The 144,179-nt window shown below is 40.6% G+C and overlaps 1 protein-coding gene across 1 annotated transcript; it reads right to left on the bottom strand.

Moving 5' to 3' along the window:
* Positions 1-46,622: 46,622 nt before the first annotated feature.
* pth2ra (parathyroid hormone 2 receptor a) lies at positions 46,623-109,280 on the bottom strand. The gene is made up of 12 exons (XM_071532992.1): positions 109,175-109,280; positions 107,379-107,489; positions 104,344-104,465; positions 102,556-102,653; positions 98,809-98,992; positions 84,338-84,491; positions 74,973-75,033; positions 67,305-67,371; positions 61,948-62,042; positions 58,560-58,698; positions 48,500-48,541; positions 46,623-47,021 (listed from the first exon to the last, which is right to left on the bottom strand). The coding sequence occupies exons 1-12, from the start codon at positions 109,278-109,280 to the stop codon at positions 46,623-46,625; spliced, it is 1,578 nt and encodes a 525-aa protein (XP_071389093.1).
* Positions 109,281-144,179: the final 34,899 nt, after the last annotated feature.

Genomic DNA, 144,179 nt, shown 5'->3' with positions numbered 1-144,179 from the left:
CGGTGTTACAGCTTAACTGGTTTCCAGATTAACTGGTGACTGTAGCTTGAATGCGTCGGTGGTTACTCGGAACGACGGCAGATGTTGCAACCAGGAAGCAAGAAAAAAAATAGACTCCACACGGGATTCGATACCAGGGACAAAATACTACAGAAGCGTGGCACAGGTTACCTGTTGTTATTCACCTACACTACACAGGACAGATGACTTTCATCCAAATTTCACCTTACATAGAGTTACACCGAGGGTGACCGAGCTTTTTCAGTTGTAGGTCCCACTCTCTGGAACCGTCTTCCTTTAGTCATAAAAAACGCAGAGACAGTAGATAGTTTTAAGAAGCTTTTAAAAACTCACTTGTTTCATAAGCACTTTGTTTTGTAATGTGTGTTTGCCTTCTGTGCAGTTTTTAATGTTTTTATTTTGTTATTTTCTGCTTTTCTGTGTCTAACTTTCTTTTTATTTTCTGTTTTTTTAATGTTTTCATTGTACAGCACCTTGCAACTCTGGTTTTTCAAAGGCGCTTTATAAATAAAGTTTACTTACTTACTTACTTGCTAAAGCTTAGCCGTGAAAGACTGGTAACACTGCAACAGTTTAATGACCAGCAACAGTTCCCCTTTGGACAAAAGGATGTCACTCACTGGCCTGTTTTGCTGAAGCCATCTGCTCTGCAGCAAGGTGTCATCCCAGGAAAAGCAGGTGAAAAATTGACCCTTTTCCAACTCCTACCTTTTTTGATTGGAAGCTTTGTCCCTCAGGAAAACACTTACTGGGGTCTCTATTTGCTATTTAGATCTATATGTGATATAGATGCACCTGTGATCAAATCAAGTTGGCTGAGTCCACTGTCTGCTCTCATCACAGAATTTCTGAAGAGTTTTCAGAAGCTTTTCCCTGACAACTTCACTCCGAAGATTCACTTTCTGGTTCGCTATCCTCAATTAATCAAACAGCACGGTCCACTGAGAGCACATTGGTGTCTCAGATACGAGGCCAAACACCTGTACTTTAAACGCCTTTCATCAATTGTAAACAATTACCAGAATATTGCAAAGACTCTGGCAAAGCGCTATCAAACGCGCCAGTGTTGGGAAGCACAATCAACTGGAAACCTTGGCTCGGAAGATGTCCCGTACTCTTTAATAGAGATACCTTTGCGTGCACTACCCTCTGAGCTTAGGGAGATTATTGCAGAGGACACAGCTGAATTGAGTGAGACACTTTGGAAAACCAAACAAGTGCTATACGACAAAGTCAAATACACCACTGGAGACTTCTTAATCCTTGACCTTGTGCATGCTGATGAAATCCCAGTTTCTTTGGAAGTTATACATATTAAGTACCACAGCCAGTGGAAATTGTGCGGAAGACTACAAAACTTGGTGCTTCTCTGAGCATCTGCATGCCTACGGTGTCCAATCAACAACTCAGTGGGGGCCATTAGCAGCGATCACTCCAGCCAAGCACAGTCCAGGCCAGATACCTCTTTAATGATTCCAACAGTGCTGAGGATGGCCATAGAAAGAAGAAATCCTGATCTGAAGAGTGCAAGTAAAACAAAACTACAAACTCTTTTGATCCAGACTCATTTGACCACCTCAATAAGAAAACAATGTAAGTTGCTACTACTTATGCCTTTCTAGCTTGATTAATTGTCATGGCACTGCTCCCAATCAATTTGTAATGATTCTTCCTAGAAGTATCCACATCACATGACCAAGAGGGATCATTCCTCATACATATGGAATATGTAACAAATAGTGAGTGGAGAGATATTTTCTTCACTGAGAGAGCAAAGGTTACATCCTAACTTAACAATCTCAATCACAGCAGGGGTCCATTCATTCAGCAATCAAGATTTTAATTCTACTCCTTAACAATGGCTGCATCTACTGTATGTCCATTCTAAATGTACACAGACTTTCATAAAGTTACTTACCACAGATTCCCTATTTGTCCTCTGAAAGTATTCCAATAAGTATTTTCCTTCAAAAAAATAAGAGAATGTGTCTATAGTTTCCCTGGTGACGAGTAGCAAGATGGTGCAGTGAATGTGAGTGTGTCCTTTCAAAGGACAAACACTCAGAAAATCTGTCCTAAGTAACTTTATTAAAGTTTGTATGAGGGCTGTCTTTGACCAAAGAAAACCTTGGTAAGATACGCCCACAAGCACTGTGATTGGTCAGCTACTCTGGACTCAGGCAGGCCATCTTGCCTCTGTGTGAAGGTCTGCAGTCAGTGTAAATCCTGGTTGGTGATCAACAGTTACTTTAGTGTTTATATGGGGCTCTATGATCAAAACAAACATGGCGATTGCAAAAGAATATTAAAGGGGAATTCCACTCTGTATTTGTAGAAAAGTTGCTTTACCACACAGTAAAATGAGCTGGAAGCCAGCTCTGTACATATCGTCAGGCCAGATAACCCAAACTACTGCGCAAGCTCCAGCTTCCGGCTTCACATTCAAAATGCATCATATGCCTATTCTGTTTTTTTCATGTCACGAAAATATCTGGTGCCATTAACATTAAATTATCAAACATAGTAAAAAAAAATAGAATACTACAATTAATTTAACTGATAAGTGAAAGACGTGGTTTATTAATCCTGTGTGATCAAATGCAGACGAGTCCCCCCCACCATCTGAACGTTAGCTACGTCTGCTGACAGTCATTTAGACCCCGGCTGTATTATTATGGTGGTTCTCCGTTTCATTGTTTATACACGGCTTTTAAATAAACAGGTTACCCCCTGGCCACACAGTGAATGGAGAGGCCTGCCAGGGGCAGGTTTTTACAGAATGGATATCTCCATTCAGGTGTGTTGAATTTTTGCAGGCAAATTAATGCCTGTGTGAATGTAGCTTGCAGTACTCCCTCCTTAAAAAACAAAAACAAAAAAAATAACAGCGATTGCTCGACCAATAGGTGAAGGCAGCTTTGCTGTCAAAATGTTGTTTTCTGTAATGTCTTATTAAATGTATGCAAAGGAGCTATGTGTGTGCAGCTACTCTTAGAATTTTCAGTGTCTAGTTACTATGGCTGGCACTTCGTCAGCACTAGTATGCATTTCTCCTTCTGATTTTCCTATTAGGTACCCAACTCATCTTCAGTATATTGAACTTCTGTCGATCGTGATAATGGACCACCCATTCCTCAGGGAAAGTATTGGGTCAGGATATGTAAGTTTTCATTTGTATTAATGTTGTTTCCATGCTACACTGATTATTGATTTTATATAATGGTATGCATCGGTAAAATCCTATTAAGCACTTCACTGTTAAAGGGGAATGGAAACACTAGCAATCAGTGATCATTCAAAATCAGTTCATATTTGCAAGTCAAATAATCATGTCACATTTGACAAAACAGTTTTACAAATGAATAAACAGATTTTGAAGTAGCGCAATTTTAAGTTATCTGTCTTATGGGGCTGCCAGGTTTTTGTTGTCATGGACACATCGTGTCACTGGTTTGATAACTTCTGGCAGTTCACCAAAGAGCTTAGAGTATAGGAAGAGGGAAATCAGCCGGGAAAATGAATGGCAGGCGATGTCCTCACTGAAAACTTAACACCATGTCATTCACGTCATTGACGAAACTGTCATGTGTGCACCAATCAACTGCTTAAATATCAGGAATATCAATTTCAGTATTGTAAATAAAATATGTTCTCATTTTGATGTCAAAACTAGCCGATCGCTAGCATGGCTTAACCTCGTTGTCTGTACTTCGTCATTAAAGGTTAAATACGTCATCAATATGCATCCAAAATATAACAAAAATCCCTTTTAAAAAAGATCTGCTGGATGACATTCCGAGTTTAAAATGTCAATATGTTTCCAAGACCTTAAACATTACAAAGTTGCTCCTCAATCAAATAAGCCGCCTCTTAAGCAAGTATAAGCAATTTTACGTCCCACTCCATTCATTTTGGGGCTCTCAGGTCTGCATATTTTTACAGAGCTGATGACGGAAGTAGCCAGGGAGACCCAACGTCTCCCCGTGTCTCAGAGTTCACTACATGCTTGCTTGCGTACTTAATCCAACCAGTGACATGGCGTGTCCATGACACCAAAAACATGGCAGCCCCCCTTAAGACAGATGGGTTAAAATTAGGCTACTTCAAAGTCAATTCATTTGTTTGTAAAACTGTTATGTCAAATGTGACATGATTATTTGACTTGCAAATATGAATTCATTTAGAATGATCACTTTGATTTCTAGTGTTTCCACTCCCCATTAAAGGTGCACCATGCATTTTGGGGAGAGAAAGTTGTTTACATTTGCAGAGCCTGTTTACAAAACATATTTACTATACATGAAATTCTTTCTAGGCTTCAGTAGGCTACTTGTGATATCTACATAAACCTAAATGGAATGTATACACACATAAAAGGCTAAAAGCACAGTAAACACTTTTACCCTATTTCAATTGCAAGTGCTTATAGCAGACGGTGGTGGTGATGGTGGTGGCCATCACAATTCAATTTGATAGATCCGCACTGTTAAGAAGCCAGCTCTCACACAACCAGGCCCGGCGCCACGAGGGGGCGTGAGGGGGCGACGCCCCCTCACCCAGACTGTCCCGCCCCCTCAGTCAAGATGCAAGTTACGTTGCGTTACGTTGACTTTGACGTTAATTCCCGCGCACGGAGAAGAACTACAGACAATGATGAAGATTGGCTAGCTAGCTATTTTCCCCCCAATTTCAACATGGACATTCGGAAATGGATTAAAAAGAAAGAACCTCCTACTGCAACAACTACCTCTGGTCCTGGGCTCCACAACACAGGCCCGCTCCAATCGCTCTCTGTCACCACTCAGCCTGCCAGCAGCAAGGACTCGCCGAAGCCGTCGCACTCGCAGCACCCTGCCAGCAGCAAGGACCCGCCTTCTCACTCGCAGCTCCCTGCCAGCAGCAAGGACCCGCCTTCTCACTCGCAGCTCCCTGCCAGCAGCAAGGACCCGCCTTCTCACTCGCAGCACCCTGCCAGCAGCAAGGACCCGCCTTCTCACTCGCAGCTCCCTGCCAGCAGCAAGGACCCGCCTTCTCACTCGCAGCTCCCTGCCAGCAGCAAGGACCCGCCGACGCCGACGGCGTCGCACTCGCAGCAGTCTAGTGTGGCAGATGACCTCGGCGATGACAAGCCAGTCCAGGTTCGTCTCAAGCAGTTTCCAAAGAAACAACAGCATAAGAATGACTGTAAGCGATCGTTTTCGGTTAATTGGTACAACGAGAGGGACTGGCTTGAATACTCAGAGCAAGCAGATTCGGCCTTTTGCTTTCCCTGCAGGAAATTTGGAGGGAGTGACTCAGTTTTCACAAGAACTGGTTTTAGCAATTGGAAGCATGCTACTGATGAGGCAAAGGGATTTAGCAGACATGCTAACAGTAAAGATCATCAAGTATGCGTGGCTATTTGGAAAGAGAAGCAATTGCGATGTTCCACAGGCAAGGAGATTTCAACCCTGGTTAATTCCGATCAGCTTTCTCGAAACCGCCTGTACGTGTCTGCAATTGTAGACATTATTCAATTCCTTGTCTCAAACGAACTGCCATTGAGGGGTGCCATTGATTCAGTTGATAACAGAGGTGAAGTGGGCAGTGGACTGTTTCTGTCACTATTTGATTACACCCTGAGACAAAACCAAGAGCTAGCGCAGGCTTTCAGTACAATTCCAAAAAACGCTACATACACATCACATGATATTCAAAATAATATCATTGAACTGATGAGTACGATCGTGACAGAGCAAATCGTTAAAGATGTCGGGGAGTCATGGTTTACAATCAAGGTGGATGGAACTAAGGACCCAACAGGCAGTGAGAATGTCTCTATAGTTGTTCGTTACGTAGACCAGAACTGCACAGTGCAAGAGAGGCTGTTGTCGATGCAGACCACAAAAAAGTGTGATGCCCTGTCACTCACTAACTTGGTGCTTGAAGAGCTGTCAAATGTTGGTCTCGACACAAACAAAATAATAAGTCAGTGTTATGACGGGGCCAGCGTCATGTCTGGAAGAGAAGGAGGCATGCAGAAACTTATTCAAAATAAGTTAAACAGAGAAGTGCCCTACATTCATTGTTTTAACCATCAATTACATTTGGTGGTCGTGCATGCTATTTCATCAGAGAGCGCGGTTGGGGATTTTTTTGACGTGTGCAATTCACTTTATAAATTTCTGAGAAAGCCCACTGTAGCTGCACAGTATAATGGAGAGAAGCTTAAAAGGCTACTGGATCAACGGTGGACTGGACATCTTGACACGGTGTCCGTGGTGCTGAAATCACACACCACGCTTGTGGACTTCCTGAAAGAAATCGAAACCGCAAGAACAAGTGCCGATGTGAAAATTGAAGCTGTTGGACTTCACAAGGCCATCACAGAACGGAGCTTCAGATTTCTTGCCTGTGTGATGTACAAAGTACTGGGGCTGATGGACCCACCTAATAGGATGCTGCAAGCCGAACAAACGGATCTAATCACTGCAATTCGGCTCATTCAAAGCGCCTCCTCTTGCATTGAAAATCTACGATTGGATGCTGAATTTGAGAAACTGTGGGCTGACAGTGTAGGTGCAGATGATGCGGTTCCTGCTCCCCTAAAGCGGCAGCGACAGGCCAGCAAGTCTCTACAAGACTACGTGATGACTGAGAGTCTTGGTCAGCGTGAAGTGAACATTGAACAGGAGTGCAAGCGGCTGTTTTTTGGCATTATCGACTCTATTCTCGGTGAAATGGCCGTGCGTTTCAGCGAACGTAATAGCAAGTACATGGCAGCTTTGGATGCATTGGACCCTGGCAGTGAGAATTTTTTGGATGCCGGCAAAGTGAAACCACTACTGGATTTAACGAAGACCGAAATGGTTGAGTCACAGTTCACTGTTGCACATGAGTTTTTGAAAACTCGGTGCACAGGCCAGGACGACGAGAAAGTGACATTGGGCCAACTTGTTTCAAATTACTCCAGCGTTTTCAGTGCCATGCCAGTGGTGCTGACTGCGTTCAAACATGCACTGACATTTGGGGCATCAACTGCTATGTGCGAGAACTCTTTCTCCACGTTGAAGAACGTATTTTCTGAGCACAGACGCAGCATGTTGCATAGACGGAAAGCCCATCTGATCCAGCTGGCATTTGAGAATGACCTCAGTAGAAAATTCAAAGACGAATGGAAGGAGATACTGCTGAGGAGGTTCCACTCATCGAATAGAAGAAGACTGCAGCTCTATTGAGTAAAGGTAAGGGCAGGTTATTTCATTATTTGTATTGTTATTGTTTATGTCACCGGTATAGGCTGTTCTAACCTAGCGTATTATTATGCATCTGTTAATCAATGGCGGGTCGCAATATTAGTAAAGCAGGCACAGTGAATTACTTGGTGGCGGTGTCATTGTAACTTGTCTGTAATCACGGTAAAACCGCTGAATTGGTGTATCTAAGATAAGACAATCGGGTTGCATATGTTTTTCTAGCTGGGAATACTTTGCGTTACGTCATCGCCCACTGTCGGTATTTCAAACGCCCCCTCGTCGGTACTCCGCTGGCGCCGGGTCTGCACACAACGCTCACTAGACTGAAGCACAGTTTGTGCAAGCTTGCTCCTCTCCATATCTCAAACTAGGCTAGCCAACTTTCAGGTTAACGGCTACTCTGGAATGGCATCTCATTCCATTTTAAATTATTTTTTTTTAGAGAGTACCATGTGCTATGTCATAGTCTCATAAATAGACAATCCACTTTATAAACAGCGCGTGCCATATAAACTATTGACGTAGTCCATTGTAGCGCTCTAATGAATCTCGAATTTCTTGATTTTTTTTTCTCGTCTTGAACGTCATTTAGGTCCTATCCGCATTGTTTATTGAGCAAAAAAATCAACTTGCATGCTGGACTTTAACTCTTGTCCTCTATCATTTCACAGAAAAATACAAAATATAATATAGATAAATAATATAAAATGTTGTATGTCTGGGGTGGTTTTGGGGAAGAAGAAAAAATATAAATAAATATAAATAAAATTGCGGTAAAGAAAAGAAAAATTCAATACCGTTTTACCCTAGCCAGATCCAAATTAGCTAGATAATCCAATACAGCAAATGTCATATTATGCAGGACTAGTTAAGCAAGTTATGAGGAACAGGACACTGTATTTTGATATGATGCGTTAAGAAAATTCTAAAAAAAAGTGTGTTTTTACATCTACAAGTCAAACTCTTCAAGAACATACTGCAAGTATGCATGTACCCAAAATGTAGATGGTCAAAAAGTGTAAGCAACAACCCAAACTTGCTCCAAAGGTTCTGCAATGTGGCTGACTGTGTTAGCATGAAAGTAAAAGGTTCCTCTTCCACCCTGGCGGTCCCATTGGTGGGTTTGTCATTGCTGCGTGATGTAGGCTAGCTTCAATGTAGCAGATACAGAATATATATGACATTGTTGTACAATATGGGAAAAAAAATTATTTTCTAAGTTTGAAATTACTTGAGGAAAAATTTAAAGGAAACTCAGAGTTTAAGGAGTTAAAAAATGTTGTGTTCTGTATGTTTTTGTTTGTTTAAAAAAAAACATGCTGTGTGCAATAAATTGCAAAAAATTCCGGATGTATCAAATATGATACAAAACAAAACTCATATATGCAAAGTGTTATTTATTTATTTATTTATTTTATTTGTCAGAAGGTCCAATAAAGACTACAGTTTCAAAGAATTAGAATTTTCTGGCAATTATTTGATGGTTCAGGCTTTATAGGGTTAAAGATAGGTGCTATATAACACCAAAAGCGGTTCCCCTATGATTACGAGCCAAAGAACCACTTTTAGTGCTATTTAGCACCATTTTTGTTTAGTCAGGGAATCTCAAAACAGCAGATACGTGATCAAAAGAAGAGCAACAAACTTCACAATGAAGGGTATATATAAACATACAATATATTAATATATAATATAATAATATTCTGTAATTGTAGTGTTAGCCCAATCTGTGCTCAACAGTTCATGAGTTCCATCCTCACCAGATGGAGAGCTTTACTATATATGCCATAGGAAGCAAAATAAAGAGGAGCATCTGGCTAAGGTGGTTTCAACTGCCAAGGAGGCAGATGCAGTGTTTGAGGAATTCCATTCCAGTAGTTTTGGGGCACACTGTGGTGTTGAAAAAACCCACAATGCCATAATCACCCGATACTGCTGGCCTGGTATGGAAGCTGACATCCGCAAATGGGTAAGTTAACAGGGGAATTCAGTCTACCCCAAAATTTCACATGTACAAAATAAAACCTGTATGGAATCTGTATTTGGGATTATGATGAACTGTATGAAGTTCAATCACCATCATGTGTGTAAGGAAGCACAAGGCCTGTGATGATAAATTTGTGGGCATTCCTTTTTTTTAGATTGCTCAATGCCCAGATTGCCAATCCAAGCAAGCAAATCTCAAGGAGAAGTCAGTACAACCCAACAGAGGTGAGTTCATTTGTTTTACTAAGTGTTCTTGTCAACACTCAATATTGAGTCATACCTCATGCTCATCTAATTATCTCTTTCAGATCACAGAGCCATTTGAGCTTGTGGGGATGGACCTGGTCAAATTGACAGTAACTGAGGGTGGCAACCAGTACATTTGCGTAATGGTTGATTATTTCACAAAATTGGCTGAGGCCTACCCTCTAAAAAGTCAGCAGAGGAGGTCACCAATTGCATTCTTGATTTTGTATACAAATTTGGTGCACCTCAAAGACTGCTTACAGACCAGGGCACAGAGTTCAAAAATAAGGTACATTTTAAATAAACAACATTCATCATATCCTAGTATGACATATCCACGCTGACTTTTTTTTTTTTTTTTAAACTATAATCAACAAATGGAAGGTGAACCGTCAACTCTGTGAACGGCTGGGCATCCAGAGGAGCTTTTGTTCACCCTACCATCCACAAACAAATGGTCTTGTGGAAAAGCTTAATGGCACCATCCAAAGGTAAGTAAAACCTTGCTCAAATCTACACCTAAATCTACCCACATGGATATCATGAATGCTAATGAGTTCATTTTGCAACATCAAATGGCCTATATTAATGTTCATGTATGGAATATATTCCTAATGTTTGGCAGGGAGGCAAGATTCCCGTCTGAGGTGCCAATGCAATATGCAGTAAGAGGCTCTAATTGTTTCTGGGGTTTACAGATGGCAGTCATGGTAATTTGGCTGATTTCATTTATTAACATTAGTACTTTTGTACTAATGGTAAAAAGGTTGAGACCTTAGCAAAGGAGGAGGTGGTTTTTGAGGGCCTCAAATGCCAAAACAAAACCTATGCTGAGGTGAAGGCAAATGTGATAAAGTCACAGCAAAAGATAAGGCGTAGAAAGGAGGAAACCGGTGAAGATGACAACTTCACACCTGGGGACATTGTTCTCAGAAAGAACATTAGAGAACAGCAGCGGAAGGGAGGAAAAATGACCAGTGACATGCTGGGGCCATTCACTGTGGTGAGCCTTGATGGGAAAATGGCAACCCTGAGAGGCTCCTCAAATGCAACTACTACAGCAAATATAGACCAGCTGACACACTTCATAGAGCCAGAGGAGAGGATTCCAGCAAAGCTGGAATCCTACAGGCAGGAACATTCCATGTTCCTGCCTGTATATTATTCCCCCCCCCCGGTCTCTCACTCAGCCACCCAGAAAAACAACCTGATGCTGCCAGCACCCCTCCCACCATCCACTCTCCTGCAACAGCCACATTGCCTCTCCTAACAGAGTCATGTCACACACCCCAGCGACAGCAATGGTATATAAAGCTTACAGTAATGTCACAAACATTATATTCCATGTTGACATTTTACTCTATGCAAAAGACTTAAATGGTTTAACTTTCCAGTGATCGATGACATTTGGAATGGGGCAAGGGGCAAAGGGCAAAGTCTTATGGGCAAAGATGGGTCCCTACAAGGTCTTCACTGCAGACCTCCAGAGCCTTGCCCCTGAGAAGGAATTGGAGAGTGAGGTATTGCATTTTTATTGATTTTAAGCTTTTGATATATTTTGACTAATTGAATTATAAATGACAGAATGTTACAGTTAATCATTTTATATGTGCAGATCTTGAATGCCTATTTCACATGGCTGGCGAGAGGCAGCAATGCAAGGGTACATGTTGTCGACACATTTGAAATGACAGCCATATGGAACGGCACTTCCAGAGGGATGAGAAAGGTGAGGATCACCACACTGCTCTTTCTAAACGATATTATTTGGAATGTGCATCCCATTCAACTACTGGAATGATTGCTTGTAGATTGATGTAAAAGAATATGACATCCTCATGTGAATAATCTATATAATCCTGGATAGCACAGGTGAATTACAACAGATAGCTTGTGCCATGTATCTGTAGTATTTTGTCTGAGATATCGAATCCCGTGTGGGGTGATTTTTTTTTCTCTTTCTTTTCTGGGAAATATTCAAAATGCGGTTGCTGACTGTCACAAGTTCAGCTGCATTAAGTTATTTAATGCAGCTGAGAAATAATGGTAAAAATAAAAAAAGGGAAAATATGGGAGAATTACGGGGAAAATTACCAAGCGGGAGAGGGGGTGAAAATACAGGAGAAACCCGGGAAAAATGGGAGAGTTGACAGGTCTGGGCTGAGCTCAGCTGCTGCTGTCCATGAGGCAGACTGTCATCTGGCAGTGCACTGTGCAGCAGCAGGCCGGGGGAGGGGTCGGAGTGTGATGCAGTGACGGATGGTCAAAAGTGGCTGGCTGGCTATGCATTTGTTATTTTCTTTCACATGAACTATTATGAAAAATATACATTATTGATTTAAATTAATAGTACCTAATGTAAAATATCAGATAGAAGCATATTATGCATGCTCAGAAGCATATTATGCATATGCAACTAGCGAGGGGGGCCAGTGGGGGGGCCAGCGATTGTGTGGCCACCCCTTGGCGGTGCCGATTCCACCTTGGTTCATTTTGTTATGCTAGGCTTTCCAAGCATGAGTAACTGCTGGCTACCAGACCTCAATGTCTGTCTTCTTACACCCATAAAGTAACTGACTGTGTTTTGGAGTCGTTGCCTGTAGCTCACTCCTAATGAACTGCATTGCAGGTCACTTGGAAGAGGAGACAGACTCGCATTTTCAGGCAGTGTCTGACTGTCCGTACGGTTAATTTGGTGTCACCAGAGTTCGAATTGCATTGTTCTCACCTGGCCACAAGACCCGAACTAAAGGAGTAAACACTGCTAGAATAAACTGTTCTCACCCCTAGTCTCAGTTACAGTTAGTTGGAATCATGGATGATAGTTTCAGGGGGAATTTTCCTGTTTGCTGGTCTTTTCATCCCCATCTGTTGTTACAATAAACACTTTGCCACCTTAGCAAGCTAACCACAGCCAGTTGCATTGCATTTGCCCAATTAAATTCTGGTTGCAGCATGCTCCAGTGACATGGACTTAACCAACGTACTGATCCTCACCACTTCAATTTTGCTTCTGTGATACTGGGTTAACAATGTTCTGCAAGAGCTGCATATGGCTAAAAAAAACACTGTTGGTCCAGTGAGCTCCGCTAGGGCCAAAGTGTAGGAAGGCTTAAATTTAGGGGCAGCAATTATAAAATAGTTGTTGTTGCATTTGTTCAACACTACCCTCTCATGTCCACATGTTCCACCACCAAAACAGTCCCTTGAAACGTCCCACTTCAATGAGTGACAGGACAACAATGTATTTGCAGCAACGGTTCCATTAAATGGAACTTTGAAAAAGGTGAAGAGTGATATGATGTGGGTCAGGAGACCAAGGCTGACTCAGTGGATATTAGGCTCGGAGTCTGGATGAGGCCGGTCGGCGTGGGAGTATCCATCCCCTGGGAAATCTGCATTGACCCTGAGAGCAGAGACAGGAGGGGAGGCGGAGGAGGAGAGGTGCAAAGCAGTTGCTGTCGAATGAGGCATGTTGGTTAGGAGGGCTTTGTGGGTATGTGATCAAGCTAATTGAGCACAGGTGAGCTGGCAAGTGATGTTTGGACAGGAGAAGGAAGGGAGAATGAGAGAGAGGAGGCTCATTCTCATGTCTCCTGAACTTCAGCTAATTAATTATCTCAATTTAAAAGGCCATCGCTACGGTACCTTGGCCTTTTTCCCCCTAATCCCACAACAATAATGGGTTCTACCAGACCTTTCTCCTGCACTGGCACAGCGCTATGGAGAAAGGTCTGGTCACGTGAGACTACTCTAACTCTCTCTTATTTTGACAATCCAACAAATAATTAATTTCATCCCAACATAGGATCCTGTAGATGAGGGGGAGAGGGTCTTCTACCATGACACCCCTGTGTGTGTAACAGACAGAGCGTCACAGCAGCGTGATGCTGATGGCAACGAGACACGCTCCCTCTGGTGCGGCTCGTCTTTCAGGCTTCAACGATAAGAATGTTTTCCACTCCCAGTAGGTCAGAGCTTTTGCCCAGCAGGCAAAAATGAAAACCACTTTTTTTTCAAAAATGAATCAAGTCTGCAAGGAAGTGTTGGTGCTGTGTTCTGTAAGTTGTGAGAGATGACCGCAGGGATGGACAGGGTGGGGGGAAAGAGGAAGGGCAGTGTGTTTTTATGTTTGTTTGTTTGATTATATTTATTAGGCTGTTGCTTTTCTTTTCCCTGTACTTTTTCTTATATATAAGAGCAAAATGGAGCATCACAAGTCAAATATAGCTGTTTGAATCAGTATGAATGGTCCTGAATTACAGCAGCGTATTGATGTCACAGTGAAAAAAAAAATTGGCTCAGTATCTCGTTATAACAAGATTTTTTTCTCATTATAACGAGATACTAAGAAACTTTCAAATGTTATGAGAAAAAGATCTATAGCCTAATGAGAAAACAGCCTATGTTATAACATAGGCTGTTATATTGTTATAACAAGATATGTTGGTATGTCATAACGAGAAACGTTTCTCGTTATAATACTGAGCCTATATTTTTTTCTCACTGTGACATTAAAACGCTGCCACACTGAATAAAGAGATTTAGAAGAAGAAAAAAAAATCAAAATCAGTCAAAATCAGTCCTTTAAAATGTATGACATTGACATTTCAGTATATGCAGCAGCGAAATGAGAACAAAAAAAGTAGGTGATTGTGATTACATTTGAATTTTTTTTTAATTTTGTAAAATTCCAAAGTATAAATTTGCTCTTGATACAATTATTGCATTCACAGATGAGGCTCACAACTAACTGAACTATCTGTAAATGTAGCCAGCGATGGCATGGAAAAGAGAAAACATATACCAGGGGGGAAGTGAGGCTGGTAAAACTCCATTCATCTGTCTTTTCAATACGTTAATCAGACCTGATGAGGGCTTGTCAGCTACCTCTTTGGGTGCTGCCGGTTCTTATATTGGGCTTTGAGTGTGTGTTTCAGTAATTGTCAGTGCCTTGAAAATGAGACGGCTCGATACACTTCTCTCAGAAATTGCCAAACAAAAGGAAACTTGCTTCCACAACAAAAGAAACAGCTTTTTTTCACTTTGTAATGTGAAGGAGCCACTGCCATGTCCGCTGCTCACAAATCTCTGAGTAGTGATCTGATCCACTCTGATCAATCCAGTCAGAAAAAGCACAACAGAGAGACGAGTGGACCACATCAGAGAGGCAAAAAAACAAAACAGGCAAACAGGAGAAACAATAATAGAAAGGTAGGGCACTGGCCCAATTAGGCCACTAACTAGCCAATGAACGGGCCCAAGTACACATCTTTTTGGCCATATTTGTCGAACCCTGATTGTTTTCCTTCCTTTTCCTCCTGGGAGAGCAGAGCATGTTCACTGATGTACTTTTACCTGCTACATTCTGACACCTTTTACACCTGGCATTACCATACATACTGGGTGATCAGATTGTAATCATATCATCCAAACACCTCTGAAGGGGGTCTGAGATGCGTTTGGATGGATGGGTTGGAGCGCAGCTACCCACACACTGAGTCTATTTTCTCCATGCATGGATTTCACATACATACACTGTGGAAATACACTGAAGATGATCATATTTGCATAATTGCATTTTTGGTTTAGCTCATTTGGCTTTAAATAACAAACCTCCCAAAGAGTTTTCAAATACTATGCTTATTTTAAATTTTGCCCAATTAAGGCACAAAACTCACTCTCTCTGGCTCAAACCGCTTCTTCTTCCAGCTGCAAATTAGTGGAATATGGTTGATAGTTCTGTGTATGTGTGTATGTTTTAATTAGCAGTTTCAACTTGTTTCACTCTGCATCCCACATTGTGCCTATATATATGTGTGTGTGTATATATATGTACATAGACATATAATTTGAGACTTTGTGCCTAGTCCTTATCGGCTCAAGGACCTGTTAAACCTGTTAAGGCACCACAGGCTGCCTTGACAGTTCCGACTAGGCTGACTAGACGATCGTAGATAACTTGAACCAAGTCATGTGGCACAGATGCTCAAAACAAACCAAACTTCATTAAATGATAAGAGGATTGGGTCAACACACTGTGGGTGCGTTCCATTTGGCCAAAAAAGTCGCAAAAAGGATAAAAGTTCAGAAGTAGACAAGGCTCATTAGGGGTTGATATAGTTTAGATGAATTACAAATTAAACTTATTTTTGTGAAACATTTCTATGTGGAAAAAACATGAGCCTAGAATAATTTCGACAGCTGTTATCCGTGGAGGGGAAGAGGATCCAGTGCAGGAGGAGCTTCAACACCACGCTTCAAAGATCACTTCAGGACACGGTTCACTCGCTTCCTCTCCTCCTCGCACCTTCTCCTCATTTCCCCTGTGACCTTTCCTCAAGGAGTCGCAAGGCGAGGAGAAATCTTGGAATGAACCCGCTCACTCACACCTACATGTTGTCAAAGAGATTGTACGTTGCGGTGTGCGTTGCCTGTTTAAGGGTGGAATGGAGCGAGCACACAGGTGTGGAGAGTAAAAGCAATTCGTAGCTTCATTCTTGGTGAGGAGACAAGGAAGGTTATAGAGATGGGCTTGTCATTTCAAAATTGCCCATTCTCATCTCCACTTCAGCTGGGCAACTCTGGTAAAAAGAAGTTGTGTACCTTCAAATTACCCATATAAGAGGGTACTTATCATGTGATGGAGCTGATTATTGGCCAAGGCCAAACCTTCCTGGATATCTAATACACACCACATGGAAGGCTTTAGAGGAACCCAATCAGTAAATGTGTTTGTGTAACTGTCTTTTCCAATGCAACACAGGGGTTTCAGGCCATTGCCATAAATAAGAATGTGCTCTGAGTCACTTAGTATAAGTATAAAAGAAGAAAAAAAACAACAACTATATTTTAGTGACTGCAAAGCTCTCATCTGATGTGACCTTATAGTAACAAAACCGAGACAAATTCATGTCAAGGCTCAGCACAACTTGTAGAATTCATCAATAGTGAATGGAACAGCATTGGACAAGCAATCTGAGAGGTGAAAGGAAGAAGTGGGATAGAATTGACTGGGTGTATTGAAAGAGAGGTTGACTGGCCTGTGAGCACAGTCGCTGGGTCACAGCTGTATTGACGCAGTATTGAACAGTGATGTCAGAGGGAAGGCGCTGGCACACAGACAGACGTTCAGCTGACCTTTCCCCTTGTCTCAGTTGAAAAGGACTCCTCAAATCGCTTCATCTTATAAATAATAAGAAAAGTCCTATATATTACAGAAATATTTTTGAAGATACTTTTGAGGATGAATGATATGCTTTCCTCCTGCGTGTGCATGTGTCTATGCATGTGTATGTTTTTTTACTGTATTTATATTATATCTTTATTATTATTATTATTACTATTATTTGTTTTTTGTTGTTTACTTTTGATTTACTACAATTACAGCTTGATTGTCAACTGAAAAATGTGTTTGCTGTTTTGTATTTAATCTGACATTTTTTGTATTTTTTTTAATTTTGTCTGTGTGTGTGTTTCCTGGGCTGCATGTGTGATCAAAGTCAAAAATTTATTTAACATTATACACGATGTACATTATACAATTTATAATCTTAAAGCTACACTAAGTGATTTTTTCTGACCACTAGAGGGTGATAGAAACCGCAACACATTTTGTAAACACACACAGCAAAGCTACTAGGTGACGGCAGGCCTTAAAGAGTAACTAAACCCCACCCAAATCTTTAGTGAAGCCTGACACCTAATGGTGAAAAGTAGGGTATTGCACTGGCCGTCTGCTATTGGCTGATGTTTGTGCCAGGTGATGTCACCTTCCATAGAGTACAACAGGTGGTGACATCACCTGGCACAAAGACCAGCCAATAACGGATGAGCAGTGCAGTACCCTACTTTTCACCATTAGGTGTCAGGCTTCACCAAAGACTTGGGTTTGGAGTTTAGTTACTTTTTAAGGACAAACTATGCATAATGCCTAATGGCGGAAATAAACGTACCTACGAAGAAATATCGCCCGTTACCAGTCTCACTGACAGATTTTTCTCCCGCTGAAGGTTACATGTCCCACAATGACAAGTGACGAGGTAGGTAGCAGGTTTACTAGTTGAAAACGTTTACTCGTTCGCTTCATAGATTCTGCCATTACTTGGGCCGAATTTGACAACAAGCTTTAGGAAAGAGGTGAAAACAACAACACAGCTGGCCCGCGTGTTTGGCTATTTGTTTATATCATTAAGTCTCATGGAAATCTCCACGTAGCACACGTTAGTTTCAGGATTGGTTACAGAATCTGAAATCGCTTATTGCAGGTTTAATTGTAAAATAAATTTATGATAAAAGATAAACCCGTTTCAGAATGATTACTCAAGCGTGTACAGTGCATTCTCAGAGCAAAGAGCAAAATTACTGACAGCCATTTCAAATTATTCCAATAACTCTGTTAGCTATTATTTATTAAATTAAACCTGTATAAATCCACCATCTGTCACACCCACGCAGCGTCAGCAGTCCTGATCATCAGTGATTATGGTTCCCACCTGTTTCAGGCTAGTCCTGATCATTACTGGTTATTGCCTGCAGCTGGAGATGCGACTATACAATTGTCTCTGCTCTTCATTGCAGTTGCCGAGTGTTGAGCAGTTCTTCACTCAGAAGTCTCGCTGTCTAATCATCAAGCTATGGTTCTGTGTTTTTCTAACTTGTTACGCTAGTTCAGGGGTCGGCAACCTTTTTGATATGAAGTGCCGTTTTTAAATTTTCTTGTTAATCAGTGTGCCATATCAACATAAAGGTTAACATTAAGTTTAAGTATGACTCCACATCAAAATTTAAATCTCCAACGGATCTGTAATTTTATTCCATCCATATAGGCAACGTGCATAGCAGCATTTTTAAAAAACATTTTTCTCCCATTATCAGGACATTGCAATTATATATGAGAGCACTATACAAGAAGGCTGCCATCCTTGAAAACATCCACATCTGAGATGAAAAAAAGCGACCGGGACAAAGAGCTCCATTATGCAAAGCCATGTGTGCTACAAGTAAACAGATGCCTACCAGTCAATGGCCCTCTTTACACCTTGCATTAACATGCATCTCGTATCCAGATTGTATCTAGATATGATTTAACCTGATTACATTTACACCTGGTATTAACATGTGTCTCCAGTGTCCTCATTGAGATCCGATTGAGATCCGATCACTTGTCCAGCTCAAACAACTGAATGTCACATCCTCCTTTCGTTTGCATGGGTCCAAAAAAAAAAAAAAAAAGGTGATACCCATCTGTGAAGCCGCGCTATGGACTATGGTTTCTGCGGTGTGCCTGGTGTTCGCGGTGCAGAGGGTCTGTGCGGCGAGTGCGGAGCTCCGCAGGGGGTCTGTGGAAGGTCCGCACCGAGCTCCTCTCAAAAAATGAAACTCTGCGGAGGCCTCCGCAAACGGCGCAATCAGTTCAGAGGCTATGATTGGTTAATGGTTGCTATGTTAGTTGGTTACCAGGGAAGTAAGTGTAATCGAGTGACAGCCGACAACCGGCAAAAATGGACAATAGGAGGAGATTCTGCGCTCTCGTGCTCTCGTGAACACCGCGCTGCTACCGCATTTACCATGAAATGCTGTGCCTCTGCAGAGAGAACGGTCTGCTGTGAACACCGGGCGCAGAAACCATAAATTTGCCTGCTTGCTTTTGGAAGCGGGGGAAGAAGCCGTCTTCAACAACTGGAATGCCGAAGACGAAAGGCGCGCGCGATTACGTATTTCCGCCCACGTAGTTGTTGTATGTGGATTAAAAACGCAATTGCATTTACACTTGTGTTCAATGTGGTCACAATGCGTCCCTGACCACCTCCGGAGGTGGTTTGGCCGATCGGATCACAAGCCGTCCTCAATGCGTCTTGGGTGCGTTTACACCTGTACTTTCATGTGGTCAAGCACTATCCGATTGCAATCCGATCACCCAAAACGCATGTTAATGCAAGGTGTAAAGAGGGCCAATGTGATCCCTGGCCCTGCTTTCCTTTGCTGAGCTCCATTATCTGGGGGTCATACTTAGGGACTGTTCATGGGGGTGCAAAACGGGGGAGGCACGTCAAATAATTTTTTAAGCACTGGGGAGGGACTTATGTTTTTTATTTTGGCTTTAAGGGAGGGGCATACAACTTCAAATTGTTGTATTTTGTATTTATTTTAAATACGTTTTTTTCTTTTCAAAATACGTGTTTTACCGCTGTATGGTGACAGGACTCACTAAACTTGGTATCTCCCACCCCTACCTTAACCTCATTGGACCTCACGCACGACTCATCAGCAGTACAGAGATGTGCTCCCGGTGGACAGCCGCAATACCCACATGGGTTTGCATTGTGTCCGGGCTCATATTCTTCACAGTCCCTACAGGAAAGACACCTGGGGCCTCATGTATAAACGTTGCGCACGTACAAACAGGTTGTGTATGCTGGTTTTCACGCACACGTCAGGATGTATAAAAATGAACTTGACGTGAGAATGTGCGGGCCGTCCCGCAAACTTTAGACCATGCGTACGCACATTTGTCTGGCTTTGTCAGTTGGCGACGCCACGAATTAGTGAAACTCTCCAAATGTTTTAAAATAACATTTTCACTCAATTCACTGTGCTATGTCTATGAAGTAGTCTATGAAAAACCATAATTATTTCCACTGATACACCATAATAGTTTGGTTATTTATGTGGATAATGTTTAACATCAGAAAGGCCAAAACCCATCTGGCATTGTTGTGTTCAATTTTTAGTTCCTCCAACACTGGAGGAAAATGGTATTTTTTCATCCCTCCATTGACTTTTGCTAAATATGAGGGTTTTAAATAAATGAAAAAAAACACTTAGGAAATAGATACAGGCACTCTTCGCTATATCGCCGCGTTGGTTTGTGTGAATGCATGTCTCTCTCTCCTCTGGCTCGCTTCAAGTAGGTCTGACTTATTGAGCGCAATGAAAACCTAGTCAAACTAATTTCCCACAGATGACATCAGGCCTTACTCAGTGGCAAAACCAAAATCGGCAGTAAACTGGACAGTTTTCTTTGTTTATGTGACATGGAGAACATGGAGATGTTAACGCACGTCAGGGACTGTACAGTTTCTGAGGCGCACAGAGATCCATGGCGCACAGGAGGCGAGGCGCACAGATCCATCTCTCCTGGGAAGAAAACGCAATGTCGGGTGGGCAGATGCACTTGGAATTAGTCCTGGAACAACTGTGTGATGTCCACCGAAGTTGTGCGCTGACTGCGGGACTGAACGGTAATAAAGGAAAGGCCACCTGTGCATAAAACTAAAAAAAAAAAACTAGTGTAGAAGATAATGCCACAAATTGCCTTATTTGTGAGCGGCAGCACTGCGAAAACTGGACATGTCACATTATATGGTTTTGTTTCTAATTTTTTAATCAGTTCAATTGTGCAATTTTACCTTTATTTACAAAAACACTGCATGTGCGCTCAATTTCACGTTGATTGGGATGTATAAAGGAAAGGTGCGCAGGACCTGGCACGTGCCTGGTTTTATACATTTGAAAATTTCTGTGCGTACATACTTTTCAAGTTTTATGAGTGCGCGATCTTTCAGTATGAAATCTACACAGTCTTTTATACATGAGGCCCCAGCCCCTCCAAATTCCACGTTTATCTTTCATTGTGTTTCAGATTCTCAGCGGCTGTCATACCCAGAGTGCACATTGGCTACATTGGCGGTGGCTACAGTGAACGTGAACCCACGCGCACCGTGAGGGGAACCGTCAGGACCTGTAGGGCCTATTATATTCTAAAAAAATAATATTTAAAAAGTCATCAGTTCTAATTTTATTTTAGACCTGCCTCTAGAGCCAGCATTCTTTATTTTAGGAGAGACTCCAGAGGATATAGATACCAAAAATCAGACATATTTACTTGGGGTGTTGCTGCTGATCGCAAAGAAGATGATTACAGTATTATGGAGAAATGTAAAGCCACCAACTGTCCAACAATGGAGGGAAAGGTTAAAAAGTGTATATTTGATGGAAAGCATAACAGCTAAACTCCAACTAAGGACTGATGTTTTCAACATTAAGTGGACACCGGTAATACTACAGCTACCGAGACTGAATAAGGACACAACTTCTCCATAATCTCAGTGGAGGGGAGGAGTTCAACTGGTCCAGTCTATATTTAATTGCAGCCATGTATACGGATGTGACTGTGATTGTGTATGAGTGCATGTATAGTGATGGTACAGTGACAAACTAATGGAGATCTCTCTTGACCCTCTCTTCTTTAACATCCAGAGCTTCCCAATGGGCATATGAAGAAGTGTATGGTTAAACATTTGGGTGATTGCATATTGGTTAGGATGAGGTTATTTGGGTGCCTACGTCTGTGATGCCTCTATGAATAGAATCTGAATAAGATAGGTCGATGCGATGCTTACATTTGTTATGTGATTTATGTATCTTGTTTGTATGTTCACTTCTATATGATTGCATATGGAAATAAAGGTTAAGTGCAAAAAAAAAGAAATTGCAGGGTAATTTGTGCTGCTTTCTGTGTACGTTTGCCAGAAAAATGTAACTTTGATTTGAAGATTGTAACTGATTCTCCCAATGATCTGCTGTGTTTAGAGTGGCCTGTTGATTATTTTTCTTTCTTTTATTGTATTTTATGTTTTTTTTAAGCAGCAGGATTTCCTTATGACAGCAGAGTATTCAGAAACGAGAATCGCAGCATCATTGAACCCATCCTACTGTACGTCATCTATGCTGGACTCACTGCTCACTACTGGCAGTATAAGGCCATATCAGCGTGATGTCATAACAACAAAGAACTTACTTCCGGGTGGATAACGTCGGTGGTGCTGCATCGGCGCTACAGTATTAGTGTTATTTAACCAAAATAAGACCCCTTTTTAAACTCTTGTGATTAGAAATACACAGACATTATGTAGTTCTGGCTGTCCACCGAAACGAGACGTTCCTGATGTCGTTGCTGTTGATATTTGTTAGTGCATAACCTAAATATATAGCCTTTTAAGCATTTAAGCATGTGTCCACAAACTACTATATTTTACCAAAATGTTTAGAAATGCTTAAAAGTTCTGTTTTGGCCAATGTCTTATACAAATTAACCCTAACCTTCTGTTTTTATTTTATATAATGTTACATAGCCAAACATAAGTAGGCTATGTTAGTGTGATTCAGCGAGCAGAAGTTAAAATTCAAGTGCTGATCTAACAAAGCAACATCAAACCAGTCATTCTTTAGTGTTTTGCTTTATAGTAGAAACTGTGGACTGTTTGTTATTTACTTTCAGACTCGATTGTAAAGCATCTTGACTGTAAATCAGGGTATGATAGCAAAGCCAGATCACAAACCACTGCGTGTGTTGTGCTACTTGTGCTGTGCTAGAACCGCGGTCCATTAAAAACCGTGCGGATAAAACATTTGTGACAGTTTGACAATATCTTTTACTCGTGTAACAGAAAGGGCTCAAGGATTTCAGAAAGCTTATCATGTTGGCAAAATTTTGGTCAGGAAACCTTACCTACAAGTGAAAGATTTAACCCGTACGTTTTTTAATGGACGCCTTGGGACTGGCAGTGCAGTGCCAGTCACAACAGAGCTACTGCTGTGCTAGACCCAAACGAGACTAGCAAAACCGAGAGACTGTATTACTGTCACTCTAGCAAGCTTGCACATTATGCTACCCAACAGCGACGTTTATCATTTTTATTACTGACCTGTAAGAAAATGCCTGCCGCAAAACCCGGTCATGAGTGGTTGCTGCCAGCCTGTCAGTTCTGTAGATGCAGACGGCCTGTAAACTATTATCTGTATCCACCGATTCCGTTAGGTTGCTTTAAAACGGAAAAAGCCTAAACCTGATCCATTATGTACCAAGCTATATTTGGCATTACACCCCCAAACACAACCCGATTTTGGCATAATCGCTAATGTTTTGTTTAGTATTTACCGCTGCTTAAAACGAACAATTTCCGCTGCCGACAGGTGTGAGTTATCCACCTGGAAGTATAGCCAATCTGTTTGTTTACAAACATTCTGATTTGGATTATACTCCTCAAAACCCACCATTTACGCACAAATAGTAAGTACATTTAAATTATGCGTGACCAAGTTTGGCAGTTTTGTGTAGGACACAGTAAAATTTACTTGAAATATACAAAACAAACATATGGTTTTGAACTACCAGGGAATACTTTCACTGTTGGAAGGTTCGACAATTTCGACAAAGACGTATAATAAACCCCTTTACAGTCCATCGTGTTCTTTTCTTGATTTTTAAGTGTTTTGAAATGCTCCAGGCTTGTAAATCCATATAATTCAGCCAGCAGTGTGCAGATTGATGATGAGGATGAAGGAAACACAGAAACGGCTAAGAAACAGGTCTAACCAATGCTGAACTTTGCCACATTTACACCTGACCATCTGAACCACTTTGCTGTTTATTTGCATAGGCTACAACTCCTAACCAACAAGGACATCTGTCTTTGTATTGAGTATCTTAGAGCTTCTACAGACGACAACAAAGGCTTTTGTAATTGACACTGAACTGAATTTAAAATGCCTTTATTATATCATGGCTAGACCAAGATAAAAAAAAAACAAAAAAACAATGTGTTTCAGCTCAGTTAAAAAAAAAATTAAAACCAATAAGCACATGTTGTATCCTCCTTTTTGTATTTTTGATTATCATTGATTATGACTTGGAGACAGAATATGAAAGGGGGAAAAAAAACATTAATGCTGAGCTCATGCATGCACACACACACACACACATTTCTTTATTCGCCTGCACCCTCTGCTGCCAATTGTTGCTTTTTGATCTGCTTCCAGTACATTCACAGCAGAAACTCCACATCACCTAATTGCCCCACCCCACATACACATGTACACTTTCTCTCTCCCTCTGTCTCTTCATGTCTCGTTTTATCTCTGCGGCCCCCCCATCTCCATCGTTTCAATGATGAGCGGGATGTTTTCTTGCGGCTCGCCTGCTATTTCTCCCTCCCCATCTCATCTCCATCTCAATCTTTCAGGCTTGTTAATCTGTTTCCCACCTCTCAGAATTGATCTACATATTGTTTTACTCACTCTATATTAACCCCACAGGCTCCAATCAAGAAGCTGTCGTTGCCAGGAAGCATGTGGGACTCAAACCTAAAGTGACATTTTTATATAATGATCTTGACATTTAACATTGTTGTTTCTCAAAAGCCTTAATCAGTGATGTGATCAAGGTAAAAGGACTGATCTTCTAAGCGTGGGCTCTGTTCCTTTTAACTGATAAAACCAACAGGATATACTCAGGCTGGTTCCAGACTCCTGAATCACGTCCCGCTGGTAGTGTTGTTATAGATATTAAACCCTCAGCTGCAATGGATTTAGAGAGCTACTGCAGTTTTCGAACCAGGCTATATTGCCCTATCATACTCGATGCTGTGGAACACCATTGTGTGGAACATATTAGTGACACTTTGTGAGAGAAATTTGCCACTGAGATGAAAGGCAACAGCGTGTCACAGACACATGGGAACTCAAAGATGCAACAAGAAGGATTTTTTTTTTGGCATGAACTCTGTTTTGGGACAACAGAAGCTTCGCAGTAGAGTTTGTGTAACAGCTGATCCCGTACCTCCCGTAGCCTCAAGATTGAGTCCAGATGTGACCCACGCCAAACCAGTTTGTTTGTAAGAAAACACAAACATGTATTGACTCACACTATTTAAGGCTCCCTTGTGAGAAGTGGAGCCGTTGTAAGCATCTCTAGTAATCAGTACTTTCCATGTCTTTTAAATGCAAAGCCAATAGAACTACACAGGCAAATTAAACCAATGTCAAGTGAGAGGGAGAGAGACGGTGTGTGTACTTGTAAGCAGTTCCCCAGTTCATGTAGAGAAATCAAGCCGACAACATTCCTGCCTCATGCTCACTGCTCAACCCTTTAAGTTGCTGCCAGCTAGTTTACATTGATGTTCTTTTCTGTAAGGGAGCAGGCAATCTGTATATTTGTATATTGTTTTTAGCAGCTCGTATAAGTCAATCTGTCTGTTGTTCGGTCCCAAAAATTTCAAAAGACTTTGCTGCACATATGCTATTGAAGGACACAGCTATAAAGATATGAGCCTCATTGATGCATCAATTTGAGTTTAGTTAGTTCGAAACTTTGTCCACAATGTGGAAAATTGTCTTTGGCCTTACCACAATCAACATGGATTTACAAACAAGACAATTACAGAAAGCATAAGACATGAAAAACACACAAAAAAAAAACTTGTAATTTATAAACTTATAATTAGCATGGTTGGTAAAGGATAGATTTGCCACGCCAGCGATCCTGCGTTCAAGTCCATTGTCTGCGACATGTGTTTTTGATCTGGCATTTAGACGTGTGTGTGTGTGTGTGTGTGTGTCGGAGCTGACACACAGCCATGTTATCCACTGGCCGGTGTCCCTTGTGGGAGGAGGACAGAGAGTATTCCTACCACCCTGACTGCCAATTGCTCTCTGTCCTCCTCCCACAAGGGACACCGGCCAGAGCGTTGAGCCAGGAGAAAAATGAGCGGCCAGCACGTCATCGAGCGGGGGAACACCAGAGCGACAGAAATCGCTTTTCCTGTGGACATTGGAAAAATCAGAGAGGCCGGAGATAGGAGCCTTGCAGCGAAGCGGCTCCTTCCAGGATGCTTCCACAGCCTCGTCCAAGGCGGGGGCGATGAAGACCAGCTTGGTCTCTTCCGCCAGCCGATAGACTCCCTGGGCCAGGCGATCAGCAGCTCAAGGGGGTTCGGGGGGTGGAAGCGGGATCCCGGTGTTCTCGGCGGCCGTCCACATCACATTGGGGAAGTCTAGTTTCAACGATGGATGAGGTACTGTAGAGCGGCGGAGGTGAAGGATGCAGCTGTGACGGAGACAGAGGAGATGTTGTCATCGCTGTCCCCCGGTGGCATCCCTTCTTCATCCTCTACCACCAGGGGAGGAGATGGCAGCGGAAGCGCTGTGACAGGGGCAGAGGAGCAGGGCTCGGGCGAGCCTCTGTCGGCCTCCGCCTCGCTGTCATCACAGTGGAGCTCGATTTCAGGGGAATGCTGAAGCTGATAGCGTTCGAAATGAGCCCAATGCTGCCGGCGTCTCACCCTGGAGAGAGCCCTGCAGCTGCTGCAGTCCAGCCAGTCGGAGACACCGTCCGCGGCGTGTTCCGGGCCGAGGCACTCCAAACACGCCTCATGCATTCTAATAGGCAGAAGAGGGGTGTTGCAAGGAGAATGAGGGCATTCCACAATGGGACCTTGGTTTTCAGTGACTCAATAACAGGAGCAATTCCCTCTACAGCCTGGGCTGAGGGGATATTGTCTCTTACATGGTCTGAAAGAGGATTTAGGTTCTATAGCACTACAGGTGTTGCAGTTTTCATAAGGCCAAAATCAAATTTGCTAGTAGCCCATAGTGTAGGTGGAACTATGGAAAGCATATTCTTGTTAAAGGCATGTGAAAAGAAGAGGGAGAGGTGTCTGACTCTTGGTGAAAAAGAACATCCCTATCTACATGCTCTGTGAGATCCCAGAAATAACCATCATATGTTGTCATAGTAAAAATACCTAGTGTTTTAGAGGAGAGAATAATGACATCCGGACTGCAGAACATATTTATTCCCAAAGCACACATGAGATCACTCCCCAACAAATTAACTGGACAGAAATCTGCCAGTAAGAAAGGATGATCTCCTGTGTAATCACCATAAGTGACAGAAAGTGTTTTAAGAAATTTTAAGAAATTTTGTTGATTTGGGTGCATTTGGGAGTAATTTGGACTGCACAACGGAAATATCGGCACCAGAGTCAACCAAAAAGGACACCACTACATTTCCTACATAAGTTATGATAGGTTCAGTGTCTGTCTGTTCATCTGAGCTATGCTGTTCACTTATCTGACCTGTCCCCGCTGTCTCCTATGGGTTAGCCGACTGGAATCCTGGAGCATTCACAGACAGGCCTGAGGGGGGTGCATGTGGCCAGGATCCATCAGGTGCATTCTTACGTCTTTGTAGGCCAGACCTGTGATTTGACGAACAGTCACAAGCCATGCGGCCATACCCTTTACAGTTGTAGCATTTCAGGCGTTGCTGGTTAGGAGGCTGTGTGGGTGGCTGTTGTCCATAGCCTCTTCCTCCACGTCCTCGTCCTCTACCGCGCCTCTGCATGCTTCACTGTCCCGATATCCAGCCTGTTGACAAAACATTAACTGTGCAGATTGGAGTTTCTTACTTTGTTTCTGCTCGATGTCAGTCTGGTTCCTTTCAGTGTGGAGGACATGAGCCCAGACTTCACTGAGGGGTTTGATTTCCCAGGCGATGCACGTAGCCAGGGTTTTGCTCTTCAGAGTTGAATGGAGACCTTGTATCTACGCATTCTTCAGCAGGTTGTCGTAGGCATCATTATCCTGGTCAACACCAGAATGGGCAGCAAACACAGATTCCATTCTAGCACGATAATCAGTAGCAGACTCACCATCATTCTGCTTGGTCCTGTAGATTTCAGGCAAGCTGGTACGCAGGGAAAAAGCGGTTTTCACAGCAAAGTAGAGCTCATCCACCTGGTCTCTGTATTCCTGGTAGCCTGGATCGTAGTTTGTGTTCCAGCTGGCTGCCTTGATGTTCGGCCATCTTAACAGAAAACACCTACGGCATACTGCGTCCACCTCTGCCAATATAGGATTATACATTATCAGCAACTGTTTCATTGCAATCTCCCATTTCTCACCTCCAGTTTTGTGGGGTCCGGCAGTTCTTTGGCAACTTCCTTCAGTTCATCAAGTTGCCATGGCCTGTTAGACCAATATATGTGGCTGCCAGAAGCCTTGACTGTCTGCAGGTTCTGGTTGCGGATTTGGATACATCATCATAGGCATCTGGGTCACCTTGTCTGTCTCCTGCTTAGCTGTCATGCTGTGAGTCTGTGAGCGGTGAAAAACAGGAGGGAAAGAGGTGGAGCCTGCATTGAAAGGAGGGGGTGAAAACCCTGATGAAGCCTCCTCCTCCTTGAGATCAGACCCTCCCATTCCCTGTAGAGATGGATAGAATCCAGTGGGTGGTGGAGGTGGGGCCAGAGATGTAGGAGGGACTGAGACTGCTGCCTGCAGGGCCGCATCATCTGCGTCATCACCCTTGTCGTCACACCCATTTCCCGGGGATGGAGCTGTGCAGGATAGAGCATACAGGGGAGGCAGATCCCTATCTCTGTCCCTACTTTTCCTTTTCTTCCTTCTAATATTCACTTCCTCTGTCTCTCTTGAACGCATCACAATAGCTGTAGACCTTGCTGCTTTAGCCTCTGCTTCTCGCTCCCACTTTTGGAACGCATACCAATTCACCTTCTCTTTCCATTTTTTCTTCTCCTGCTCTTCTCTTTCCTCTAACATTGTCCTACATCTAGTTAAACAATTTACGCTCAGAGTGCCTTTCATGGGGAAAATGCCTTCAGTGACGCAGTGCCAGAGTGGAACATCCTCAACCACGCTTTTGCCCCATTTATCTGCCATCACTTTTACAGGACCCACAAGTGGGTCAGAAAGTTGTTCTAATTTTCCTAGTGTGTTTTCCATGTCGCTCTCAGTTGTGGTTGTTTTTTTGTTTTTTTCCCTAGAAAGCTAGTGTAGCCTCTTCCCTAGACAAAATGTATGATGCTGGTGTCTGGCACCGACAAGCTCCCTCTCCCCTCCCTGCTCTCTTTGCTCTGCACCCTGACTCACTTTCTTCTTCTTTTTTCTCTTTTTCTTGCTCACCTCTCTGAATGAGTGGACCACACAATAAAATCTCCCATAACAAATTACTATATCAAAGTCTTTTACACTAAATATCACAATAAGTGCCTATTTTCTGAATTATATTTGCTGTTGGCCACTAAATAGGTGATGTCTCTTCTCACATTTCTTTTTTACAATATACACTCTATTATAATCATATATTATTATTATTATCTATTATAATATACACTATTGATTCTGGTACCTTAACAACTACTTCACTATACTCTATTATACACACATCACTCTTATTACAACATCATTCACACAATGCCAATGGAATGTACCATGATATCAGCCAGGTAGTTTGTACGACACTTTTGTTCAGAGCGACGTACCCTTTGTGTGGATAAATACCCACAGGACACTGATATCACAGTGGCATTCCCATTCAGTCACAGAATATCACAGTTTTTCTCTTTTTTTTCCTTTTCTTGTTACAAGTTTCCTTTTCTTCTCTTAAGGCCTTTCTCTTAGGACCTCTCTGTCCTTTTTTTAATGGGTCTAACCTCACTTCGGATTTACAATATAGACAACCTCTCAGAGGAAAAAAATGTTATGCCCCCATTTACCTAGGATTTTTCTCGCTTTGTTGCAACTACACATGAGACTACCTCCTAGAGGCCTTTACAATCTCATTGACTCACTTCTTATGAAAAAGAATTCACAGAAACTCACCACTGGCTCTTTAAAACGGATGGACGACCCACTGAACGCCGCCCTCGCTGGAATCAGGTGGGATCCAGACCTCCCTTTTTATGGAGCGGAAATCTCCCTGAGTCTCCTGGAGACTCCTGCCAGCAGTTTGACCCTCAACTCAGTCTCAGGCAGCGCTCAGTGCTGTGTCCATCCCATCCTCATTGCCAAAATGTAAGGGAAAAATAAGTTTCACCTTGTGGGTCAAAATGAATAAGCAAAGGTTCAAGAGTCTTCCGTGGATTCTTTATTCAGACATGCATGGTTCAGTTCAGACGAGCAACAAAGAAGTGACAAAGAAAGGAGTGGAGAGGATTCACTTATATAGATTAGAGTAAACAAAATCATAAATCTTGACACAGAGCCAAACCCACAGTTCAGATTTCTTGGCTCAAAGACAAACCTACAGTTCAAATTTCTTGACTCAAAGCCAAAAACCTCACCTAATATGGGACACACGGAAACACACGTATGAGTAGCATAAACTATTATTCACCTATAAGAACACTCAAAATCATTTCATAACCATATATAGCACATGTGCACGCATACATGCACTGATTACCTCACCATGGTTTGTAGAGAAAAAAGACACTGTACTCTGAGAACAAAGAACAAAAAAACAGTGTGTTATTCATATAAAAAGCAGAGTATTCCTTTTTGTTTCTTACAAAAGCTATGGCCATGAGTTGTTAACGCTTTGTTTTTGCTGCTATTTGCAGGATGCATCAGCACTGCTAACAAGCCTCACACGTCATACCCTCCTCTGGCTAATGGGTCACTGCTGTGCTGAGTAGGTGTGATTTGTCCGTTTGACAAATATCCTTTTTGTATGATCATGTGGATGTGCCACTTTTCATACAGACAGGAAACAATTATTTATGTTGTAACAGGCGTACAGCCCAACCTTCATCACCATAATGACATAATGACTGTTTTTAAGAAAAGTTTTAACTGTAGGCAACTGTCGTCGGACTTCTACTCCAGCTTTGAACTGAATATGTTTGAGTTGGATCGATCTCACCCGGTACTGTGCGCTGTGATATACCGACCACCTAAATATAACAAGGATTTTATCAATGACTTTTCTGATTTCTTGGCTGGAATTATGCCAAAATATAAATATAGACAGGGTTCTAATCGTCGGAGATTTTAATATTCATGTCTGCTGTCCTACTAAGCCGTTGGTTAAAGACTTTCTAAATCTTATTGACGCTTTTAATCTTGTACAGTTTGTGACAGGTCCTACACAAGAGCATGTGCACACACTAGATCTTGTTTTATCATGCGGTCTACCTGTTTTTAACATTGAAGTATGTGATGCAGTTTTCTCTGATTACATGCCTGTTTTATTTGAGATCTCTTTCCTCTCGTATCGCTAAACTGTGTGCTCCAGCTCATTGTCGTATGTTTAACCCTTCCACTGCTGTACAGTTCTCTGCTGCTTTTAAAAATGCTGTTGAGACTCACTCAGGGTCCGCCCTTTGTTTTAATACTGAGGAATTAACCTCACTATTTTATTCCACCTGCCAAAACATCCTGGATAATGTCGCTCCATTTAAAATCATGCTTTCCAAACCCAAATCTGAACCATGGTTGAATGACACTACTCGTGCTGTCAGACGAGAATGCAGGAGAGCTGAACGCAAGTGGAAAAAGGACAAGTTGCAGGTGTCTTTTGACATTTTAAAGGACAGCTGGTGCAGATATCAGAAAATTGTCAAAGCTGAAAAGACAAAACTTTTTTCTGATATTATTTTAAATAATTGTCACAAACCTCATGTTCTTTTTAGTACCATTAACACTATTCTTAATACCCTCCAATCTGTTTGTCTTGATGCTTCCTCAGAAACCTGTGAAAAATTCCTCCACTTTTTTGTTGACAAGATTGCGATCATTAGAGCACACATCTCACCCCCTTCTTATGACCCATCCATCAGTCACTTGCTCTGCTGTTTTTAACCAGTTTGAGCCTGTGTCTCTTTCTCTTCTAAAGGAAATTATTGATCATATGAAACCTTCAGCTTGTCCCACAGATGTTGTCCCCCCTCGCCTTCTTAAAGAGATTTGTGAGATTATTGGACCAAACATCCAAATAATTATGAACAGCAGTCTCGCTTCAGGTGTTGTACCAGCTAATTTTAAGCATGCAGTAGTGCAACCATTGATTAAAAAAAAATCCAATCTGGACACCTCAGTCTTCTCCAATTTTAGACCAATTTCCAAACTCCTGTTTCTTTCTAAAATTTTGGAGAAAGTTGTACTCATACAATTGCAATCTTTTTTAGACATACATGGCATTGAGGTGTTCCAGTCTGGTTTTAAAGCCCTTCACAGCACAGAATCTGCACTTTTAAAGGCTTTTAACAATCTCGCTACTGACTCCGGGAATTCTGCCATTCTTATGCTTTTAGATCTCACAGCTGCATTCGACACAGTAGACCATAGTATCCTCATCTCTCGCCTGGAGCATTGTGTTGGCATTAAAGGTACTGCTCTGGAGTGGTTCAGGTCTTACCTGTTTTTCTGTCAGCCTTGGTGACTCTGTATCCTCCTCAGCGCCTCTCCCTTGTGGAGTCCCTCAGGGTTCTATTCTCGGGCCCATCCTCGTTTCCCTTTATATGCTCCCCTTAGGGTCCATTTTTAGGAAATATGGCTTCACGTTCCATTGTTATGCAGATGACACACAAATTGACCTGCCTTTGAAACGGAAAGATGCAAACTCTTTGAAACCATTGTTGAACTGTCTCAAGGACATCAACCATTGGTCGGCCGTGGCACGTGGCACATCATAGGATCACAGAGCCAGAAAGTTAAGTTTCGTTTTCTCCGCCATCTTGTTGTCTCCGCTGAGATCGGGAGCCCGTTTTTCCCACACAGTAAGCAGGCTGACCAATATCATGCATGTAAGCTGAAGCTAAAGTGGAATCTATACAATTATATCATATCACCATTTATGTCGATGCATATGCGCGAGCTCAGTCCACCTGAAGTCCTCTGTTCTGTCGGCAGAGAGAGAGACACAAACAAGCATGGAGGTTTCATCACGCCGAGGGCTTATTTCCGACCTTCCCGAAGTTTCCCGGGGCCACGGTTCCGGCCAGTGCTGCTAGCTGGGCGCCGATTTGTTCCCAGTGATCCGGCCGACATGTCCGGCGAACAGCGTTTTCGGCACCAACGGGTAACAGAGCGCCTGGCGCTTGGATCGGCAGGATCAATGCGGGCCGTGGGCGCGGTGGAGACGACAGCGGTGGAGAGAGAGACGGGACGCGCTGGAACGATCAGTATGGATGTATGGACTATTATTCTGTATATTAACAGTCTACAGCGGAGTTAGTTACACCATTGGTTGGCCGTGGCACGTGGCACACTCATACACGGTCCAGCCATATACTAGGTTTTGACCTAGTCTTGTCTAAGGTCAAGTCTGTTTTATCGTTTAGTGATTTTGAAAGGGTTATACATGCTTTTATCTCGTCCTGACTTGATTACTGTAATGCCCTTTATGTTGGTGTTAGCCAGGCCTCCCGCTCACGCTTGCAGTTGGTCCAGAATGCTGCAGCTCGTCTTTCAACAGGAACACGCCAGCGAGAGCACATTTCCCCCGTATTGGCCTCCCTCCACTGGCTCCCTGTGCATTTTAGAATTGATTTTAAGATTTTATTGTTTGCCTACAAATCATTAAATGGGCTAGCTCCAACCTATCTCTCTGACCTTCTACAACCACACGTATTAAGGTCCCATTAAGGTCACTCAGGTCCGCTGACCGGTTGCTTCTGGTTGTCCCAAGGTCTAGGTTGAAGCACAGGGGAGATTGCGCCTTTGCAGTTGTAGCCCCCAAACTATGGAACGAGTTGCCTCTGCATGTTAGGCTGGCCCCTACACTGCCTGTTTTTAAATCCAGTCTCAAAACACATTTTTATTCCTTGGCTTTTAACTCAGTATGAGAGTTGCCTTTCTTTTTCTTATGGTCTTACTGCTTTTATTATTTAATTGTCCTTTTGTCTTTTAAACTGGTCTTTGTTTTTATTGTGTTGTTTTATGGTTTTTGCTATTTTGATTGTACAGCACTTTGGTCAACTGTTGTTGTTTTTAAATGTGCTTTATAAATAAATTTGGATTGGATTGGATTTGGACCATAATGTGTAAAAAAAACACATGGAACATGACAGGAAGCTGTCATTTTCTGCACATAGATGCAGACCATGGCTAGTTAGACAGGTGCACATAGTTTTTTTTTCCAGCATAAAAGTAGCTAGGCCTACTTTCTGCCACCTATGATGAATTTGGAGTGGTGTGCGGACCATGTCCACACACCACCTGGCCTGTTGCAGGTGTATCTGCAGTACTGTGCAAAAGTCTTAGGCACCCTAGATTTTTTATATCCATTTCGTCTTAGATGTTTATTTATTAGTATGTCAGCAGACTGCTCTTTATAGTATTTTTTTTGCTATTTAGAAACTTTTCATTTAATTATTTTTGTAAGCACCTTTGTTTTATGGATTTTTTTTTTTTACATGTGTCTAAGACTTTTGCACAGTACTGTATGTGAAAACAGTGGTGACCACTGTGCATTTGTGTTGAGGCAAGAGTAGCATATTGTCGCTGTCAAGTGAAAACATTGTACTGTATCTCAACTTTTCAAGGAAAACAGCCTTGTTTTCAGATTGCATTTTTGAGTTCATCCAGTTTGAGAGGGTTTCATCAACCCAAGGGGTCATAGATTTTTGTCAACCGATAGAGGAGCATGTAATCCTTCAATTGAAGTTAAAACAGAAAAAATCACCAAAATTGTTGTTACAAGGATTTCACATGACAACAGCAATATGTTTGAATACTTTGTGTCGTGGTCTGTACACTTTTGTGTTGTTGTGGGCTGTGTGTGTGTGTGTGTGTTTGCGTGGATGCCATAAAACTCATGAGCAGGTGTCTCATTAGCTTGTAAATTCATCATCAACATCTCACATCCATTTTATGAAATTTAGGTCTCTCTTGCAAATGAGATCTTGATCTCAATGGATTTTACCAGAATAAATAAAGGTTGTACAGACCAAGATGTTTATTAAGCATCCTGCTCCTCTCGCTCTCTCTTTCTCTTCTTAATGAATTTCTTTTATCAAAGCCAGAGAGATCAGAACGGCCCTACCACTGATGGGTATGGGTGTGTTTTGTTTCTTTAAATGGTGAAAGTGAGTCACAGCAGGGTCTATTGGGAGATAGTCCATCACAAGCCACTCAAACCTCAAGCCTCGTTGCCCTGCTGCTCATTAGAATGTGTTGGTTAATGTATTTATATTGTGTAGCATCTCTGATACCGAGCAATGCTGATTAGACATGTGAAGACAAAGGATTTTACACATATTAAGAGGTATCCCGTTTTAGAACATGACATCTTGCCACCACATTGTACTTTATAATGTGCGTATAACTAATCTCCTGCTTCTCAAAATGCTGCAGAAAGTCTCTCTCTCTCTTTAAAAAGGATATACTGTATAATAAGTGGGAAACTAAACAAAATTACATGTAAATAAGAATAGTGATGCTTTTACACTGGAAATGCAGAGGAAAAGCTGTAGACACACAGTAAGACATACTGTGCGGCATGTTGAAAATCTCTCTCTCTCTCTCTCTCTCTCAATTCAATTCAATTCAATTCAATGTGCTTTATTGGCATGAAAGTTCACAGACAATATTGCCAAAGCATCAAGATGAATATCAGTCTAGGTGTGTGTGTGTGTGTGTGTGTGTGAGAGAGAGTCAGTGCCTGGACAGAGGAACTGGAAAAAAAAGAAAAATAAATAAAATAAAATAAAAGTGTATTGGTCACTCACTGTTCCTCAGGTTGTGGCAAGTTTCTACAAACTGAGCCGCTAGGTCTGCTGTGTTTCCCTCTCCTAGTAGAAGTCGCAGCTTTGACTGATCATCAAGCTCTCTGAAGTGGGAGACTTGGGAGCTGAACTTGTTAAAGTAGATTTCTCTGGCTGAGTTAAATTTTTCACATTTTAGGAGGAAGTGCATCTCCGTCTCGACCTCACCTGTCGAACAGTGACCACATGTTCTGTTTTCTTTTGGTTGCCATGATTTCTTATGTCTTCCTGTTTCGATTGCCAATTGGTGGTCACTGAGCCTGTACCTGGTGAGGATCTGTCTCTGCTTCCTATCTCTGACAGTAGAGAGATATTCTGCCAATTCATAATCTCTTTTTAGGGTCAGATAACATTCTAGTCTACTTTGGCTTTTAGTTTCTTTTTTCCAATGTTCCAAATAGGTTTCTTTGCATTGTTTAATAATTTGGTTTACTCTGATTGGTGTTGGTAAAGCAGTGTTGGTGTGAGCCTGGTCCGGGTGTGGCTGAGGGGGGGCAGTTAGTCTCAGCACCAGCTGACACAGCAGATTCTTTTCTGGGTTCAGCTCTTGGGTTCGGAGGGCTTTAGAGTGGAGGCTGTCTGGGGAACTGAATTTGAGGTGATTTAAAAAATTTAGCGCTCGCTTTTGAATGTTGATTGTTAAAGGATAACGGCCTAACTCTGATCTGCATGCGTTTGTTGGTGTTTTTCTCTGTGTGTAGGATGTGTCTGCAAAATTCAGCATGTAGGGATTCTGTTGGATGTTTCTCCCAGCTGGTGGTCACAAGCTATTGTGACTGAGTGGACCCCAGACTTCACTACCATACAGCGCAATGGGCTGGATCACACTATCAAATATTTTAAGCCAGATTTTAATTGGAATTTGGATATTATAAAATTTCATTTTGATTGCATGTAGAACTCTTCGAGCTTTTTCTTTTAGTGCGTTCACTGCCAGGCCGAAGCTGCCTGAGGCTGTTATTGTAAGGCCGAGGTAGGTGTAGCTCATGGTGTGTGGTATGATGGTGTTTCCTAAGGTGAACTGGTGTCTGTTTTCCTGACATCTGGCCTTTTTTTGGAACACCATGATATTGGTCTTTTTCAGATTGACTGCCAGGGCCCAGCTCTGGCAGTAGCGGTCCAGCAGGTCCAGTTGCTGCTGTAGTCCCTGTTTTGTGGGAGACAGCAGAACTAGATCATCTGCATAGAGCAGGAATTTGATTTCTTTGTCCAGAAGAGAGAGGCCCGGGGCGGCGCCTAGGTCCAGCTGCTCTGCAAGTTCATTTATGTAGATGTTGAACAGCGCTGGACTCAGGTTGCAGCCCTGGCGGACTCCTCTCCCCTGGGCAAAGGACTCAGTGTGTTTGTCTCCAATCTTCACACTGTATCTACTTGTCATATACATACATTTAATAAGGTCGTATACTTTTCCACCTATACCGCATTGAAGAAGTCGGTAATATAGGCCTTCATGCCAAATCGAATCGAAGGCTTTTTTAAAATCAATAAAGCAAGCAAATATTTTACCATTTTTTGTTTGGTGTACATGTTTCTCAATGAGTGTGTGAAGTGTGTAAATATGGTCGGTGGTGCGATGTTTGGGGAGAAAGCCAATTTGGTTTTTACTAATGATGCTGTGATTTTCAAGGAGATTTGAGATTCTACTATTTATAATGCTGCAGAATAGCTTTCCCAGACAACTGCTGACACAGATTCCCCGGTAGTTGTTGGGGTCCAGTTTGTCCCCACTCTTAAAGATGGGGGAGATGAGGCCCTGGCACCAGATGTCAGGAAAACATCCTGAACTCAGTATAATATTGAACAGTTTGAGCACTGCATCCTGCATGTTGGGGCTGCAGTTTTGGAGCATTTCATTTTTTATGTTGTCTGGACGACAAGCTTTTTTTGGTTGGAGACATTTTGTCTTTCTTGACAGTTCTTCCCAAGTGATTGGAAAGTCGTAATGCTTCTTTTTCACTTTGGCAAGGTTAGCCTTAATAGCTGCCTCGTGAAAGAGCATATTAACATCAGTGATGGCTAAATTAATACCATCTCTGGTGGTGTCATACTGATTTTCTTTAAATTTCAATATTTGGTTTGCTATATCTGGGGAGTTCAGGGCCATAAGGAATTTGTGGCCACTGTCTTGAGTCCATCTATATGTCTGCTTTAATTTGTACAGCTTACTGGGCTGCTGTGGTGGCTGTTTGGTTTGACTAGAAAGCTTGAGGTAGATATTAATTTGGTTGTGGTCTGAGAGGGGGGATTGCTGCCTGACAGTGAATGCACTGATAGTGGAGAGGTCCATGTCAGTGATTGCATAGTCTACTACACTGGACCCAAGAGCTGAGGAACATGTGAATCTCCCTAAAGAGTCCCCTCTGAACCTACCATTAACTATGTACAGGCCTGAGGCTCGACAGAGATGCACTACCTCCTTGCCACTTTGGTTTATTTCTGGGTCAAGGTTGTTGCGATAGGTGATGGGGGGTGTGATATGAAGGGGGGACTGACCAAATAAATGGCTGTTCCCTTGTGGATCAGTGAAGTCAGGTTCGCTTCCTGTCCGACCATTTAGATCTCCAGTCAGAAGTTTCCCTGGGCCTGGAAATGGCTGATTTCTGACTGGAGCGTTTCAAATATGTCTTCTTCAAAATAAGGAGAATCTACTGGTGGTATGTAAATAGCACATAGGTATATATCCCTGTCAGTTATTCCTAAAGTCTTATCTAATCTGAGCCATATATGTGATTTTCCTTGTTTTACTGGTGAGATGTGGCTGTTGAGTTCTCCTCTGTACCACACTAAAATCCCCCCAGATGTTCTGCCTTTGCGTATATTTCTAAATTTTATAGAGGGCACCTTGACCTCGTTGTACCCCGAGGGACAGTGAGTGAGCATGTCATTTTGACACCATGTTTCCGTCAGCACAATAATATCAATGTCTTCAATAGATTTCAGAAATTCAGGGTTTCCACTCTTAAGCCCAAAGGTCGAAGAATGGAGACCCTGGATGTTCCAGCAGCTTATGTGAAATGAACGCATCAAGACAACCAAAATGAAAATGAAGATGTGACAGATGTGAAAATATCTATACTGTATAAATACTAGATAACTTGACAAGAGTTCTATGGAAGGTTATGCTGCTACTCTCACTAAATACTACCATTGCACTATAACTATAAAATAATAATAATAATAACAATAATAATGACAGTAATGATAACACTGTCCTACGATGTTCTAATGTGATGTAATGTTCTCTCTCTCTCTCTCTCTCTCTCTCTCTGTGCACTACTTACACAGGCAGCAACCTGCAATCTTTGATACGTTTTCTGGGAAGCTCTGGTAAAGTACAAGGTAATTGAGCACAGATAGCTTTCCTTGAATAATGGAAGGGCACCATCGCATCCGTACACATGAATCATTAGATTGGCGTTTTTTTCAGACCGCTGGAGGAAAAGTTAATGTGTTGACTCTCGATGCATTTGGCAACAAATTGGTGCAGCTGATGTCTTGTTTGTCTACTCCAAAGAGGTCTGATCACAGTGCTTCCCATACACAGTGCAGCCGCTTGCCTCTGTTCAGAGCACCTAAAACAATTCAATGCACCTAAGATACATTTTAAGCAGCCAACAATTCAATTTTCAATTCAGCCCTGTCTCACTGCAATATGATGTGGTGCAATATGATGCAATATGATATGATGCAATTCATATAGTGCAAACAGTTCATTTTTTCTATTATAGTTTGCCCTTGTTTGCAAGATGAAATATTTAGGGATAAATCAATGTAGTTGTGTGTGAGAAAGATGTAGCCTACATTAAAATTCTCTCCTTCACATTTTGAAGGCAATGATAACATCCTATTTGGAATTAATGAAAAACAGTCAACTCAGAGTAATCCTTTCAGAGTGTAATGCTTCAGAAATTGATTTTGATCTTGCACAGCTGTTGGTGAGTGGAGTATTTTGATACCTTTTTCATCGCTAGTCCTATCACTGGCTACAGGAGAAGAAGAGTTAGCAGTGCTATCTGTGTATTTCACTGCTGCTTGACATTTTTGCATATTGCCACACGTTCATCAAGTTTTCCATCTTTCTTATATAACCCAAAGTGCGTCCACACTTGCGATTTCTAGGTGTTTGGTGCGTCCTATTTTTGCTCTGCGTCGGTCGACTTGATTCACAAAACAATGGGCAGAGGAGCACAGAGAGGAGGGAGGAAAGTTTGTTTTGTTTGAGTGAGGTGTGGGGAGACACGTGACTGACAACACTGGCAGAGGCAAGACAAGTAAATTACATTATTGGGTGCCAAATAAAAAAAAAAACAGATGGAGACAAGCCTGCATCAATTTAGCTGCGAGTCCCTCCTAACTTTTGCCCAATACAAGCTGCTTGAAATCAATGCAGCCGTTATCTTGGGTATTAAACTTGGTGCATCGATTTACATCGGTGAATCATTACACCTCTACCACTTATTGTTGCAGCCAGGCAGCTGTAATAATAACTTTATAACTTTTTTAAAAACAATGTTTACAAAGTGCTTTACATATATTAAAACACAAAGAGAGTGAGGTAAAAGTAATTCAAATAAAATAAGAAGCAGATAAAGTATGGAAAATGAAAACAAGGAAAAAAGAAAAGAAAATAGGAGTTGTAATGAGTTATATTAATTGGATAGCCAGAGCCAATCAGTGAACACCCTGCACCAGTGAAACAGCAGCACCGCAGGATCTCCAGAAGAACCTCTACAGCTGTAGTACAAGTAGAGATGACTTATAATGTGTTATAATCTGTTTATAGCACTGTATAATTATAGTTATAAGCACTCATAAATATTCATAATGCTTTATAACAATAATCATAACACATTATAAAGCATTTTATAATGACTTATAAGGTCAAGTATCATAATACTTCATAATTGCTGGTCACTCACGGACATTTTTTTGCAAGGATCATAGTGTATTATAATTGTCATAGTTGTAATACATTATAATCATTTTATAATGCATTATAATCACTGTTATAATGCATAATAATGTGATTATAAGTTACTCTAAGTGGTCATTGGGTGCTTTAAGTGAAGTAATGAAATTCCTGAGGTATAGGCAGATATAATACATTACATTTACCTTTGATAAATAAAAGCAGATCCAGTTAATTTGTTGTAGGTTTGAGTGTGCTGTGTATCTTTGCCTTGCATAGAATGTTGGGGAGTGGTTACCTATGCTTACCTGCTGCCTTGTATAGATTGATTTACCCTAAAATAAAAAAAATACTTAATCCAGATTTTAACATAATCAACTCCATAACATTTATTTTCATTGGATGAGCTTAGTTCTCAAATAAAATTAAAACCTAATCCAGTGAGACTTCTTACCATAGCCAATATTTACAAAAATAGAAGGTCGTCTTATTCAAACTCAAACTGAAAAGTGACAACACTATTATTTTCCATTCTGTAGTAATGATTTGGCCAAAAAGAATCTAAAGTGGATGTAAATAGTTCAATAAAGGTGTTCTATTTCAATTTCAACCTGATTCAATTGTATCTTTGTTTCCATATATGAAATGTATCATAAATATATTAACATTATAGACCAGCACTTTTCCTCAAGTGACTTTTCTTTGCAGTAACATTGAATTTGTCAACATTCTTCTCACCACTGATAATGGGTTTTGGACTGGAGACTTCATTATGTCAATGTTTCATTTTCTTTCATTTGGGACACCTCATACATTTAGTGATGTAACTCCCTGACTATGCAAGCTACATTTACACATGTGGTATCGCTGGATTCAGCACAACCACATCTTTCCAACAATCTTTCCCTCATCTGTGTTTCTATGACAAATTGACAATCCATGGCAGAGTTACTACAAAGTAAATGAGAACATTCTGCATAGATATTCATTTTTTACATTTCTGCTTATTTTAGGTATGTGTTCATAGGTCTATATTTCCTACATGCATCAAGATATTCACATCAATTTTTTTCTACTAGGTTAAGCAACTTTCTGACTGCTAGCATGTCAAGTTTGAAAGCTCTTGGAGCTTGTATTATTAATCTACAAGAGTTTATATGTCTCAACTCCCATACGGCCAGGCTATATTTTGGTTCTTTTTTAGTTTTGGGTGTATAACAATATCTATCAATTTAACCATTTTTGCAGTAAAATATTTTTATACAAGAATCCATATACGGGAGACCTTAGAGATGAGGAAAACATTGTTGTGTTTTGTTCTACCTCCGGTAGGGGTATCTCAAAATTTTGAGGGCATTGTCACTAGCCTATTGCTGGAGGAAATATTCTAAACATTATGTGAGAAGTTGACAGTTGGTCAAACTACACCTCAAGTGAGAAATTGTTCCTATACTCATAATTTGAAAATGGCAATAGTAGCTCAAAAAAACAAGTACCTTTGACTCAGAAAAATATATTACACAGAATAATATTGCTGTATTGTTTGTTTATAATTAAGAAGTATTATATTTAGACTTGGTCCTCAAAATGAATGGAAGTGAATGAGGAGCCTGACACCTGGGAGGAATGGTGGTGTTGACAGCGGTTCTACTAAAGAGAAATATTTCTTTAAAGGTTGAGACTTACCAAGGTTGAGACTTACCAAGTGTTAACACCAGTGCATGGTTTGCACCTGTTTTTTTAAGGAGTCACTTTTGTTGATCAAACATTTACATAAAAGTAAAATATACAGCTACAGGTAAAGTAGAAATTGTTTCAGGTATTATCTATAATTTGAGAGTTTAGAGTGAGTTTTTTGGGGAAACATTACATTAGTGAAATGTAAATGTCCATCATTCAGTTGTTCATCATCAAAAAGTTGTGTCAAATTGGAGTACTCAATTTCTGTTATGACCCGTTAAACAAATAAATTAATTTGACGTTTTGTGTGTTGTTCTTGCATAGATTTAATGATATTTTTTTTCACTTTACTTAAAGCAAACAATGACCACTTATAGTGACTTATAACCAGCTTGTAATGTATTATATCTGCCTATACCTCAGGAATTTCATTACTTAACTTAAAGCACCCAATGACCACTTAGAGTAACTTATAATCACATTATAATGCATTATAACAGTGATTATAGTGCATTATAAAATGATGATAATGTATTACAACTATGAAAATTATAATACATTATGATCCTTTCAAAAAAAAAAAAATCAGTTATTGACCAGCAATTATGAAGTATTATGATACTTGACCTTATAAGTCATTATAAAATGCTTTATAATGTGTTATGATTACAATTTACAATTTCACATTTGGCAGACGCTTTTATCCAAAGCGACTTACACATGAGATTTTCATACAACACAATTATTGTTATAAAGCATTATGAATATTTATGAGTGCTTATAACTATAATTATACAGTGCTATAAGTAGATTATAACGCATTATAAGTATATTTATAATGCATTATAGACATGGGCGTTACCTCTTTGGTATTCTTCAAAGGCACTCCAAAACAGTTAGCAGGTCTGGGTTGTTGTAAGCTCACTCTGTTGAAATTGCTCCCACTTCAAACAGTTGGTACCTTGTGGACTGAAAGAATCATAATCTCTTTTGTTCTGGGTACCTCTAGGTGTAATAGGCTTTATTGCACCTACAGGTGCCCAGAACCAAAGAGGCACAGCCGTCTAGCCTAAAACACCCACCCTAAAACAACATTTGCACGTCCCTTGATCATTATGAACAAGCCTCTCCTAATGCAAGAAAGAAAGAAAGGCAAGACTCCGTGTACAATCAGCAAGAGAGATATACTGAAGGTGACAGTGAGTGTGAGACTAAGGCTGGGAACACACTAGAAGACACTGGAAAAATGCCGTACACCATACTGTGTGCAATAACAGCAATTTACAATATGGAACATTGCCATTGAAAATTGCTTTTGTAACATACATTTTTAATAACATCCCATGAAAGAACACTGTAATGTCAAAGAGTCACTCAACAGGAGGTTGAGTACATTCATCTTTTCTCAACAGTAAACAACAGTGACAGTGAAAGATGAATGTACTCAACAGGAGGTTGAGTACATTCATCTTTTATCAACAGTAAACAACAGTGAGAGAAAGGAAATGGCGAGTGAGAGAGAGAGTGAGAGACAGGGAAAGAACAAGGGAAAGTGAGAGAGGGAGAGAGAGAGAGAAAGAGAGAGAGAGAGACCAACAATCATCACAGAGAAACACATCTAAATACAACTGACACAAAACCTGACGAGGAGACATTTTCAAGGTGTTCTTGTTTTAAAAATCTTCTGCCTGGCACAGAGAGGCACACGTACAATATAGCCTCCGTTGTGACAAGCACTGCATCTTCTCCATCGACAACATACGTACATGCACAAAGCAGACAAAAACACATGAGCAGCCACCATTTGTAGCCCTTTTATAGTCAGCACTTCAGTTCTGAGACATAGCATCAGTATCCGATTGTCAACAATGGTAGAATCCTGCTTTTAGTGCTGTGTTCATGTCATATTGGCTTTTCCATGAATACACACTGCCAAAACTGGGAGAAAACATTCCTCTCAGTCAGTGGAATATGTGGGCCTCTAATATCTCCCACATCACGAATTGTGGAAGTGCGTTAACACAAGCGGTAAACATAGCAGCAATCCACCCATGTTGACAGTCCAAGGTAATAACAATCTGTTATATTCACACAATACAGTCAACCATACTTACGACAAGGAAGCAACATCTGCTGCAGTTCATTTATGGTCGATTTTAAATTCATAAGTAAAAATGATTCGGGTGTTGGCGTACCATTGAGTTAAACACGTGAACGCTGTCAAATTGCGGCAACGAAATGTCATCGCATTCTCCCACTTCTTCTGATATGAACACAGCATAAAAGTTGCTTGCCTCAAGAGTTGAAGGGTTGTAAGTGTCAGAGGTTGTTTACAAAGTGCATGATTATATACAAAGACGTCTGATTACACAAGAAAGCGCATTAGTCTCTTAGACATGATATGGGTTTGAATGTTTGTGTGTGTATTCACATGGACTTCTATGGATACACGAGTGTGTGCATATATTACTATTATTAAATATTATTATTAAATAAGTTTTTAAATATTACATATTTGTGAAAGTGTGCCTCCCCACCCTGCATATGTATTTAACTTATCCTCATATCAACCTCTTATGAAAATAGCTATTTTCACATTTGTGAGGATAATACAGAAATGTGTCCAGATAATGTAAACATTTGCATGGAGATGTTAGCGACAGTATCTATCCACAATATCAATTAATTTACGTCTATCAACGACAGCCCTCCACTGTACAACGGTTACTCTTGAACTGTATCTCACGGTTTATTTTCAGTCTGTGATCTAAATTTGAGACATTCATTCTCACCCTGGGACTCACCCAGACTAGTTATTAGTCCATCCCACTCCATTGCCATCTTTAAGCTTGACCATGTATGTCCACAATCGCTATTGTCCGTCATGCGAGATTATTTACAGTCGATAAAACACTTTTTAAAACTCTCATAAACACATGACAAGGGAGATTCCAATTTGCAGAGTCTGTTTGACTGAAGTGTTTTTGAGTGCCGTCGAGGGTGTGTTCATCTGCCCATGCTTAATACAGGGAAATCAATGCCTGTCCATTTTATACACTCAAGCAGCGAGTGTCAGAGAGTCAAATTCATTGCACAGAGGTTTGCGGTCACTATGCAGAACCTTCCAAATTGACAAAGCTCATCAAGAGCTGATCAAGAGCCCATAAACTGGTCTCATACCACAGAGTAATTTCCCAGCCTGATTTCCTCCACACTGCAACACAAGCTATTCATTTATACTCATCATGCCTTAAACATGATGTACTATGTAAAATCCTGTGACACCGCATTGTCAATGTTGACAATCAGCAATTAAAGACCAATTACAGTCCATAGAAAACCATCTTTTGTGGAAGGTATCCTCCACTTCCGAGGCAGATACTGTCATCTTATGGTATTGTAATCAAACTGTCTAAACAGGGTGGTAATTAACAGGAGAGGTTGAACTCCCCTGTACATACCTGAAAATTATATACATCAACCTTTTTTTTGTTAGCTTTAGGATATGTGGACAAAATTACAGATCTCAGTGAATCTCATCAGTATGAACAACTCCTCATCAAGCCACTTCTCCGCATTCCAGAAAACTATTTTTATCACACTCTGAGGTTCATCACATCTTATTTGTAATGCAGTGTTTCTTTTACATTTTAGGCATTGAGCTGGCACGCATATCCAGCCGCTTGCTGCCGTTTCTTCATCTTCACAGTCACTTTTAGAAAAATATCAACCACTTTGTTGCCACCACTCTCCCAGTGTTTAATCTGTCTCTTTCTGCCCATTAAGACCCCCACACCCCATAAAGGTTGTTCTTTTTTTGCTATGTATCAGCTGCTAAAATACAGGCTTTTCAACTTTTTTCAAAATAAGCAAGTGCCTTAGATTCGTTGTTTTGTTTTGCTTTACTTCACAAGTGTTTTTCAGTCTTCTTTCATGCTGTGGCTGATCATCATCCTCAGGTGAGGCACTGCTGTATAGCACAGTACATCAAAGTGAGTTGATAAGGGAGATGCCAACCAAGTTTATGAAGAGCTCCACAGTCAAACAGGTGGCAACTCAAAGGGAAACAGCAACGAAACTACACTTTACCAAGCTGCCATCCTTAAAAGAAATTTCCAAGCATTTTGTCCAGCATCTTGTCCATAAATGCTTCTGAAGTCCAACCTTCTACCTCCTTCAACCTTCCACTATCTCCTACAGTGTTTCCTCTTCATCCTCAGCGGTGGCACTGCTGTTGAGAACGGGCAGAGTTTCCTTCAGGGAGATATCGTCCACCTGCTTGGGCCCGCTGTCCTCCGGCTCCTCCGGTATGGACGGGAGGCTGTCCGGGTCTGAGTTACTGATCACATACCCCGGGAGGGAGGCGTGCATGCTGACGGCGGGTGGGGCAGTGCTGCGGTACACGCGGCTGGAGACGAGCGTGGTGGAGCGGGTGGAGTGCCCGCTCCCCGCCAGGTGGGACTGGCTGCTGGTGCTGTTGTTGTTGAGGCCGGTGAGAACGGAGCCGTAGCGGTAGCGGCCACAGACCACCGGGCCTTCCCAGTTGAAGGCCAGGTTCCAGCGTGTCCAGGTTTTCTTTATCTCCGTCTGGACCTGAGGGAAGGAGAAGAGGGGCGATTAACATCAAGGGATAAGATGAATTTTTAAAAAGGCTAATTGATCATGAGCTAAGACTTTCAGCTCTTTCCTAAATTCATTTGCACCAGTTTGACCTGAAGAAGAGAGTATAATTAAAAGGAAAAAAAACTATTAAAATGTCTATAACTATTCAAAGTCATTTTCATTGACAAAAAATTTCTCTTATGTTTTCATTAAACATTAAACTATGGTCATAAAAGCCACCAAAAGGTTATTCTCATTATTTGTATGCATATGGTGTTGGTTTCTGAGACATCTGTATAAAATTACACATGGCATAATACAGTATATATGTATATCAATGGGTTATTTAAATATAGGAGTATATATACTGTATTTGTCAGTCAATGTCTTCAATCAACACAAAACAACAAAATTGAGAGATTCACTTTGCGTCTAGACCAGAGCTAAATGGTAACTGCAATTCTAGAACTATGGTGGTTCTGGTTACAGTTATGGTTGGGAGCTGTTTTTGGTTTTATTAATTAAATTACAATACAGCTACTATTGCAACAGATATTCCCTGATTCAACAGATAACAAAACCGCCAGAAATAAAATTCTCCAAGTAATTTGTATGATGTAAAATGTGTGATTGTCTCCCTCGCTCCAAAGGGTCTCGGCAGGTGAAAACAATGTTCCAGTTTATACAATGTGTGCAGTAATGAGGGTCAAAAAAAGGGCAGGAGAGGAGGCATGAAGGACAGGTAGATGCTTTGTGAAAATAAAATGGGTCAAGGGGAAGAAAGGGAGATTGAGAAGAATGAGTGCAGATGTGATGAGACCGTATGGAGAGAGGAGAACAGCGAGTGGGAGGCAGAGAGATAAAGTACAATATAATTTGGCCTGACAAGAGAAAAGTTCAAAGAGAAACACAGAATTAGCATGTGGAAAAGGAAATTTGGGGGAAATGAAGACAAATGGGGCAGTAGAATATTCTGTGAATATTTTGGTGGCTATTTGACATTCATGTTTTTATTATCACTTATCACCCTTTACACCCATCTAAAGAGTAGCCCATGATATCGTCTTGATAGCTCTGTATATGTGAAGCAAAACACTCGGCACATACCGAAATGTTCCAACGTTTTTCATTAGTCAGCGTAATTAAAGGATTCATTGACAAGAGTGGCAGAGAGCTGAAATATGGCTTTTTGATGGGGAGGGGAGAGGATGAGCAGCAAGAGAGTTGAATCACTTCTAATTTCATACTACATTATATATTCAAACCACCTACTCAGGCGCTAGTGAAGTATACAGAGATGGAGTGATATCAACGCCCCATTTTATTTATTTTAAACCCAAAGCTATTTTTAAGCACTTTTATTTTTGAGCACTATATCCTTTTTATCTTTAATTTTTTTAATCTTTTGTGCTTCTACCAAAATGTTCAGCGATATGTGGTGAGTTCCATTATGAAATCTATCCACTCACCTCTCCATTGCAGTAGCAATAGATGATGGACACAAAGAAACCCTGAAAAGAAAAGATTGATACAAAATTTGTGAGCCGAGGACACAGTGGGAGTCAAGTCAATAAAAGTCCAGTTAAGTCAAAGCAAATGTCATGAACAGCATTTATATGACTATCATAATCTTCTATCAAATATCATTCTTCTCTCGGTACAATTCTAAAATCTAATATGAAATCAGAAGGGTCTTTTTATTTTATGGTCGTTCATAGTCAGTTCCAATGTCCTTATCTAGAAAGCTGCTTCCATTTTGATCTGCTTCACTGTCTGTTCCAGCATCCTGCTGCGACTGGAAGAGCTGGAAGACAACATACACTGTCTGTGAAAGTGGCTGATGATGGGAAGATGGGAAGGTGTGTGCTCATCCATGTCTGTCTGTGTGTGTTTGCGTGCATGTGCCTGTGTGTGTGTGTGTGTGTGTGTATGTGTGCCTACGTGTATGTGTGCCTACGCGTGTATGTGTGAATGTGTGCCTACTTACATGCCTGTGTCTGTGAGAGAGAACCAGACACTGAAAATCTGACTAGCCTGCTGATTTTAACGCAGACTAAACCAACACTGTGTACTCAGTGAAAACAACAAAAAAGTTCATCCTAACCCCTTCAGAAGAAAGCATTTAACAAGCAGGGAAAAAAACACTAACATCTCAACTCCAAATCCTCTTTTTAAGACCCCGACTGATCTTTTATCATCACATTTGAATAGTTGTAAACAACCAAAAACTTTTATGAAAATACATAATGATGGAACAGAACTAGTTCAAGTCACTGATAAAAGAAGCAAAAACTTTAGATGGAAAAATGTCACTTATTAAAGAAGTAAAAACTTTAGATGGATAAATGTGAAGCAAAAGAAAGCACATGTCTCTAATGAAGAGTACAATTCTGCATAGAATTACATTGCACTTGTTTCACTGCATAATGATTTGGTTAAAGTTAGCTGAAAAACATTACCATATGAATCATATTGTGTTAAACGCATGCCCATCATGTGTCAATTTCTCTTTTTTGTGTTGCTTTTATGAATTAAATACCCATTAAAAACCCTTCCACAATGCTTAAGCGAGAGACAGAAATGGTTTGATATTTAGCAAACAGAGACGTACACCCTTAACCACGTTTCGTGGCCAAGCTTTGTTCAAACCCACAGAAGTTTATTTTAAATTCTAGTCAAGATGCCAAAGTTTCCGAAGATACCAAATATGTCATGCGGAATTACAGCGAAATGTGAATGAAATGAAAAATGGCATCTTGGGTTTGAATATTTCACTTAATCATGGGCGTCACAGCTATTATTAGGACAAGTCCCACCCACTTTTTAAAATTCTTAGTTTAGACCCCCCCCCCCACTTTTACCATGTTTTTACCATGTCGAAAATCAGTGCATCTGTCTATCCGTGTCAGCGCTTCATTATCAATTATACAACAGGTAGTTCCGACCAAGCAATCTGATTGGTCAACTAGACATTTAGAACGTGATCAAATCCGCATGACAGCACACCTAGCCGTGCTCATCACTAAAAATATTACTCCGCCATATATTATTATACAATATATTTAAATATAACTCTGTTCAGCCTTGATGTTACCAGAGGCTCTGGCATCCTCCATCAGCTGTGCCGGTGAGTCGGTGACACGGCGCTACTAGCTTAAAAATACATGTGAAGTTCGCGGACGTAGCAGCTAAATCTGTAGATGGAAAAATTATTTTAGTTACAACAAGATTGAGCTAGCAAGGCAGTTTTGTGTTTATATGTGTGGTATTTATTCAGTTTGGGAAATCCCACGATCTCTAGAAAGCATTAGCTCAAGTTGGCTGGCTGACTCAACAGGGACTAGAAATTGTCTCTGTTGCTAGGTCGTTACTAAGGGTCAGCCTACTTGCTGGAGTAGTAAACTAGGTTTCATTACATAGGAGTCTACTGATTTTGTTTTCCAGTTATTAGTCAGACCCCATGTATTTCCAGGGAAACGGAGATAACACTAGCAAAACGTTTTTTATTTTGAGTGAATTGCCCCACAATATGAATACATTTTGATTATATATTTTATTTTGTTGGTAACCGTTGTATAATCGCAATATTACACTCGAGGGTGTGCTTTACCATCATTATTGGCACGACAGTGATGCGGTCGTGCCAATAATGACGGTAAAGCATTATTACAGACATCAACAGTAAAGAAATTAATTTAACAGAAATTGCAATTGCATGCAAGCATAAAGAGATCCTCAAGTTTAAATAAACAATGAGTGGTTATTATTAAAGATGGCTCTGAATTAGTCATCGAATCAATTTCTGTACTTTTGTTATGAAATTACAAAATGTGCCCATAATTTTTCTCATGCTAGTATAACCAGAAGTATCAAACCACCTGTTAAAAGGTCGTCCCCCAGACCCCTGTTAGATTGTCCCACCCACATTTTCAATGCTTCCTACGCCCATGCACTTAATATAAGCGTGCAAAAGCTTCAGTGAAGCATTGGAACGAAATACATGTGATGTTGTACAGTATGGAAAAAAAAATCTAACTTTGAAGCTAATTAAGGGGAAATTTGAGGGGAAAATCAGAGTTCTAGGGGTTAAATAAGTTAATGATCAAATATGACAGTGTCTGATGGTGGTATACTAGTTTGTCAATTTAATGGTCAGCATTTCTTAATGTTTAATTGGTGCTCTATGTGCTGAGTTTCATGAACATATGGATTACATACCACAGCAGTTTTTCCTCTTTGCACCGACACTGAACGTACAAAACATTAGAGATACTCTTTTCACAAAGTACACTGATCAGGTGAAATGCGTCATCCCTTATTGATTTCCCTTCTTAAATCTATACCAGCCACAAAGTAAGACATGAAGGTAAAGAGGAGCAGGCGAGTTAGAGAAGGGTTTTTAAGCTTTGAGGCAGCTGAGATGAGGATTGTGCAAAAAGGGGGCTGCAACTCAATATCAGGAAGATGTACCTAATGTCTTCTACGTTCAGTGTGTTTCTAAATGTGTTTTTGAAAAAGGAGCGCAGTCCCTGTTACCTTCATTTTGTTCATTTTTGTCTGCTGCTTGTCTGTATTTCTGTCTGCCCATTGTCTGTTTGAAATCTAGCTATGCTGCCAAGTCCTTCCTTTCTGTCCTACAGACCTTCTCTGTCTTGTCCCTGCCCGTCCATCTGCATTAAATCTCACTTTTACATGAGATTCAGTTGGGGAACATTTTATTTCACTGCTTGTAATGGAACAAAAAAGTGTTCAGTTAGAAAAGGGAGTTTCGAGAACTTTAAATTATAAAGCAACAATAGAAGAATGAGACTTAAGAACACTGAGCAGATACAAGCAGATACAAATGTGTGTGTGCATGCAACAGTGTGTGTGATTTCATGCTTGTGGTTGTATAGGTGTATATAGTATATACAGTATATGTGTGTGTGTGTGTGTGTGTATTTCTCTTTCTGTCAAGCCTAACTGTAGCAGTAGATGTTAGTGCAAGACATTCTCTTTGCTTGCTTCAAGCTTGTCTCTGCTGCTGCTACTACTACTCTCAAACCTACCCACAAATAAAAGCTGAGCAACACATTCACACACACACACTACACAATGTGCACACACTCCGCCCTCTGAATGTTGTAAAACACCTTTCCTAACTTCAGATGCATATCTGTTCCACATTGTGTAGTCCATCTTGTCACTGGTGTGTGGCTTTCAGCCCGGTGTGTGTCAGACCGGGTTCAAGAAAAAGCATTCAGCAGAAATACTTCGCTTTTCTTCTCACCGTTCAGTTTTGTGCCAGTGTGTGTGCTGAAGCTCATTACTACTGAGGTGAGAGGAAAGCAATGTGTTTGAGGGTGTCTGTGTTTGTGCAATTATGTGCGAGAGTGAATGCATGTTTGAGTGTTTTTGTGTAGGCATTATCTCTGAAAGGGGAGACCCAAGGCAATGGCAAATTTACTGTGATATTTCACTTTGGCAGAATGTTTACAATCAGAATCAGAATCAGATTTATTGGCCGAGTATGTACACATACAAGGAATTTGACTACAACTTGAGTTTATGAACAGACAGCCTTTCCTGATAATCCCTGCTCACCCTTGGTATTAAGCCTTTCTCAGACTCTCTTCATTCAAGGCAATAATATTTCATGAAACCTTTGACACACCACAGGAAAAAATGTATATTGTGGTCGCAATGCCATGACTTCTTGGACTAGTTTCCAAATGCAAGGAAGTGACTGACATTTCTGTGATTGGTTAACTTGACCTGGACTTGACTTGTTGAGAGTATATACAGTACGTGCTGAAAAATAAAATGCTCTACTTGAAGTGAAACGTTGCTTCAGTGATCCAACTGAAACATCTGGCATGACACTCAGATATTCAGTCAATAGTCTTTTGACAGAAATCTGAATGTATACAATACTAGGGACGTCTTCCTGATATTGAGCTGCAGCCCCTTTTGCACAATACACACCTGTCTTGAGAAAAGAAGATCCTGCACACTGCTCTTGCTCAGCATCACAATTTATTGATCATACTAACTTTTCGGTCGCTCTGGACCTTCTTCAAGAGTATTTTAAACAATTCTTATAACAATAATCTTAAGAGTCACACTACAAGACACATGATACACACACTACTCATCGCAACTTGCATCAAACACCCCCCTCGCATTAAGGCAGTCTATTTAAAGGAATAGTTCTCTATTCACTATCATTATCTATTCATCTTCATGCCAGTGAAAAATCTGCTCATGCAGCCATGGAAGTCGTGCACGCGGAAGCTGAATAAAATGGTGGAAGACTCGATTTACATTAATTAATCAATAAAATGTAGTTTTTTTTCCACTCACAGAGCGATCGCATGGCGTCAGAAGACTTGGATTATGCTGCATGCGCTGTATGGAGAACATTTATGGACATGTTTTGCTATTTTTGAAGCCAAAAGGACCGGCCTCCATTTACTGCAGTTGTTTGGAAGAGAGCTTCCATTGGTTTAGACTTTTGAATGATCCCTCTCTGCATTAAGGGATAAGGATTTGTGCCCTGTGCTTTCTATTACTGCCTGTCTTTTGTGCTACTGTCTGTCTTCTGTATTGTTGTCTGTCTTTCTTTTTTGAGTTGTTTCTCGTTTTCTGTAAAGCACTTTGTAAACTCTGTTTTTTGAAAGCTCCAAATCATCACTCCCTGCTCTCAGCAAGATCAGAAACCTAGACGTCATAATGATTTGCATTCATTCTCAATAATCTGTTTACTTGAGTTGTCTGACTGAACTGCATGAATAAAATATAAAAAAACGTACAAAAGGCAAACACTAGTATTATTATATTATACTATTATTATTATATACTACTATTATACTATTATTATATGCACAAACAGTTGCAAAGACAAACAATCACACCAACATGAACACACATATGTTTACACAGCATGACTGTTTGAGTGGGAAAGCAGGCTCATCTACTGTTGCCACTATAGACTGTCACAAGGCCATCACACACACACACACACACACACACACACGCACACACATACACTCACCGAGCTTTATTAGGAACACCTGTCCACCTGCTTATTCATGCAATTATCCATTCAGCCAATCATGTGGCAGCAGTGCAATGCATAAGATCATGCAGATACAGCTCAGCAGCTTCAGTTCATGTTCACATCAAACATCAGAACGGGGAAAAAATGTGATCTCATTGACTTTGACCGTGGCACGGTTGTTGGTGCCAGACAGGCTGGTTTGAGTATCTCCTGGGATTTTCACACACAACAGTCTCTAGAGGTTACACAGAATGGTGCGAAAAACAAAAAACATCCAGTGAGCGGCGGTTCTGCGGACGGAAACGCCTTGTTGATGAGAGAGGTCAGAGGAGAATGACCAGACTGGTTGGAGCTGACAGAAAGGCTTCAGTAACTCAGATAACCTCTTTACAACTGTGGTGAGCAGTAAAGCATCTCAGAATGCAACACGTCCAACCTGGAGGCGGATGTCACTTTGGTAGCTGGTTGACATTGAGCTGAAAGCTGAGACCTACCCAGTATTAGTATGGTGTTCCTAATAAAATGCTTGGTGAGTGTACACACAAATACACCACCCCCATTTCAAGAAGTCCTCTAAAGGAGTTTCTGTGTAATCAGACAGGGAAGATATCTGCTCCCCAGTGAGAGAACTAGGGTTGTTGTGGACGCAGCACAACAACCCCAGTTCTCTCACTGGGGAGCAGATATCCCCAGTGAGAGAACTAGGGTTGTTGTGGACGCAGTAAATGTAACAGTATAAGCCCACAAACACGTCTTAGTTCTGCAGCAATAGGGTTTCTTCACTCATAATCTTTATAAACCAGCAGGACTGGGGTGAGGACTTCAGCAGGGTTGAAAGAGAACATTATCCAAAGAAAAAAAGCTAAATCTTAGGGTAAAACAATGCATTGACATTATCACTCCTCTTGATAGCTTAAAGTGATGTTGAACTTTGGTGGTACCTTGGGTTGTGTTGCTCCCTGGCCATGATATAACCCCAAAATCGTCTATCTGTCATTTTTTTCTCTCTCTCCATTCACTGCCACCGTATGGCGAGGACCAAACAGGTCTGAAAATCACACTTTTAGAGCATAAAGGGATGTGAACAAAGCAGATTCTGACAATATAAAAAAACTAGTCATTCTGCTGAATTATTTTTAAGTGAATCGCAATTTCTTTATGTTATTAAGCCTTTCAGTTTGAACAAGTGTAACAAATTCTTCTGACTGGATATCACTTAATAACATAAAGAAAGTGATTCACTTTCACAACACTCAGCAGAATGACTACACAAGCCCAAGCTACACAACCCAAGGTACCAAGGAACCAAAGTTCAACATCACTTTAAGACGAAGAATTCAAGCCACCTATCATTTGTCTAAGATCCATGGGTGACATTTGGGGTTAAAACCTCACAGCCTTCCTCTAACCTGGGGTCTACTGTGTATCCACTGTGATGTTTTTTCACATTTGCATGAGAATACCAATTTAAGTATACAGTATGTTATTCCTATGGTCTACGACAGTAAATGTTTGAATATTTGGGTTTCATTCAAAAACATATATCTGTTTTCCAAAAATGTCTTGTTTGTAATACTTCAAAAATACAGATTATTCTATTCTCCATTCATGAATTTTGATTGATATCAGCAGTTATTTATAGAGTAGGTGTAACTTTGCTTTGCCCTGGTTCCGCTGAACTCCTGTATTTTAATATGATTAACTCCATCCCTTTCATTTTCCACTTGGGAAGGCTCATTTCCTGATTAATTTATTAAGCTGATGGATTTTGGCAGAAGTAGGCACTCTAAAATATGTTATGTTCAGCAGGTGAAATATGCCAAGCTTGAAATAAAGTGTGATGAGTTATGAAATGTACTTTCTGTTAATTTACAGGAAAAACCGTGTCCGCATTTACACATGGTGTGAAATTGCTCATACAGACTTAAGTACAGGCAACAATAATGATGTTGAATAAAAGTCAAAAATAGAGCTTCTCCACTGAATAATGAAAAGCAGTCAAAACCACGAGAGAATTCCAAAAAATTAAATGAATAACTTTGAAACTGCTCTAAAACAAATTGATTGGTCTAATCTTCTGTCCAGTGAAGACATTGAGAACAGCTGCAATACTTTTTTGACAACTATTAATACAATAATATCCTCCTTCACAAGGAAGGTGCAATACAAACCTAGACAAAAGAACACACACAACAAATGAAAGAGCGAGATTTTGCACTGAAAAGAGCACTTAAATCAGGTCATGATGATAGGCATATTTTTACATCCCTTCGAAATAAGGTAGTAAGGAACATAAGGAAGGCTAAAGCTGATTTTTTTTATTAGAGTAATTGATGATGCAAAGGGAAATGGGAAACTGATCTGGAAAAATCTTAATAAATTAACTGGAAGAAATAATGATCAGAGAACAAAGGAACCTGAACTTTAAGTGAATGGAATCTTAACCCAAGATCATGATATGACAGCTTGTATATTAATGACCTGCCTTTAGTCTGCCCATCTGTCAACATACAAATGTATGTTGATGAAACAGTTATTTATGTACATGCGAAAAACAAACTGAAACCATTTGAGTCCCTTTACAAACAGACACTAAAAACACTTGACCGAAAGGCCAATAGCTATCACCACTGCCAGTACAAAAGTACAATTTATTTAATTTTGATAGTTTTAAACATTTTGCAGATGCTTGCCTCATGTTTAAGTTCTTACATGGGCTTGCACCTCCCCCGATGAGTCAGTTTATAATGCAGAAGGATAATAGCGGCAGGGCAACAAGGGCAACTACCAGAGGGGACTGTGTCGTACAATACAGACGTAGCAAATTTGGGCAAACAGTCTTCTCAGTCAGAGCCACCCACTACCCACCCACTATGGCTTAAAGCGAACCAAACTTGCAATCATGAGTAATCATACTACCTCATCTCTGGAACTGCCTTTACATACTCTCATTGTTTTTACATATATCTGTTACTTTTGTATTGTATTGTACTGTATTGTGTCGTACTGTAGTGCTTGCTGAAGCATTGTATTGACAACATTAGGCCACTAATTTGTAATAACCTGCCCAGGGACTACAGATGAAAATTAGCTCATTAGCTAACTCTGGCACATTTACATTGATGTGGAAACTGAAATGTTGATTAATGTGCACTGTCCCTGGTAAATAAATAAATAAATAAATAGAATAATCCCTTCAGAACAGTTAGCACTATACTGTTACATGAAACTCATTTGGGTGTGAAAGCTTATGCAAACATTTTGTCCACCGTGAGTCTTTCGTCAAACATTTTCTATAGAGCATAAACAGAAAAATGTCTCTTGATAGCACCACAAATTTAAGTCTTTGATCTATGGATTCAAGCTTTGTTGTTTGTGTCATCGCAAATATTGATTAAAGTGGCTGAGTTAATACAGGAAGAACAAGTGTGCTACGGCTCTCTCAGTGATTGGGTGGGGGTTATGCATGATTGATGAGTGAGTGAAACTACATTGACCTTAAAGTGATGTTGAACCTTGGGTTGTGTAGCTTCCTAGCCACGATATAACCCCAAAATCGGCGATCCTCTGTTATCTGTTGCTCCAGTAGAGGCGAGAGAGAATTGTGTTTTTGTCCCTCTCCATTCACTGTCATTATATGGCAAAACAGATCTCAACATCACACTTCTAGCACAACACTGACAATATATAAAAAAACGAATCATTCTGCAGATTTTTTTTAAGTGAATCGCTCTCTTAATGGTGTTAAACCAACAAGTGTAACATCAAAATCCGGTCGGAAGAATTTCTGTGGTACTCAAACTGAATGGTTTAAGAAACATAAAGAAAGCCATTCACACAAAAAATGTCAGGAGAATGACTTGTATATATTGTCAGAATCTGCTTTGTTCGCGTTTGTTTATGTGCTAGAAGTGTGATTTTCAGACCTGCTTCGCCACACAATGACAGTGAATGGAGAGAGAAAAAACGCAATTCTCCAATCGTCTCTACCGGAGCACCAGATAACAGAGTCTCACTAATTTTGGGGTCATATGACAACCCAAGGTACCTCCAAAGTTCAACAACACTTTAAAAACTCTTTAAAAAGTGTTGTCGTAACCAAGAGGATCATGGAACAAAATATTCAGTTCAGACATTGACTACAGATGGAAAATCACAATTAGCTTCCTGGCATTTGGTTGATGCTTCTGTGACTTCTACCGTCCTGCCTGGTGTACGAGCACACTCTGTATTTCCATTATGCAGAGCTCTTGGGGCTCTGCATTGCCTAAAGAGCACATATTGTAATTCCCCTAAGCAGAGTGCATTGCAAAAAGTTTTACACACGAACAAATGAACCAACGAACACACACAGAGCGCTCCGCCTGAGCAGCTATCAACATAAGTGAATTTCCACTTAATGTACCAGGAATTGTAGCGCTCCCAAGATGTTATATTTAGCATGTAAGTATATGTAATTATGACATGAGTGGAAAGAACTTGCCAAGTACCTGGAAAGAGTTGAAAAACAGCTCACAGTACATGCGGACCTCCCAGTTCGGACCCTTGAATGTATGCGGCATCCCCACAAAGATGATGTAGTGGATGCCAAACACCAGCACTAGCACCAGGGTGGACTTGGCCAGTTTCCTATGGAGACACACACGCACACACACACACACACACACACACACACACACACACACGCACACGCACGCACACACATACACACACAAACACACATATATAATTGTCAAGGAAACTTTGCAATATGATGCCAAAGTGGTACAATATTGGTTCCACAATCAGATATCTTGCATGATATGATATAGATGTATAGATCATAGAAGTCCCATTTTATAGTGTGTAAGAGAACAGGCTATATGCAATAGCCACAGTAGGTACTAATGTAGTATAGATACGTCTATGATATCTAACATGGACATTGTAATAACACAAGCATGAACTTGGCCAGTTTCATATGTGCAAACAAAAAAAAAAAAGTAAATTTTCTTTGTGGATAAAAACTGAGATAACAGAGAAAATTGAGATGCACATCAAACAGATAGAAGAAATGCAGATGAGTTTTCTGTGGGGAGATAAATAATCAGCATTAGGTTTATGTGTGCCAGGTCAATGAACAGATTGACTCCTAACCATGATTCCATATTCAGAATAGTAATGAATTCATTTTGGCAAGCTTACAGTACTTCCACAGATAAAGATGAATCACTCAGCCTGGATACAGACAAAGTTTCTGCAGGGACCTTCATTTGTGAGAGAATTCTTCTTGTTCTCCAAACTGCTCTTGTGGGCACTGATCTGACATGATGTACTGTTTTCACAGCTCTATAACTGCTAGGCTAAAGCATTTAATTCAGTCTTTGTTAAGTCATCAGCTTTTTCTCTCGGCTAATTTGGGGGTGCTTAGAGAAGCAATGACTCAGCCGGGGCAAAACTGGGGTATTTTAATGGAATTCACAATGCTTTTTCATTTCAATTGCTTTATAGCTTGAAATATGCAAGAGTTTTAAATTGAAACTTAAATTGAAATTGAGTTCTCATGTCTTTTTTCCTCTTTACTCTTCTTTGTTAGCTCTAGAATATCTGTAGTAACATCTGTCATGTAGGAGGCTGATTAAAACACATCAGAATTGACATGGTTGGATGTTGTGGTGTTTGCATCACTTTTCGCCCACCAACGTGTTTCACTGAAGATTTAGAAGTAGAGCACCCCCCGCCCCCTTCTGTAGAACTGCAATATTGGTAATGGTTTCAAATAGTTACACTCCCTAAAGTGGTAAACTTTAACAGACTCAAAAGGTGTGACTCAAGTGCTCATTCACAACTTTTAGATACCTTTCATTTAAATTCAAATTGCCTTAAATTGCCTTAAATTGCCGATCAGATCAGAATTTTCGTAGCTCTCCAATATCTCTGACTTGACATTTAGTAACATCAAGTTAAAAATTGGCACCACTGTTTTTGAGCGTGCTACATGCTGTTGAGTATTTTTTACTATAGCAGTGCAGTGAAAAGTACATTAAAGAGGCACAAAGTAGCTGGATAACTCTGTATTTTTATGTAATTTTCTGCTTTTTCTAGGCCCTGCTGCTGGTTGGTATTGTGTAGAGCTTGATATAGTGACCATGATATAGTGACCATGAACAACTCTCTCCCAAAGCTACTGTACAGACATTAAGAGAGACAGGACCAGGGTGAGAAATTAACATTTTTTCTTTTATTTTACAGAGGGCATTTCTTGCACCACGCTTGATCTGAGTTTTAATTTCAAATTTCATTGAATTATGAAAGAGTTGCATTGCTTATTCACAAATAAATACTCTATCTGTACCACTAAGATTGGTTTTAGTTTAAATCATAACGTATCACATGTCCCAAACTGCTGGAAACTCACAGCAAACCTTACAGAAGAGGATGGTGCCATTTTCCAGACTCTCTGTCCCCTACCAGTCCAGTTTTTCATGATAATGGTTGTTTTATTTTTTTGTTTTTTTTGTTGACGCAGTGGTCTGTGTAGGGTCTGCATTCACTTCTACTGCTGGCTGCCTGGTGTGAACATTGTTTCCTGATTTAAAAAATACTAACTTTTTCTTGCCTAGAACACATTAAAATGAATCCCCAGTCACAGGCTCCCACAAATCACCTACGGTGGCCTATGTGGGATGGTAACTGCATACACATGTGAATATATGACAACTCAACGAAAACAAAATGCAAACATGGGGAAATGCAGAAAAACGCCCCCATTAACTTCATAGGCCTTTTATGAAGGACTGAGTGGCTGTTGTCATGCTCCCTATGAATTCTGTCATCAATAGACAAATCCTGGAGCTGCCCCAATCACAGTTAATGGGACAGGAAATTTGGGGACCCAGTGACAGCAAGGGGGACTTTATGGGGATATGGGCACATTTTCTGGTTCGCACAAACACTCACATGTCGAAGTCGGCTCTCCAGCCACCTCACATGAAGAGTGTCCCTTTCAGCGACGCGCCTGCCGGTTTCAAGAGCCTGAACACTATGATCGGTTCTGGCTAATTCTCATGTTTATCCCCACAAAGCAGCCACGCTAACAGCAATCAGAATAACCCCGCATGCTTCCAAGCACACACACTGTAATTAAAATGGTTTTTATCTGCCACGATCCCGTCTACACCCACAATGAAAAATACTGCTGATAATTGGTATACAAACATTAGAGCACATTATATCTGTGTGCATGCGTGTTTGTGTGTGTGTGCTTACACATTTACGCATGTGTTCTGCAGGTGTAAGTGTGTGAGAGAAAAAGAGAGAGGGCGAGAGAGAGCAAAATACAAAGATGGATTTGTTTTTATGTAAAACATGGCTGGGAATTACACATTTTATCAGTTAATTTGACAGGGGATGTAGCATAATGAAAATAGCCAAACGTACGTTAATTTGCACAAATAGAAGTCAAGTTTCTAGTTTCCCTGAGACAAAACACATAATTTGCCCAGTCTGGACTAATCATGAGGAGACAGGAATTCCTGAGAAAGTCTATGTTTAAAACAGCGTGTTTTGTCCTCTGGTTTTCTGATCATTAGGCAGGCAAAAAAACTCTAAAGAAAAAAGAACAGCATAAAGGAAGGAGATGCTAAGAGGAAAGAAAATCAAACATGCAACTGTAAACAGCCTATGAACAAATTCATATTTTTGGGCTTTTCTTTTGTGTGAAGTTCATTCCAAAACACAGTTTGCCTTCAAACAATAATTCAAGGTAACAGCATTGCCGAAGTGAGAGCAAGACCCCAAGTGAAGATTACTTTAAGTTTGGATTTGATTTGAACAGATGGGAAGTGTATTAAAGATTCAAATAAACAGCTGGTGTGATACAGTCACTTCAGCACAAACCTGTATTGTTTCCTGGTGTCGTATCTCCCTGCATTTGTCTCGCGGATCTTGGTGGCCAACACTCGTACGATGTTCACAAACAAGACAAAGTTGAGCTAAAACAGAAACAAGAGAGGCGGAAAGCTGACTATTAATGTTGGCGAAAGATGGAGAATGTTAGTACTCTCACTACATATTCTGTTATTATAACTGACATGTTTGAAAAACAAGAAGTGCGATACATCTGAAGTGTTATTGCAACTACTTGTTTGTCGACCATGGATGGATTTCCCAGGAGGAATAAGAATAAGTATTTGTTTAAAAATCCTTCAAATATATTCTTGTACTTGTCATTTTCAATTTTCACAAGTAGCATAAACATTATGTTTGGACATTATTTGTGTGAATGATAAAGATCTGTTTATGTTTGAGGCTTTTTTAATAAACTGATGTCTTGCTGTGGCAGTGTGCTCTGCTGTGCGTTGTTGTGACTAAGTGCCATTGGGAACACTTGTGGGGCTTGTGTGGTGGCAATGGCACTAGTGATTCATTTAAGATGTTTTGGCTTAAATTTGTGCTGGGAGATTGTATTTGCAACTGTGGCTGATAAGTTTAACTGTATAGAATAGTTTATCATTGACACATATTCCCCTAATCGCATGATTTGACAGACCATCTGAGTTAAGAGCTGCTTAACAATCTACACTCTACTCTGTTTGCAAAGAGGCTTTTTAAGACCATTTGCTATTCTGAAATTCCCCATTTGCTACGAAGCTCCAATGGAACAGAGCCTAGACAGTAATGGAAATCTAACTGCAAAAAATCCCCACTCTAATCCCCAAAACAAATCCTGTATACTTAAACCAATTATCTTAAATTCCTCTAGTTTTCTCAGAGTCTTTATTATGAAAAGCCTTGAAAGCAGAGTTTAAATAAGAGTAGCGCTAGAGAACAGGCTTAAACTGTAATACTGAGGCCAAGTGAGGAAGCACTGGCACAGCAGCGCTTAGAGCTTCAAACTCATTTGACAAGAGCACTTCTCTTTGAAGCCTGGCTGGCACCCAGAGGTGGGTCATGTGAAGGCTGAAATGGATCCAATATATTGTTCTGAAAAAACTGGTGACACAGATAGGATAAGGATTTTGACTTGTATGTATTTGCATGGATTTTGTATATTATGTTTGCTAAGCCTTCCCATGCACATGCATCACAAGGTAGGTTGTGGGTTAATGGCCATACAATTAGGATATTTTTTTGTATTGAAAGTATACATTTTTATTTTGTCCACACTCCCCAGAGAAAAAGAAAATGCCCTCAATTGACCTTCTGTAGTGTTCTTCTGTGAAAACAGTGGATGCTCATTTCCAGAAGAGTGTGTTTTTTGAGAACAGCTGCAAAAATAATCCAAACTTTTGAGATTGTTTCAGAGACTTTAATGAGGATGATGTTAATGCAAATTGAGGCTTATGTTTGTCTAGCCATAGCCTGATATTCAGACTGAATGGCCATTTCGTTTTCAACTGAATCGCTCGACCAATTCTGAAGAATAGGCGGGTCGTGATTCAGGTGTCTGGAACCAGGCTAGTCTAGCCATGTTTTTCATTGGGATAGGATGGTAGAGTTGGATGCCTAAATATGCATCATCCATTCAATCCCATGTGTCCCTTTGGATGAGGATATAGTAACAAATGCTAACAAAAGCTCTAGATAATATTGACAAAGAGCTTAGACTTAGACTAACTGTATTTCTGTTCTACTGTAGATACCATCCAGTATGATACCGAGAAAAGTCTAACAATATCATCTAACAATGCATTGGATTTATAACATTTCCTGTATGATTTTAGCCAATTGTTGATGATGATTTAATTCAAATGCAAATGCAAAGCACCTCTGGAGTGTCATCTCCATACTTCAGGTTAGTTCAGTCAGACAACTCACATAAACAGATTACTGAGAGTGAATACAAATATAGATACAGAGTTCAGTATGGCATCTAGGCTCTGATCCTGACAGGAGGGAACATCCCCCCCCTGGAGGAAACCTACAATCAGAGGCTACAGGTGGATTCTGGGATGATGAAATGATGTGAGAGATATGCGTTGATATGATAGTTGAGTTGGTAGTTGGTATGAGATGAGTAGAATGTGGATCACACGTCTTGCAGCGTGACACAAGTTGTCTGCCTGAACTAGCTTTGCATCATTTATTTATTTGTTACTAACAAATAACAAGAAATCACTAATCACTAAATGGCTTAACAAGAATCACAGAATTTATTTTCTTTTATTTTTTTTCACCCTCTCCTTCTCTCCATTAACCCAAACATCCTAGGAAACATTCACACACAAAATCAAAAGTACATCTACACATACTGATATGTGTATATACATACTTATGTTGCCAATACAAGTGACTGTTGCCCGTATGCATGATAGAAACAGGGTTGGGAGGTAATGCTTGACTCGTAATGAGGAAGGAAAACATGTTATTGAGGAAAATGGTGAAGGTGATCTGCCACAAAGAAAATGAGAGAAAAACTGAGGTAATGGAACTCGCATTTTGATTGTGTACCCACAGGCAGCACAACCATTTTACATAATAATAGTAATACATTGTATTCTTTCCCAAGCTCAAGGAGTTTACAATTACAATTACAACAGACAGAATTGAGAAAACATGGAGACACAAACACAATGGAAGATTGCTGAGAACAGAAGGCACATGTTCTGAATTACTGGTAGTCAAGGAGGGTGTTGATTAAAATAACAATCCACAACTTTTTCATATAAACAAATGTCTGTTTTGCTACTCTCCATCACCAATTGATACCATAGAATTGTGATTCAACCCAGGTTCATGAAGAGCTCTTTCATTTGCTGTTCTAAACACCTATAAGGAGGTTCCTCTTTTCTAGGAAAAATCCTAAGTGATGCAAGGAAGTGATGCGTTTATGTTTACAGAGGCAACAACATCGGTTTGTTTAGAACTAATATAAGGTAGGTAGAAGAAATATAAGAAGCCGCAGTCTATATTGAGTGGCTTTATTATTACAGTATGTTGGCCCAGTGATGACACTGAGTTGGTTGACATTGCATTGGTGTTCTCACCAATACATTCTAACCAGAAGAAGAAGAATCTTGCAGATTATCACTTTAATAATCTTTAAAAGTCAAATTAAAGAAATGATCTGTCAATGCAAGCCAGCAATGAGATTAATAAGGAATGATCAAGTCTCTAGAAATTGGATTATAGAGAGTACAGACACTGAGATTATCATGACATGTCATTTCCAGCAACATTAATTGACAAGAAAGTGCATGTGTGTGTTTGTGTTTATTTTGAGGGTTAGAAAACGATATCAGAAATATAAACAGCACCCTTCTCTTTACCCAAAAGCCTATGAGCCTATCTGAGTGTCACTTACTGTAAAACTGCACTAGAGATGACTTTCTTGTATAAAAAACAAAAAAAACCACAAAAAAAAAACCACCGGCTTTATTATCATCCTAAATCACAAAGTGAGGCTGCAACAAAGAGGAACATCCTCCCTAATTAAGATCCCGTAGGTTCGCCCTATGTGCCCAAATGAAAAAGGAAATACACAGTGAGTGAGTGAGTGAGTGAGAGAGAGAGAGAGAGAGAGAGAGAGAGAGAGAGAGAGAGAGAGAGAGAGAGAGATGCATTATGCTAATCACGTCAACAAGTAACATAACAAATAAACTCCAGCACAGAGTTTAAAGAGTAAACTAAACCCCAAACCCAAATCTTTGGTCAAGCCTGACACCTAATGGTGAAAAGTAGGGTACTGAATTGGCCATCTGCAATTGGCTGGTCTTTGTGCCAGGTAATGTCACTACCTGTTGTACTCTATAGAAGGTGACATCACCTGGCTCAAAAACCAGCCAATAGCAGATGGCCAGTGCATTACCCTACTTTTTACCATTAGGCGTCAGGCTTCACCACAGATTTGGGTGAGGTTTATAGTTACTCTTTAACAAGTCAAAGATCTGATGTTGAAAAATGCCAAAGAGGGTGCAAAAAAACTCATAACAAAACGCACAGGTAGTGATGTTGTCATGATGAAGTTTGGGACTGAATGAGCAGATTTAAGACAAACACTGCCCTTGTTGTGGCAAAATCAGGACGTGGTATTCCTTTCACTGTATATTTCGTATTTTAATAGTGGAACCATACCGTTTACACAACTATAACACGCTCCCATCTTCTGGAAGGAAAAGAATATTTTCATGCCGAGTTCCTTAAGTCTCTGCAAAGTTTCGGCCATTTTAATGATGTGCCTTTATTGCTCCTATCTGTTGCTGTGTTTATACGCCCCTTCTCCCTGTCTGTGCTTTTCTTCCCCTCCTGTTATAAACTGGAGATCATTAAAAACAAACACATTCGCCCAGGTTTACAGTACAGGTTACTCTCTGACTTAGATGTTGGAGGGAGGGTTAATTATTGAGGTCAGTTGTTACTCGCTGTGGTTTGACTGTGCCTTGGTCTGGGACTGCTTTTCATACAGGTGTTGACGGTTCAATAATTGGACCACCCCCCCACACACACACACACACACTCACCCCACCACCACACACACTCACCCACCCACACATACACACACACAAAGCAGGTTGCCTTGGGCCTTCCTGATTTTTGTTGTTTGTGTAACGTTGTCACCAGCTTAGCCTAGATTTTTTCATTTCAATGTTTATTTGAATAGGGACAGATACATAGACATACTACATTTAAATGAAAATAGCCTGATGTCACATATCATAACATTTATAGCCTAAGCTATTTGCAAGATGTTGGGAATTATTGGAAATTGTGAATGTACAACTGATATACTTGGGTTTGATTTGTTATACTGGTCAGCTTCACAGACAAAACAGGTAGCGAGCTTGAAACTAGCACTAACCTAGTTTTCACTAGTTTCATACTTATGACATTCTGTTGACATATTCATTCTTGAATCCCTCAAGCAAAACTTATTATAACCTTAAACTCAACCAGACCATTAAGATATCCCTGTATTTAATTAGGTCTGGAAAGCAGTCCTGACAGTTTAATACCTTTCTTCTTTTTTTCATGTGAGGGCAGTTGGACTGCACAAGACAGTAAAATACACGCACACACACACACGCACACACACACAGACACACTCACACATACACACACACACACTATCTACCCAAACTCTGATAAATGTTCCAGTGTCACAGTGCAGGAGTTTATGCTCACTTCAGTCAACGAAAATGTCAAAAGAAGATTTAAGGGATGAAAGTTGTTTTGCCCCCTCTTAAAGCCCCGTCCACACTTAGAGATAGAAAACAGCAAACTCTGTCAAACACACACACACACACACACACACATACCCCAATGGCTATCAGGATGGGTACCTGGTAGATCCACTTAATGTTACCTGCACTTAGCTCCCAACACCTGCAGTAAAGACAAACACAAGAGGAGAGGAGAGGATGAAAGAAGTTAGAAAAATAGGAACAAGAAGCAGCTGAGCAAGAAGAAGGGGAGTGGAGTGTTGAAATAGTAGTCATTAAAAAGACAGAACTGGAGCTGCAGACAGAGGAGACACAAAGTCAGAGTGGAAAGTTTAAAAACCATTTAAAAACAGGAGAAAGAGAGAGAGAATATGAAAAGGGGTGAAGGAAGAACAGAGTAGGGGGAGAAAAAGAGAAAGGGTACTTTCATATTACTTAAAGGGTTAGAAATTATTCAGAGGGTTAGAAATGTGTGCTTGTCATAAAAAAGGAGAGAGAACAAGAGAGATGATATTGGTAGAAGCTGAGATGGAAAGTCAGACAGAAGCAGAGGTAGAGACAGAGAGGAAATGACAGACAGGGGAAGAGAAAATGGAAAATTGGCAGAGAGGTGAATGAGTCACAGGAGTCCAGTCCACACAGCTCCACTGTAACCTTTCCTGAAGGGATTTTGGCATCATCATCCAGACAGTCTGTGCCCATTAACTGATGAGGCTCATCTAAAGCATTGCATTCTGGATCTAAGATTAAAAGCATTTGTGCCAAACTGCCCTCTGTATAGGTAAACATACGACTTCCACCCTTTTGTTGTATTTTGCAGGTACTTGTTTGTCCTCCTCTTAAGGGCAGAAACATAGTTTACTTTAATCCTGCGTCCCTCAAAATTAACGCTACGGGTCTGCAAGGTGCAATAACCACATCCCCTTAGTATCGGCAGTAACCACAATTTTATGCAACATGAGAGATGCTAGGACAGAACTTGTCCGCAACTACCAACATCTCTTGTCTGGATTTATCTGGAAATAAAAACAAATATGCATGCCAGAATGGCTGGCAAGAAATTGCCAACATTTTAGGGATAAACATTGAAACATGCAAGATTAAATGGAAGCAAATCTTCGACTGTTATGTCCTGCACGGCGGAAAATACTGAAGAAGCGGAGTGGAGATGGGGCTGATGCCGTGTTCTGCCCCCCAATCATCCACCGTCTGGGCTGGTTAAAGGCATTTATCAATGAGCGGTCCACCGAGACCAATTTCTCAGAAAATATGGTATCTTGTATAATGTTTTCTCTCTTCACTATGACTGTAGCCGTAATGTCTTCAGTACCTCCTTAGTGGATATCTGGTGGACATACCTTTTAAACCATGTGAACAATGCCATTCGCGATGTAACCACTTTGCGTAGGTGTAGGCGTAGCGTAATGAGATTGAAGTATGTTTCCAGCGTAATGGTACGTTTTCACAGGGGCATCATTTCACGAGAGGGATCGCGCTGCTTCCCAGTATTGGACGCTTGATAGGCGTGCTTCGATATTGGTTCCTTGCTGCACCTGATTGGACAAACACTGTCACTTGCTGGGCCGTCTGCCCCCGGATTTCAAAATATATTGAAAAATATATGTTGAAAATATTGTAACTTTTATGCGCGCCTAAAAACCACCAGAAAAACGCGGCACACGTCGCAAGAGAGGAGCGCACGCCAGGCCATAGGGAAACAATGGTTTTGGTGGCGACGCGTTTCTATCGACGCTTCTGTGTGATCGCCCCCTAAGGGTGTCATCTTCACACATTAAATGAATGCGTGGCACTACATTGAATACCTATGATTATAACCCCTTTGCTGTTTTAGAGGCATCATTTTTCCAGCACAGTGGGAAGGAGTTCAGGTAGATGTAGCGAGTTACAGATCTAGTTTTTGAGGGTGATGCATCCCTTTCTTCTGTGAAGTGTTGTCTCTTCAGTGTTGCTTGTAACAAGTTTTAAATATTAATACTAATCAGATAGTCCTGTATCTTATGCCAGTGCTGTTTATTGAGGTGATTACACAGTGAGCAGCTCTGAAAACACTAAAAAGAGAGAGAAGTGGGGGATTTTTGGACAGACATTTTGCAGTTAAGGAGTGACGGAGAGGTATTTTTAATTCATATAAGAATCTGATAAGGCATAATTTTCGACACTTCGATTGATATAGGCCAGCTTCTCATAGGCCCTCACATACCAAGAGTAAATAGCATATAAATAGCATGGGCCTGGAAGATAACATTTTTAATTTTGGTCCGTATAGGTGGAAATGATTAAGAAACTCATGTGCTAAGGGCTTTGATTAAAAGATCAAAGGCATAGACTGTAAAAAAAGATGGACGTAGTGAGTGTGACGTCACCCATAGGTTTCTGAAGGGCCGTTTTGAAGCCTGGAGAATGGGTTTATGGTCGCCACCATGTTGACATCTATTGGAGCCAGTGCAGCCAAAGCGAGCCCGAGGGTTGACTGCAGCGCCGCAGCGCCACCTGCTATTGGCCCGTAATCGCCGACCTGTCGATCACTGTACAGGCGACCTGTCAATCACTAAGAAAACACCCCCGTTTTATATCCGAACACACATTAGAAGAAGTGAAATTAGCTAGTTGGGTTGTGGTCCCATTGACCTGCATGGAGATGGGCTGAGTTTGGGGTCTTTTTGGAGCCGGCCATGTTAGAGGAATTGCTGCTTCCTTCCTTATTGGCTTCAAAATTCAATTGGTTTTGGCTGCTTGATCAAAGGTGATTACTTCAAAAGGTGGTTCACACTGCTCACTACCACCCTCTACAATTTTGGTGGAAGCTTGTGGGAATAACAGGTAAACCAAGTCTAAAAGTTTAAATTTTAGTGAAATAAGTGCTGCTTGGTGGATTATATCTATGTCGCATTGAGGAGTGTCTCCTAAAGATTCAGAAAATGTCTTGAGCCATATTTTATGAGTTATGTATCTTTGTTGATGAGTTGTTGAGGTTGTTGAGGAGTTTAGCATGACATTCTCTACATATGAGAGTGAAGCAAATGGAAAAGAGTGTTTCATGCTCACAATCGCACAAGTTTAGATTTTTTTGCAGTGAAAACATGAAAGGAATACCGCTACCGTTACATAAACACATGGTTTTCCATATTGCAGTTGTTTATGTTCCAGCAAACCGGATTATGCTATTGTTTGGAATGCAGAAATTGAGCAGGCAACAAGCCAAAGAGTGCACTTAGCACGCACCAGCACACTCTGCAGAAACACACCGCCTTTGATCCCGGTGCATTATAAGCAGGCATTTCCTAAACTTTCTGGGGACTCAAAAATAACTTTGGTAAAGCTTGCTAGGTGCTCAGGTGGTGTTGGGGGTATATGAATGGTTGGAATGAGTGAAACTATGTTGACTTTAAAAACTCCACCTGTTAACACCAAAATGCTGTGAACAAAACTGAACACAATATTTAATATTTAAGTAATGTGTTACTTCCTGGTTCATGAGCGCGCTCTGTGTTTCCCTTACGCAGGACGCATTGCAAAAAGTGTTACACACAAACGAACCAAAGACACAGACCCCGGCTCTTAGAGAGCTGCATCTAATAAATAATATGGCTTTAAAAAATAATGGCAAACTGCTGGAGAAACAGATGAAGACCTTGAGAGAATGAGTAAAAATAAAAGAGGGGAGAATGGATGTGAGTGACATTATGAGAAAGAAAAAAGAAAAGGAAAGAAACAGCACAGAAAAAAGTTGTAGGTAAAAAAAAATAAATAAATGCATATCATTTACTGTTTAGAATGACAAATTCCTTAAACTACAGAAAGATAACACCCTTCACTAGATTGGTGATGTCGCCAATTTCCCTCAGACTCCATCGACAGTGTGAATGGAATACAGAAAAATAAATTAACCTCCAGGACTCTCAGATGAGCTTGATTTGCACAAATAAGTATTCAGACTAACGCCTACTTCCACTCTTTTGACAGGTGGCTTTATGATCCACTGACAGGGCACAGCCGATAAGCATTAGCTGCGTAAGTGGAAATTAAATGAAGCCAGCTGCTACTAATGTACGCATAGATGAAATGTATAATTTACATTATAAATTGCATTTAGGCAGCTGACACTCCTACAATGACTTACAATGAGTGAGTAAATAAAGTATGAAGTAAGGGAAGACTGGGGATAGGTTGTGTGTGTGTGTGTGTGTGTGTGTGTGTGTGTGTGTGTGTGTGTGTGTGTGTGTGTGCGCACTGCAAGAAATCTCCATCTTAACAAGTTCATTTACTAGTCCTAAAATTGTAATTTTCTTAAAATAAGTGGGTTGAGATAATTACACTTCTTCCCAATGCAAATCAACTTGTTTCAAGAATTGTATAGAATCAACTGTCATTTGCAGTGATCCGCCTTATTCTGACTTGTTTCAAGATACTGACACTCATTTCTAGAGAATTCCAGAAAGAAGTGAAACTGGAGGAGTTATCTCACCTCATTAGCAGAATTTTGGTTCTCTTTAAGAAAAATAAGGTTTGAAGGCTGAATATGAGACTAAATGACTTGTTACGATGGACATTTTGTGCAGTGTGTGCATGTCTGTGTGTGTGTGTGTGTGTGTGTGTGTGTGTTTGTACTGTCCTTTGCTCTGCAGTGCATAGACAGGCCTTGGTACTCCTACACAGACACATAATGAAGCCTCCCACAATTTGGAGCCCAGCTAGTAGGCACATACTTAACAAGAAACAGCATTTCTCCTCAAGCCTTGTCATTGTAGATGGCTCCATGACTCCTTTTAGCACTTAAACACTCAGCTAATGAGCCGACACAAAGCAGTCTCTGAACTCCACCTACTCCCTTATGATTCTCAAAGCTAAGAGGACATTTGGTTGCACTCGCTGCTCTGAGGTCGCACGGTGTAATTTAGCATGTCTATTCAGCATTTCCCTTTGAAGCACTCATAAATACGTGTCAATGGTGTGGCCTGAGTAGAGTGTCAATAAAAGAGGCTTTGTTGTTTGTGAGGCCCTTTGAACAAAAAGTGTGGACCAAATCTATATTATCAGGGGCGACTGAGGTCGTGTTTGGCAGGGAATTCCATTTAATCTGACTCTCTGAAAACGTTATGTCACCACTCAACACCGGGGTCACACAAGCTCTGGCGCTTTTCCTGCAAATGGATGATGGAAGTGGATCTTTCATATGAAATAGAAATGAATGGTACATTTTAGCACACTGCTGGTGTCCAGCAGAAATCTTGCACTGTATCTCCAATTTTGCCTTTTCTGTTTGTGGTAACTCAGAGATGATAGTGTGCAAAGGAGAAATATTCTTAATTTTATTTCAAATTATTTATCAAGTAAATTTGCATGTTTAATTGGATTTAACTCATGAGATTTGAAATTTATCTGAGGTTTGAGATTAGAGATTTGAGAGATGATGATTAGTGCTGAATTAAGGTGACATTTGAAGCTGTATGTACAAGCTCAGTGGGTTATTTGAAGAGGATCTCCTCATCACATTGAGATGGAGCTTGATAAAAGTGGTCCACTTAAAATGATTATGCAATAACCTTCAAACAGAATGATAATGCAGATGTTTCAGTTTCAATTTTCATGACATTTTTCATATTTAACAGGAGGCATGGTAGACAGAAAATTTTTCCCATACCTCTTTTAGATATTGACTTTAATGGTGCGTTCACACCAAGCATGTTTGGACCGGTTCAATCGAACTCCGGTGCGTTTCATCTTTTCGTTTGGGCAGGTGAAAAAGATGCCATTCGAAACGACCCCAAAGCATACGGTTTTATAAGTATGTTAATTGACCTTTGATCTATATGCTTTAAAGGATGGATGTTGACATCTGATAGCCAGCAGTTCCTCATGTTTTGAAAGCCTAGCCTAACAAAATTAACTGAGGGCAAACCACAGTCTGCACTGATGCTCATATTCAACTTTTTACATATGTGTTATTACCTGGTATGAAGACCAGAGATGGTTAATTATGGCAGAGCACAGATAAGTCTGTAGTTAAAGATTCAGATTTGTTTTGACTCCTCTGCTCCGCGGCTGACAAAATCTTTAATCTTGCAGGATGACAGGTCACCAAAATTGTGTCCAACAAACAAGCTACTTGTGAATCCATGTGACTTTTGTTTACAAACCCTGGTTCGCTTGTATTTGGGCAGTGTGAACCTAAATGAACCAAACACAAAAATGTTACAAAGTAAACTTTTCAACTATGGTTCGGACCAAAGAAAACAAACCGTAGGTGTAATCGCACCCTATGTGAGGATTGCATCCCCTAATTTGAACAAACAAGATGGATGCCATTCCCCTTCGTCCTGCCGGAGCACTGGACCCTCAAATGCAACATCAGATGACAGCAGGATCTATCTATAGGATGAGTTGCTCATTGAGGTAAGGGTGACGGTTTATGCCACAAAATATGGCCACCTAAAGTGCACAATATCCCATTTCAATGTAATCTTTGAAATGTCACACGGCAATTTGTTCAGATTTAACAACAGGGATGGCAGACAGATACATTTTTAACTTTCTCCTTAAAATGTATAGTTAACAAGCTGCAACCTATGATTTCTGCTGAAAAAGGACACCATGCCATTTCAAGTCCACTTTTAAAGGCGAAAAAGAAAAGTCATGAGGAAATTGTATTTGCTGTGTTGGAAAAAGGTAATTTCTAAATTGCAGCACCAAGTAGCATTGGTTCTTGACCTTTCTTGTGTTAAATTGTACATGAGCGAGTAGACACAATCTACATATTGTGCAATTATCTTTTATCAGACAGTAAACGGCAGGTAAATCAGGTATGAGAAGGAAAGCCTCTGTGGATGTGCTTGGAAGAGAACATAATTTTAATCCTCAAAGGCGTCACTGCAGGCGGAACATTGTGATACACACATGCAAAAACATGTTTCGATTTTGGAGGCATGCGTTTGGGTTTACTGACAACTATACAAAAAACTGTTTGTGTTGCTTACGATGGCAGAAGTACGACATCCAAAAGGCCTCACTGAAAGGCAAACTACATGTTGTGAACATAAATTATGTGAAGATTACGTTCCACCAGCACAAACTGGATTGTGTGACAGTGGAAAGTACAGCAGCATTGGTTAAGGTTAGGGTAAGGTTCTGGTCATGGTTAAATAATAAAAACTTTGACTAAAAATATCTCACAGTACTTCACTCACAGTAGAAAACTTCTCTGCAGAAGTTGGAAATTGAATCCAGCTCACCGGAGCTGAAGCCAAATGTGTATCCACCACCCCGACCACCAAAGTCAAACTAGATTGTCAAACTAGAGACTGTTTTCTGCACGGTGCACGTATTTGCATTTTCAGACATCGTGCTCATTTCACAAAATCTTGGAAGATCAGGCTCCCTACATCTCGCATCTCCTCTCCATTACTGCAAATGCTTGCTTAAAATGTAATAAAATAGAAGTGATCAGTGATCCATAACACCAAACTCATTTTCTCTAAATCCGATGCTTGCTAAATCATTCCCAAAATAAAAGAAAATTTTAGTTTAAACAATTCTTCTCAGCGGAGGAGTAATAGTGCAGCAGGTAACATACTATTAAGCAGCAGTGTACTTTTTTTCCAGTTAAAACACATGTAGGCCTAAACTATTTGTACATAGTTGGTTTTAGTATGTTTTTTCGCTATGTTTTCATGCTTATATATATATCTTGAAAAGCGCTATACAAATAAAATATTATTATTATTATGGTGTGGCTCCCTGTCTCACCTTGCATCTGCCAGCATTGCCCGGACGACTGCCCACGCCGCCACAAACAGAGCTGGAACACCTGGAATCACACAAGACAAATGACACGCAGTGTTAAAGCTGTGAGTACTGATGGAACCAACGGTGGAGGCACGTCATGTACTTGTGGCTTTACATTTTCAAATTTGATTCATTCATGGCCTGTGTCACACAGCCTGTGGGAAAGACTGCATGGTATACCAATTAGCCTGCTCACCTGCCTTGACACCCCACAGAGAGCAGGTTCTGCTGCATCAAACGCTATTCTAACATTTTGAAACACAACTTCCCAAGGAAGTGAAAAGTGTTATTGCACCATTAGTAATAACAGATGGGCTTTTTGGCCTTTTTTGAAATTCTGTGGGCAGTTGCTGTTTCGATTCCAGTTTATTCATGTGCTCGGATGGCTCTAATTGCTTACTCACAGGCAAAACGATGCACAAACAAGTTTTACAGCCAAGAAATCAGTGTGGATGTGATGGGTGAAATAATGCACGCCTCATCACAAATAAGCGGGACTATTTTCCTCTGTGTAATTGCACTCAGGTACGGTCGTAAATGACAGATGCATATTTTTGGAACACCTTATCATGGCAACTTGAGAGGAAAAGTTATTAGAAACTGTCAAACTAACCTGAGGTATAACCTGAGAATAAGCCTATTGAGGTGTCAAAGGTAATTTATAGGAAATGCCATGCCGCCATTCCACTTTCATTTGAAATGACAGTTGCATAAACCAGTGCTGCCTTATGTAAAGATACGCTCCGTGAAATAGCCCCCTAATCAACATTGCTACTTCTGTGCTTTTTTTGAAAACACTGTGTTGGAGAGGGTGGTGGGGCGAAGTGCAACATAAGTAAGGGTGGAGGCAGGATGCTATGGTGGCAGTGGTTGGAGATGGATTGGAACCGGATAAGCTGAAGGTGACAACGCACCATTTAAAAAGATAATGTTAGCAGTAATGATGTGTAACCCGGGACTGTCAGACTCTATATCTACTGATCCTCTTCCTACAACTAAGGAGGGGCACAGAAAAGAAACTTGAGCATAACTGTTCCCGGCACCGGATCAATACTGGCTCAGCATTCAAACTTTATGTAGTAGAAACCAAAGAAAATAATAGCCTATAACACACTTGCTCAGAGAACAGAGTTTAATCCAAATTCTCAAGCTGAAATGAAATGAAATGAATGAAGCACTCGAAATAAGTTGCCAGTATATTACTTTGAAGAAAACTTTTCAAATAGTAAGTAAGTGCCTTGGTAAATATTGTAAAAACCTTAATATCCTTGAGGATGTTTTTACTGTTTTCAAAATGTGAGGTAGGGTAGTCATAGTTCAGGTCAGACATTCAGTGTAAACTCCATTACTGTTCATTACTTTCAGGGTGCAATTAGAGGGGCAGATGAACAGCAATAGCACCCCCCTTTGTTACAGTAACACTAAAATCATTGGATACATAAAATACAAATTTTTAAGTAAATCTTTTTTAAGTAAATCAGACAACTTTTTGCATTCCCACCAGTGATATACTGTAGTGGAGGGTATTTCAAGAGAATAAAACTAATTATTCTGAAAATATATTCATTTGTTGTTATAATGGACCATCCACCTTGAAACAGTTTCGTATAGTGAATTAATTACACTTTTAAGTTCCTCAGCGTATTGTAATAATATGTACTTGAGTAGCTAGACTGACAGATATTGCTATTATTCCTCTCTTCTGCATAGCTTAAAAGCAAGAAAAAAACTGCTGAAGAAGAGAGGGTTTGGGAGAGTCAGAGAGACGGAGAGACATAGAGACAGCGAGGGTGAAAGACTGAGAGAGCGTGTGTGTGTGAGAGAGAACAAGAGAGCGGAGAGAGGAGAGATTTAAACTGTCTTCTTATTTTGGCCACTGAGCAACTCCACTGGATTAAGGACATCTTGATGGCAGATGTTCAGGGAGGAACGGAGTGTTTCTTATTGGTTTTCCCCACAGAACTTGAATGAACAGAGCGGTCCTTCCAATGATTGCAATGGTAATTTGGCTAGTACAGCATAAAATGGCCATTATGGAATTTTAAGCGTTAGTTGCTATGGTGACAACACAAGTCTGGGCATTTAGGCCGTAAAGTCTGCCACACTTCCTGGAGAACTGTGCAGATCTGCAGATGTGCACGTTAGCAAACAGCCAAAACTCAACTGAAAGCTAAAGTTAGCGCCGAGGCTAACGTAGTTTTATCAAAGATAAAGATGTACTTTTAAAGATGTAGAGATTAAGATGTACTTCTCTCTCTAGCTCTTCTAGTTAACATTAGCATGTTAGCAATCCATTGCTGCAAAACCTCTCTCCTCAGCGACTAGCTGTAAGTCGGTTTATTTTGAAGCTGGACCAACGGTAGACATAAAAATGGCAACCACTCTGACTGTCCTGGAACCCTGATTTGAACGGGAATGAACGTTCTGTCCATTCAGCTTCTGTGGTTCTCCCTATCCACTTTACCCAGCCAGTCAGGGGATCCGACTTGGCCACCTTCCAGTCACTAGCCTGTTTCTTTAACTTCTCTAGGCTACTGCCGTCCAGGTTATGGTGAATGGATAAATAACTAATTTAGGCAAGAAAAAAAAATACATTTAAAAAACTTATACATAGAGCCACTTCATCACATTTACAGCATTACAAATCAGCACTTTGCAGCAATTTGTCCTATATACCCATCTGTCATGAGATGCAATGACAGGGAAAAATGTACCTGTTGGCCAAATGGGAACTGTCCCAGGCAGAGACATTTTGGCTTACCATCTATCAGGTGGGACAGCTCTGCTACTCACATGCAGGGGGCCCAACGACTCACTGGCCACCAAATTGTTTGTTGTTTGTGTGCCATGAGCATATGCAAATGGGGTGGGGATAGAGAATGGATATAGGCTACAGTGTTGGTAGGTTGGTGTCATGTAGGCCTATTGGTAAGAGCTGCAGTAGGCAGAATTGTGTATCAGATGTTCTGCGACTGCTTATACTATTGAGTTGAATGTTAAGTGAAGTTGTAACACATGATTTTTCTCTTCCGTTAAGATTCTCTGGAATTATTATTCTTTTCTATTGCATTGGTATATTTGGTATGTATTCAATAAGTTCCTGAGACAAGATGTGTTTCATGCCTGCTGAACACTCATGCTATTGGTAATGAATGTGACAGTATGAATCTATTTTTATGGTAGAAAGTTGGGTAGATTAGGGGGGCATGACCACTATTATATTCCACTGATGATGATCTAACTTTTTGCTGGTAACTGAATGTGACTGGCTAAGTAATGAGCTCAGAGCACAGTCCTCTGCCTATAGCTCTGGGGACCTGAAGGCCTTGAGAAAGTCCAGATACGACGTACGGAAAGCCATCAGAGATGCCAAAAGAGCCTACAGAGACAAGTTGGAGTCTAACTACCACAGTTCCGACCCCAGACGCATGTGGTGTGGACTGCGCTCCATCACAGACTACAAAGGGAGAAACAGCAGTGATGCTCAGCCCGCCGCCTCTCTTCCCGACGAACTCAACACCTTTTACACACGGTTTGAGGTGAGCAACACCATCCCTAATGTAAGGCTAGCTGAGGACCAGGATGACCATAAGCAGAGCGACCGTGGGGGCAGAGGGGGCGACTGCCCCAGAGCCCACGCTCAGTAGGGGGGCCCCTACTTCATACCTCTATGCAATCTCATTCCTAAATGACAACGATTCTGCCGCATGTTCATTAGGGACACCCGTTGCATAAAATCAAGCGCTCCTAACAAGTGACAACACTGCGTTACACGTGACAAAATGCGCACATGCAGAGTGGGCAGAAACCGGCAGGAAGGAAAACAACTCCAGAGAGAGACATGACGGAGAACAGTAGACGCACACGGGAAAACACTTGTTCAAAGCATGTGTTCTAAATAAGAGAAGAGAGATGTAAGTTTGTTGTTTTTATGTTTTTATGATAAGTGAACCACCACCGATAGACAGCGACAGCCTGTGGCTGTCTGTGTGGTGGTGTCGCTGTGGTGCTGAACTGCGCGCTGTCCTCGGTGCTGAAACATTTGAACACGACTGGCAACCTGTTTTCTTTTTTTGTTCTTCAGAACAAGCTTGTCTGACAAAGTGGCTCTGGCTTCACTGTATGTTTTCTTAGACATTGGCTTGCTTGGCTCAATAAGTGACAATTTGTGTTTTTGGATAGGATAGGATAAGATAGGATAGGATATATCAGCTATTTTACAGTTGTGAATTTTAAAATGACTTTATCAGAAGGGCCCCTCGAGAATGCTCCGCCCCCTCTGTGCTGAGAGTCTAGCTCCTCCCCTGAGGACGACTGCACTATCTACGGCTGACGTGAGGAGAGCTTTTAAAAGAGTTAACCTTGGAAGTCACCAGGGCCAGATGGCATTCCAGGCCATATCCTCAGAGCTTGTGCCGAGCAGCTAGCAGAGGTAATCTCCTCTATATTCAACCTCTCCCTGAACCAGTCTGCAGTTTCACCACCTGCTTCAAACAGACAACCATTGTCCCCGTACCAAAGAAACCTTCCATCACCTGCCTGAATGACTACCGCCCTGTTGCACTGACCTCTATCATCAGAGTGCTTCGAGCAGCTAGTCAGAGCCCACATCTGCTCCTTCCTTCCTGACACCTTGGACCCCCTTCAATTTGCATACCGCCCCAACAGATCTACGGACGACGCCATCGCCCTGACAATGCATACCGCCCTCTCCCACCTGGATAAGGGTAATACATATGTGAGGATGCTGTTTATAGATTACAGCTCGGCATTCAACACAATTGTGCCCGCTAAGCTCGCTCCCAAGCTCAGGATCCTGGGTCTTAACACCTCCCTTTGCAACTGGATCCTGGACTTCCTGACGGGCAGACCCCAGGTGGTGAGAATGGGTAACCTCTCCTCCTCTGTACTGACCCTGAGCACCGGAGCCCCTCAGGGCTGCGTACTCAGTCCCCTCAAGTTCCTCGGACGCGGTAGTAAAAACTGCCCTAAAGCGCCTATACTTCCTGAGGAGACTCAAGTTTGGAATGCCTGTCAAAACTCTCACTAATTTCTACAGGTGCACTATTGAGAGCATTCTCACTGGCTGTATTACGACCTGGTACGGCAGCTGCTCCGCTGCTGATCGTAAGGCCCTCCAGAGGGTGGTGAAGACAGCAGAGTGCATCATTGGCTGCCACCTCCCTTCCGTGTAAAGCATATACCATATACGATGCCTCAGGAAAGCACAGAAAATCATAAAAGACTACAGCCACCCAGGCTATGGACTGTTCTCGCTGCTGCCGTCTGGTAGGCGTTACCGGAGCATCCAGGCACGGACTACCAGACTCACAAACAGTTTTTTCCCCCAGGCTTCTCAACCAGCAACATTAATCTCAGTGATCACTTTGATCACATGATCACCTCAATGTATGCTCTAGACACTTCCTATGTTCATTAAATGTACAACACCAAAAATCATTGTACATATCCATCGGCACTCCTACACTTTATATTTATAATATTTATTACTCTTATTCTTACTGTCCATATTGCCCATCTTTACTGGCTGTTATTCTTGCCCTTATTTGTGACTCTTTTTAACAATTTAATATTTGATATTTTTTTATGCCTACTACATAGTTGTTGCTTGCCTTGTCCTAAGAATTTCATTGTTCAGAATGACCTTGTGTTATACTGTGCATTTGATAAATAAAAAGACTTTGACTTTGATGTATCTTCTCCCATTAAGACTTTGTTGAATGGAGCCTTTTTGATCAGTTCCTGATTAGTTCATGACCCTGTTCTTTTCTCACAGCACTAGCGCCACAGAGCCAGAGAGTTTTAAAATGGCTCCCAACCTGCCTGCCTTGAATCAGAGTGAAAACCAGCTGAAAACACACCAGGATCCCTGGCAGGCGACATAAACTCTGATGAATATAAGCACGCTACCATTAAATTGCCACACAGCAAATTTTCCTGTGTTAATAAGTTTTTTTTTTTAAGTGATAATTATTTGGAGTTGACAAGTGTTGATTGGAGAGTTGTTTATAGACATTACATTATAGTCATAGAGCTGCTCAAAACTATCAAAAGTGTTAAATCAACTCTGATATGTGAACTCATTATAAACACTGGCATAGTGTTGATTTATACACCAGAGTTAAATTAACACTGACAATTTTGCTACATCAAAAGAAATGATCAAAGCCAAAGTACATTTCCTTATCTCTTGAGTTGCTGAGATTTGTGAATAGCTCATAAGAAAACCATGTAGCTATTCAACATTGATGTTGATGTTTTATTGGGGTGCAAAACATGTTAATCAGGCGTGAACTCTTAGAATGGGTTATAAGTTATAGTTATAAGCCACCTTAAGTAGATTAACTATGGCAGGCTAAATTAAACTACATTCAGTGGCTGTGATGCTCCTTCTCTCACTGGATCTTCAAGATTTAGGGGATTAGAGTTTGTTTTGTCACTGCTGACAGCTATTTATGCATTGGATTATCTTGCCAGTGTCCACTCATCACAAGATAACATTCAGCAACAAAGGCATTATGAGACTGTACAGAATGTGTAATTGTTTACTTTGTTATAATGAGGAAAGCCTCCTAGCTGCTCACACTGGAAGGATTAAAATCAGCATCACTCTGACAAAGGTAGCAGGGCTGAAACATCATCTGTCTGATAAACCCAGAGGTGCAGCGCTGCATATGCAATGGTGGTACACATGGTGTAATGTTTAATATGTGACTCTGTGTATCTCCCACTAGAATCGTCTCTCCTGTGTCTTCCCTACTCAATATCCCCCTCATCCTTCTTACTACCTCAATGAAGAAATGAAAGTAGATGTTCCATTCTCCTTGAAAAACAAAATAATTGAAGTTTATGTAACTAAGGGAAAGAACACTGTGGATACCTTTTTATGTCTCACTACCATGCTATGTGGTATGAAGGAAGTTGTGTTGTCATGGTGGTGTCTGTCTGTCTGTCTGTCTGTCTGTCTGTCTGTCTGTCTGTGTGTCTCTCTGTCTGCCTGTCTGTCTGCCTGTCTGTCTGTAGACACATTTTTGTGAACACAATATTAACAACACATCATAGAAACTTCATACATACACTACATACTAATGCCACCCATGTGTTATGTAAAGACAAGTATGTTGACTAATTAATGCAATAATTAGCTTAATGAATGACCTCATTAGCATAACTACTTATACTTAATATATAGAATGGTGATTATGGCGGGACATTAGGCAGCTCAAGTGCCTCTTGTGTTTGGTTGAACAATATGAAAAGAACTGATAAGGGACAAAAACATGAACTGATAAGAACTGATAAGAACTGATAAAAACATGCTATCTCCAGTTTATACTGTGTTCAATATTTGAATTATGAAATTACACATAATACATTGACACACACGCATATGCATCTCTCACATGTCACACATGATTGGTACTAGTGAACCCAACTTCACAAAATGGATTGGTCTATTTGCAAACAGTTAATTCATATTTGTATTTGCACAGTGACTATTTGCAACAAGCTGCATGGTTCATATTTTGATGGTGTGTATGTATTCAGTATATTGCTGTGGGCAACCTCGTAGCTAAAATAGATAGCACACTTCTGATTCAATAGTTAGAGCTACAAGCTGAACAATGAGTTGGTTACTAATTAATATGGACTCCAATGACTCATAACTGTGGGTACATACAGTACAAGCAGACACACACACACACATTCACACACAGACAAAAACAGTATTGATTGCACCACCACACCCGTTACTACAGTTCCCGACAGTGCAGGCAACATCAAATGTCATTCACATCAGACTTTCATCAGTTTAAAGACAGAACCCCCCCTCTCCCATCTCCCTCTGTGTTTCACTCCAATTAAATATAAACATGAATGCAAACCAAAAACCGACAAAGCAACCATTGGAATTCTTGCAGGATTGTGTGCAGGTGTATACACTCACCGAGCACTTTATTAGGAACACCTGTACACCTGCTTATTCATGCAATTATCCATTCAGCCAATCATGTGGCAGCAGTTCAATGCATAAGATCATGCAGATACAGGTCAGCAGCTTCAGGTAATGTTCACATCAAACATCAGAACGGGGAAAAAATGTGATCTCAGTGACTTTGACCGTGGCATGGTTGTTGGTGCCAGACAGGCTGGTTTGAGTATCTCCTGGGATTTTCACACACAACAGTCTCTAGAGGTTACACAGAATGGTGCAAAAAACAAAAAACATCCAGTGAGCGGCGGCTCTGCGGACGGAAACACCTTGTTGATGAGAGAGGTCAGAGGAGAATGACCAGACTGGTTGGAGCTGACAGAAAGGCTTCAGTAACTCAGATAACCTCTTTACAACTGTGGTGAGCAGAAAAGCATCTCAGAATTCAACACGTTGAACCTGGAGGCGGATGGCACTTTGGTAGCCGGTTGACACTGAGCTGAAAGCTGATACCTACCCAGTATTAGTAAGGTGTTCCTAATAAAGTGCTCGGTGAGTGTATATCATGGGGGAAAAAGACTGAGGTATAATGTAGGTATACTGTAAATCTTTTTTGCCTGCACAGTAACATGAGTTCAAAGAAAAGGATCAAAAACGTAACTTTGAGCCACAAAACCATTGATCTACCTGTCATCCTTCTCATCCAACCTTCTCACACATAAAAGTCACTCCATTTCCCTTCTAACACCACTATCGCTATTTCCTAATGAAGCCGTACAAGTGCATATGAAGAATTTAATTTCATAACAAGATTTACTCATTTTATAAATTAACCACAGGTGTAACCACTGATGTATTTAGCTGACTTGGACTTTACAAACTTTTACCTTATCTAGTTGCTTGCAAATAAATAGCCTAATATGTTAGATGAGATGGGATATAAAACAGTGAACATCGGGTAAAATTTTACTTGAATTAAGCATTTTGAAATGAAGCCTGTGTAATTCCCTCAACACACCAAAGATGACCAGACAATATCGCTGACCACTGGGCAATTTCATAAGAGGACAAAAAAAGCTGTTGATACTAATACTGTACAAAGTAAACATGTTACTGACACACCCCCTACTGCGCCTCTCCTCCTACTCAGATGCAGTCAAGTTCACAGCGAGTCACCAGTATACCAGGTGAGGAAAAAAAAGGTGAGAAAAAAAACACACTAAAAGCCTGATGAAAATGCCACTTAGCTGGCACAAAGCCGTGCCACCCACCATCGACCGCCACGAATATAGAGCCCTTGATGTCAACTTCTCTGTGGGAGAATGGAAAATGTATTGCGACATTATACCAGATCATTTTCTTCTCTGCTCACCCCATCCAATGAGTGTGAATCCCCACGGGTATTTGGAGTCTGATAGGAAGGCCATGAAGATGAGGCTATGCAGGTAAAGGCCCTCCACCAGTATCCAGTAGTAGTTGGTGGCCAGAAAATAGATGAAGAGCAGCACCGTCACCTTGCAGCCGATCTGGTGAAGAAACAGAAGAAACACATTCATCATGGCTTTTTATGCCCCGTCTCTGGTATCATGGTGTCTGTCTGTCTGTGTGTGTGTGTGTGTGTGTGTGTGTGTGTGTGTGTGTGTGTATATGTATACACATTCCTGCGAACACAATAACTCAAGAATAATACATGATAGAAACTTCGTACTTAACACACTAACACATTATAGTAGTAGAGATGATCTGATCACATCTTTCTTAAAACTACTATAACTCCTTAATGCTTTAAAATAGGGTTCATATCAATACCACTCGTGTTATGTAAAGTATGTTGACATATAAATATTTGCCAATTGATGCATTAATTAGCTTAATGGATGGCAGGATGACACAGCCATGCAAAAAACAGTGGGTGTCCTGTGCATGGCAGGACACACTGTATAGGTTCTTAGGTCTTACTATACAGTAAATAATGGTAAACTACTGCCAGCAGCAAGTAATCATGTCAATAGACAGGAAATCCACCTCACACAGAGGAAGCACAATACGAGCCTGATAAAGCAAGTCAGACGCACAATTAAAACGATGAAGGTTAATTGAGAATAATTAAGATAATTAGGCGAAGAGAGTAGAATAAACACACCATGATAATTGCTAAGTATATTTTACATTATAATTCCTAGCAATTAAATCATAATAATCTCTGTAAATGACTCTTGTTGGATTCATCAAAGTGTCAGTGTGTCACAGAATAATGGCCTCATTACACATGATATTGTGTAAATATTAGGCCACACAAGGATAAGTTTGTGGAAAAATGGATAGTTTCATCTCTGCTGATTAAGTCATGGCCACCAGCAACACACAACCTGATTAGAGTTTTTCTGTGTCGCTTGGTCCCTACACGTCTGAAACTGCTGCTCTTTCCTGTGGTGTGCCTCAGGGTTCTGTCTTGGGTCCTATATTATTTGCTTTGTATATGCTTCCCTTAGGTCATATTATCAGCAAATTTAAAGGTATTTCATATCACTGTTACGCTGATGATATCCAGCTGTATGTCTCTTTTAAGCCTGATGAAACTGACAAACTGACTGTTTTGCACGATTGTCTGACTGCCATTAAGGACTGGATGCCGAACAACTTTTTACAGCTGAACGCAGATAAGACTGAGGTCCTTATCATTGCTTCGGATAGCATAGCTTCCAAGGTTGCTCAGTGTATTGGGTCCCTTTCTTCAGCTGTACAGTCTAATCTTAGAAATCGCGGTGTTATAAACATCGAACAAAAAGTTCGGAAATTTGTGTTTGGTAGATTATTTCTCTGTTGTAACAATGCTTCTTGGCAATACATTTTATACCGTTGGAAAGCCTGTTTATTTCCCTTTTAAATGGTGCCTCATTTGTAAGGAACATGCATTTGTGGGATGAGCAGCACAGCTGAGTATGTGGGTTGCGCTCATGTAAAATTTGCCAAATCTTCTCTGCCAATGCCAAACAGCTTATTCTGCTGTTGCTATTGACTCTTGTTTGGTGTTGTTTGGTGGATTGGATGATTGAAGTCTATCAGTAACAAGGAAGAAACAAGACATATTGGCAATTTTACAATTTATTCATTTAACAAACAGTCAGGAGCCTCAGTAGCGTGTGGAAGAACCATACACAGCCACAACAGCCTGGCACCTCCTCCTCAAGCTGGTCACCAGCCTGGTCACACACTGCTGTGGGATGGCATTCCACTCCTCAACCAGGATTTGTCGCAAGTCAGCCAACGTGGTTGTGTTGGTCACTCTAGCACGAACAGCACGCCCAAGCTGATCCCATAAGTGTTCAATTGGGTTGAGGTCAGGACTGTTGGCAGGCCATTCCATTCTCTCTACTCCCAAATTCTGGAGGTAGTCTCTGATAAACCCCGCTCTGTGGGGGCGAGCGTTGTCATCTTGGAGGATGGAGTTCGGTCCCAGACTGTGGAAATATGGGATTGCCACTGGTTGCAGAATCTCATCTCGATATCTCTCTGCATTGAGATTGCCTCCAGTGATGACAAGCCTCATTTTTCCAGTGATGGAGGTGCCGCCCCACACCATCACACTGCCTCCACCAAAAGGTGTTACTCTCTCGGTGCAGCAATCAGCATAGCGTTCTCCCCGTCTTCTCCACACTTTGACCCTACAATCCAACTTCCGTAGGCAGAATCTGGACTCATCGCTGAACATAACGTTCCTCCACATGTTCAGGTTCCAGTGCAGGTGTTGCCGACACCAGCGCAAACGGGCCTGACGGTGAAGGGCAGTCATGGCAGGCCTCCTGGCAGCCCTATGAGCCCGGAGATTGGCTGCGTGCGGTCTGTTCCGGATTGTCTGGGCCAAGAGCCGTGTGCCATATCGTCCTGCAAACCTTGACTGCAAATCTGTAGAAGACAGCCTACGGTTCCTAAGTGCTGAAAGGTTGAGGAACCGGTCTTCTTGGGGTGTCGTCTTCTTGGGACGCCCACTTCGCGGTCTGTCTCTGACATCCCCCGTTTCATGGAACTTGGCCTTCAGTTTGGAGATGGTACTATGGCTCACTCCAAATAATGCCGCAACTTGCTTTTGTGGAACACCAGCTTGAAGTTGCCCTATCGCACAGGCCTTATCGAGATCAGACAAACGTGGCATGCCGATTCTTGGAGCAGACACCAATTGACCACTGTAGCAGGGCCCATGCTCACAGGTGCTGCCAATCAGGTGCCAATCAGGTACCTGATTGTCAGCACCTGGGGGTACTGGAAGCTCAAAACAAGTCAGTAGCAACAGCAGAATAACCTGTTTAGCATTGGCAGAGAAGATTTGGCAAATTTTTCATGAGCGCAACCCACATACTCAGCTGTGCTGCTCATCCCACAAATGCATGTTCCTTACAAATGGGGCACCATTTAAAAGGGAAATAAACAGGCTTTCCAACGGTATAAAATGTATTGCCAAGAAGCATTGTTACAACAGAGAAATAATCTACCAAACACAAATTTCCGAACTTTTTGTTCGATGTTTATTTGATCAGTCTATGTACTTTGATCAGCATATCAAATCATTGACCCGTACATGCCTCTTCCATTTAAGAAACATTGCCAAACTCAGGTCAGTTGTATCACAACCTGAGCTAGAGGTGATCATTCACGCTTTTATATAATCTAGGCTAGACTACTGCAATTCCCTTTTCACCTGCCTCATCAAGTCGTCTCTGGACCGTCTACAAATGGTCCAGAACGCTGCTGCAAGGCTGTTGACCAGGTCCAACAGGATGACTCACATCACACCCATTTTAGCTTCATTACATTGGCTTCCCATCAAGTTAAGGATTCATTTAAGGTTCTTGTTTTCACATATAGAGCCCTTCATGGTCAGGCACCGGTGTACATTTCTGATCTGCTCCATCCTTATATCACCAGTAGGTCACTTAGGTCCTCTGACCAGGGCTTACTGGCTGTCCCTCGCGCCCGACTGAAAACAAAAGGTGATCGTGCCTTTGAAGTTGTGGCTCCAACACTGTGGAACGCGCTTCCTCTAGACATTCAATCTGAGGTCTCTGTTGATGCCTTTAAAAAGCAGCTGAAAACTCATTTATTCAAAAAACTTAACATCTGTTTACATTTTATGTCGAAATTTACATATTTAACTGTCTTCATTGTCAATAATCTAGTTAATAGTAAAAATTAATAACTATGCTGTTAATAGGCCAAAAGAGATGCTGGTGTCATTGCTTGCAAGTTAGCTGCACACTGCAGGTACCAGAAGGCTTGTGTTTCAGCCAGGCTGATTCTAACCAAAAAATTACAAGTAAGAAAAGCTGAACAAAGTAAACAATTTGTTCTCTCAGTAGGTTATTTGCAGTCTATAAAAGCCTAAAAAGGTAATTTACAGAAATGGGAGTAGGGTATATGCAAATACTCTTTCCACAGCAGGCACATAAAGGCAAAGCATCACTCGTAAAAGTATCTGCCATTGGTGTGTCATGTGGCTGCCACTTGAAGAGAAAGAAATGGTGGAGTGTAAAATAACAGCATCCAAATGTGATCATGGCTGTGGGAGTTGTGAGCCCACTTTCACATGCAACACTTTTCCAAAGCTGCCTTGCCAGGCTTAGTCATTTCTAGCCGAAAGGAAGAAGGACCAGCAGAACCTGAGGCTTAAGAATACAACAGATAAAGTGTCAGTTCTATCTATCTAGGATGTAGGCACATTTTTAAGAAGTTATGGGGATTGGTAAATGGTGCAAAAATGTGGAAAACATAATGGGACAAATGTATGATGTCAAATCATTGTCCTAATGGTTGATAAAATTGCCCTCCACATTGCCCGAGTCTTAAGAACTCACTTTGGATGAAGCTACCATGGTTCAATGGAAACCTCAATCGTTTCTCTTTACCTCGTCTTGGATTTCAGTAGCTTCAGTACATATTCTATGAAACAACTCAAAATGCTTGCTTAAGATTCAAATCACACTTATCAAGAGAGCAAACCTGACCTTTGATGCCAATTTGATTTCAATTTGAAAATCCTGCTGTGTACCTCTGAACAAGCGTCTTGTTGATTGCGAAGACATCTATCTGTTATTTTGAAAGAGAGTGACCCTCGACTGTCAAAAGGCCTGACCTTAGCAAAGTTTAATGTAGCCTTCAGTGTTTTCAGAGACATCTTATGTAAAGTGTTTCCACAGAGACATGTAGAATTAGACACCTACTTGTCCATCATCTCTGATGTGGCCCTATGCTATCAATCTGTGTCCAAAAACTGTGTTTCAAGCACACACACCAATCCCACCTCCAAGTTTAAATTGTTCGCCTGAGACAAACTGTCCCATATCTACTAATTTAAATGAGTCTGTTTGTGCTTTTGCTAATTGTAAGTTTTTGCATGCTTGCCATTTTTGTGCCGACAGTCATTCCAGTGCAATAATATCAAAATTGGAGAGAGGCTGATGAAACACCCTTCTCCTCCAATCAACGTGCCTGAACTTTCTTGGAGCCTAAAGTTTTGCAGCTGGTCTTAGTTATCTTCACAATGTAACTCATGTATGCAAAAATCTCCTCTCTGCTATTGGGGAACCCGATCTTGAGGACAAGTTGATAACAAAAGAGGTTAAGAAAGAATTCTTCTCGCCTCTTCTCCAATTCCCTCTTTTCTACATGCTGAATTAGCGTGGAATCAAGACTCATTATCAATTTAACTGGTACTTTTCTGTGCGCTTAACTTTTGTCTGTCGCTGTAGCCCTCGCATATTTGATACATTGTCAGAGGGTCTGTGCTCGATTTGATTCAACATCTGTAGATTGCCTTTTGTGCAGCATTTGCTTGATGATTTTTTTAGTCGTGGATTTTCCTTCCTCTCAACACACTATGGCCATCTCTGTTCTTATGAATACATTCAACAGACTCAATGTTCCACTGCCTGACGAGAAAACAGTGGGTCCTGCTGCCTCTCTGGGATGTTTACGCATCAAACTAGATAGTGAGCTCATGCAAGCCTCCCTCCCTCCCTGATAAAACTTTCTCATATCAGAGGGACTAAGTCATCCTTTACCTCCTTAGCTTCTATCACCAAACGAGATCTGCTTTCATTTTTAGGTCATTACAATTTTGCAATGCGTATTATTCCCCAAGGGCATGCGTTCATTTCTGAATGAAATCAATTCCCTGCCAGATGAGATTTAATCTACCATGCTGTTCGAAATTTACCCAATCGTCGTCGCAGGAGTCTTGTGGGGCGGAAAGTGGTGTGAGAAACAGATTGTTTTGTTCTGTGACAATGAAGTCTTATTAACAAAGGTCGCTCCTCAGTCCCATTCATTAACAGCTTTGTAAGCTGAACATGCATTATGAATCATTTCATTTTAAAGGCTATATACATTCTAAGTCTCAATAATGATAAGGCTGATACTCTATCACGTTTCTGTCAAGTTTCATGCCCTATGGCCAGAAGCCAACCCCTCTAAATGAAACCCCACTCTATCTATCTATCTAATGTATACATATTTGACTGCTGCAGCCCATTACAGTAGGTCAAAGATAGCACATTCTGCACATGCTGCTTTCTCAGTTGCCTTTCCCATTAATATCCCTGTAATATGCGTCTTTATAGTCCACTTGTTTAACTCACATACATTGCAGCCCTCCTCCACCAAAGCAGTAACTGCAGGCATTCAGCTTTATCTTCACTTCCGGGATTTTTCAGTGAGCAGCCCACTCCGCAATCCATTTATACGTCTTCTTCTCAATAGTATACTGACGGAAAATCCAGAAAGAACTGATAAGGATCTGCCCCTCACCTTGCCACTAATTCATAAACTGGAGCTCTGTTTAAGACAGGCATTCTTCGGTTCATATACAGACACTTTGTTGGAATCAGTTTTCTTTACGGCTTTTTACAGGGTTTATGATGTTATGGTGAATTAATTTCTCTTTCAATACCATGCATGATGTCTGATTTTGTTCACACCAAATCATTTTAATACTTAAACATTCAAAATCTGACAGATTAATTTAAGGAAATATATTTGCTCAAGCTAACACCGACTTTTGCGTCCTGTCTTCAATGTCCCGCTCCCTGCACTTTCATCAATCTGAGTCTCTAATTGAACTCCTTTTCCTCGCTGATGCTGACAATGTTATGACAAGCTCCTGGTTCTCCACGAAACTCAAGCTGTTCTGTACTGACTGCAGGCCGACTCCTGATCGCTACACTGCTCACTCCTTCAGGATCGGTGCTGCTACCTGCTGGTTGACAGCTGTGAAGCGGGCAGAGGGCATCTTAATGGACCACACACATCCCCTCAGCATGGAGTTCAGTCTCCTTCCATCTGGGAACATGTTCTGCGTTCCCCTATGCAAGACCAACTGCTACATGAACTCACTAGTCCCTAGAGCCATAACGCTACTAAATAGTCTGTAATCTGCACCCAGCGTTTCAGTCTATGCATTAGACCTCCAGCAGCTTCTCATTACTGCATCTATCAAATTTCATTTCGTTGTCTCTTGTGTTGTTGTATTGTGTGTCCTACAGTTGGGCAATTTCTAGTTACCCATACTATCTGTGCATCATGTTGTATTGTTTTTATTGTGGTTCCTTAAAGCTACATAATGTTAGAATGGCCACTGTCTGATCCAGAACACATGCGTGTTCATCTCTGTGCTGGAGGGAAATCAGTATGGTCATAACGGCAAGGAGATGCTGTACATAGTTTATGCTTTGGGGGTCCTGACTCCTGCAGTCCTACTCCTGATTGTAGCCCAGTATGCACCAGGGCTACATAAAAGCAAATCTATTCTCTGCCAAAGCCAAAAGTGTATTGCCATGTTATTCTCATTCAATAAAATGTTTATACCAAATACATGAGTTCTCCTGACTGAACTAACTGTTAGCAACCTTCTTGTGTAATAAGTCCTGACAACTTGCGAGTTCATCGAGGGAAAGTTGCTGTGGAGGTGTGCTGCCAAACACAAGTTGTTGCCTGTAGGTTTTAGAAGATGAAAGAGTGTTTGCAAAAGAATAGCTCTCTACTCAAGACGATCTGATTGTGTTGTTTTAACTTTCTCCAGGGAAACTCTCTATCAAACACCCCCTCTCTCTCTTTCTCTCCCTCTTCATATGCCAATACATACTGTACTTCATTAGAAACCCTAGTCCTCTTTTCAGCTTCATCTGATTCTCAGCGCACAGATGAAGTTAGGAAAACTGATCCTTGATGGGAAAATCTGTCTTAAAATAAAATCTATATATTGTCATTCCTAATGGACAGTTTTATTTTAGGTTTATGCACCTGAACAATTCTCTCACAAAGCTAGAAACAAAACAACCAAGATGATGTGATGTGATGTGATGTGATGTGGAGACAAAGTATCCAAGTATTTTTTTGCATATTAGGATGGTATTGAATTAGAAAAACTAAATAGATAATTCAATAAAAACTTTCCTAAATTCTGCAAAAAAGTTTTTACATTCACTTTTTTTGTCAATAAAGAAATTATCATACTATGTAGCAAGGAATCTCTGTCTGTCTGTCTGTGTGTCCGTCGCATATCTCGAGAACTGTTCGTCCAATCGACTTCACACTTGGCGGGTGTATTGCTGGGGACCCAAGGAAGTGCAGTGTCGGATTTGGTGCAATTTGGACACGCGACACGTTCAATATTAATAAACTTTGCAAACAGCGCTCAGCAGTGCGGCAGGGCGAACAGCACCAACCGAGCACTGCACTAGTACAATAAATAATGACAGAAACACATTTGTTGAGTAAATAATAACATAGTCTTAGCATGATCGGCCCAACAAATTATTCTGTTTCATTGCACAATACCTCAAAAGTGGCTTTGGATGTTCTGAAATGTTTGTAAAATATAAAATATTCACCACAATCTCCCGGAAATGTCATACACGCTGTCGCTCCATACTACAGTGCAGTATTAGTATTATAATATAACAGCATTTGTTTGTTTGTGTCTTCAGATGAAAATCAGCTGGCACTAAAGAAGAATAACAACTTCTCCAGTACTAATCAATTCTTGAAAGAGTTTAGTGGATGTGTTTTCTCCGACACTTGTATTCGCTTCAACCCAGCTGATGAAAACACACCTCATTTGCATTTTATTTTTTGCGATATTTCAAAAGTTTGCGTAAAATTCACTTGACAATCATATGGAAACACAGCTACTGAAAGAGAGACACGGCTTTTTTGGCTGAATAACACCATTCAATTCTGTTTAAGGTGTAGTTTTTCTTTAATACACCAGCCTGGTGGTGTCACGATCCCAGCCGGCTTACCATCCTGACCAGCTCCGCTCCAGACCTGGTTTTCGCCCTCGCCAGTTCCTGTCACTGCACACCTGCATGCAGTCAGCCCCGCCTGCTGCCAGCTGCACCAGCTGCAGCTCATCTGCCCATTTAGCCTTCCCCATATATACCAACTCTCCCTTCAATCTTTGCCAGATTGTTTTAGCTTTCTACCTAGTTTGTTCCCGCCATTACTTGTTCTGCCTACCACTACTGGTATTGTTGCCTTGTGACCATCTGTGTTTGACTTGTGCCTGTCTATAACCCTGTACCTGCCTAACTACTCCAATAAAGACGTCTACATTTTGAGTCCTTGTTCTGATCCTGACAGGTGGGTTAAAGAGTTTATCTGAAGACAAATGTCCAATGACGTTTTAATACAAGTGACCTAAAGATGAGGGGAAGTGCCGACACAACTCTACAACTACACTTGTCATGTAATGTAATTCACTTAATAGTGAACAGTAGAGAGAGAAAAGAAAATGGGACAGAGAGCAAAGGGGATGCAACACAGATCGAGAGCTGGATCCAGACTCTCAGTGGCGCCCAGCAGCTTGCAGGAATCTGTACATTGCTTTATGAATGGTTATTAGCATAGACCTTTTGGTGGTTTCAGTGTCTGGCTTTGTATACCTTGCTACAAAGTCTTGACTCTGATCTTTTGGTTTGGTCTCTACTGACTCCAATGGACCTTATACCTTATACAATTCTGTGCAATGGTAACCATCATATAACTCCTACGTCATGCAGTTGTCCTGCATCGATGCAGCATTAGTGCTGTAGTGGCAACTGCTGGCATTCTCTTAAAAAATATATAAAATACTGTAGATAAGTATCATATATTGTGATATAAAAATTGTGTCTCTGAAATTTCTAGTTACAGTATCCGTGTCTAGTTACTGTCATTCTTTGCACTTATCTGACAGCTGAGAAAATGTGTTAGAGATCTGATCATAATCTTTAAAGCTCTTTTTGTTTGTCCGACATAAACCAGGCCACAGGGACATTTCAGCAAATAGACAACATGTGTGCTGCTGCAGTTAATGAAGGATTTAATGGAGTATTTTTTACCAGTACGTGGATGTTTAAAGTACTTGTCTGACGAGTTAGAACATTGTGCACAGTGGCCACAGCGGAAAAAACCTGTAGGTTGGCAGCCAGGAGACAATGTTAGGTGTTTTTTTAGTGTCAGAATGAACCAGTCTGTCTCTCAGATTGCGGCAACGTTTAAATGTGATCAGGGGAGGCACAGAGCTGATATTATTTAGGGATGGGTCACTTTTGAGGACATTTGAGTGTATGTCTAATGAATGATTGTTGTTTTTTTCTTTTTGTGAACTGGGAGCTGTAAACTGAATTGCCCGTATGGGATAAATAAAGTTTTCTGAATCTGAATCTGAATCTGAATTCCATTGTTTAAGGATAATACTCTTGAACCTGCCTGCCAAAGGTGAGTACTCAGTAGAGAAAGTGATCCATGAGGAAGTAGTAGTAGCTCTAGGTTTCTTAACTAACAGGGATTCCCTCTCTGTGTGTAGGGCCCTCTGATAGGCCAAAGAAATATATGATGTAGGGTAACCCCTATGCTGGAAACGCTCATTCATTTCAACAGCTTTGGACTGGAAATCTGTAACCGTACTGCAGTTTCTGCGCAATCTCAAAAATTGACCAATAGGAATATTGCGAATGAGTTGTTTTGGATGGTTACTCTCAGTTTTTAGAAGTGTGTTTCTGCTTAAGGGTTTACGATAGATTGTAGTCTCAATAGTACTGTTGCTTCCCTTGTAAAGTGTTAGGTCTAAAAGTAGACAAAGGTTTCATGCTGTTCCATGGTGAAAGAGAGATAGTAGTAGAATTTATATATTTCAAAAAGTCAGACAGCTCTCCTCCATCACCTCTCCATATGACCACGATATCATCAATGTATCTTTTCCACAAAGCAATTTTAGACAAAAAAGTGTTTTGGAGTGGGTTATGAATGAATTTCTCTTCCCATAGACCCAAGACAAGCATAGGATGGGGCAAAAGCACTGCCCATAGCTGTGCCACGGGATTGCAAGTAATAGGAATCCAAATACTTAAAGAAGTTCATGGTGAGAATCATTTCTGACAGTGTAAGTAGGAATTCATTAGGAGGCAAAATCCCGTCTGGACGTTTGTTGAGGTAATGGGTGAGAGCATCAAGACCTATTTCATGAGGTATGCATGTATACAGGCTCTGCACATCAAAAGTTACCAGGATATCAGCTTGTTCATATTTAAACTCTTTAATGGTATTTAGTATATCAACAGTGTCCCCAAGGAAAGAAGGGAGGCTTGAGACAAATTTCTTAGCGAAGAAGTCAACAAATTGTGACAGAGGCTCAGTAAGACTACCAATACTTGCCACAGTCGGGCGTAGGGGAGGATTGATGATGGATTTATGTATTTTGGGCAGGCCATAAAAGACAGGGCATATAGGGCACTCAATAAGCAGGAAGTCTTTTTCTTTTTCTGTTATCCAACCCCTTTTGAAAGCAGGGTCAATATATTCATAAATTTGATTCTTAAAGTTGTCAGTAGGGTTTGTCTTCAGAGGTGTATAGCACTCTGCCTCAGACAGCTGGCCGAATGATCTCTTTCCTAGATTCCAGATTGCTCAGAGCTTTTAATTCAGATTCATTTAAATTCCTTTTAACAGCATGTGAAATCTGGTGTACTTCAGCTACATCTTTTTCCATTCATTTGCTGTAGGTGAGTATGGTAAAAAAGATGGTAATAAAGATTTGCATATCTGAACGTAAGACTGCAATACGTACACAAACCATGGACTATGCTATTGCTCGACATTATGCACAGGCTAACCATGGCTCTGCAGCATCATTAAAGTTCTGGGGAATAGAAAAAATGTCACCCTCTCCTAGAGGTGACATCATCAACTCACTGCTCCGCAGAGAGGCATATGGGATTCACACTCTGAATACAGTGGAGCCCTTTGGTTTAAATGAAGAACTGAGTTTGTCATGTTTCCTCTAATTTGGCACACTTTGACAGATGTTTGTACTTGTACTTTTTGTACTTTTATCTATGTAACTTTAAGAGAGGTCTATGTTCTTTTGTTTCCGACATGTTGTTAGGGGTATGGCACTTGGACACTGACTATGGCAACTCTTGGATTCATTATCCAATAGATTTGAAACCCTGTTCAACCAATTATCCTATGACAGTGGTTCCCAAACTTTTTAAAGTCCTGTACCCCCTCAAACATTCAACCTCCTGCTCTATCTCCCCTCTATCTCCACAGACAGCCAACTCTCATATGATGTTACATTTTGCCATCTTTGTAAGCCTGCTACAAAAAGGAAGTGCAGTAAAACTTCAATTAATAGCCCAGGCTTTTATTTGCTTCAAACACTGAACTCAACCGGCCTATATTTGGGACAGGCGTCTATATGGGACAGGTCTTTAATTCCTTTCACACAAAACTCTTGCTCAGCAAAGATGGGAAATACTATCAAATTGTTTATTTAAACCAGTATGAATATTACTTGTATAAAAATTAGGCTATCGAATAACATATCAATTACGAAGAGCCCCCGTATCAAAATACCGGTAGCCTACCTTAGAGGATGAAAGCCGAAAAAAGACCAACGGAGAAATGTCTTGCTGCTGCTTCTCCTGAGTTTTGTTCAGCAAATTTGACAACTGACAGCTTGAATTTCAGGTTGTACTTTTTTCTCTGTGCCGCCATGGCGATCAGCAAATGTGACTGACGTTTGAATGCAAGTAAAAAAAAAATAAACTGCCTCGCAGCGTCAATGGCAACCGGCTTCTAATTGAGACCGGCCTTTATTTGTCAAAACGTGTAGCCACACCCAGCCAGTAAGAGAGACTCGGCGTTTAATTGGGACTCGGCTTTTAATTGAAGTTTTACGGTATAACAAACATAAAGTAGGCCTATATGAAGACATGACAGTGTTATTAACAATTTTGCTCTGTATTCAGCCTCGTAAAAAGCCCTCTCATATTTGGTTGGTTAGGTTTAGGCATGAAGAGTGAGATGGATCAGGGTCAGAGCCAATCAGAGGCAGAGTCGGGGCGGGTCTTCGCAGAATGCGGGTGGGAAAAAAAAACACTGCTAAAGATCATGCGACTGCCGACTGTTAATTACTGTGACTGAAGTGTTTTTTTTAAAGTGTGGGTTTATTTTTGACACAGAGAGGGTACTACAGATTTTTTTTTTGGCGTACCCCCAACGTAACTGCGAGTACCCCTGGGGGTACGCATACCCCACTTTGGGAATAGTCATCCTATGACAATTGTACACCTGGTCTAGGTTGACTATATATGTTGTTTGCCTCATGTCTTTGTCCACTTTGACTCTGATGAAGACACAGTAGTGTCGAAACGTTAGTCTGTTTGCACAATTAAAGGCTGTGAATCTATCAGTGTGCTCCAGTCCCTTTTGTTTTATGAGAAAATGTTCTCTTTCATATGCCCAATTTAACAGCCTATCAAATCACATTCATTAATCAGAAAGTGAGTCCTTTTATTCGTTAAGCAGAGCAGTTTTAATTGCTGGGTTCTGAGGTTGTGATGAATCCAAAGCAGCATAAAATCACAGCTAAAATCTTCAGCTGCCCAGCCTACTGCAAGCTAAAAACACCCTCTTTGAATATTGTGAGTAGTTTTGACAATTTACAAGGCAAGACAAAAAGTTTTGGTTTTCAAGGCATAAGAATGCAGATCACAGATTTGGTGTGCGGCAAGACCAATAAATATTCAGAGAAGGCAGAAAAAGAACATTAAAATTGGCTGCTTGCAGCAAAATAAAAAGGATTAGACTTTTTTTTTTTCCAATTTCATGAACCACTAGTCTCCAAGTCCAATGCTGTTTCCCTGTTAACTGTCCTTCATCACAAGCTAGTTCAAGTTGGCCAACACAACAGTTAGCAACAATTATCTGGGATTTTCTGACACTGGGCACACATGCACACATGTACATGCCCACACACACACACACGGAAACTTTGGCCAAGCCTGAGGGTATCTATGCTGGCTGGTTACCTTCTATAGCTCTTTAACATGCATGCCTCCTGGTTTCTCTGTGCAAAGTCAACCACACTGAACTGTCCAAGACCAAAGGACCAGGCTCATGTTTGACCTTGCCACCTGTTTGACAAGAAAGTAAATGCTGAGCAGCATTGAATAAAATTGTTCAGTTAAAAGAGAGATTGTTCATCTCATTTAGTTGCTCTCTCTGTGTTGCTCTCTTCCAGTGATTAACCAAGCTGATATATTGTCTGGTGTTGCCCATTGTCTTTAGAATCTTATAGGCAACAGCACCGGTCGACAGTCAATCATTTTAAAATACTGAAGCACATTTCTATTGCTACAATACTTACAGCAGCTTGGGTTAGGGTTAGATGAATATGATTCGAGCTTCCATCTGAAAGCACTTTTCACTCTAACTCTCACTTAACTGAGGTCTAATGACATACCAGGCCCTTTGTAGCCAAAGGTTTAGAAGCAGAGAGAGCAGATCAGATCGAGCTGTACTCACATATTGAGATTTGTCCAGCGGTGCCATGGCAACAGTTTTAAAGTTGTCCAGCAGGGCAGAATCAAAGTCCTGCAGGCTGGCGCTGGCATGAACGACTCTGTCCTTCACAAAGATGCTGACCGCCCGCAACATGAAGGAAACAAACAGGTGCATGTGGATGTAGTTCCTGGTGCAGTGAAGACGCCTGGAGTGAAAACAAATGATCTTACTTTTAACAAATAAATAATTAAATACACAATAAAATGCAACATAATGATCAAAACTTGTACTTGGGCTGTGTGGGGGATTTGAGGGGATATGAAAGGTAATGGCCTTCCTTTGCAATATGCTTTGCACCACTCTTGTTAACTGTGATTTTTAAGGGGAACAGAGGAAAACAGTGCTTTTCTTTACAACAATCTAAGTTGACTTTTGTTTTTTTTTAGATTTTATTTTTTGGCATTTTATGCTTTATTGGATAGATATATAGTGAGACAGAGACAGGAAGGTATGGGAGAGAGAGCGAGGGGAGGACAAGCAGCTAAGGACTGTGGGTTGGATTTGAACCCAGGTCGCTGCAGGAAGGGTTAGGGTTAGCCTCAGCCTTATGGTACACGCTCTACTCGGTGAGCCACCGCGGCGCCGCGCAATCTAAGTTGACTTTGATCAAAATGTGCTCTGTCTACACTTTTCTTACACAAAGTGGATGCAAATTGATCTACCAGTGATTGATCTACCCTTTAATTCAATTTAAATTGATCTAATAGAGATTCAATTTTATACATTTTATATTAGTCAGATTGGAGGTGAGGTTGTCTAGCAGCTGGCAAGCTCAGGACCTTGGAAGACACGCCTACATAGAGGAAACTCTGAGATATTCTTTCATCATTCAGGCTTTATCTCCCTCTGCAGCCCAAGGCAGTGAGAACTGTACTGTTATTGTGAATACTTAGTTTGAAGTAGAGTATTGATGGATGTCAGGAATGAGTCAGGAAACTTACCCCTCAAAGGTTTTCACAGCTTTTTGTTAAGGAGAGCTGAATCCAACTAATCGATCGATTCCATGTCTCCATTCTAAAAGCCTATCTGCGCAGTCTTAGGTCTTTCTCCATTCACACACAGTCATTATCTCCCAAGGCTGTTCACTTCTGACTCAGCCATTCCCCATCAATTTTGACGACCCAAAAGTCTCTCCAGTGCTCCGAATGCCCCTTGCTGTTATCGGTGTATTGTGTGCTTGACAGCCCCAGGGCTCACACGGGAAAGCAGCATACTGAAATTGGATTGTAAAAGAGCTTTCTTACTAAAAGCTATATTGTAGATGAAAATATTTAATTTATTTGTCATTCATTACATATATTCAGTGCTTTTATTCAATGCCCCTCTGACGAAAAATAATCCAACTCAGGATCAAGTAAGATTTTCAAGTATCTGTACTTGAGTTTTTCTTTCACCTAAGGACTGTTTTCTTTTACTCACTACATTTCAAAAGAAAAATCTATACTTTCTACTCTACTCTTAAGACCACTTCCATCCCGGAAGCAACTGATCAAGAGCCAAATGTGATTGGCTGCTTGTTCACCAAAGCAACACCAAAAAGGAGGGAAAGGGACAGAGAGAGAAGCAACAAGAAGAAGAGAGAAGCAACAAGAGAGCAGAGAATTAGAAATTAGAAATAACGTTAGTTATCTGAGGCGCAGACTCTTTCTCAACTGTGATTCAGAGGAACGCTCAGAGAAGCGTTTAGTACCTTAGAAATACCTTTTTTAGGGGATTCCTTTTATTTCTATACTTTCAGTGGATTTAAGATGTACTTTTATACTTTGACTTGAGGAAATGATTTGAATTGGTACTTCAACTTTTAGATGAGTATTTGTACTTTTACTTGAGTAGGGAATTCTACTGTACTTCTACCACCTCAGCCCAGGATCTTAACTGGCACTTCTTACACCAGCATGGCTGTCGTACCTTGTAAGTACTTATTGGGTATTACAGTATGTTTCTAGCCATGCAACTGGCACTCAACAATCATTTCATGTAATGCTCTTGGTTGCTTCCCTGTTGCTTGTCTGTCTCTCTGTCTTGCTCCCCCTGTCTTCTGTCTGTCTCTGAAGTTGAGTGCACTTCAGCTGAATGTGCACCTGTGTTCCTCAGAGCTTCAAGTGGGAACAGCAGTGGGGGATCCAAAGGGGTTTTGAAGTGCCGTTGTAATGATACCTAATGATACCTAAATATACCTACAATCTCATAGCAAATCTGGATAGCCTTGCCAGTGGAGTCATCACATTAAATACAGAATAAAATGCAATAACATGATCAAAACTATAACCAAGGAGGCATATTTGTGGGGGGATGAAGGGGAATGGCTTTCCATATATTTACACAATATGTCTTGCACTGCTCTCCTTAATAATACATTTTAAGGAGAAAAGTAGGGGAAAATATTGCTTTTCTTTGCTACGCCATGAGAGGAAAGTAGGAAAGTCTAAAGCACTTCAAAAAACAAAAAACCTTTTTGACATGACTAATTATTTCACTATTCAGGCCTTATCTCCCTCTGCAGCCCAAAATAGTGCGAAGTGTACTCAGTGAATATTTTGAATAGCTTGAAGTAGAATACTGATGAATGCAGGAAAGAGTCAGAAAAGGTAATTTTCAAAAGGTTTTCACACGCTCTTTGAAGTCACATCATAAATCAAAGTAAACACAGCAAAAAGAGTAAGTGGTTAACAAGAGAAAAAGAAAAACTTGATTTTGACATGATATGAAAGCTTTTGAAAACTTTGCGTCAAATTCTTCTCAAAAGCAATAAAGCACTTTTTTTGTGCGCTTGCAGCGTCCTCTCACTGTGCTCGGCTATACATTAAATCTTACTTACTGCCTCTCTCGTCACCCACATAGGACAAAGACCCTCAGATATATTCTTATTCTCACATGACAGCAGCTTCTGCTCCTCACTGTCTACTTGAATGAAACCCTTCAATTTTTATCTCAAAAATTAAATCTTAAATGTCAAACATGTTTTAATGTTTTGTACGTGTTGAGTATTATGTTATTGTGTGTCATATTTTTCTTGTGATATCTTGTCAAAATAAAAAAAAGGAAGAAAATCTGGCAACAAATAAAACAAAATGTCAAAAATAAGTCATCTGTTGATACTGCATGCCAAATAAATGACAACTAATTACTTTAATTAGTTAAAAACTAAAGGCTTTTCATATATTGAGTTTCAGTAAGGGCTCTGTTGGGAATTACTGATGGCAGATTGTTTTGAGCTTTAGGCTTTGTTCACTCTGTAAACTCTTGACTCTTTTTTTGTTCTATTTGTTCTAACAGTATTTCTCAGTATTTCAGTGAACTGCTCTATTTTAGACAAGTTCCGTTTTATTAACTCCCATTTCTGCTTCATTTGATGAGAGAGAGAGAGAAAGAGAGAGAGAGAGAGAGAGAGAGATAGAGATATGTCTGTCTCTTCTGCTCTCATTTGCTATTTCATCTCTTCTTGAGCCCCAGCTTCAGGTTTGTTTGCAAATGGATTGACAGCCTTTAGTTGTTTATTTCAGGTTATTTGTTCAACAAAAACTGATAAAGGTGAGAACAATCAAGAATTTAATCTCAGATGTGATAAAGGAAAACTTTCTGGAGCTGCTGCAATGACAATAGATGTGTGGCTGTCTTAATAGACTCATCTCAACTCGTTTTGTGTTTTTACCCTGAAATTAATTTTCACAGTAGGAATAACAGTTCAATATCAGTAACTCGTCTTACCTGAAGTACCCAATGATGAAGATGGCCACAAGCAGAGAACTGAAGGACACAGCATAGCCAATGGTATACATGACATACAGCCGCTCAAAGAAGTCCTGCTGTGTACACAGAGAGAGGCAGAGTTACAACTACTGCACTTAATGAAGAGACAGGTTTAGAGTCCAGTCCACTTATTAAGGGAAAAGACACATAGCTGCAGAGGATAAACAAACATGACTCATAGCTGCTTGGTTTAAAAGAGGATGTCAGAACAAGACCATCCTCACCACTGACATTTTAGTAGTGTTTTGTTTTAGTATTTTGCTGGAAAAAACACAAAGGAATAACATGTGAACCAGTTATTAAAGTTGAAGTGTTATTCAGACAAATGCTGCCTTGTGGATTGTAGGTAGTATGGCAAATGAACGAGTGAACCCAAAGACCAAAACATCTGACAGACAATCAATTTAAACAGAAAGAGGGAGAAGAGATTTAGCTGAGACAACCACAAACAGGTTTCCAACAAGACTTTCTGGCTGATATCTGAGAAGTCTCTTGCAGTCTAGGCATGTGTGGGGCAGCCTGAGACCCTTAATCCCCAGACAGATGAAGGGCTTCACAAAAGCAGACCAACTTGAGACAACAAAGCACCTGTTCATCTGATATCTAAGAAATATTCACTTGTCCAAGCATTTGTCAGACAGCAAAAAGAACCAATAAAAACAAAAAGGACCAACAGGGCAATTTTATATTAGCTGTTTAAAGTTAGCTGTTAAAGTGCCATCTCATCTCATCTCAAAATACGATGAAATTGTTTATTGACTCGTATATTTTTGATATTTACACCATTTTATGCATTGTTTAAATATGTAATAATGTATTTAAAAAACTGGGTTATACATAGCCAAAAAGATCCTGGGCTTTATGAGAGCTAAAGCACAGACGCAACGTTGAAATGATGTCTAGTGCGCAGTGGGGAGGTTACAGTTCACTCATAATAACCTTTGATTTTCATAGAGCAGAGTACATCATGGGTCCACAACTAATTAGGCATTAATGAGTGTTCAGTTTGCTTGACAGGCATTCGCTCCAATCAGTCAGTGAAGAACGATTCTTTTCCTTCCACTTTTTTAGTTGGTTGGTTGGAACGGGTAGCAAAGTTTTCAGTTATGTGACTTCAAGTAAAACAATTGAAGGAGAGAAGGCAGGAATTGGGAAAAGCCTTGAACAACAAACACGGCAGACAGCTAATGAAGAGTGTCCTGCCTGTAGTTTGTTGCCAGAAGTTTCTTTTGTTTTTTTGCTCTCCCACCTGCTGCTACATTTAAGAACAAAACGTTGAACCAAGAAGCACATTCCTTCAGAGGATGAGAAGAAATCGCTTGCTGGAGGAGCATCACATTGTAAGCTGTGTATTCTCACTCCTCTACCACCAACCAGCTTTTGCTCTGCACCTTGTAGTCTCCCACTAGCTTACACACACCTTTAATTACTGGAGAGACAGTGTTGGAAGTTTACCCCCAACAGACATCCATGTCATAGGTCTTCATAGCGACCACCCACATTAGCTTGCCTGATGGATCCATTTTTAAATTTTGACTGTTAATGTATGTCCTCAAGTGTGTATTTACACATTTATCCGTGTGTGGGCTTGTCAAGTGTATGTGTGCATGTGCGCTTACACACATGCAAGCATGTGTGTAAGCGTGCATACTGTGTGTGAAAGAGCTTGGATTAGCTCGCTCGTGTGGGTGTGTGCAGCCACTGAACAAGGCGGCTGCTGCTCAAATGTTTTGAAGCTTTACTTACTTTCCCTTCCTCATTAGTGGGCTGGAGGAACCGCAGGCACTCGGAGTAGTTGGCCCACGTCTTGTTCCAGTTGTCCACAAACACCCATGAACCGTTGACATCACACTTTCTGTAGGCATGGCCTGCAAACACAGATATCATCTCACCTAGTATACCGTTATCGTCGTCAAATATGTTCTCAAAAGTCAATATTTCCTATTATTAGAAAAGGCTAAGTTGAATACTCAATTCTGATTGGCCATTGAACGCATTCTGAGGTCTGTTATTTCTGGATAACAGACATCTAATCATATTACTCTGCACAGCTGCTGCAGAGATTATCAAAAGTGGCAATTATTAAAATCCAATTAACTCGCAGCACTTTGAGCCAGTTCATGAACTGTCAACATTAACGCTACTCTCTGGTCTGACTAACGTGGCTCCAGACAAACACTCCACAAGCCTAACAACATGAAGGATTTTTCTAATATTACTTTTAATTTATTCGGAGAGCATGAAACTTTTGATACCTGGCTAGAAGCTGAACAGTCCTCGGTAAAAGAGAGAAAACAAAACAAAAGCGCAGAAGAAGCATATAAACTTAAAAGGCACAAAGAAGAGACTTAAATAAAGTGCAACACATTGATGCTGCAGAAGCGCTAAGAAGTAGCCAATGTTATGTTGGTCACGTTGCTATGGTTACAGTTCTGCTGGGACTATTTTTTTTTGGCAGAAGCTTGTCAGTTACTTTGACTCCCTATAAAATCATTTTTAATCAACATTTTGTGTCAAATGCCAGCCGGTCATTATGGCTGGCTGTACATTACTCCTTACTTCACACACATTCATTGTGGACATCTATAATGTATTTCAAGTTGGGCTTGGTCCCAGGGTCAGGAAGCAGTTCATAAACAGACTATTCACACAGGGTTCAATTAGTAAGGTTCTATTGTAAATTAATATGCTGAGGAGCAGGGGTGGAACTTAGGGATTTTGTACACAAGCCCTCCAGCCTTGTAGAGTCAAATTATTACTCGCTTAGTATAGATAATGTAATGTTCAAGTTTAATGAGGCAGATCATGCCGTAAATTTATATACATGCATACAAATAACAAGTTTGCATACTTTGTATAATTTACATTTTCTCATTAGTAGCTCACTCAGTATTAAGTAACACAATGTTCAAGCTTAACAAGGTACCTTCTGGACTTCCAGTTCTCCACAAATACTGTGTTTTCTTCATAATTTTCTTTTCCGGTGGTGGTACATTCGCAAAAAATTCGATGCATTTCGTTTTTGGTTGAGGCTCATTCATAGCGCTGCTGCTTGTGCTGTTTAAGTTTAGCTAGCTTTCTGGACTCAACTGCTCCCAAAATTACTCGCTTTGGGCAAGCAGGAAAGCTTAATTTCATGCCCTGCTTAGGAGATAGAAGTGGCTTCGTCCACATCCCACCTTCCATCCTCCTGACCCTCCATTCCTCTTCACCATGTAAATGATAATGGAGAGAAAAGGACATAAGGCCTAAGCTATCCCTCCAGGATGAATATCTTTGTCTTAAGCCCTCTCTGAACTGCATTAGTATTCCCAGAGGAGGTTTGGTGATTGGCAATTATTACCTCAGGACCACAAGATTGTTATTCCATCCAGAATAAACATGATTTCCTCTGGCTACCCTGGTAAAATTCTGGCTGAAGTGACTGTATTTTGAATTTACTGTGGTAATTTTAATCCCGTCCATATCTGGAGTTGCAGCAGCGAGCGTAATAGGATTCAGCAAGGGGGGGCCAATGGCCAAGGGGCCATTGGCCCCCCCACTTTTCCCTCCTCCCACCTTCTTTTTAAGTCGCGAATCACTGTATCCCCTCAAATGCCCCTATATTGCAACACTTAGGGTAAAAGACGTTTCAATCATTCCCGCCCACTCTAAGACATTAGGTAAAATAAAGCAGGCAAACATAAAACGGGAAGAATATTTACATTTTAATCCAATCAAAGAGGACAAAATCAAATGCATACAGTGTACATCGCAACCAATAAAACTGTTTCAATGCTGTGACGTGTGTTAGCCTGATGAGCATAGAACAGGTAGGTACTCCTCACAGCAGTAAACAGTCCCCCGGGATTCGGCAGCATCAGCATCCCCCAAAATGTGGTCGACTTGTACACAGGCGATGTTGACATGGAACGGCTGTCCACCCAGCTGTCAATTTTTCAGCGTTGGTGATATGCCCCAGTTCGAGTGGCACTTTGAACTTTTACAAATGCTGTTAGGCTACATTTTCTTTTCAATATTGTGTTGGTAACTAATGTAATATTTGTAATCCCTGTGAGTAAAGGGAGCCAAAGTGTTGAGGTTTCATGCCAGAAATAAACAGAGCTATTTCTGTTTGCTTGTTTTTTCAAAGATAAAGTTCATTGTTAAATACGTTGCCTGAATATTTTTCTATCTTCACCATCTTCACCAACGGGCATTAAATTTTCTCGGGGGGCACAATGATTTTTCAACGTAACGTAAGAAAAATCATAATACAGTAGAAAGCCATTAGTTTTCACTTTTTGAAGGATATTTCACTAACAAAATTTATTAATTTAATTCCATGTCAGTTCACAGAATTGTTTTGTGGCAAGCAAATATCTTGTTTAAATAGATTTATTTCTTTGCATAAGCAAAATGCCTCTGAGAGTTTCTCTGCAACAGGTTCCCTTTCATCTGTTTCAGTACGCTGCTTGGACAGCGACACAGCAGTGCTGTGGCTCGGCGCTGTCTGCGGTGCTCAACTGGACGACAGCGGAGAGGCAACTGAAAAGTAAGTTCTCTCTCTCTTAAGATATATTATACCGTCACACACTAAGACAGACACACACACACACTTTTTGGCCCCCGCACTTCTGAAATGAATCTGGCGCCCCTGGGTGTTACAATAATATGGAGCCATTTGAGAGTTTTGCCCGTTTTGCTGGGAAAAATCAAATTACTGGCCTCACCTGGTAATAGTCATGCCATGCGGAGAGGGCTGTAATGTAAAGTTGAACAGCATTCAGTCAGCCACGTACCTTTGTGATTGAAGTCGTAGATGTAGAGAGGACAGGAAACCTTGGTGACGGCCCCGGTGTAGCCTTGGGGCCAACAGATGAGACCGTCCCAGCCTGGAGGGCACACCTCATCTGGAGGGAGGCACAGGACAGGAAGACAAACACACTGTCATCCATAACTCCTTTTGCATTGTATTGTGACATCTTGCTTTCAGATAATGAACCCATCAGCCTGCTGCAGTCTCCACAGCACTGCGGTCTTCAAGTTCTTCAGTTTGAGGCACTTCACTCCTCTGTACCAGGGTGCTATCTTCTATCTGACTTCATCACCGTGTATAAAGTCACCCACATATTCTTACTGTGTTTATTTTTGTTTGTGCTCCATTTTGTTATCAACATTTCCTCTTTGTTTGCCCACCCTCGACACTCGGGGGGTCCCTCTCTGAGCAGCCGCACCAAGGTTTCTTCCATTTTGTTTTTTCCTAATGGTTTCCGTAATTTCCATACTTTTTGTGGGAATTTTTCCTTGTGCTCTGTTGAGGGTCTAAGGATGGAGGGTCCTGTTTTCATTTATTGTTTTCATAATGTGGGTGTCGTGAAGCCCTTTGAGATGTAACAGTGATTAAGGGCTTTACAAATAAACCTGACTAAAGACAAGTGATACGTTTTTACAAAGGTCTACTGCAGTGAACTGTAGAGTAAGTTACAGTTTCCAAACATATCTTGTAAAATGGCGTTTAATCAGTTAATTATTTGACGTAAATTGTGTATTTGTCAATGGGAAAATTTGTACTTTTTGCCGTAATTTTTTCTTAATATATTTTGTCATATTTGAAACAGTTTGCTCTGTTTTGTCTAATTGATGCAGGGTCATTGAAATGCAGCTTTTAAAACACTTCAGAACCATTGTAAACCATTTTGGAAAGTTTGTGTATTTCACAATTACTCTTAAGTTCACATATGGAAGAAATGTTTTAATGTTGAACAGATACAGATACAAATAGTGCCACCTCCACACACCCCTAATTGACATAATCTGACATTGTGTGGAGTCACTGGACCTTTGGGCAACTCAATAAAATGACATCCGGAAAGTACTGAGGTTGTACGCTTCCTTTCAGCCTCTGTTGACTCATCTCCACTCTGCCCACAAAATGACAGCTCTCATGCGTGTACATGGGGAACAATGTAGTGCAAAAGTTCAAGTATAGTGGGGTTTTTTTTTGCTATCTTCATTTTGAAACTCACAGTGTAATTTATCCTGCATCATCCTCAAGCAGAATGCTTTCAAAGTGAATAAATGATGAATAAAATAATAGTTTGTGAAGGCATCTTGGGAGAAAAGTAATTGGTCCATCTCTGGCTGCCACTCTGATAAGTTCATGGTCTTCATGTAATTGAAAAAAAGCCAAGTGACAATGTTTTGCTGGTGCCAAAGTGCATCATTGTACACTAAACCTTACAGTTTTTCTTATTTGTTAACACACATTTTCTGAAATACAAAATTTTCTCCTTTCATTTTTGTGTTTGTGTAACAATACAGAAAAATGGTATAACCATGACCATTTGACCAGGCAAGTGTGTATAGATAGATAGATAGATAGATAGATAGATAGATAGACAGACAGACAGACAGACAATTTCATCTATTTGCACTGAAGGCCTGTCTCCACTGTTGATCTCAGAAATTATTTTATTTTAAATATTTTTAGCATTAAGACTTCAGAAAAGCCAGTTATTTGTTGTTCTACACATTCAGTTGTTCGAATAATCAATTTATTATAACAAACAAAATGTTTTGTGTGCAAGTTTTGTACCTGTGGTCTCCGGGTTTCTGTTGGAAAGGTTCTGGTGGCACTGCAGTTTGATTTCATAAAGGATGTACATCTGCTCCTCAGCTGACAGAGCCCCATCAGTCCCCATCTGTAGAGCACAGAACAACATCTATAAAAATGTAATCTATTTATCTGATCCACTGACGCACTCCAATCAGTCTTGTCTCATGTCATAACCCAAGATGGCGAGAGACCAGATTTGCAACTTTAAAGCTACAATATAGTATTTTGACATTACAATAACAATGAATGAATAGGATTTATTACACCGTATCAGTCTGTGTCTGTCTGAGACCCTGTGTGTACATGCCTCAATTCTCCATTGCCTGAAACTGGCTTTTCAGTGATGTTTTGGGCTTTTTCTCACGGCACTGCCGAAGGCATCACAAGCCAAATTCAGGTCAGGCAGTCAGTCAGTCAGTCAGGAAGGTAACGCTTAGTGAGATGATGTGCTTCGTCACATGGCCTCTAAATATTTTTACTGTGAGATGCAGTGTTTCCCATACAGAGGCACAAAATCAAAATTTGGTCAGTGTAGAGAAATGGATCTAAATCGATCTCTGGCGTAGAATCACGTCATGTCTGTAATGGAGATGTACAGACAGCAGACCAGCAGCATTGAACTCAATCTCTCCTGGTGTGAAAACAAAAGTGCTACTTAACATTCCACAGTCAGTAACGGGGATTTGTAGACAGTAACTTGTCTTCGCTGCCCTACTTAACTTAACGGTAGGTGACTTAGAATAGAATAGAATAGAATAGAATAGAATAGATCTTTATCGTCATTATACTCATGTACAATGAAATTTCGCCTGGCTTCTCTCGAAGTAGTTAAAAATAAAGAAAATAAATGCAAAAAAAACAGTAGTAAAAGCAATAATGACAGCATAATGTTACGAATTAAATTAATTTTACACAGTTAAATTACATTTACACATTTACAAATTTAAATTAATAAATAGATGTGATAAATAGATGAAATAGTTGTGTTTGAATTGTGTCTGTGGTAGTAGTCTCTGAGGGTGTAGGTGTGTATGTCACAGTCCTTGAGGAGTGTGTGTGTGCGTTCACAGCTCTTGTACTCTGTTCTGTGGTTGGGCAGGGAGGGGTGTGATGGAGGCCACAGCTCTGGGAAAGTAGCTGTTCCTCAGTCTATTGGTGCGAGACCTTATTGTCATGAACCGTTTGCCAGACGGAAGCGGTTCAAACAGGGAGTGGCCGGGGTGTGTGGTGTCCCTGATAATGCTGCTAGCCTTCTTCCTCAGTCGACTGGCATAGATAGTATCCAGGTTTGGGAGCTCCATCCCGACAATGCGCTGGGCCGCCTTCACCACACGATGCAGGTCTTTTCACTCGGCGGCTGTGCAGCTGGCATACCACACAGTGGCGCAGTTAGTCAGGATGCTCTCGATGGTGCTCCTGTAGAAATTTAGCAGCAGTTTCTTTGGGAGCTGGGCCTGTTTCAGCTTCCTGAGGAAGAAGAGTCTTTCTTGGGCCTTTTTAACCAGGTGTGAGGTGTTGGAGGTCCATGTCAGCCGTTTTGACATATTGACTCCAAGGGACTTTAGGTTTTCCACGCTTTCCACTGCCTCTCCATGTATGTGGAGGGGGAGGTGGACTCTCTCCTTTGTTCGCCTGAAGTCAATAACCATCTCCTTTGTCTTAGAAGTGTTAAGGACCAGGTTGTTGTCCTTACACCACTCAGCCAGATGTTCTACCTCAAGCCTGTAGGCTGGTGTCGTCTGCAAATTTAATTATGGAGTTGGAGGTGTGGATGGGGGTGCAGTCGTGGGTGAAGAGTGTGAAGAGCATAGGGCTCAGCACACAGCCTTGTGGGGTTCCTGTGTTTAGGATGAGGGTAGAACTCTGACTTGCTGTGGTCGGTCTGTAAGGAAGTCCATGACCCATGAGCACAGCGAAGAACCAAGGCCCAGGTTGTCCAATTTGCTGACCAGTTTGTGGGGGATTACGGTGTTAAATGCAGAGCTAAAGTCCACGAATAGCTTCCTCACATAATTGTTTGGTTCCTCTAAGTGCGTCAGAGCAGTGTGAAGAGCTGTTGTGATGGCATCCTCTGTGGAGCGGTTTGCCCGGTAGGCAAACTGGTGCTTATCCAGATCAGGTGGGATGATGGTTCTGATGTGTGAAAGCACGAGTTTCTCGAAGCACTTCATGGCTATGGGTGTTAACGCCACTGGGCGATAGTCATTCAGACACTTCACAGATGATTTTTTGGGCACTGGAATGATGGTGGAGGATTTAAGGCATGTTGGAACAGTAGCTTGTTGTAGTGAGAGGTTGAATATTTTAGTAAACACCTCTGTAAGCTGATCAGCACGTTTTCAATACCCGGCCGGGCACTCCATCTGGGCCTGCCGCCTTGCTTCTATTAACCTTCTTCAGGGTGGTCCTCACCTGATGGTGCTGTAGAACCAGTGTCGACTCTCCAGCAGGTGGGTTGATGGGTGGAGCAGACTGCCCTCTCTGTGTCGAAGTGGGCAAAGAACTGGTTCAGGACATCAGGCAGCTTGGCATCATCACTGGGCAGCAGATTGATGTTTTGTAGTCAGTCAGTGCCTTGATGCCGTTCCACATGCTGCGGGGGTTGTTGTTGTTAAATTGATCCTCAATGAGCTGTTTGTGTTTGCGCTTTGCATCCCTGATGCCTCTCTTGAGTTTCCCCCCGTGCTTCACTATAGGCTTGTTTGTCCCCTGACCTGAATGCTGCATCCCGCTCCTTGAGTAATGTCCTCACAATGTAATGTCCTTTAACGTTACCTTGTGGTATTTAAGTAACATTAGTGTAATTAGGTAATTTAACTGTGTCGCAGTGCTTCAGTGCATAGAATTGAACATGCACCGTGGGTCTGTACAGGATCTGTGCTTGTTTTTTAACATATGCCATTTGCTGTGGGCTCGGCAGTGGGCTGGGTTGTGGCTATCAAGTGCAGGGAGGTCAGAACAAAAACAATGGCAGAAAGCAGTATAAAGAAAGAACAACAAACTTAAACGTGCAGCAGACAGGACTCGAGTGAAAAGAAAACACGAGTGAACATTGGCATTACTTTTCTTACTGCAGATTGGCCGTGTTTGCGCTTCTTCAATGCCTGATGTGGGGGTTTTTTGTCAGCCTCATAGTGCAGCTATGTTAAGCATGGAGGTGCATGAGTGTTGGAGCTGCATTACACAACTGAAGGTGGCAGGTACAAAGCGATACAAGCAGTACGATACAAGGCAGAGCAATGACACCTTTAGCCTCCCAGGAAGCCAAGAGTAGGCAGCTAACAGGCAGCGTAAATAATGTTAGACAATGCCTGATGCCTGACAGGAAGCAAAGACTGTCAGACAGCTAGATATCAATTTGGCCAAACATTAACAGATTGACTTGCAGGCTACTTAACAATGCCAGGTGCCTGACAGAAGATAAAATAATACTTGAACCTGAAAAACACTATCATGAATAGCTCTACGTATCAGCATACATTTTCTTCATGTTCTATGTTACACAGATATGTACAGTACAGTTGCCTGTATGTCATCATGTCATGTCATCATGTAACTAGCTAAACACAATCAAAATATGGGAGGGAGCTGCCAGTAATGCAGAAATATCAATATTTATTGGGTACCTCAAAACACATGTGGAGTCCCAATTTTACAAAAGAACACAATAATGAGTTGGCTGTGTTCAGTTATAGCTATCTTATATGTACTGAAGAAGCTATTGTCAGCTAAACAGCTAAACAGTGTGTCTGTATCTGTGTAGCCCTACACAGCCATCTCATTTGTGGTTTTGTAAAATTGTTTTGTGGTACTCAATAAATATGAATACTTTTGCAGTACTGGCGGATCCATGTTTTTTTTTGTAATTAAATGTTTTTATTTTTTGATGATGGTATTATGGTTGCAATTGTACAAAACAAGTGGAATCTATTGTATCATAGCTGATAAGAGACGGTAAAAAGGGTAAAAAGCTATGATACAATATATAATTTATAAACAAATGATTTTATATTACACAAATGAATGATAAAATAACATAAATTATAGCATTACTAATAATTAGTAAACATTATTAATGATCATTTCATTGTTTGTTAACAGTAAAATAACTATTAACTAAAGTTTAATTAACTATCAATTTACCATTTATTAATGATGGTTATTATAAAGTATTACCAAGGTTTACCACCCCTGAACTAACCCTCTGAATACTAATATTAAGTTTGCATTTCATCAAGATCACAACGTCCTTAGTATGTGAGCCATCTCCTGAGGCAGCCACTGGCTTGTAAATTCTGTTCTATAACCTGACAACATCTACTGGTCAAAGATGCATCTCCTGTAATAGTGCTATATCTACGTGTTTCCTGTGTAAAAAATCTAGAACCTTTGCACGTTTGAATGGCGAATTCAGACCTCTAGCATTAAGTGACAAAACTTTGTAATCAGCCATTGTCAATATACACTAAGCCCAGGCAAAGAATTAAAAGTACATGGAACATAAAAAAGTAAGGGTAAAGTTGTGAGAAGGGCAAAGGTGTGACAATGTATATATAAAAAACGGAACCTGCAGATAACAATAAACAATAATCCCATGTGTTGGTTTGCACGCTTTGGCGCTCCCTCCCTGTTCCCAAAACCCTCTTTAGCCAACATCCGTGACGAACACGAGGCAATGTGTTACTTTCGTAGCCTTCCTGGTCAATGCTTCCCGACCGTAGTTGAGATGGCCCAGGGAATAGTAGACAGAATATCAGCTTTTCTTCATGCAGCAACGAAGCTGGAAACCTTTCCTTGTGGCTGTTGTTTTTATTGCCGTAACACATCAGTTTTACACAGTTTTTCCTCACCCACGTTTTTAGCTGCGAACATCTCCCCAACCTGCTACACAACACTTCCTCTCCTAGCATCCCAGGTAATTCCCCACAGTGCCATGCTCTTAAAGAGACAGGCTAGACACTACCCCCACTCTGGATGGTGATTAGTCCCTTACACCAAGCCAGGAATCAACAGAAATACATTCAAAATATCTGTAGCAGCCACCCTCCTATTTTTTTTCTTTTTTAGCTGAACAACCATAGGGTTTCTCTCGCCATAATTGTATTACTGCAACATTTGTTTTAACCTTAACTGCTCCAAGTCCCCAACACAAATACTTTCTCTAAACAAATTTTCTGTCTTATAGCCAGGCCATCTGATGAATACTATGTGTGCCAAACAAAAGAACAGCTAATGGCAATATTACAAATACCGACAACAGGAAAAGAAACAGCACATTCAATAACATTGCTTTTTTTTTTAAAAATGGGCTTACACAAGAGAACACTCCCGGTGAGATCAGGGCGCATTCTTGTTGCCATTGTTCGCGAGGACTAATCTAAACAATATAACAAGTTAAAGCTGAAATCAAAGAATGAATTTAAACGAAAGGAGGGTTGTAGGCAGGAGCTCAGTGTGATGCGACCATCTCGCTGTGTGCCTCACCGGAAGTCAATCCATTCCCTATGTTGATTCTTTTTTTGCCTCCTGAACACTATTGTTTCCAAGCTATTGCTGTATTAGCCAAACACAAATATAATGACAAAATACTGTATACATTTCAGCAAATACAGTGGGGTACATTAAGTGTACATACAGAACACACAGTGGAAGAAAGTATAAGAAATAGGACTACTGTCTAATGCAAAAATTTAAAAAACAAAACAAAAATAGATTGCATCTTGTCTTGGGTTTCTGTCTGGCCACAGGATCTCGTCCACATGGCAGACTAAGCAGCGGGGGAAGAATCGCTTGGCATGACGGATCCAGCCTAGACAGAGGTGGACTGGTAATCTGGCATACCAGGCATTTTCCTGGTGGGCTGACGCACCTTGGACGCAGCTTGGGGCCGATATAATTTAGCCAACCACTGGCCCATAAAGCAGGGACAGTGGCCCATTGGTTCATTTTCTATACTGACACTGGGCTGGCCCAATCACATCTCTTACTAGGCCCCACCCCTCCCCCTCTGTCCTCTCTGTTTCTCGTGTCAGATGCCGTGGCTCAGAGCCAAAAATCTGTGGATGGATGAAGGCATCAAAATGGATAAACAAAAGTGCAAGGGGGGTGCGGAAAAGTTGCGGGCCAAAAAAATGTAAAATCTAGAGGTGGACGCTGCCAAATGTGTACAAATAACAGATATGTTTGCTGCAGGGGCTGCAGTAGCTTCAGTATCTACAGTATGCGACATTGTGCAGCAACAGGTGGAACTTGAAGGAGGAGAGGTGGCTGGCTATGGCCACTGCCAGGCAGAGGAGCAGGCAGAGGAGCAGGCGTGTGACAGGGAAGCCGAGGAGGGACAGAGTGAGCATGACAGGGCCGAGGGACAGAGTGAGCAGGAGCAGGAGGAGAGTGTAGTTGAAGCGGTAAGCATGGAGTAGCTTCATGATTAACAGGGACTCGCAGGGAGGGAGCAGGGAGGTAGTGTGTGTGCCATGCCATGATGACGATGATGATGATTAATTCAATTAATGTCGATGATAACAAGATAAGATAACATATTTTGTTGTTGTTTGTAAATTGTTTGGTGCTGCTGTCCATTGAGCATGCACCTTCACGTGGTAGGCACCCGAACTGTAGGTCAAACTCCCCAAACAAACAAGCACACCATTGATTTAATTGCCCTATCACATACAATGATTTAACTATTACTCCTCTCTGAACATTAATATAAAACAAAAAGGCGATCTATTAACTGTGTAAACCTTAATATTCATCATCAATATTTGGATACTTGAAATCTGTATGAACTGAATAGTTAGTATCAAATGAAATAAGATGGAACAGCTTCATGCATTAATTGAATAAACAACTATTCGCTCATTACCAGCATGGTATTGTTTATATTGTACAGCTTTTTGCACATCTTTGTCAGGGAATTCCAACAATTCTGGACCGGAGATTGTGTACTCCATGGCCACCTCTCACCAGGGAGTCAAGAGCGAGTGAGTACACTGGTCCACTTGCACTGTTACACTTGTCCACGGCACTTACTACTCAGCTTTGTAGTGGTTTGGGGGAATAGTACAGTAGGTACGCATATTTAAGGGGACCGCAAGGATGGTGTACTGGTGGGTGTTGTCCGACCGATTGTAGTGGGCCATCTGGGCCAAAAATGCCAGGGCCAATTTTTTGTCCTAGTCCACCCCTGAGCCTGGATGGATTCCTAGATGCTCTTCCTCCTCCTCCTCTTCCTCCTCATCCTCTTCCTCCTCCTCCGTAACCTACCATTTTTACTCTCTTGTGCTTGTATAATGAGACGTAACAATAAAGGATCTTGAATCTTGAATCTTGAATCCTCTGACCCTCACCCTTCCTCTCCCTCCAACTCTCTCTGCAGTGTTGCCACCCATTCATCTCCAAAACTGGAGAGTCACCTTTGGCCCTCTGCTCTGATTTGTAACTGAACAATTTAGCAACTAATGTTTATGAGTAGTAAATGTGGCCAATTGGTAATTTTTCATTACACAAGAGATTTTAGTTATGACGACTGTGGCAAATGTGCAGAACTGTTTGTGATGTTTTGCAAAAAAGTGTGTAGAATTAGAGGCCTTGGCAGTGTTTGCAGTCTGAAGGGCCAAATTCGCACGTGATTCTTACATAAAAGATAATTTCCAAGCTGTCGAACACAGAAAGCAAGACAGAACTCAAAGCACAGCAGACGAGATGAGATCAACTGACAGACTCTACTTGTAGAGAAGAAACAACAAGATCAGATCAACTGCAACTGCTGTTTAAGCAACCCTAAGCATCACATTCATAAACACACATTCACACCTGGCTGCTGACCAAGATGATTACAGTCTTCTGCTGTTGGTCCCTCAGCAATTCCACTGAAGCAGTTAGGTTTAAACATCTGCTTGGTACCTGACTGTTAGTTTTGGGAGGGAAGAACATTACTCATTCATATCTCCCACCCCGATGTTCTCATCTGATCCATGGGAAACCTTCTGCCCACTTCCATTTTTTATAATTCATTATTGAAAAGCCTGGTTGGGACCTGTTCCTGCCCAAGGAGCCTAAAGGAATATGAGTAAGTGATGTTTAATTGCATTTGTGCCCTTGGTTGATTGTACATTTGAATCGTAGCTACCCTGCTTTTTCTGCATGGACTTGAATCTCAGCCAGCATTGATGAACCACACAGCTTTGATTCATGTTTCTACAGGCTTTACTTGCTTTGAGTCACAGGCAGTGCCTCTCTGCATGGGTATGAAGCCCGACCCATGCATTCCTACATGGGTTTGAATCCCAGCCAGTTGAATCCTGGAGATTTTTTTCAGTGGGATGCCTTAATCTCTCCTACTCCCTCTCTATTTTCTCAGTGTAATCTGAGGAGACATGGTCGGTTAGCGGCCCACTGTCCTGAATGTTCTTCTTTTTTGGAACAGCCATTGTTTAAACTAGAAGGATTAAGTCAGCATGCTAACAAACTCACACCAATTATTTCTATCAAAATCTGCAAAGAAAGCTAAAGAGTTGATTTTCTACTAAGAGCCCTTCTTATTTCAGAGTCGCTGGATTGCTGAAATTCATTTTGCCAGTGCCTGAAGTCGGTTTGAGCTGTAACAGGCCTTGTGTCCCCTATGGCCATAAATGAGAGAGAAGAGCTAGTTTTACCCCCAAATCTGCAATTTCACTTCAATGAACAGCTCTATAGAAATGTTCATCTCCCCCCAAAACAAGTCTTTCATGTTTTCAAAGCATAATTTTGCACTTAGCCCCACATTCTCACACAGTAACACACTTGACAGCATTGCCACAAAGTTTTCACTTTACTCACAAATGACAAATCGGGCAGTTGGGACATGAAGTGGATAGATAAGGCCCAGACAAATCACTCAAAACCCCCCCCCAAAAAACGGCATGCTGTTGAATCGTAAATCAATTTGAGTGACAATCACAAGTACTGAAGCACTCACACCTTCATATTCACCTTGCCACCTCTGCAAAAGTATTCGGATGTTCTGTTCAGTCTAAAAAGGCTGCACTCTTGCAACAAGTGGGCACAGCAAAAATGTATAACTGGTCAGAAGAAAGGTCTGCTTTGTGTAGGAATAGCCTATTGATGAGAGAAGCAAACTTGTCACCCTTCCTCAACCATTACAGTTGATGTGCCCTTGAGTTGGGCGCTGAGTCCCTATATACTGTATACATTCAATTGTCCTTCACTCTGCAAATATAATACATTGTTGTAAAAAAAAATGTGTTTCTGGTTACTTTACTACACATCTACTGTATGTGCAGTACAGTAACACAGTCAAAAATTTGGACAAACATTTTTCTTTAATTTTACTGTTTTCCACATTTTAGCATAATGGTAAAGACATCAAAACTATGAAATAACACAAATGGATTTATACAGTGACCAAATAAAGTGTTAAACAAATCAAAACTATCTTATGTTTTAGATTCTTTAAAGTAGCCGCCCTTTGCCTTGATGGAGAGGCAAAGGCTTCGGAAAGAAATTCAACTTTACTATTTATAGTTGTCTAAGAAACAAATTTCAAGCATTTAAGCATAAGCCTTTAGATCAAAACGGCTTTAACATAAAGAAAAACATAGTACATTCAGTCAAGTGTGTCCAGGTGTGAGCCCTTACAATACACACACAATGCATCCTTTAGTGTACAATGGTCTAGATGAGCAAATTCTGCATTTCTAACATTCATGTGAGTGGCCACTCAGGCCAGCACAGAATGTACTTATGTCGGTTGGGTTTCACTCAATGTGAAAAGACTTGAATGGGTTCGTGACTTCTTGACAGTGGTATTTTTTACCCTTCTGTTTTCCCTGTTCTTTTCCTCTCCAGTTAAAACTCACTTTGCCGTGTCAATTGATTTCCCTTTGAATCTAGCCTGAATGGTAGACTAAATTTTAAATTGCGTAGAGCTTCAATGGGTCTAAACACTCAGCTCTCAGAATAGACACTCTACATTCTGTCTGGACATTTTTTTTATTTATTTTTTTGTCATTAAAGTATTCATTAATTTTTCTTTCAAACATTACACACACGCATGACTTGTAAATATGACGTTGCAAACATTATACAATCAGACATTCAAAAATTAAACAAAACAAAAAACACAATAGTAACGGAAAGACAGTCATTTAGAACACTTAAAGACAGCACCTATATTAATGCACAGTACAGTACCAACCGTAATGATATCTAGCCTCTAATTTTCTCATAACCCTTAATATAGTCAGCCCTTAATGTACAGGGGGTAATGCTCCTAGACCTGCTTAAATTTCCCTTTCATATTGTTCATTCCAGCTATTAAGTATTCAAAGGAGGCAGTTTCAGTCATGAGTTCATTCAGTGATTTCTGGCTTGCTTGCATTCTTCCAGTTACACAAAACAAGTCTTGCTGCAATAATGGAGCCTGCCAGTTCAAGATCAGCTCAAGCTGTGCTTTGGTGGCACCTTTTGGTAGAAATGTTTTATCTCCAAGAAGGCATAGCTGAGGGGAGTCTGGCAAAGGCTTCCCTATAAATTCTCCAAGCTTCGCCAGCACCTCCTTCCAAAAGGGGAGAACCAAGGGGCATTCCCATATAGCATCTAAGAACGTGCCATTTGCCCTCTTACATTTCCAACATTTACTATCCTGCATCAAACCCATCTTGTATAGCTTGAGAGGAGTATAGTAGTATGGATGTACAATTTTGTAGTGAATAAATTTGCTTCTGCTATCCCTTGTGGTTTTTCTTCCCATCTATTTGTCTCTTCTGTGAAAGGGCTTGTATGGGTTTAAAAGGCTGTCATTGACTTCTCTATTTGTATCCAACCTAATTGGGAATCATACTCTGCCCAGTGCCTAGCTAATTTGGCCAATTCAAAAGCTAAATTATTTACTTCAACATTCGGGAGTGCCAAACCACCCCTTTCCCTAGGGGTGCACATCTTCTTAAAGTTGATCCTAGGCCTTTTCCCATTCCATAAGTAATCTTTTACTATTTGATTATATTGTTTAAATATCTTATCAGGTATAATCAGTGGTAACATCATCGATATGTAATTCAATTGCGGGGCGACCACCATCTTGATAGTATTTATCTTGCCCCACAGGGTGAGATTTATTACTTTCCACCTGTTTTTTGTCTTCTGAAGTAGTGGTGCCATGTTCATTTCAAGGATATCCTCCAAGTCTGCACTCAATCCTAAACCCAAGTATTTTATGCCCACTGGAGTCTACTTGAATTGGAAAGAAGAAACTGCTGATGAGAAGCATGTTCTAGATACAGGCATAACCTCTGATTTATGCCAATTAATTTTATACCCAGAGAGTTCTGCAAACACCTCAATCTTGTTTAAAACTAGAGGTATAGAATTAGCAGGGTCTGATATCAGTAATAAAATGTCGTCTGCGTATAAAAATAATTTGGGTTCGCAGCCCCCGCCCCATACACCCCTAATACCTATCTCTGCTCTTAGTGCTGCAGCCAGTGTTTCTAGAAATAAGGTGAAGAGCAGAGGACTGAGAGGATCCCCCTGTTTTGAACCCCTTGTTAAGAAGGGAGACATCAGACCATTAGTTAAAACAGAAGCTTTTGGAGCCAAGTAGATCACCTTCACCCATTTTATGAATCCATCACCAAAGCCAAATATTTTCAACGTATGTATAAGGAAACCCCATTCCACCCTATCAAAAGCTTCCGCATCTACGGAGAAGGCAGCTATGGGTGTATCCTCTTCACAGCTAGACCAGATGAGATGCAATAAGCCTCTGACATTGTCAGACGATGATCATCCTTTAACAAAGCCTACCTGGTCTGTGTGTATTACATGTGGTAGCACCCTCTCCAGCCTTGTTGCAAGGACTTTAGTAAGTATTTTACTATCCACATCAATCGAACTTACAGGCCTGAAGCTGATTGGATCGGTGGGGTCTTTATTTTTTTTAAGAATCAATGATATCAGTGCCTCATTGAATGTGTCCGGCAGTTTTCCTAATGAGAATGCTTCTGTGTATACATCAGTCAATATGGGTGCTAGTATGTTAATATATTTCTTATAATATTCTACTGGAAACCCATCCAGTCCTGGCGATTTCCCTACTTTTAATGATAATATTGCAGCCCTGACTTCCTGTTCTGTAATGGCTTCCTCTAGTCGTTTTATCTGATCTTCTGACAACTTTGGAAGATCAGTTTTTGAGAAAAAGGCATCAAGTTTGTCTGGTGATGGATTCATTTCAGATTTATAAAGCCTAGTGTAGAAATCCTGAAATACTTCATTAATTTCCTTAGCACTGGTTACCACATCCCCATTTTTGTTGTTTATTGCTGGTATTACAAAGCTAGCATCTTTCTGTTTCAATTGTCTGGCAAGCAGCTTACCCGCTTTATCCCCAAATTACTATTCAGCCTGAACATTGCATATTCAACTTTTTTGTTGTACAGATCATTTAGTTGAAATTTCAGTTCACCAACTTGCTTCAAGAGTGTCAGTATGGTTATCTACTAATGCCTTCACCTTCACCTCCACTTCTTTAAGTTGTGCTTCCAGCTTTATAATTTTTCCCTCGTGCTCCCTTTTCTTTTTACTTGAGTAGGCTATTATTTTCCCTCTTATGTAAGCCTTAGAGGCGTCCCATACTGTGCCCACTGTCTCTGTCGAACCTATATCTATCTCAAAGAAACTCTTGAGATCTTCCTCTAATAAACTGGTAAACACTTGATCCTGAAATAAAGATACATTCAGCCTCCATCTGCTCTTCTTCACTACATCCGTCCCCATTTTCATGCATAGTTGTACAGCGGCATGGTCCGATAATGCAATAGGCCCAATTGTACAATCTGCCACCCTTTCTGTAAGACCTTTAGATATCAGAAAATAATCTATTCTTGAATGTGATGATTTGTGATTGTGTGAGTAAAAGGTATATTCTTTTCCTCTGGGATTGACCAGTCTCCAAACATCGATAAGGCCCAGATCTTTCATCAGTAAGTGTATGGCCTTCCACATTTGTTTATTCTTGACTACTGGCTAGTTAGGAATAGATCATTAATCAACATCTTTACGCCTGTTTCTGTATTGCTGTGCACTGTGTCTCCTTGTATGATGTGCATGGTTGTGGGGTTTGTGTGTGTGCGTGTGTGTGTGTGTGTGTGTGTGTGTGTGCTTGTGCTATGTTCATGTTTGTTGTTGTGTCAGTAATTAATTTGTAAAACCTTTTGTTATCCATTCATGTACCCAAGCAACAGCTGTACAACACCCTTGATATCATAAATGAAGACCAATACTGCCTAACCATAGAAGGCTTAGGATATATAATGGGATGCGTGACTTTTGCTGAGCCCCCCCACCCTTAATAGATGCATCATGTGAGGAGGGGATGCTTTTATGCTCAAGGTAGATAAGTATACTTAATGTCAGCATACTTCATAGGTATAAAGGTAGGTATACTTAATGTCTGTTAGGAAAGACACATTTAGATGGGAAAGATGTGGGGTTTGCATGTGACATATGAGTCATCATGAGTCAGATTGAAACCCATAATGTCATAAACATATTGTATGTGTGTAAGCCCCCTTTTTTAAATGTTATGGACATGGAAGCTTTGTTGAAATGTGCTTGAATCAAGAACAAGCCTGTGAATTAATCACAAAATGCCTGAGCCATTAAATTATGGAACAAAAACCTCAGGGCTTATAATAGAAACAACGATGAGGCACAATATATATATATATATATATATATATATTGCGGACTTGTTGTGCCCCTACACTTCAGGTCGCAGCCTTCGGTCCTCAGGCCAGAGTCTCCTGAAGGTCCCAAAGACCCGTTTTAAAACCCGGGGAGACCTATCCTTTCAGGCTGTTGCCCCCAGACTCTGGAATGATTTGCCCTTGTCGCTCCGTGTGGCCGAGTCTGTGGACTCTTTTAAAAAGCAACTGAAGACAGTTTTATTTCGGAAAGCTTTTGGTTGATAAATATTCACTGGAAAATTTCACAAAATGTATATTTATTCTGCTTTATTTTGCCTATGTTTTGTACAGCACTTTGTGATTTTCATCTGTAAAAAGCGCTTTATAAATAAATTTTACTTACTTACTTACTACAAATAAGAGGTCACAATTTAGACTCAATTAAATGAGCTAAAAGGTCATTTTCCAAAGTTAAAGTTAGTGATCATTAAAAGTATTCAGAGAAGTTCTGGCAAACAGCTACATAATAGTGACAAGACAAACCTCTAAAGCAACCCCGTCCTTGAAGTTAGCAGAAAAAACTTAAATGAGATTGATTCTGAAAAGGCTGCACAACCTGCATCATTAGCCTTACTGCTGCCATCAAGCTTTAAAATCTCTACAAGGGAAACTTCTGGACTGTCCTGGTGTCTTTGGTTTGAAATCAGCCTTTGTTGCGTTGTTACATTCCCTCTCTCCCACCTTTTCTGTCTCTTTTTGAACTGTCTAATAAAGCAGATATGCCATGAAACTAATCTTGAAAAGGGCACTTCCCCAAAAATGAGGCATGATGGGAGAAGTTTTCAAAAATCTGGTCTGAAAAACTAATTTCTGGTGTGCTTTGTAGAGTGTTATGTACTGTATATATACCTTTCAAGGGAGAAAATGCAATATACTTACATTTCTGACCTCTTACTGAGATGAATATGCAATCCAATATATAAAAAAAAAGTACAGGTAGCCCATAAAATGAAACATGAAATTGAGCAACTGTGAAATATCAAATAGGAACCTACCTAAGAAGTTTCTTTGTTTACCAAGCTAGTTTACATTTCCATTTTCCAGAAACTAAGAAAAATGTTTCCATAAAAGATAAGAAAGCACTAACCAGGTAGTAGTATTTCTAGATGCCACGATCCAACTGTCTGTCATAGAGAATGGGCTGTTACGATTGGCTGGCTAGGCTTTGGAGGTGGGCATAATTTACATAAATGTCTGTGTCAGTTTGGGTTTAGTTGTTAGTGTGTCATCGAGTCTTATTTTAACTATAATGAACGCAGAGACCAGACCTAAGAATAGCAGGTGAAACTGCACTAGGCTGGAAGTGAAGAGATATTTAGAGAATCACTTTATTGATAGTTTGGTATGATATTTTCAAAATATGACCAATATTCAGACCAAAAGTAATCATACAGTTAGTAACAGTAGTAGACCTGATAAGCGAAGGAGCCAAGTGTCTAATGATTTTGGGTGACAACATTCATGTGGCCTTAAATGATCACGCTTGACATTTACAGTATATTCCTGTAAACAAAGATAAGGCTTTGTGCACAGCATGTACTGTAGGTCAAGAGGAGCTGGAGGCTGCAAGGCGGTCATTAAAGCTAAAGCGAAAAACTCCACATATAAGCACTCAAGGACCAGGACTATGGATTCAATGCAAAAAAGGAAAGACTGGGGTGAGAGAGAGAGAGAGAGAGAGAGAGAGAGAGAGAGAGAGAGAGAGAGAGAGAGAGAGAGAGAGAGAGAGAGAGAGAGAGAGAGAGAGAGAGAGAGAGAGAGAGAGAGAGAGAGAGAGAGAGAGAGAGAGAGAGAGAGAGAGAGAGAGAGAGAGAGAGAGAGAGAGAGGTGGTGGATGACATGCGACAAAGGTCACAAGCCAGATTCAAACCCAGACCTTAGACCTCTGAGCCTCCAGGACGCCCCAGATCATTTTTGGCAGTTTTTGCCTTTATTACACAGATCAAAGTGGAGAGAGACATGAAAGGTTGGGGTGGAAAGAGAGGAATTACATGCTGCAAAGCTCCAAGGATTCAAACCCAGGATGTTGCGTTTACATGGTACGCACCTTAGACCACTGAGACAACAGGTCACCTGAACCGCGGATTTATTAACACTGATTTTGATTTCTATGCCTGAATGTAATAAATAAATAAATACAGAAAATAATTAAAAATGAATGAATAGAGGCGTCGTACCACATAGGTGCGATGTCCTGGGTTTGGGTCCCCCTCTCTCTCCTTGCCTTTCCTGTCTACTGTAAAACTATAACAATAATAGGCAAAAAGCCTCCAAAATAATCAATAAAAAAAAAACTGAATGAATAAATACAGAAATAATAAAATACAAAAATTGAAATAATAAATTGAAGGTCATTTATGTATTTACTCATATATTTATTTTATTTTTATATATTTTGTATATATTATATTTTATATATTTATTTATTTCTGTGCACATTTAGTTTTTTTTTTTTTTTTTTAAATTGCATGTATATTTATGTATTTATTTATTTTATTTATCCATTTATTCTTGATTTTGGCAGATCCGGTCCTCCATACTAATTAGGTCTAGCTCTGCATAAAAGAACTAAACTACAGGTCTCTGGTCTCTGTAATATGCAAGTTGTCTGTGAAGGTGGTAATTATTCAGGCTACCTTAGGCTAAAAAACTGGATTTATGAGACATTATTATGGACTTGTGCTGTTTCACAGCCTGCCAGCCTTTACGGGAGACCCATCTTTTATATAAAGTACCTTTCAAAATCAGATTGTCTTCAATCAGTCTTCATTCAATCTACAATCATGATTTGGAGTCAAATCAGCAGCTTGCCATTACAATTTGACCACCATCACTATCAAGCTACATTCATCAGCCCTGAAGGTTATAGCATGGGATTTTCCTCTATTAATCATGCAGACCTTGGAATAAATAAATCTTCATTTACATGATTTCTAGCTACATTGACTTGATTTAACTGTGGTTTAATCAAACTGGAAAATGTCAATGTCACAAGCAATTAAGCGATCAGGTCACAGGTGGAGAAAGATCTTAGGCCAGCAGTGTCAATTAAGTCATATGTATAAATTGTTACATGTAGTTGCTGCTGAGCTGTGAAGCAACAATTGGTGAAAAAAGACTCTTTCCTTAGACTGCCACTGTGTGCTCCCTGCATCACTCCCAGGTCAATGACTAACAATTATTAGTCAGTTGATACACTTGTTAAGTTGTATTGAGTCCTGGCTCATGCTACACTGTTTCAGACATCTTTCCTTTTTCTGTTCCTCCTCTCCACTGCCAACCTTGAGTGTGACAAAGTGGGTGAGAACTCTCCTCTACTCACCACTTGTCCCTTACATAGTCATCTTATGCAGTACACCAGCTTATTTCTGTATGTGTCCATGTGGTTATAATTTACTATTGCTTTTGTAACATTGTATCACTTACTATCCCGGGTTTGTTTGTGGTAGCATTCTGTTACAGTTCACATCAAAGCACATGAGTAAGTTAAAGCAAACACACAACCATAAGTTAGTTTAAGTTACCTTTATTATGTTGCAAGTTGGAATAGTGTTTAAGTGTTTGTTCCTTTGTTCATACTTACATAGTGTGTTCCTTTGTTCAGACCCACCATGCAGGACTACTGTTTGGGAAGGGGCCCGCCCAGCATTTCCTGATTTTATGGTATTGGTGATGTCATGCTGACATCACTGGGCCAGACCAAGTGGAAGGGTTTTCTTTTTTTGTAGGAATGTTTCTTGGGGTTTGTTTAAGGCATTCTAAAAGTAATGTTAAGATTACTTACCTTTAATGAGCCATTTAGTAGTGTAAATGAGCTTGTAAGTGAGTCAAGAACATCGTTTGATTTCCTTGTATTAAGGTTACTGTGTAGGTCAACCTTTGTATGTTATGGTACTGGCTGAATTAGTCTGTGTGTGAATTGAACGCCCTATAAATTCAGAAGGGTTTGTGCTCCTGGGAGAGGGGAGGCCGTGCTGCCACAAACACGTGCCGTTTGTTTGATTTACCATGATTTAACTTTCAGAGATTATTTTTCTTGTATTTTTTTTGTTATTTAGCCTGAGTTACACGTGTAATGGCGAACACTGTAAATAAATATGCACCTCTGCAAACTCAAGATGTCTGCTGAGTCTGCCTACCTACCACCTTCCTTGCCATCCGAGCTAGACTACTTTACAACGGGTACCGCAGATGTCGTCATGAGACCATTTGTAGTCTGCTGTCAGTGTGTTGGTGTTAATGGAAAAGTCGCAGTTACAGAAATTTTCCATTAAAAATATCTAGTTTATTTGGAGCAAATTATAAACAAAAGTATTCTTACTATCCGGAGCTAAAATATGTTTTTGTGACAACGATTTTTGAGAAAACATCCTTATTTCAGGCCCGTAACAATCAGTTGCTATGGTAACAGTGTTATACATGGCTATGCTTATGCCCTCTCTGTCTGAGGCAAAATAAGTAAGGAATGATGTACAGCAAGTCAGTCGCCAGAGTGTTGATTCACATTGTCGGGGCTTAATTTACAATAATGAATGGCTTAATGTACTTTCTCCTGCTTATTACAAAGCTGCTTACCAAAGACATGAGGTATTCATTTAATGATTTTATGCTGAACTGCATCTGCCAAACATTAGTTCAGCAGGACTGCAACCACAGAAACGTATGTGGTTAGGATCCCTGGGCAAAAAATTAGGCACACCTGCTTGTTTACATACTAAATAGCCGGCTCCTCCAAACAGCGACTCATGCGGCATGCTGAAAATGGTTAAGTGGTTTAATTTTGTTCGACCAAACATTAGAATGGAAAAGATGCGTGATCTAAGTGTGATATTTGACTGTGGTCTGATTGTTGGTGCCAAACGTGGCGCTTACAGCATCTCAGAAACTGCTGCCCTCGTGGGATTTTCACACACACTACAGTCTCTAGAGTTTACAGAGAATGGTGCGGAAAAAAGGAGAATGGGCAGACTTGTTGAAGCTAACAGAAAGAACACAAATCTTTACAACAGTGGTGTGGAGAGGGGAACTTGAGGGAAGGGAATCTCAGAGCACACAATTGTTGGCTCTTATGATGAATGGGCAATAGCAACAGTCTATGACCAGCCGGCACTAGAGGTGTACATGTAGTAAAGGGGCTGGTGAGTGTTTATTCAATTGAATGAAAGATAAACGCACACCAGTGTCCTAGTGAGGTGCTGGAAGTGGCACAATGAAAAGGAAAACCTACTGCACACTCAAAGAAATAGCTCCATAAAAAAAATGATTTAATGCGTTTCAGCCATATTGCCTACTTTTTTCCTTTTGCAGAACTATAATCATAGAAATGTAGACAAATCCGGTTGATTGCCATTTAATGTTCCATGTTTCGAAATCAACTTCAACCAAAGTCCAGCACAAGAGTAACTTTAAGACTAAGCATTTTCACAGGAATGAGTTCCCATTCCTCTCTTTCTCTTCACCGCGAGGGAAGCATGGAAACAACACTAAACTTCATTTCCATTCATTCAAGACTTTAAAGAAAATCTGTGGTTGCTGTCGGCATCACCCTTCATAGATTCACATTGTTTGAAAGGTAAAAGATGCCAAACGTCAGACTTTCTCCCCCTCTCAAACATGCCTGACAAGTTGTAGTCCAAAACTGAATGAGAGCGGTAAGCGCAGTGGGAGGGAAGCTACAGCAGACTTCATTAAATCACAAATCCAATTCAGAGAAATCAGCAGCATCTGCCGGACTTCTTGACTGCGGAGTGATATGATTAGATGTGAAACAGCGGTCTGCTATGTGAAACAGCCTCTTCATTGGACAATCATTAAGTGAGTATTCAACAAAGCTGTGTGATAAGAGGAGAGTGAATGCCTGAAGGTTAACGCCCATATTTTGGGACCGTATGGTGGGCCACTTTTTTTTTTTTTTTTTTTTTTTAACTTTTGAGTGAGTCATTCAATTAAACATAGACGATCTTTAGTTCTGTCCAATTTCCAACAGCTTCTGACTGTAGCTATGTTGCTCTCTAGCGATGGTTAGGCTACATGACACATTAACTCACATATTGAAGAGTCAAATCTCGAACGATCGCTGGGGGCAACATTGTTTTATCAGATTCACGTAAAAGTTGAGCTCAAAATGAATGTAGCCTAGATATACGCTCACATTTTTCTATGCATTGTCGATGACAATCATTATGTTCTTAATGAACGAGGTCCACACTGCACCATGCTTCAACCCGACAACTTTAGGCTACTTCCTGTGCCACTTACACTAACAACCCATTCATACTGTAAAATAGTCCCTTCACGTAAAACCAGCATCCATAAAACTGTCGCACATCCTGTGTGCGCCCGTGTGCATGTGTCATAATCTGTCTCTACTTTTTCTTTTTTTTTTGGAGGGCAATTTTCCATTTTTATTTTGGAAGGCAATCCCTATTAGGACAACAAACGATTGTAATGCTATAGGCCTATGAAATTTCATTTTACAAATTTCACATCACAAAACTATTAAATCTCGATAGGAATATTACAGTGATGCTATATAAGATGAAAATGTATTTTAAAGTCACTGTAGTTCTTTTTCGTAAGTGTTATTTTAATCACGAGAGACTGAGAGAGAGCAAGAGAGAGAACAAACATAAACGCTGTTAAAGAAATTTAAAAAAAAAACAAAAAAAAAACAAAAAAAACAGGAGCATCTGCTGCTATAATGTCAAAAATGGCATTTTATGATTCGTGTGTTTAATCAAGTTTGCTGTAAACAACATAGTAGACAAACAATGTTTCCTTACCTGTGCCTCAACCAAAGTCCAGCACATGAATAACTTTAAGACGAATTTCCACAAGAACGAGTTCCCCATTCCTCTGTTTCTCTTCATCTCTTGCAGCGGCGAGGGAAGCATGGAAACAACACTAAACTTCATTTCCATTCAAGGCTTGAAAGAAAATCCATCCTTCATAGTTTCACACTGAGAGGTAAAAGATGCCAAACGTCAGACTTTCCCCCTCCTCAAACATGCCTGACAAGTTGTAGTCCAAAACTGAACGACGGCGTCACTTGTTAATATCCACTTCATAACATCCTCTTAGATGCTACGAAAGGTACTTTGCAAGAACAAATGTATCCTCTCATTGCTGCTGCCGCGTCCAAACCGTCTCCGTCGGCGGGAAAGGACGCACGGTGGCTCTGGAGATGTTTTATTGGTGCGAGATCCCGCCTGGTGACGCGCAAAGACACGAGCAGGCAGCGCAGGCAGACTTGGAGGAAAAGAAAGAGCAGGAAACGTTTTACTCTCAAAGTGAAACAACCCCAGCCTGTGCGATGCTTTCTATTTCTGTCTTTGGCGGTGCGTAAAGGTTGCCTGTTCCTTTTAAGTGCCCTTTTCTATAGAGGTGGCGTATTCAGTTGTATTCCACCTCCATGGGTGTGATTTGTGGTTATTTTTGTGGTGATTTATACTCGCCCCTCAGTTATGGCACGCTGTTTGTGATACTTTAAAGGGCGCCCTGCAACGGTTTTCAATATAGGTACAGCCATCTTTCAGGATTTTTGTGGACAGTTGTGTGCCTCGGTTCAGGTCACATCGGGCGACGAGGAGAAATGACATCTCTTTTGAACCAAAATGTGCACTGCATCCCGAGTTTTTATCAGGAAAAATGAGTGCGTCCAACCCAGTCACTGTAAAAACTGTGTAACATAAACGGACTTAATCGGTAACTTCATGTACAAACAGTAGATGTTTGTCAATTTCAGCTTACAATTGCTAGTGATCAGCGTTATAACTCACAGTCATGAGTTCATTATTTGTGATTTCAAAGATCATCTTACCAAGCATTCACTAAATTGATAGAACAGTTGAAGAAACATGGTTAGCTTACTAGCAGACTTCCTAGCATGCATTTCATTCGAGTTAACCCTCCAGAAACCCCTCCTTCTCTTTGTTTGAATAAAGTTGCAAGATAGAGACTTTTATGTATCTATTTTAGGTGAATTGTCTGTTTCTGATGAAAATGATGATGAAAAACGATGATAAACAAATTTTAAATATTCTATTAGGTGAAGTAGCAGGTATCATCCACCTCTTCTCAGCATACAGTAAAATCCTTAACTGACACTCAAAACCTCCTTGTGAAAGAATAAATAACACTGGAATGCAGTTCATGAGTTAGTGGATTCAGCTGATAAAGAGTTGTCAGCGTGATTCGACATTTGTTGTTTGAACTTGAGTTAACTCCAGTTAGAGTTTTACAACATTAGAACAACTAATGAACTTTGACCAAACTATTCAGTACCATTTCAGTCAATTTGCATGTTGTTAATTTGAGGTGCCTTGATATGTTTTTTTTACTGTGTATCCCCCTCATTCCGTTTTCTAGTGGTTCTGGCATGGAAGTGTTATATTATCTGGGTTCTGGTGCTGAAGCACTGTCCGTGGTGCTGAGGAATCACTCTAAGCCTAAAACCTGGCACACTGTTGTTGATAGGCTTCTCTAAAGAAGGACACTCTACATCACTTTTTGAGCGCAGCAGTGTTTTCAATATACACTCATTTTCCAGGATTTAAATTCAATGTGTGTCTCAGTTCAGCCAGAATTATGGTCACGTCGGCCGTCAGAAACCGAGAGTTTTTATCAGGAAAAAGTGACAGCAAACCCTCAGACATCCTACCTTAACCACCTCATTCAGTTTTAGTGGCTCCTATGCTGAAGAGCTATCCACGGTGCTGACAAATCGCTCTCAAGTAGTGTTTCCCAATCTGGTCCTCAAGGAGCCCCTGTCCTGCAAGGTTTTGTTCCAGCTCTACTCTTGCACACCTGATCCAATTACAGGCTTAATGCTGATTGGTTGAGCAGTAGAAACAGATCTATCTCAACAGCGCTAACATGAAGGTGTGAAGCCGTTAACTGGATCAGGTGTGCAAGAGTAAAGATGTAACAAAAACTTGCAGGACAGGAGGTACTTGAGGACTGGATTGGGAAATAAAAGCACTTCCCTGCCACCATCCAAAACAGTTATACAGTGAGAACCATTTGCATAGAGAAGCCTGCCAGCTTCATTTATCTCATTTGTGCTGAAATCAGGGTGTGATTTAAGAAGGCAAGAGAGTGGATGGCACACAGCTTGTTAGCACAAATCACTTCTAATCACTTTGGCTCGTGTTGCTCCTCTAAATAAAATGGCTGTAGAGGTGACTCAGTAATGAGCTAATGCATTTAGCACAGACATCCACGAAAAACATTGAGTGGAGAGCATCCTGTTCTGGTGGCAACTGTTGATGGCATGCAGCTGTCAAATTGAGTCAGCATGAACCCAGCATGTAATATGGGAGTGAATAAACCTTTTTTTTTTTTTTTTACAACCTTATGAGCAATAATAGCATATAACAAGAGACAGGGACAGATAGAGAGGGAGCGCCACAGAGAAAAGAAAAGAGAAAGAGAAAGAGTACACTTACTAGTCATCAATTTTCATTTGTCTGTAGTGGCCACAAACCTGAAATGGGAGCAGTTCTGCAAAAATGCTATGGAAGTCTGGGATTGTGCTCCCTCTGCAAGCACAGGCACAATTTTCATGAAAACCTGCTTGATTAGGTTATGATTATTGCATGATCTGACAACTGAGTGCTCATTTTTCCGCTGCTAAATTACTGGAAAAGGTCACCCACTTGCTTTTTTATGAGCACCCTCCAGCCTCCCATGCAGGCCTCCTCACCTGGAAGTGGGTGACCTGGGCGGGTTTCGTCCGCCCCGCTGAAGTGTTGAGAAATCAATAGTCGTACTCACACCTTCCATTGTGCAAATTAATGACCCCACACACTGAATGTTTGATTGCTACTAGTTGCTTGCTTTTGCCAGGTAATTGGACATTTTTCTGGAAAAGCATACTGGGTGTAAAAAGGGCCGATTGGACACCTAAAGCAAAGGATAGGTGTCAATTCAGCGTGGTATCTTTGAAGACACAAAAGGTCCAAAAAAAACAGGAACTCTAAATCCAAATTAGGAGGGTTGAGAAAAAAGCTTGTCAAATTTTTAAAAATTATTCATGGACGGGAGGTAAAAGCCAACGTGTTTCAATAGCTCATTGTCTTTCTCATTTGATGACCTGACGACAACCATCAGCAGTCGACACTTCCCGCTGGTGTAGTGATTAAAATAAAGAGCTTTTAATTTCACTGTGCTTTTTTTTCTCAATCCTCCTGACCTTGATTTATGTTAATGCTTTGAATGTTAATGGATGTCTTCTTTCTCCACTGTTATCCATCTCACTGTTCTGGAAATTACGTTATTTTTAGACTTTCTGACTCACTGTAAATTAAAGATCCACTGGATCGCTCACTTCAGTTCCTGCTATTCTATGTCAGTGTGTATCAGGAAAGTCTGTAAATCTGTCTCTTAATGTCAACAAGACAAAATCCTGCTGCTGCTGCTGCTGCTGGTTCTGATCATTTATACTGTTCTCCTCGACCTCTCAGCATGATATTTGTAGATTTTTGTCTTTAATTGCTATCTTGTTGGAGATTTGCATAACATATGACTGTTGTTTCTCAGAATTGAAAATAAAGGCTGCAGTTTGCTTTAGTGCTGTTGTAATAGATGGGATAAACACACTGTGATCTTGAAAGATAATGAACCTTGACACTTTGTTGTCAGTGTTGTGTCTACTTTCCTATTGATGTTGCTGTTGTGCAAGTGTGTGCGTGGGTGTATGAACTAATGGTTTTACAAAGGTGCTTTGAGGTTTCTTATTACATTGTTGCTTTTAAATTTACATAAGTGAGATGTTCAATAGGAGAACATCAGTTGTCTCTCTCTACGTGTTTTCTTTCTTCCTCTGTTTTATTTTGCCAGCTCAGACTCCCGTAGATGCCGTTTTGATTGTACAATTTCAGAATTTGCTAAATGGAGGTGAAGAGGAAAGATATGTTAGGCCTGACAGTTAGGCCTCTCATCTGTTCTTAAAGAAAGGTGTTGAGAGAAACCTTGAGACACAAAGAACTTTACTGACATTCTTTAGACACTACTTGCTCTCTGCAGCTGTACTTACCTCAGCTTTTGGAAATAAGCAGAGTTTACTAGCTAACTGACTAATTCATTTTTGCTTCACTCCCATAGCAAAACAGCCCCTGCCCCGGAGAAGGGCGAGGCGTGGCCCCAACAGAGAACAGTAATTTTCAAAATCACGCGGTAGGATTCATGATGAAATTTTTAAGCAAATCCTGAAACTCAGACTTAAAAGTTTTGGAATTTCCAATCAGAAGCACTACACACCTACAGTGTGTTTGTACCTATGGACCTACTAAATTAGTTGTTTTGTGCTTAATTAACCCTTACTGGTCCAGTGCTTGCTTTATAATGGTCTACATTATTCATGGTTAATAGGCTACACTGCTGTTTGTTCGCCTGATTAAGTACACCATTATGTGTATAATTATATGGTGTTTTTATTAATAATGACATACTACTAGTTGAATGCATTAGGGACAGTAAGTGTTCTTTTTACGCCTCCACGCCGGCGACAGCCGTGGCCGGAGGCATTATGTTTTTGGGTCGTCCGTCCAGCCGGCCCGGCCCGGCCCATTCTCATGAACGCGATATCTCAGGAACGCCTTGAGGGAATTTCTTCAAATTTGGCACAAACGTCCACTTGGACTCAAGGATGAACTGATTAGATTTTGGTGGTCAAAGGTCAAGGTCACTGTGACCTTACAAAAGACGTTTTTGGCCATAACTCAAGAATTCATACGCTAATTATGACAAAATTGACAAAATAGGATAAAATGATGAAGTGATGACATTTTATATCCAAAAGTTCAAAGGTCAACTTCACTGTGACATCATAATGTTTTGCTTACCACTGTAGCTGAGAAAATGATCTTGGGTCATTCTACAAAAACGGTGGAAGTGCTGTCACTTACTTTTGCACACACCAAAATCCTTTAAGTTGACCTAATAATCACATTAATTATATATGTTCAATAAATAAAGACTGTCCTTGCAATGATAAAACAAAATTTATTGGTGGAGGCATACAACCGCGAGGCGGTTAGTTTTACCTTGACCTTTTATGTGCTTCAAAAAGTCTTTCTGCATAGTTTTTTGCTGTGAATGGAATATAATGCGCTCCACATTAGAAGGTGTGAATGAATTAGGCTTGCCAAGAGCAATTTAATTTCCGTGGCAACGAGGGGATGGAGAGTAAGTGTGTGAGAGAAAGACTTGAATTGCTCTTTGTGTACTTAGGCCTTACAAGCAGGGGTGGACTAAGTAATTTATTTTATTCATTTATATATTTATTTATTTATTGATGTTATGCTGTCCGTGGTGCTGAGGAATCACTCTGAGCCTAAAACCTACCTGGCACGCTGTTGTTGATAGGCTTCTCTAAGGAAGGACACTCCATCACTTTTTGAGTGCAGCAGTGTTTTCAATATACACTAATTTTCCAGGATTTAAATTCAATGTGTGTCTCGGTTCAGCCAGAATTATGGTCACGTCGGGCGGCGAGGAGAGATGGCATCTCTTTTGAATCAAAATATGGATTACAACCCTATAAACCCAGAGTTTTTAATCAGGAAAAAGTGAGAGCAAAGCCTCAGACATCCTACCTTAACCACCTCATTCAGGTTCAGTGGCTCCTATGCTGAAGAGCTCTCAATGGTGCTGACAAATCGCTCTAAACTAGAGCGATCTCAAGGAGCCCCTGTCCTGCAAGGTTTTGTGCCAGCTCTACTCTTGCACACCTGATCCAATTACAGGCTTAATGCTCATTGTTGAGCAGTAGAAACAGATATACCTCAATTTATTTACCATTTATTTATTGGTTTATTTGACAGGGACAGTACACATTTACATCACTGCAGATGTGCCAGTTAGCCTAATCATCTGCTCAGTTGTTAAAAATGGCTGCCTAGAATAAAAGTATTTAAATTTCATTCATACAGTTACAGGTACATGCATACATGTGACTTTATACCAACCATCAAGTAGCCGCCCTTTGCCTTGATGGAAAGGCAAACACTTTGGAAAGAAATTCATACATAGGCATCAAATTTACTATTTATATTTGTCTAATTAAGCGTAGGACTTGAATCAAATGGCTTTAAGATAATGAAAAACATACATTAAATTGAGTGTGTCCAAACTTTTGATTGGTAGTGTATGAAAAATCAATGAAAGTTAAAAAATAAAAACATATATGCTATGTATTCACATTCATATGCCATGACAAGTTAATGTTTGCTACAAATGCTTTTGTATCAGATGCTGTGTAGGGTATAATTAAAACTTTGCTGTTTGCACATACTTGCACACACACTACAGATCCCTTAGTAAATATATTCTTTATTTTTCACTACGTACTTGGTACGTAAAAAAATAAAAGTTGCAACATTCTGTCTGTCTTGTGGTCTTGACACTGTTTTTTTTATCTTACCTCCTTGGTTCTCCGGCAAGACTAGTGTATCACCACCTACACCAGCGTAGGCAAACCTCACATTCACTTTTTCACCTCACATTTTCACATGCTGGGTAGAGAATTATCTTGGATTTCTGCTAATGAAGACTTGAAATAAAACTAATGGAAAGTAATAATGAAGAATTGTCAGCCGCAATAATGAGATCTCTCTTCAGCACAATGGCTGACCCTCTCATCTTCTTCTTCTGCCTTTATAGTGAGATACTTTCTGGATAAACTGAGACACTTGCTTCATATGTGTGTGTGTGAGTGTTTTGTACATGTATGTGTGAGTGTATGTGTCATGTGTGAATATTTTGTAGAATTATGTGTACAGTATGTGCAAGCAGCAGTTTGACTTATGCCCCACACGGCCTCGTATACTCGTATATCTTTGTGTCAAATGTCATCTCCTCTGTGTTACTATGGTATTTCACAATTTAATTACCTCAAACAGACCCAAATCCCTCCTGTCGACTTTTATTTGCATAACTCCACAATATTCACCTGCAGCAAAAGTGAAACCCTGCTATTATCTAGTCAGGCTTTCAACGTCTGGTTTTCATGGCTATTAATCCAGTGTAATGACTGTCACTTGAACAGTATGATCGCTGGGGACATAATGACAGTTTAATGATGCTGAAATTAGCAATATGATTTTGAAAAGTTGTTTTATGCTTTAGGAGCAAGGTTCTGTCACGCTGTCCCTTTTGTGGATAGTTTGATATGTCACCTGTAACCAGGGCTGCAACTAACGATTATTTTCATTATCAATTAATCAATTTATCATTGTCAAATGTCAAAAATAATGACAAAGTTATCAGAGCCAGAGTTACCAATGTTGCAGCTTTTTCTTCTGCATCAAATAAAAGGAAAGGGGTTGCAATACTTAAACACAGAAAACTTAATGTATGTTTAATAAGTAATGGAAGTGACCAGGAAGGTAGAATGGCATTTACTCAGTGCTTGTACAATGGAAAGAAAATTGCTTTTATAAATATTTATGCACCTAATACATTTGACAATAATTTTTTCAAATATTTGAATATTACTCTAGCAAATTTGGCAGATTTTGAAATAGTGATTGGGTCAGATATGAATGCCATCCTTAACCCAAAATTAGATAAATCATATAGCATCAATACAAACCCTCAAGCAACTAAGGCACTTCACCATTTACTCTCTGATTTTGATCTAAAGGATGTAATGTATGGTGCTCTTTAAATCCTACATCTAAAGAATATACCTTTTTATCTAACAGGCACAAGTCATATTCCAGGATCGATTTCATATTTAAATCTTCATCACTTGTGTCTTCATTAAATTGAGTGTGTCCAAACTTTTGATTGGTAGTGTATGAAAAATCAATGAAAGTTAAAAAATAAAAACATCCTTAACCCAAAATTAGATAAATCATATAGCATCAATACAAACCCTCAAGCAACTAAGGCACTTCACCATTTACTCTCTGATTTTGATCTAAAGGATGCAATGTATGGTGCTCTTTAAATCCTATCATACTAAATGTGTCACGAGTCAAGGGCAAGACTAGGACCCAAATGCAAACACCGGTAGACAGAGTTCATAGGCTGAAGCAGAAAACTTTACTTGCAGTTTGAGGCAGTAGTACAGACGACAACAGGTAATCCGAAAGGCAAACAATCCAAATCGGCTGGCAGGCTAAGGGAACAGAGAATCAAAAAGATCTGGCAGGAAACCGGTCTAGAAGACAATGACACTAATACAACACAGATGATCTGACAAATACTACTGAGGAACACAGACTATGGGTGCATCCCAAGTCTCTTATTTGATATTTCCTTGCTCCTCGATCCTCGATCCTCGATCCTCGCTTGAACCGGAAGTCATTCTGGTCCGCCATTTTGAAGGTCGTCCCAAAGCTCTTATTTCTGCTCCGAGGAGCGCGGATTGAGGAGTGAGGAGGGATCTCTGAGGAGCTATGAGCGAGGAGACACGAGAGCAGCCTTCCCGGAAGACTTTCAGCTGAACGTCATGACGTTAATTACACTGCCGCTACATAGAGTATATATATATATATATATATATATATATATATATATGAGTATATAAGCTCCTTGGCCCCTACACCTGGCAAATTTGAACGAGATGGCAGACAAACAGTACAAGTGTAAGTGGCCGTTATTTTATGCTTTTTTATATATAACGTTAATGCAAGAACATGGGGAACCTAAATTATGTTCATGTCATCCACAACCCGTTTTGCTATGTCATAAATCTCACTAACAGCACCCTTGTAACGTGTGTAATGTCTATTGTACAGCATTGCGTTATTTATCAGACCCATATTAGAAAATGTTATGTTATGACGGTAACAAAGTTACAAGCATTCACGTGGCTGCCACATTAGCTGCTCATGTCAAGAACCAAACTGTCACTGATATAAACCATACATTTGCCTATCATTAAGTGTTCTGCATGTTATGTGAGTGAAATATCATGGCTTGTAGGTTGCCCTTTACTGACAGGTCTGAAATATGTCTCATTTAACAGGGACAGAAGACACAGCGAAATTGAACAAATATAGATCAGAAAATGACCACCTCTCGGGGAAGAGGCATACAGACAAGAAGGCCTGGGGGTGAGTTCACTGTTTTATGTCTGTTTTCTCAATGCTATTTTGCTCACAAGCACCTGCACTGTGTGATAATCAGTGCAACGTCGTGCTATCACCATTGTCCACGTACATACTAAATATAGTGTTTGCTGTAATTATTATGTATCTTGCTTATTGTAAGTGGTCACACTTAGGCTCTTCCCCTCACTTTGCATGTGAGACTCTCATGAGTCAAATGTCATACAGTATGTGAGAATAAACCCTGCTAATAACATATCGACTTTGAATAATAAAGTTCCACAGCTGAATATGTTCTGACATTGTCACTTTACTGTAAAGTTACAGTTAGTAACGAGAGATACCCTTTTACTAATATGTAACATAACTATCTTGTGTCTGGGATCATACCAGGGGTGCAATAAGTTGACATGTTTTGTCCTCCACAGGGAAATCATAAGGATGATGAGCATGGAGGGACAACTGACATCTACACAAGTCTCAAAAAAAGGGGACAACTTAAAGAGGATATAAGGTATAAGGTGAGATATAAGGTGAGATTTTGAATTTATTAAGAGCTCAGTTCACTTCCATATAAAGCATTTGTGATTTGTTGTTGTTTAACATAATGCATCACATTCTAGTGGTTTCAGTGTGTCTACATCTCACTCATAAATCCCTTGAGGTTTCAAGGCACATGGCTTATCATAAAGTGTGGTGGCCCATCTCCCAGGCTTTCATGTCCCCAAGGTCTACAAATAATCATGTTCCTGCAACTCCACAGGGTGCACACGTGGAGCAGAGAGCAGCCCTGCCAGTCGGTCTCGCTGGCCATGTCCACTTCTCTATATGGGGTGATGATGGCCACAGGTCTTTCAATGCAGGGGTAGCCACCATCACCCACAATACAGTATCCTGCAGAGAGTGGGAAACCACTAATTGATATATTTGTAGTTATTGATGGATATTGATGTATTAAGAAGTTACTTTAGTCTCACCTGAGGGAGGATACAGAGCCTCTTTGTAGATCCTGCTGTTCTTCAGGACTCAGGTGTCATGGACGGAGCCAGAATACCCCACAAAGGTGTTGATGAAGATGCCCTTCCCATCACATACTGCCTGCAGTTGTATGGATGGGAAGAGCTTTCTGTTGAGATAATCCTGGCCATCGGGTCCTGGGGGGGGTCTTGATGCGGACATGGCAGCCATCGATGGCACCCACACACCTGGAAAACACTGGGCTGTTGGCCAGCCGTGCAAATGCTTGGCCAACCTCATCCAGTGCTCCAGCGGTGGGCAGTCTGATGACCTCCTGGTGAAGGGCTGCAATTTTCTCCACTCCAGTGTGCACCAGTCTGCAGACTGTAGACTTGGGAACATGAAAGGCCCGGGACACCACACTGTATGACAAGCCATGTGCCAACCAGTAGACGGTGATCAGTGAATGCACCTCATGTGACCAGCCTTGTGTGTACTTTGATGGCAGAACCCTCATTAAAGCCTCCATGGACTGTCGCCCCAGCCTGTAGTCAGCCATGAGGTCCTTCTGACCATCAAAGTACACAGCAAGGACTGGCACGTGGGGATTGAGCTGTGCATGAATTGATGCAGTGTCCCACTCTATGTACAAAATAAAGGAAACTGTGTTACTTCCCGCACTTCTTTTCTTCATGGAATAACAACATTTGTCTGAACCAACTGGACCATAAAATGTGTTTGACACAGACAACATATTCAGAGGCTATGGTGTATGCTTTCTTTCGTCTACCTGGCTGAGATATATTCCACCTTTTGTGTCTATGCTTGTGCATGCACTGTAGCTATGTTTGGCAAGATGCCAAACATAGCTACAGCACAGCTCTTTTTAATTTGGCTTACATCAATAAACTTGGACTAAACAGAGATTAGTTTTTAATTGTGCAACAGAGCTCTGCTTAATTTTAAATCTGGATTTACTCATTTTAAACCTAGTTTTGCTAAACTCGGATTAGAACTAATCTTAGATTAAATGAATCTTTGTTGGTGCAACCAGTCATAAAGCATTAGATTTATGTGATGCTTACCTCTAACTGGATGGCACGCTGCAGTTTTGCTCTCTTGCATCTTGAATGCTCCTGTTCTTGCTGGAGCATGTCCCATGTGGCATGTGCACAAGCTATGGCATTAATAGACATCTTCCTTCTTATCCTTGTGAAGAATAAACATTTGGTCTAGCATTATCTGACACTTATATAGGCCTGGTACCTTCTTAATTAACTGATTGAGTTACAGCTGATAGATTGTGAACACACCTAATTAGCCTACATTCAGCTGCTGAATTGCTGAATGACAGTGATTGAATTGAATAAAAATTATAGAATTTATTTCAGCCTGCAATCAATAATAGAAATTTGTTCATATGTATAAATAGCCTATACAAATTCATATACATACATAGATAGACATATAAAACAGAGGCAGATACTTCAATACCTGCAGTCCGAGAAAGGTGTAGGCTGCAGCTACAATTTATAATGACAAAACGGTAACATCAAACAACAAAAACAATGAATCTGCTAATCACAGTGACAGAGTAAATGTGATTAGCAGATATTAAGATCTACCAGACAAGGAGATCCGCTTTCACCACTATTATTTATTTTATCTCTAGAACCTCTGGCGCAGGCTATAAGACAATATTGACAACTTGATTGTAATTGGGTCAATGTTGCAACCAACATTGACCCAATTACAATCAAGTTCACTAAGCATTATTTATCCTTATTTGCAGATGATGTTTTGTTGTTTTTCTCAAATATCAAGCAATCTCTTCCAAGTGTCCTTAGTATATTTGACCAATTTAGCTATATTTCCAGTTATAAAATAAATTGGGCAAAATCTTCCTTGTTACCACTGAATCAAATATCTAAGGAGGACTGTGAAAATTTCAACATACCAGTAGTAACTCATTTTAAATATTTGTGTATAAATATCTATACATCAGTTGAAAAAATTGAAAAACTATAGATTAACTCTCAAAACTATTGAATCTGATTTAGACAGATGGTTCAAAATACCTCTCTCCTTGTCAGGTAGAATTTCAATTGTAAAAATGAATATTTTACCAAGACTAAACTTCACTGTTTCTATGCTACCCCTTTTCCCACCTCCAAAGTATTGGGACAGATTGAATAGTATCACTACACACTTTATTTGGAAAGGCAAACGCCCCAGGGTAAAACTTATTAATTTGCAAAGAGGGAGAATGGCTGGTGGCCTGTCAGTCCCTGACTTTAGATCATATTTTTTGGCTTTTAATTTCCGGTCATTGGCAAATTGGTTTTCTTCTTGTACCTCTAACCCATGGATTGATATTGAAAGAAGTATTGTGGCTCCTGTTCCACTGGACCAATTGGTATTCACTATACTCTCTAATAGGCAGGGCAGATCTAAATACGGACCAATTATAAGTCATGCTATCCTTATATGGCAAAAGGTGGAGAAAGTCTATGGCTGCGGTCGAATAGTCAAAAAAATACGTCCTATTCCTAACCACTTTTCCTTGACCTCGCTGGAAAACGTCATGAGGTCAAGGAAAGATGTGAAGGAGAATTCATAAGGGCTTAGGAAAAGACAACCGCAGTGCTAAGAGAATCCAACTGCACTTACACTAGGCTACATAATTATGCGATGGCGGATGTGAATGACGTGGGTCTGCCGTGTGAAACTACAATGTTCCGAAGATGGACTACTAAAAGCGCATCTTAGATACTTCGCCCTGTGCGTTCTTATCGTGTTCTTTCATGTAGGCTATATAAACGTGGACAACCCGGTGAAAAATATCGCTTCATCACCAAGGTTGGAATTGAAATAAAAAAGGAATATAGGCTACCAGTCACAAAAGTGAAACGAAATGGTTGTCACATTGAGAATGGTTGCTCATGCTCACCCTCCTGTCCACTCATATTTATCGACATGAATCCCAATTAGTATGATTGTATGAAAATAATTGTTAAATTCATGCAAGATAGGCATAACATGTCAGGCCTACAAATCTACTACTGTAAATATCATCATTCTTAAGTTTCAAACATGTTGAATTAAAAACATCATCTGGCTAAAAACGTCTCATATCCCTTTTTCTTGAAAGACAGACTTCTGTGTTATGGTTAATATGCTGATTATGATCTGATTATAAGCCTATGCATATAATAGCTTAAGAACCACCACACAACTCAGTAAACACCTTGAAATGTTGACTTTATTGTGCTTTGTTATGGCTGATACAGGCCTTTATTAAAGCAAGGGTTTCAGCATCTGTGACTGAAGTAAAATTAATTAATGATATTCCTAAAGGCTGGCAATACAACAACGCTCAGAATGAAGAAATAACTAATGCAAACTGAGCATAGGTTACGCTACAACGTTAACTTCACTTTGATCATTTTACCTCAGCAGCGTGACATTCATAGTTCGCCTCTGGGTTTAATATATTGTTGAAAGTTCAAAACATATAAGCATATTAGGAAGTTATGGCATAAGATGGAAAATGCTTAATAAGCAACGGTAACTTGCATGATGATCTGCGTCCCTTGTCGGTCATGATCGTTTGTTTTCGTGAACGGCCGAATGGTGTGTCGCTTGCTGCCGCAAGGAATTGTGGGACGGCATTATCCCCTTTCCTTTCGTAAAGGATGGTCCAGTGTATCCTATGCTAGGAGCTAAGTAAGGAAGCATTGAAGCACCTTTCCTTAGCATTTAGAGAATTCGAACAGCTCTTATCATGGCTGCCACTTAGATACTTCCAGGTCATTTCACTCAGTTAGGAACCTTCCTAAGCAAAAAGACTATTCGACCGCAGCCTATAAGTTTAGATACAAATGGCATGCAAGCACTCCATTATTTTATAACAATGCATTACAGTCTGGAGGGCGGCCGTTCACATCATTGCAATATGCTGGTATACAAACCTTAGGTGATGTAATGGATGAAAAAGGCCTATGTACCTTTCAAGACCTTTGTGGAAAGTATAACATTTCACCTACATCCTTTTTCATGTATTTACAGCTACGGTCAGCTATGCGGGCAGTGGGAATACCCATCAATATACAACCTACTAGTCATCCACTCATGGAATTGATAAAAAAAGGTTCTGACAACCATAAAAGGTAGTATTTCGTTTATTTATGATTTTCTTCGTAGCTCCTCATTATTACATTC

Source organism: Centroberyx affinis, unplaced genomic scaffold (genome assembly GCF_046629955.1).
Source record: "Centroberyx affinis isolate AG114_WGS23_722 - 3 ecotype Tasmania unplaced genomic scaffold, CSIRO-AGI_Caff_v1 ptg002305l_1, whole genome shotgun sequence".
In the NCBI taxonomy this organism is placed as follows: domain Eukaryota; kingdom Metazoa; phylum Chordata; class Actinopteri; order Beryciformes; family Berycidae; genus Centroberyx; species Centroberyx affinis.
The sequence above is the reverse complement of the archived record's forward strand: the minus strand, read 5'-3'. Positions and strand labels throughout refer to the sequence as shown.

Coding starts and splice junctions, on each gene's coding strand:
- pth2ra (XM_071532992.1), bottom strand. CDS start 109,280: ATGGGGACTGATGGGGCTCTGTCAGCTGAGGAGCAGATGTACATCCTT. Junction 98,993..102,555: donor TTCATCATTGGGTACTTCAG/GTAAGACGAGTT, acceptor TTTTCACTCCAG/GCGTCTTCACTGCACCAGGA. Junction 47,022..48,499: donor ATTGCTACTGCAATGGAGAG/GTGAGTGGATAG, acceptor TCCTTCCCTCAG/GTCCAGACGGAGATAAAGAA.